Source organism: Salmo trutta, chromosome 14 (assembly GCF_901001165.1).
Source record: "Salmo trutta chromosome 14, fSalTru1.1, whole genome shotgun sequence".
Classification (NCBI taxonomy): domain Eukaryota; kingdom Metazoa; phylum Chordata; class Actinopteri; order Salmoniformes; family Salmonidae; genus Salmo; species Salmo trutta.
Genome location: NC_042970.1, coordinates 25,984,897 through 26,129,075, shown reverse-complemented (window position 1 = coordinate 26,129,075; position 144,179 = coordinate 25,984,897). Strand labels below are relative to the sequence as shown.

At 42.9% G+C, this 144,179-nt stretch overlaps 3 protein-coding genes across 18 annotated transcripts; 2 read left to right on the top strand and 1 right to left on the bottom strand.

Moving 5' to 3' along the window:
• Window positions 1-42,892: 42,892 nt before the first annotated feature.
• LOC115207682 (polyhomeotic-like protein 2) lies at window positions 42,893-84,166 on the top strand. 9 transcript variants are annotated; one of them, XM_029775038.1, is made up of 16 exons: window positions 42,893-43,059; window positions 44,297-44,407; window positions 65,389-65,629; window positions 66,655-66,813; window positions 67,022-67,108; window positions 67,210-67,377; window positions 69,219-69,371; window positions 69,649-69,931; window positions 75,009-75,361; window positions 75,542-75,734; window positions 79,042-79,247; window positions 79,727-79,859; window positions 79,992-80,112; window positions 80,257-80,377; window positions 80,480-80,786; window positions 82,704-84,166. In XM_029775038.1, the coding sequence occupies exons 3-16, from the start codon at window positions 65,447-65,449 to the stop codon at window positions 82,856-82,858; spliced, it is 2,622 nt and encodes an 873-aa protein (XP_029630898.1). In that variant the 5' UTR covers window positions 42,893-43,059; window positions 44,297-44,407; window positions 65,389-65,446; the 3' UTR covers window positions 82,859-84,166. The 9 variants fall into 9 exon arrangements, with proteins under 9 accessions (XP_029630898.1, XP_029630897.1, XP_029630896.1 ...); XM_029775037.1 differs by lacking the exon at window positions 44,297-44,407; XM_029775036.1 differs by lacking the exons at window positions 42,893-43,059; window positions 44,297-44,407 and adding an exon at window positions 61,821-61,922.
• A 5,741-nt stretch (window positions 84,167-89,907) lies between these two features.
• LOC115207681 (T-complex protein 11-like protein 2) lies at window positions 89,908-96,391 on the top strand. The gene is made up of 11 exons (XM_029775030.1): window positions 89,908-89,969; window positions 90,116-90,254; window positions 90,414-90,500; window positions 90,658-90,790; window positions 90,908-91,028; window positions 91,144-91,364; window positions 91,628-91,764; window positions 92,102-92,286; window positions 94,516-94,697; window positions 95,007-95,179; window positions 95,433-96,391. Exons 3-11 carry the CDS (start codon window positions 90,416-90,418, stop codon window positions 95,663-95,665), a joined length of 1,470 nt encoding a protein of 489 aa, XP_029630890.1. The 5' UTR covers window positions 89,908-89,969; window positions 90,116-90,254; window positions 90,414-90,415; the 3' UTR covers window positions 95,666-96,391.
• A 6,656-nt stretch (window positions 96,392-103,047) lies between these two features.
• On the bottom strand, window positions 103,048-140,832 carry anks1ab (ankyrin repeat and sterile alpha motif domain containing 1Ab). Of its 8 annotated transcripts, none has more exons than XM_029775022.1 (15): window positions 140,720-140,832; window positions 139,531-139,982; window positions 133,815-133,881; window positions 123,883-123,998; window positions 115,394-115,492; window positions 114,948-115,094; window positions 114,406-114,522; window positions 114,089-114,256; window positions 113,634-113,771; window positions 113,437-113,508; window positions 113,252-113,338; window positions 112,922-113,059; window positions 111,936-112,118; window positions 107,399-107,496; window positions 103,048-103,648 (listed from the first exon to the last, which is right to left on the bottom strand). In XM_029775022.1, the coding sequence occupies exons 2-15, from the start codon at window positions 139,819-139,821 to the stop codon at window positions 103,522-103,524; spliced, it is 1,848 nt and encodes a 615-aa protein (XP_029630882.1). In that variant the 5' UTR covers window positions 139,822-139,982; window positions 140,720-140,832; the 3' UTR covers window positions 103,048-103,521. The 8 variants fall into 8 exon arrangements, with proteins under 8 accessions (XP_029630882.1, XP_029630879.1, XP_029630880.1 ...); XM_029775019.1 differs by having other exon boundaries at window positions 114,089-114,262; window positions 140,720-140,831; XM_029775023.1 differs by lacking the exon at window positions 107,399-107,496 and adding an exon at window positions 109,790-109,888 and having other exon boundaries at window positions 103,482-103,648; window positions 114,089-114,262.
• Between the last annotated feature and the right edge of the window lie 3,347 nt (window positions 140,833-144,179).

Sequence of the window (144,179 nt, the reverse complement as noted above, 5' to 3'; positions counted from 1 at the left end):
ACATGTTTGTGCTCGTTTTAAAGGCCAAAGTATTGGCTGCATCCAAGGGTTTGAATCATGCTAGACAACTACACAATGGATTTTAGTCAATGGAGTAAGATAAAGGTTTCTCTCTGATAGATGTGTCTATTAATGTCATGTGTGTGTAGTGAATGAATAAAGCAGTTGTATCTGGGTCGATGTAGTTGTGCTACAGTAATCTGAGCTCATGCCAGCTCCATCACAGCAGTTATAGAATGGGAAACCATTGCCAACTGTAGCCGTCAGTGACCCTTACAAATGGCCATTCTTTCTGAGGGTTTGATAAGCAGCTTAGCAACCTTAGGACTTGTCTAAAAATGTGTAGAGGGACAAATGCTATTATCCTGTGACTGATATGTAGGTTATAAAGAATGGTGCACAGTTTCACTTTACATAATCTTATATTGTTTTTCTGTGTTCTCTTATAGACCTTAAGGGCTTAATAAACTTGGTGCCAGTCAGGATATATGAATAAGGACAAAGGATTTATTGGTCCACTCTTGTTCCTGGCACTTCGAGTTTGAACTGGTGTGGACCAGAGAGGACCAGAGAGGACCAGTAACTGACTGGTGTGAGCATGGTATAAGGACCAATCCTCTCAGGACTTACACACGGTCACCCTCTCACTCCACTATCTTCCTTCCTTCCTACCCTCCCTTCTACCTCCTACCTCCCCTATCCCTATCTCAGTTCCTTTCTGCCCATTTAGCTGGCACTGCCACTATGACCATTTATGTGGGCGGCAGACTGGAGGCGATGAGAGAGCCATAGCTCTCCCTCCCAAAGTGCTGACATTCTACTTTCCTTTCTCCGCAGGGCCTCTGGTCTCTGTGCCCTTAGTGCCACAGTGCCCCTAAACCCACTGGTGGATTAAGGTGCCCGATCCGTGTGGAGGGGGAAGGGATTTGGGGAGCACTAAATGTGTTTAATCCCACAGTAATTAAACAGTAAGAAACAGAGGAGGGTCAGTCGAAAAATATGGGGGTTTATTGTAAATGTTCACCAGTATAACTTTCCCAGGCCCACCTCCTGCCATTGTTAGAAATAGCCTCCTACTTATCTTGCTATAGTAGTCTGTGGTCGATGACATTCTTTCCCTCCATTCTGTACGTGTTGGTCACTGTTTCTAGGCTTGGTTTCGGTGCAGTTAGTATAGAATACTTTGTCAGTGCCTGGAAACAAAGGCACTTTGCGGAGCCTCTTTAATGACATTGTTTTTATATCAAAAGGGATGGTGTCAGTTTAATGTATGGGTCAGCACTATAGTGTGCACTTATGCATGCTGGATTCCATGGAGTTTTGTGGGGCTCGCTGTATACAAACCCATTTAAAAAAGAAATACCCCGAATACTGAAAGCAGCAAAAATATTTTTTTGCTGCTTTCAGAAGCTTGTTTGCTTGTCTTCAGAAAGTATTCATGCCCCTTGACTTATTCCACATTTTGTTGTGTTAAATCCTTAATTCACTGAACTCTGAACTGGTTTTGACCTTTTCCCTGTCCATGACCATTCTCTTGCCTTGATTATAATAAATATCAAAGACTCAAACCATCTGCCTCCCGTGTCTGCATCTGGGTCTCGCCTTGTGCCCTTATAGGTTTCTGGATTTTCATATCGTCATACTGTCCTTCTCTCATCCCGGGATTTCCGATATTATAGTTTTAGTACACAAGGGGGTGCTAAAAATGCAAACAAAAAGCCAGCTGGACACAAGCTCCCGCTTTCTCATATCGTGCTATTTACAAAACAAATACATGACTGGCTCAACTGTTCTGGGGAACTACATTAAGCTTCATAATGTAAAATAGTGTGACAGGTGAAATGAAGAACGCAATCTGCTTGTATTGCACAAGTTGACTGCAGGAATTAACTTAAAAAGTAACTAAAATATTCCAATTTATTGAACATTTAAATACAAAAATTGTTTGGGCGGTATTGACGTTATTGAAAAACCATCCTATGGCTATTTCCAAATAACCCATGCGGTATATATGGTATAACCTGGCCAAACCTACTTTTGGTCCGCTTGGTTGGGGTTCCCCAGGTCCGAAGCACCGCAACAACGCGTAATATTTTACTGTGCATCCGCGCGAGGCTACAATGAGTCAAATTTCCCGGGAGGCTGTGAAGCGCTGGGGAAACTGAGGCCAACTGTAGACTATTGCATGATTGTGTTTGTCGGTTATTAAAGAATGTGAAACAATGTTATGTATGTTAACTATTGCCTGATTGTGTTCATGAGTATATTAAATATGTATTTCATTAAATGATGTATTTAAAAAAAAATAATAATAATTTCACCGTTATTTAACCAGGTAGGCCAGTTGAAAACAAGTTCTCATTTACAACTGCGACCTGGCCAAGGTAAAGCAAAGCAGTGCGACAAAAATAACAACACAGTTACACATGGGATGAACAAACGTACAGTCAATAACACAATAGAAAAAGTCTATGTACAGTGTGTGCAAATGTAGTAAGATTAGGGAGGTAAGGCAATAAATAGGCCATAGAGGCAAAATAATTACAATTTAGCATTAACACTGGAGTGATAGATGTGCAGATGATGATGTGCAAGTAGAGATACTGGGGTGCAAAAGAGCAAGAGGTTAAGTAACAATATAGGGATGAGGTAGTTGGGTGTGCTATTTACCGGTGGGCTGTGTACAGGTACAGTGATCGGTAAGCTGCTCTGACAGCTGATGCTTAAAGTTAGAGGGACATATAGTCTCCAGCTTCAGAGATTTTTGCAATTCGTTCCAGTCATTGGCAGCAGAGAACTGGAAGGAAAGGCGGCCAAATGAGGTGTTGGCTTTGGGGATCACCAGTGAAATATACCTGCTGGAGCGCGTGCTACGGGTGTGTGTTGCTGTGGTGACCAGTGAGCTGAGATAAGGCTGGGTTTTACCTATCAAAGACTAAATGATGACCTGGAGCCAGTGGGTTTGGCGACGAATATGTAGCGAGGGCCAGCCAACGAGAGCATACAAGTCGCAGTGGTGGGTAGTATATGGGGCTTTGGTGACAAAACGGATGGGACTGTGATAGACTGCATCCAATTTGCTGAGTAGAGTGTTGGAGGCTTTTTTGTAAATTACATCGCCGAAGTCAAGCATCGGTAGGATAGTCAGTTTTACGAGGGTATGTTTGGCAACATGAGTGAAGGATGCTTTTTGCGAAATAGGAAACCGATTCTAGATTTAATTTTGGATTTAGATGCTTAATAATGTGAGTCTGGATGGAGAGTTTACAGTCTAACCAGATGAGCATGCATTTATTTTTACTAGCATGGAGGCCACGGAAGGAGTGTTGTATGGCATTGAAGCCCTTTTGGAGGTTTGTTAACACAGTGTCCAAAGAAGGGCCAGATGTATACAGAATGGTGTCGTTTGCATAGAGGTGGATCATAGAATCACCAGCAGCAAGAGCGACGCCATTGATGTATACATAGAAGAGTGTCGGCCCGAGAATTGAATCCTGTGGCACCCCCATAGAGACTGCCAGAGTTCTGAACAACAGGCCCTCCGATTTGACACACTGAACACTATCTGAGAAGTAGTTGGTGAACCAGGCGAGGCAGTCATTTGAGAAACCAAGGCTATTGAGTCTGCCGATAAGAATGCAGTGATTGACAGAGTCAAAAGCCTTGGCCAGGTCGATGAAGACGGCTGCACAGTACTGTCTTTTATCGATGGCGCTTATGATATTGTTTAGGACCTTGAGCATGGCTGAGGTGCACCCATGACCAGCTCGGAAGCCAGATTGCATAGTGGTTGAAGGTACGGTAGGATTCGAAATGGTCGATGATCTGTTTGTTAACTTGGCTTTCGAAGATTTTAGAAAGGCAGGGTAGGATAGACATAGGTTTGTAACAGTTTGGGTCTAGAGTGTCTCCCCCTTTGAAGAGGTCGATGACCGCGGCAGCTTTCCAATCTTTGGGGATCTCAGACGTTACGAAGGAGAGGTTGAACAGGCTAGTAATAGGGGTTGCAACAATTTCGGCGAATAATTTTAAAAAGAGAGGGTCCAGATTGTCTAGCCCAGCTGATCTGTAGGGATCCAGATTTTGCAGCTCTTTCACAACATCAGCTGTCTGGATTTGGGTAAAGGAGAAGGGGGGTGCTTGGGCAAGTTTCTGCGGGGGGTGCAGAGCTGTTGGCCAGGGTAGGGGTTAACCAGATGGAAAGCATGGCCAGCCGTAGAAAAATGCTTATTGAAATGATCATTTATCGTAGATTTATCGGTGGTGACAGTGTTTCCTAGCCTCAGTGCAGTGGCCAGCTGGGAGGAGGTGCTCTTATTCTCCATGGACTTTACAGTGTCCCAAAACCTTTTGGAATTTGTGCTACAGGATGCAAATTTCTGTTTGAAAAAGCTAGCCTTAGCTTTCCTAACTGACTGTTTATATTGGTTCTTAAAACCTGTTGGGGATACGGGGTAGCAATGAACCCTGAGACGGGATTGCTAGCAAGGCTGGAAATTCAAAACATAAAAAATCGAATAATTTCAATTTCTCAAACAATCAACTATTTTACACCATTTAAAAGATAAACATCTCCTTAATCTAACCACATTGTTCGATTTTCAAAGAGGCTTTACGGCAAAAGCATAAAGTTAGATTATGTTAGGACAGTACATAGCCACAAAAGTACAAACATCCATTTTCAATTCAAGGTCAGGCGTCACCAAAAGCAGAAACCAGCTAAAATTATGCACCAACCTTTGACAATCTCCATCAGATGACACTCCTAGGACATTATGTTATACAATACATGCATTTTTTGTTCCATCAAGTTCATATTTATATCCAAAAACAGCATTTTACAGTAGCGGTGAAATTCAGATTTTTTTCTTCTCTGAAATGCTTCCGGTGAACAACGTTACAATTTACAAAATTACTATTCGAAAACATTTGTAAATTATAATATTGTCATTCAAATAATTATAGTTTAACATTTCGTAAATGCTACTGTATTGCCAGATTTCAAAATAACTTTACTGGGAAATCACAAGTTGCAATAAACCGGGTGCTGTGCTAAGAACAATAGGCTAGGCTATATAGGTTAGCATCATCTTGTAACCATGTAATATCAATAATACTATTGTCAATAATCCCTTACCTTTGATTATCTTCATCCATTGGGACTTCCAGGAATCCCAGGACCACAACAAATGTGGTTTCTTTTGACAAAGTTCATAATTGATGTCCAAATAACTCCAAGTTGTTCCATGTTGTTAGCTCTTCGGTGGCTACTAAAAAGTAGCGCGGGGGTTGTGAAGTCACGGCGAAAAGTTAAAAAAGTTAAAAAATAATCTATTTACGTTCGTTCAAACATGTCAAACGTTGTTTAGCATCAATCTTTAGAGCCATTTTTAACGTGAAACATCAGTAATGTTTCAACCCGACCTCTCTTGTGTCTAGAAAAACGTTTTTGAAAAATGTCTCGCGTCTCATGATTGCGCAGGTGCAGGCAATAATGGAAGTGACGACATCCCAGGGACGTCAACTTCCCTGCATTCTTATTTGGTCTCTGTTCATCATAGACGCTTCAAACAACTTTATAAAGATCGCTGACATCTAGTGGAAGCCGTAGGAGTTGCGAAATGAATCCTTTCTCACTGTGGTATCTATTAAACAATGACACAAAAAAATAGTACAGCCACAAAATTATTTTTTTCTCTCAGGTTTTCTCAGGTTTTTGCCTGCCATATGAGTTTTGTTATACTTACAGACACCATTCAAACAGTTTTAGAAAATTCAGAGTGTTTCCTATCCAAATATGGTAATAATATGCATATCCTAGCTTCTGAGTTGGCGTAGTTGGCAGTTAAAAATGGGCACACATTTTTTTCAAATTTCTCAATACTGCCCCCTAGCCCCAACAGGTTTTAACTTCCATGAAAAGTTGCATATCGCAGGGGCCATTCGATGCTATTGCAGTCTGCCACAGGATGTTTTTGAGCTGGTCAAGGGCAGTCAAGTCTGGGGTGAACCAAGGGCTATATCTGTTCTTAGTTCTACATTTTTTTAATGGGGCATACTTATTTAAGATGGTGAGGAAAGCACTTTTAAAGTGCAACCAGGCGTCCTCTACTGACGGGATGAGGTCAATATCTTTCCAGGATATCCGGGCCAGGTCGATTAGAAAGGCCTGCTCGCTGAAGTGTTTAAGGCGGCGTTTGACATTGATGAGGTGTGGTCGTTCTGGAAAGTTGCTATCGCTGTAGTAGATTGCAACTCCGCCCCCTTTGGCAGTTCTATCTTGTCGGTAAATGTTGTAGTTGTGGATGGGAATTTCTGAATTTTTGGTGGTCTTCCTAAGCCAGGATTCAGACAGGGCTTGGACATCAGGGTTGGCGGAGTGTGTTAAAGCAGTGAATTAAACAAAGTTAGGGAGGAGGCTTCTGATGTTAACATGCATGAAGCCAAGGCTTTTACGGTTACAGAAGTGAACAAATGAGAGTGCCTTAGAAATAGGTTTGGTGCTGGGGGCAACAGGGCCTGGGTTAACCTCTACATCACCAGAGGAACAGGGGAGGAGTGGGATAAGGGTACGGCTAAAGGCTAGAAGAACTGGTCGTCTAGTGTGTTGGGGACAGAGAATAAACTGAGCAGATTTCTGGGTGTGGTAGAATAGATTCAGGGCATAATGTACAGACAAGGGTATGGTAGGATGTGTATACAGTGGAGGTAAACCTAGGCATTGAGTGACTATGAGAGCTGTTGCGTCTCTGGAGGCACCAGTTCATTCAGATGAGGTCTCCGCATGTGTGGAGGGTGCGACAAAAGAGCTATCTAAGGCATTTAGGGTGGGGCTGGGGGCTCTATAGTGAAATAAACAATAATAACTAACCTAAACAGCAGTAGACAAGGCATATTGACATTAGGGAGAGGCATGAGTAGCGGAGTGATCATAGGGTCCAATGAGCAGCAATAGGTGAGTCGGGGCCATTCAGAAGTCGCTACTATGCTAGGTGAGCTGGAGACATGGCGACTCAGAAATCTAGTGGGCCGTGGCCAGCATATGGATCTTCGGTGACGTCGCAACGGAAAAGCCTGTTGAAACCACCTCGGACGATTACGTCGGCAGACCAGTCGTGATGGATCGGCGGGGCTCCGTGTCAGCAATAAAGGATCCAGGACAATTGGCAAAAGAGGTATTGTAGCCCAAGAATTAGCTGTTGGACCTCTTCGGCTAGCCAGGAGATGGGCCTAGCTCGAGGCTAACTCAAGGCTAACTGGTGCTTGGTTCGGGACAGAGTTGTTAGCCATGAGTAGCCTCTCAGATTGCAGCTAGCTAGCTGCGATGATCCACTGTAAAGGTACAGAGCTTGCGGTAGGAATCCGGAGATGTGGTAGAGTAAAAGCTGTCCGATATGCTCTGGGTTGATAACGCGCTGTGCAGACTGGCAGGTATTGACCGAGCTGAGGCTGACTGGTGTCCAAGTTAATGGTGAAGACCGCTAGCAGTGGCTAACTGACTACTAGCTAGTAGCTAGTTAGCTGGCTAGCTCTGATGGGGGTTCCGGTTCTAAAGTATAAAATAGCAGATCCGAACCACATTGGGTGAGGCAGGTTGCAGGAGAGTATATTCAGTCCGTAGATGGAAAGTGAGATTAAAATATATACTAAATATATACGAGGAAGACGATTATTTACACAAGACAAGACAGGACAAGACAAAACACATGTTCGACTGCTACACCATCTTGGATGTATGGCTACAAATATTGTATATAAACTCAGCAAAAAAAGAAACGTCCTCTCACTGTCAACTGCGTTTATTTTTAGTAAACTTAACATGTGTAAATATTTGTTTAAACATAACAAGATTCAACAACTGAGACATTAACTGAACAAGTTCCACAGACATGTGACCAACAGAAATGGAATAATGTGTCCCTGAACAAAGGGGGGTCAAAATCAAAAGTAACAGTTAGTATCTGGTGTGGCCACCAGCTGCATTAAGTACTGCAGTGCATCTCCTCCTGATGGACTGCACCAGACTTGCCAGTTCTTTCTGTGAGATGTTACCCCACTCTTCCACCAAGGCACCTGCAAGTTCCCGGACATTTCTGGGGGGGAATGGCCCTTGGCCTCAACCCCCGATCCAACAGGTCGCAGACATGCTAATGGGATTGAGATCCGGGCTCTTCGCTGGCCATGGCAGAACACTGACATTCCTGTCTTGCAGGAAATCACGCACCGAACGAGCAGCATGGCTGGTGGCATTGTCATGTCAGGATGAGACTGCAGGAAAGGTACCACATGAGGGAGGAGGATGTCTTCCCTGTAACGCATAGCGTTGAGATTGCCTGCAATGATAACAAGCTCAGTCCAATGATGCTGTGACACACCGCCCCAGACCATGACGGACCCTCCACCTCCAAATCGATCCCGCTCCAGAGTACAGGCCTCGGTGTAATGCTCATTCCTTCAACGATAAACGCAAATCTGACCATCACCCCTGGTGAGATAAAACCGCGACTCGTCAGCAAAGACGATCTGGCTTCAGACCTAAACACAGTAGTATTACGGCTACTGTACATGTTGTAAATTATATTATTAATGCCCTAGATAATAGAAAGTACTGTGCTACCTTGTTCATAGATTTATCGAAAGCTTTTGACACTGTAGACCATGCAAAACTTTTGGGTAAGCTGTCGTCAATAGGACTGGGATTGGATGCCTGTCGTTGGTTTCATGACTATTTAAAGGATAGAAGTCGACGGCATCCAGTCGGAGCCATTGGTGTTGGTTAAAAGGGGTTCCACAAGGTTCTATACTTGGTCCATTACTGTTCACTCTCTACATAAACAATATCGGTGATGAGATAAGAAAGTGTCAAATTTATTTATATGCTGATGACACTGTCATGTACTCTATCGCTTCAACGGCTGACCAAGCATTATCATTATTGGAGACGGATTTTAAGATATTACAAGGGTCTTTTATACAGCTGAAACTTGTTTTAAATGTAAGGAAAACACATTTTAGGATTTTTAATAGGTTCAAAAAGCTGGTTGAAAATACACTTGCACTTACGAGCTTAGATGGTTCTCAAATTAATCAGGTCTCTGCATATAAATACTTAGGGATATGGTTGGATGATAAACTGTCTTTTAAAAGGCATATTGACGAACTTTGTAAACGGCAACAAATCAAGCTAGGCTTCCTCTATAGAAACAGGACATGTTTGTCCTCTACAAATAGAAGACAAATTGTGCAAGCTACTTTTATGTCTGTTATAGATTATGGGGATATTATTTACATGCATACTACGGCATCAACACTTAAATCGCTGGATGCTACTTATCATTGCGCACTTAGGTTTATTACGGGTGCTAGCTACAGAACTCACCACTGTGTTTTATATCAAAATGTGGGTTGGACTTCGCTGTCCGTGAGATGAGAACAACATGCTCTCATGTTTGTCTATAAAGCACTTCTGAATAAACTACCTTCTTATTTATCATCACGCATCAATATTAGAATTAGAATTCCTAAAACCAGGTCTCAAGCATGGATTACACTTGAGGCCCATGCGATTTCCACAGAGTTGGGTATGGCTGCCTTTTCCTGTTACGCTCCTTGCCTATGGAATAGCCTGCAGACTAAACTTAAACTTGAGTCTCTTGTAAATATTTATTGTTTGTAACTGTATTGTATATGTATGTATTGCTTGTAACTGTTTCGGGTAATGCAAGTTCTTGTGCTGTTAGGGGAATAACCTATGTGTAAATGTAATCTGTTGCTGTATTTTTTTGTGTTATCTGTGATCGTTTTGTTTGTCTTGTGTAGTTTCTTAATCATTGTACCTAAACTGTATGTGTAAACATGTATACGCAGGGCCCAGCTGTAAAAGAGACCTTGGTCTCAGTTTGTGTTCCTTGTTGAAATAAAGGTATAATAATAAAAAAGAGCACGCTGTCTGGTCCAGCGACGGTGGGTTTGTGCTCATAGACGACGTTGTTTCTGGTGATGTCTGGTGAGGACCTGCCTTACAACAGGCCTACAAGCCCTCAGTCCAGCCTCTCTCAGCCTATTGCGGACAGTCTGAGCACTGATGGAGGGATTGTGTGTTCCTGGTGTAACTCGGGCAGTTGTTGTTGCCATCCTGTACCTGCCCCGCAGGTGTGATGTTCGGATGTACCGATCCTTTGCAGGTGTTGTTACATGTGGTCTGCCACTGCGAGGACGATCAGCTGTCCGTCCTGTCTCCCTGTAGCACTGTCTTAGGCATCTCACAGTACGGACATCGCAATTTATTGCCCTGGCCACATCTGCAGTCCCCATTCCTCCTTGCAGCATGTCTAAGGCACGTTCACGCAGGTGAGCATGGACCTTGGGCATCTTTATTTTGGTGTTTTTCAGAGTCAGTAGAAAGGCCTCTTCAGTGTCCTAAGTTTTCATAACTGTGACCTTAATTGCGTACCGTCTGTAAGCTGTTAGTGTCTTAACGACCGTTCCACAGGTGCATGTTCATTAATTGTTTATGGTTCATTGAACAAGCATGGGAAACATGAAGATCTGTAAAGTTTTGGGGATTTTTACGAATTATCTTTGAAAGACAGGGTCCTGAAAAAGGGACGTTTCTTTTTTTGCTGAGTTTACATTCCTTCATATGGCAGAATATTGTAGCCTAGGCCTATATACATTTGTTCATACGGGCAGAATGTTGTATATAAATTCATTCAAATGGTTATATAAAGGCTGAAGGCTAAAATCAGCCAATATCTAGTTTTCTACAATATATTTAATTTTTAAATGTATTTTCGTTTTATCTAGTTTTTACACCATCCATTAACACCAACCATTCACTATCAACAAAAAAGCATTGCAAAATGCAAAAGATTATGGGGCAAAACATTTATTTAAACCAAAAACTACAAAAAATAAGAGTAGGCTGGCTGCATGACGAGGTCAGGAACAAATCTTCCAAGAATGTGCTTAATGTGTCTCAGAAGGATTGGAGATTACCCGTTTGTGAGAGTTATGCGACCTAGGAATTGGAAAGCATCATATTCGGTGCACTTCCAGGACTTATTTGCGGTCTGTCGTTCCCGTCTATAGGCGTAGCCTTCATGCAACAATATATTATTTTTAAGCACAGAGGATAAATTCGGTTTCTATTGCTTGTCAGGGATGTCACCAGGACCTTAGATAAGTGAGTGCCACTGGGAGTTGGTGGACAATTTTCTCCTCATATTGTAGGCCTACAATATGTCTATCCACTCTTCATTGGCCTATGCTTTTGGTTGCATTTAAGACATGGGCCGTTCGTTTTATTGATCTCAGTATGTCAATGTCAGAGTATCTTGTCATTGTGGTTATTTGTGTTGTATTAAAAAATATTATTGTAATGTCTCCTGTCATGTAAAACTATGTAGAATTGCAGGAAAGTATTTTATTTAGTTATTGTTCATTATCAGCATACATTTGCATGCATTCTCTTAAATCTCTTAAAATAGCCTATACTCTTATTGTGCAATTTATAGCCTACTGCTACTGTTTGTCTATCTGGACTGTCTGCCTGTCTTGGTGAGAATCTTAAGTTAATAAAATACAAAAATTGTCTTTATTATTATTCACCTGAAGGTCCTGGACAGCCAGGGTAGGGCTGCTCTCAGGCATATTTTTTATTTTAAAATGGGAACAATGGGAGAGATGGACAAATACTGATTTCAAAACAAAATGGACCAGTGGTGGTAAAAGTATCCAATTGTCATACTTGAGTAGAAGTTAAAAAAAAGCGCAATAGAAAGGAGGAGGAACCTCCTGTACCTCAGACTCCTGGAGCGGACCAACCACCACTGGCCTGAGGAGAGACACATGAAACGAGGGGTTAATACGGTAATCGGGGGGGAGCTGTAACCTGTAACACACCTCGTTCACTCTCCTCAGGACTTTAAACGGCCCCACAAACCGTGGACCCAGCTTCCGGCAGGGCAGGCGGAGGGGCAGGTTTCAGGTCGAGAGACAGACCCGGTCCCCCGGTGCGAACACCGGGGCCTCACTGCGGTGACAGTCCACACTGGTCTTTTGGCGCAGCGCGGCCCGCTGGAGGTGACCATGGGCGGCTTCCCATGTCTCCTCCGCGCGGCTGAACCATTCGTCCACCGCAGGAGCCTAGGTCTGACTCTGATGCCACGGCGCCAGAACCGGCTGGTTCCCCAATACGCACTGAAAGGGGGAGAGGTCAGTGGAGGAGTGGCGTAGCAGTGTTATTGCCGGTCCTGGCAATAAGACTGCAGAAACCTGCCCACATCCTGGTTCACTCTCTCCACCTGCCCATTACTCTCGGGGTGAAAACCCGAGGTGAGGCTGATTGAGATCCCCAGACGTTCCATGAACGGCCTCCAGACTCTCGAAGTGAACTGGGGACCCCGATCAGACACACCCTGTAGTGCCGGAAGACGTGTGTAAACAGGGCCTCCGCAGTTTGTAGGGCCGTAGGGAGACCGGGCAGAGGGAGGAGACGACAGGACTTAGAGAAACGATCCACAACGACCAGGATCGTGGTGTTTCCCTGTGAGGGAGGAAGATCCGTCAGAAAATCCACCGACAGGTTTGACCAAGGCCGTTGTGGAACGGGTAAGGGATGTAGCTTACCTCTGGGCAGGTGTCTAGGAGCCTTACACTGGGCGCACACCGAGTAGGAGGAAACATAAACCCTCACGTCCTTTGCCAAGTTAGGCCACCAGTACCTCCCACTCAGACAGCGCACCGTCCGACCGATCCCCGGATGACCAGAGGAAGGTGACGTGTGGGCCCAATAGATCAACTGGTCACAGACAGCAAACGTACAGGACCCCCCTTCAGCAGTGAGGTTATGGGAGCAGCCACCTGGCCAAACCCCCGGATAAATACTCCGGTAGTAATTGGCAAACCCTAAAAATCGCTGCACCTCCTTTACCGTGGTGGGAGTCGGCCAATTACGCACGGCTGAAATGCTGTCACTCTCCATCTCCACCCCTGATGTGGAAATGCGATACCCTAGGAAGGAGATGACCTGCTAAAAGAACAGGCATTTCTCAGCCTTGACGTACAGGTCATGCTCCAACAGTCGTCCAAGTACCCTGCACACCAGGGACACATGCTCGGCGCATGTAGCGGAGTATATCAGAATGTCATCGATATACACCACTACACCCTGCCCGTGCAGGTCCCTGAAAATCTTGTCTAAAATCTTGTTCTCCATATCTCTTTTGGGCAACCTGGCTTTCTCTTGCTGTCTAGTGTCCAGCGTAGAGCAATCGTAGGGTATGCATCTGATGGTAATTTGCATACATGTCCCAGCCATCCTTAGGAGTGCTTTACTTTGAAATGTTTTCAGTTTGTGTGCTATTGCTGCAAGGACTTTCCAACATTCTGACCCATATAGGAGAACACTGAGAACATTGCTTTTGAAGATGTGGATTTTGAGGGATTGGCTGATGTTCTTGGCTGTCCATACTGGTCTTAACATGGCAAAGGCCTGGTTCCTTTTAGTGAACCTGGTGTTCACATCGCTCATGGAATCGCCAACCTTGGTCATCTTGCTCCCAAGATAAATATACTTATTCACCTCTTCCAAAGCAGTTTTGTTGATGTTGATTCTTGTGTTGATTCTTGTGTTCATCCTGATGGATTTTGTCTTTTGAATGTTGATGTCGAGGCCTGCCATTTGTGAGATATTTACTAACTTTGGAGTTTTTCCCTGCAAGTCCTGATGTCGACTTGTAAGAAGAGTTAGATTGTCTGCGTAGTCCAGGGCACGGTTGCATAAAACACTGTAAGTTCATTTTCCCTTCAAGTTTCCAGAACTTTAAGTCAGTTGCACAAAACATTTTAAGGGGAATTTCCCCCTTAAATTAAGTGAAAAAGTTAAGGGTGCCTATGAGGTCCCTTAACTGCTTCATTCAGTATGGATATCAATGTACTGTAAACAGCATTTGTGGAGGTTAATGTTGCTTTCATCTGCTCTGGTTACAAAAGGAAAAACATCAACCAGCTAGCTACTTAGCTAAACAATGGAAGGTGCACAATCCATGGCTACAAGCTAGTTGGCTCATTAGCTATGGCTACTCTGTAAGCTAGCTTGACGTACTAGAAGGTAACATAAACAAGTTGAGAAAAAAGTTACAAGAAACGTGGTTTATTCTCTTCTGAAGCAATTTGGTTATCCTGTCATGATTGTAGAAGTTCTATTTTGCTATCTCACAAAAATGAAAGCGATCTCTTTGACGAGACGTTTAGTCAGTGAATCAGGCCTTTTCCATGGTAACCAGATACTCTTTCTGCCATACATGCCTTCAAACTACCGTAAATACCCCTTAAGTATGCACTTACTTAAATATTTGAGAGGCTCTATGCAATACCCATAAACAATCCCATTAAGAATAGGGAAAATGATTCCTTGAAGGAAACACTTAAGATGTTTTATGCAACCGAGCCAAGATCCTCAAGCACTGAGTCAAATGATCTCATGTTTTCCATCTTTTGTAGTTTCCTCCATCAGCCAGTTAACTGCCAGGACAATATGGTGACAATATGCATTCTGGTCTGACTCCTGTGTTAACTGTAAAGCTGTTTGTGAGGTGGTTGTTACAGATGACCTTGCATTCAACATCAAAATAGAGAGCCTTAATGATGTTGACAATCTTGTTTGGGATGCCATAATGTCACAGGATTTTCCAGAGTGATTCTTTATGAAGACTGTCAAAGGTATTCAAAGTCAACATATACAGTGGCAAGAAAAAGTATGTGAACCCTTTGGAATTACCTGGATTTCTGCATAAATTGGTCATCAAATTTGATCTGATCTTCATCTAAATCACAACAATAGACAAACATAGTGTGCTTAAACTTATAACACCCAAATTATTGTATTTTTCTTGTCAATATTTGAATACATAATTTAAACATTCACAGTGCAGGTTGGAAAAAGTATGTGGACCCCTAGGCTAATGACTTCTCCAAAAGCTAATTGGAGTCAGGAGTAAGCTAACCTGGAGTCCAATCAATGAGACAAGATTGGAGATGTTGGTTTGAGCTGCCTTCCCTATAAAAACACTCACAAAATTTGAGTTTGCTATTCACAAGAAGCATTGCCTGATGTGAACCATGCCTCGAAAAAAAGAGATCTCAGAAGACCTAAGGTTAAGAAATGTTGACTTGCATAAATCTGGAAAGGGTTACAGAAGTATCTCTAAAAGGCCTGAAAGGCCTTGGAGAAAGTTCCGCACTGTGGCTACTCTCCCTACGAGTGGCCATCCTGCAATGATGACTGCAAGAGCACAGCGCAGAATGCTCAATGAGGTTAAGAAGAATCCTAGAGTGTCAGCTAAAGACTTACAGAAACCTCGGGAACATGCTAAAATCTCTGTTGACGAGTCTACGATAGGTAAAACACTAAACAAGAATGGTGTTCATGGGAGGACATCACGGAAGAAGCCACTGCTGTCCCCCAAAAATATTTCTGCACGTCTGAAGTTTGCAAAAGTGCACCAGGATATTCCGTAGCACTACTGGCAACATATTCTGTGAACAGATGAAACTACAGTTGAGTTGTTTGGAAGGAATACACAACACTATGTGTGGAGAAAAAAGGCACAGCACACCAACATCAAAACCTCATCCCAACTGTAAAGTATGGTGGAGGGAGCATCATGGTTTGGGGCTGCTTTGCTGCCTCAGGGTCTGGACAGCTTGCTATCATCGATGGAAAAATGAAGTCCCAAGTTTATCAAGACATTTTGCAGGTGAATGTTAGGCTATCTGTCCACCAATTGAAGCTTAACAGAAGTTGGGTGATGCAACAGGACAACGACCCAAAACACAGAAGTAAATCAACAACAGAATGACTTCTACAGAAGAAAATACGCCTTCTGACCTCAACCCGATTGAGATGCTGTGGCATGACCTTAAGAGAGAAGTTCACAGCAGACATCCCAAGAATATTGCTGAACTGAAACAGTTTTGTAAAGAGGAATGGTCCAAAGTCTGATCTACAACTACAGAAAACATTTGGTTTAAGTTATTGCTGCCAAAGGAGGGTCAACCACTTATTAAATCCAAGGGTTCACATACTTTTTCCACGCTGCACTGTGAATGTTTACACAGTGTGTTCAATAAAGACATGAAAATGTATACAGTTGAAGTCGGAAGTTGACATACACCTTAGCCAAACACATTTAAACTCAGTTTTTCACAATTCCTGACATTTTATCCCAGTAAAAATTCCCTGTCTTAGCTCAGTTAGGATCACCACTTTATTCTAAGAATGTGAAATGTCAGAATAATAGCAGAGAGAATTATTTATTTCAACGTTTATTTCTTTCATCACATTGCGAGTGGGTCAGAAGTTTACATACACTCAATTAGTATTTGGTAGCATTGCCTTTAAATTGATTAACTTGGGTGAAACTTTCGGGTAGCCTTCCACAAGCTTCCCACAATAAGTTGGGTTGAATTTTGGCTCATTCCTCCTGACAGAGCTGGTGTAACCGAGTCAGGTTTGTAGGCCTCCTTGCTAGCACACACTTTTTTTCAGTTCTGCCCACCAATTTTCTATGGGATTGAGGTCAGGACTTTGGGATTGCCACTCCAATACCTTGACTTTGTTGTCCTTAAGCCATTTTGCCGCAACTTTGGAAGTATGCTTGGGGTCATTGTCCATTTGGAAGACCCATTTGTGACCAAGCTTTAACTTCCTGAATGATGTCATGAGATGTTGCTTCAATATACAGTGAGGGAAAAAGTATTTGATCCCCTGCTGATTTTGTACGTTTGCCCACTGACAAAGAAATTATCAGTTTATAATTTTTATTGTAGGTTTATTTGAACAGTGAGAAACAGAATAACAAAAAAATCCAGAAAAACGCATGTCAAAAATGTTATAAAATTATTTGCATTTTAATGAGGGAAATAAGTATTTGACCCCTCTGCAAAACATGACTTAGTAATTGGTGGCAAAACCCTTGTTGGCAATCACAGAGGTCAGACGTTTCTTGTAGTTGGCCACCAGGTTTGCACACATCTCAGGAGGGATTTTGTCCCACTCCTCTTTGCAGATCTTCTCCAAGTCGCTAAGGTTTCGAGGCTGACGTTTGGCAACTCGAACCTTCAGCTCCCTCCACTGATTTTCTATGGGATTAAGGTCTGGAGACTGGCTAGGCCACTCCAGGACCTTATTGTGCTTCTTCTTGAGCCACTCCTTTGTTGCCTTGGCCATGTGTCATTGTCATGCTGGAATACCTATCCACGACCCCTTTTCAATGCCCTGGCTGAGGGAAGGAGGTTCTCACCCAAGATTTGACGGTACATGGCCCCGTCCATCGTCCCTTTGATGCGGTGAAGTTGTCCTGTCCCCTTAGCAGAAAAACACCCCCAAATCATAATGTTTCCACTTCCATGCTTGACGGTGGGGATGGTGTTCTTGGGGTCATAGGCAGCATTCCTCCTCCTCCAAACACGGCGAGTTGAGTTGATGCCAAAGAGCTCCATTTTGGTCTCATCTGACCACAACACTTTCACCCAGTTGTCCTCTGAATCATTCAGATGTTCATTGGCAAACTTCAGACGGGCATGTATATGTGCTTTCTTGAGCAGGGGACCTTGCGGGCGCTGCAGGATTTCAGTCCTTCACGGCATAGTGTGTTACCAATTGTTTTCTTGGTGACTATGGTCCCAGCTGCCTTGAGATCATTGACAAGATCCTCCCGTGTAGTTCTGGGCTGATTCCTCACCGTTCTCATGACCATTGCAACTCCACGAGGTGAGATTTTGCATGGAGCCCCAGGCCGAGGGAGGTTGACAGTTCTTTTGTGTTTCTTCCATTTGCGAATAATCGCACCAACTGTTGTCACCTTCTCACCAAGCTGCTTGACGATGGTCTTGTAGCCCATTCCAGCCTTGTGTAGGTCTACAATCTTGTCCCTGACATCCTTGGAGAGCTCTTTGGTCTTGACCATGGTGGAGAGTTTGGAATCTGATTGATTGATTGCTTCTGTGGACTGGTGTCTTTTATACAGGTAACAAACTGAGATTAGGAGTACTCCCGTTAAGAGTGTGCTCCTAATCTCAGCTCGTTACCTGTATAAAAGACACCTGGGAGCCAGAAATATTTCTGATTGAGAGGGGGTCAAATACTTATTTCCCTCATTAAAATGCATATCAATATATAACATTTTTGACATGCGTTTTTCAGGATTTTTTTGTTGTTATTCTGTCTCTCACTGTTCAAATAAACCTACCATTAAAATTATAGACTGATCATTTCTTTATCCGTGGGCAAACGTACAAAATCAGCAGGGGATCAAATACTTTTTTCCCTCACTGTATCCACATAATTTTCCTGCCTCATGATGCCATCTATTTTGTGAAGTGCACCAGTCCCTCCTGCAGCAAAGCATCCCCACAACATGATGCTGCCACCCCCGTGCTTCACGTTAGGGATGGTGTTCTTCGGCTTGAAAGCCTCCCCATTTTTCCTGCAAACATAACGATGGTCATTATGGCCAAACAGTTATTTTTGTTTCAACAGACCAGAGAATATTTGTCCTAAAAGTACGATCTTTGTCCCCATGTGCAGTTGCAAACCGTAGTCTGTCTTTTTTATGGCGGTTTTGGAGCAGTGGCTTCTTCCTTGCTGAGCGGCCTTTCAGGTTATGTCGATATAGGATTCGTTTTACTTTGGATATTGTCACGTCCTGACCATAGTAAGATTTGATTTTCTATGGTAGAGTAGGTCAGGGCGTGACAAGGGGTGTTTTGTGTTTTTCTATGTTTTCTATATCTATGTTGTTTTTTGGGGGGTTGATCTCCAATTGGAGGCAGCTGGTCCTCGTTACCTCTGATTGGAGATCATATTTAAGTAGGGGTTTTTCTTCCTGGGTTTTGTGGGTGATTATCTTTTGAGTAGTGTTTGTTTCTCTCTGCGTCACGGTTTGTTGTTTTTCTAAATTCAGTTATTTATGTTTTGCAAAGTTTCACGGATTTAATAAAATGTGGAACTACAACCACGCTGCACTTTGGTCCGATCCTTTCGACAGCCGTGACAGATATAGATACTTTTGTACCTGTTTCTGTCACGTCCTGACCCTAGTAAGATGTCATTTTCTATAGTAGAGTAGGTCAGGGCGGGACAGGGGGTGTTTTTGGGTTCTATGTTTTCTATTTCTATGTTGGGATTGTTTGGGTTGACCTCTAATTGGAGCCAGCTGATCCTCGTTGCCTTTAATTAGAGATCATATTTAAGTAGGGGTTTTTCTTCCTGGGTTTTGTGGGTAGTTGTTTTCTGTTTAGTGTATGTCACCTGACGGAACTGTTGTCGGTCGTTTTGTTGTTTTGTTAAAAAGTATAGTCATTAAAAGTAAATATGAGCACTCTACACGCTGCGCCTTGGTCCCCTTTATACGACCCGCGTTACAGAACTACCCACCATGATTGGATCAAGCGGCGTGCCCGGGCAGAAATGGACACCTGGTCACATCAGGAGTGGATTGAGAGGAGAGACTGGACTTGGGGCCAGGTAATCAAGCGATATCGGAGCCTACCTGGGAAGAACGAGAGGCAGCCCCAAAAAGATTTTGGCGGGGGGGGGGCACACGGGTAATTTGGCTGGGCCAGTTCTGGGACCTGAGCCAATTCCCCGTGCTTTTTGTGGTGAGCATGTGCCTGCCTCTCGCACTCTCTCTCCAGTGCGCCTCCATAGCACAGTACGTCCTGTGCCTGCTCCTCGCGCTCTCCCTCCAGTGCGCATCCAGAATCCAGTACGTCCTGTGCCTGTTCTTCGCACTCTCCCTCCAGTGCGCATCCATAACCCAGTACGGCCGGTGCCTGCTTTGAGCACTCGTTCCTCAGTGCGTCTCCCCAGTCCGGTGAGACCGGTTCCTGCTCCACGTACTAAGCCTCCAGTGATAATCGATGGTCTGACGCCTGTAGAGATGATCCATGGCACTAAGCCTCTAGTGATGATCTATGGCCCGGAGCCTGTAAGGATATTCCATGGCACGAAGCCTGAAGAGGTAATCCATGGCCCGGAACCTGAGGAAATAATCCTTGGCAAGAAGCCTGGAGGAATTATAAATGGTCCGGAGCCTGTAGGGATAAACCATGACACGAAGCCTGTAGGAATCATTCATGGCCCGGCACCTGTAGAGATAATCCATGGTAAGAAGTCTCCAGTGATGATCCTTGGGGCGGAACCTGTAGAGATGATCCATGGCATGGAGCCAGCAACAACGTTCACTAGTCCGGAACCTATTATGACGCCTCCCAGTCTGGAGCCTCTGGCGACGCTTTTCCGTCCGGAGCCTCCAGTGACACTCCTCAGTTCGGAGCCTCCAGCGACGCTCTTCAGTCCGGAGCCTCCAACGATGCTCCCCAGTCCGGAGTCTCCAGCTACGCACCCCAGTCCGGAGCCTCCGGCTACGCTCCCCAGTCCGGAGCCTCCGGCTACGCTCCCCAGTCCGGAGCCTCCGGCTACGCTCCCCAGTCCGGAGCCTCCGGCTACGCTCCCCAGTCCGGAGCCTCGGGCGACGCTCCCCAGTCCGGAGCCTCCGGCGACGCTCCCCAGTCCGGAGCCTCCGGCGACGGTCCGCAGCCCGGAGCCTCCAGCAGTGGCCCGCAGCCCGGAACCTCCAGCAATGATCTGCAGTCCGGTTCCTTCGACGACGATCCATGGTCAGGTGGTAATAAAGCAGAAGGATCAGCGGGTGGAGCAGGGAGTACGCCCAGAACCGGAGCCGCCTCCTATGCTGGAGGTTAAGGTTATGTGGACTGCATTTGAGCCGCCATAGACTTTTGTTACCCTCCCTATCCTCCCTTTGTGTTTTGTGGTTGTTTTGTTGGGTTTTGTTTATGCTGCATTTGGGGTCTGCAACTTTGGGGGGGAGTACTATCACGTCCTGACCCTAGTAAGATGTCATTTCCTATAGTAGAGTAGGTCAGGGCGTAACAGGGGGTGTTTTGTGTTCTATGTTTTCTATTTCTATGTTTAAGTTCTAGTTTTTCTATTTCTATGTTGCGATTGTTTGGGTTGATCTCTAATTGGAGCCAGCTGATCCTCGTTGCCTCTGATTAGAGATCATATTTAAGTAGGGGCTTTTCTTCCTGGGTTTTGTTCGTTGTTTTCTGTTTAGTGTACGTCACCTGACTGAACTGTTGTCGGTCGTTTTGTTGTTTTGTTAAAAAGTATAATCATTAAAAGTAAATATGAGCACTCTACACGCTGCGCCTTGGTCCCCTTTATACGACCCGCGTTAGTTTCCTCCAGCATCTTCACAAGGTCCTTTGCTGTTGTTCTGGGATTGATTTGCACTTTTCGCACCAAAGTACGTTCATCTCTGGGCTGATTTCTTTTGATTTTCCCATGATGTCAATCAAAGAGGCACTGAGTTTGAAGGTAGGCCTTGAAATACATCCACAGGTACACCTCCAATTGACTCAAATGATGTCAATTAGCCTATCAGAAGCTTCTAAAGCCATGACATAATTTTCTGGAATTTTCAAGTTGTTTAAAGTCACAGTTAACTTAGTGTATGTAAACTTCTGACCCACTGGAATTGTGATACAGTGAATTATTAGTGAAATAATTTGTCTGTAAACAATTGTTGGAAAAATTACTTGTGTCATGCACAAAGTAGATGTCCTAACCGACTTTCCAAAACTATAGTTTGTTAACAAGAAATTTGTGGAGTGGTTGAAAAACAAGTTTCATCCTAATTGTATGTAAACTTCCGACTTCAACTGTAATTGTTTGTGTGTTAGTTTTAGCATACTGTGTTTGTTTATTGTGTTGAACTAGATGAAGATCAGATCAAATTTCATGACCGATTTCTGCAGAAATCCAGGTATTTCCAAAGGGTTCACATACTTTTTTATTGCCACTGTAGGTGGTGATATTCCATTCGGCACTCTGCTGTAGGACTTGCCTGAGGATGAAGATCTCGTCTGTGCAAGATTACCCTCTTCTGAAGCCTGTTTGCTCTTGACTTATGATAATTTCCACAGCCTCCATGATTCTTTTAAAAATGATTATGCTGAACAGTTTGCTTGTTATCAGTAATACCGTGATGCCTCCAGTTGTTGCAATTCCCAAATTTTATTTTCTTGGGCAACTTTGCTATTAGGCCTGTTCTCCATTCTGTCTGTGCTTGTTCGAGTCCCAAACCTTCTGAAAATCTTACACAGCTGTCTTGGTGTTTGGATGTTCTCTACTTTAAGAATTTCTGGGCATATGCCGTCTTCTTGTCGTTGAATGTTTCTGATTCAAAGGAAAGATATTTCTCCAAACAATGATCTTTATTTAATATTGATTGATTATTGCAATAATGAAGCTGGTCGATCCCACACTCTGAAATGTGATGCCGAGAGCTCCACGAGCAGAACCGAGCCACATTATTTTATAGTTAAGACACATCCTCCTGAATACGTGACAAACAACAGATGGAATAGGTCAAAAAATTTGGATTTGTATGTGAGAAAGGAGTATCCCCAGCCAGATAGCATTTACTGTGAAGACTGTTCCAATTGTATAGAAACCAGGGTTTGGCCCCTAAGACAACGTTCCCCCATCAGCCGTCCACACCAGAGACATCTCCTCCCTGGTACCTCACAGTATACAAACACCAACTCATTCTATGGAATGCAGGCTGTAGGTTTTTATCACCAAGCCATCATAAATCAATTGCTATCGCCAAGGCCCAGATGTCCAACTCAGTCCCACAGACACAGATGAGAGTACTCATCAGACCTTATTTGATACATAAACAGTGTTATAACATAATCTTGTAATTTTTCTACCATATTCTCCTGGTGCTTATCACTTTTCTGAGCTCCAATTGCATCCTTCACTTCTGAGATCGTTATAGGCCCAAGGTAGATGTCAAGGTCTTCTTCAGCTTCAGGGATATCAGCTGTGGTTGTTTGGTCAGAATGCTTTGAAAGTGTTCCTTCCACCAAATATTTTTTTTTTTTTCGTCTGTCTTTCAGTGGGACATCCTGGCTGGCCTTTTTGTCTCCTGTGCGTTTCACCAGATTGTGGTTGCTGCCACTGTCTGCCTGTCTTTTGACTCATCTGTCATGCAGAGATCTTCTCCACTTGCTGATAAATCAGAATGTGGTCAATCTGAGTGTCTGTCTTGCCATCTGGTGATTTCCATGCAAGGTTGTGGATCCTTTCATGCTTAAACAGCATGCCACCTATGAGCAAGTTGTTTTCCTTCTCACAAACTGCACAGACATTCACCATTTTCATTTCTCCTTCCTCGTGCACGATTGTCTTCTCCAACTCTTGCATTGAGCTCTCCTATTATGAGTAGGACATCATGCTTGGGTACTGGTTCTATTTAAAATGAAACAGGCATGGTGCAAGCTCTTATTCACTGAAAATTATTTTATAGGTCATTAAGCAATCACAGCCCTCCTTTAGGATTATTCAGCAAATCACCAGCAGAGGGAGTTCCCTTTGAAACCCTTTTCCCATTCTCTGTGTTGTTGGTGCTCTTAACATGTATCATACCGTCAAAATTAGCAGAGAGCCCACTCTGGATTTCTGTATTTTAGAGCACACTATTTAAAATATATATATATATATATTTCGCCTTTATTTAACCAGGTAGGCTAGTTGAGAAATAGTCCTCATTAGCAACTGCGACCTGGCCAAGATAAAGCATAGAAATTCGACACATACAACAACACAGAGTTACACATGGAATAAACAAAACATACAGTCAATAATACAGTAGAAAAAAGAAAACAAAAAGTCTATATACAGTGAGTGCAAATGAGGTAAGGTAAGGGAGATAAGGCAATAAATAGGCCATGGTAGAAAAGTTATTACAATATAGCAATTAAACACTGGAATGGTAGATGTGCAGAAGATGAATGTGCAAGTAGAGATACTGGGGTGCAAAGGAGCAAGATAAATAAATAAATACAGTATGGGGATGAGGTAGATAGATGGGCTGTTTACAGATGGGCTATGTACAGGTGCAGTTATCTGTGAGCTGCTCTGACAGCTGGTGCTTAAAGCTAGCGAGGGAGATATGAGTCTCCAGCTTCAGTGATTTTTGCAGTTCGTTCCAGTCATTGGCAGCAGAGAACTGGAAGGAAAGGCGACCAAAGTAGGAATTGGCTTTGGGGGTGACCAGTGAGATATACCTGCTGGAGCGCGTGCTACGAGTGGGTGCTCTATGGTGACCAGTGAGCTGAGATAAGGCGGGGCTTTACCTAGCAGAGACTTGAAGATAACCTGTAGCCAGTGGGTTTGGCGACGAGTATGAAGCGAGGGCCAACCAACGAGAGCGTACAGGTCGCAATGGTGGGTAGTGTATGGGGCTTTGGTGACAAAACGGATGACACTGTGATAGACTGCATCCAATTTGTTGAGTAGAGTGTTGGAGGCTATTTTATAGATGACATCACCGAAGTCGAGGATCAGTAGGATGGTTAGTTTTACTAGGGTATGTTTGGCAGCATGAGTGAATGATGCTTTGTTGCGATATAGGAAGCCGATTCTAGATTTAATTTTGGATTGAAGATGCTTAATGTGAGTCTGGAAGGAGAGTTTACAGTCTAACCAGACACCTAGGTATTTGTAGTTGTCCACGTATTCTAAGTCAGAGCCATCCAGAGTAGTGATGCTGGACAGGTGGGCAGGTGCGGGCAGTGATCGATTGAATAGCATGCATTTAGTTCAGTTGGAGGCCACGGCATTGAAGCTCGTCTGGAGGTTAGTTAACACAGTGTCCAAAGAGGTGCCAGAAGTATACAGAATGGTGTCGTCTGCGTAGAGGTGGATCAGAGAATCACCAGCAGCAGGAGCGACATCCTTGATGTATATAGATTAGAGAGTCGGCCCGAGAATTGAACCCTGTGGCACCCCCATAGAGACTGCCAGAGGTCCGGACAACAGGCACTCCGATTTGACACACAGAACTCTATCAGAGAAGTAGTTGGTAAACCAGGCGAGGCAATCATTTACATTTTAGTAATTTTAGCAGACGCTCTTATCCAGAGCGACTTACAGTAGTGAATGCATACATTTCATTTCATGCATTTAAAAAAAAAAACATTTGTACATACATTGTACATTTTTTTGTTGGTACATTTGAGAAACCAAGGCTGTTGAGTCTGCCGATAAGAATGTGGTGATTGACAGAGTCGAAAGCCTTGGCCAGGTCGATGAATACTGCTGCACAGTAATGTCTCTTATCGATGGCGGTTATGATATCATTTAGGACCTTGAGCGTGGCTGAGGTGCACCCATGACCAGCTCTGAAACCAGATTGCATAGCGGAGATGGTTCGGTGAGATTCGAAATAGTCGGTAATCTGTTTGTTAACTTGGCTTTCGAAGACCTTAGAAAGACAGGGTAGGATAGATATAGGTCTGTAGCAGCTTGGGTCTAGAGAGTCACCCCCTTTGAAGAGGGGGATGACCGCGGCAGCTTTCAAATCTTTGGGAATCTCAGACGATACGAAAGAGAGGTTGAACAGGCTAGTAATAGGGGTTGCAACTATTTTGGCAGATAATTTTAGAAAGAGAGGGTCCAGATTGTCTAGCCCGGCTGATTTGTAAGGGTCCAGATTTTGCAGCTCTTTCAGAACATCAGCTATCTGGATTTGGGTGAAGGAGAAATGGTGGGGGCTTGGGCGGTTTGCTGTGGAGGGTGCCGGGCAGTTGACCGGGGTAGGGGTAGCCAGGTGGAAAGCATGGCCAGCCGTAGAGAAATGCTTATTGAAATTCTGAATTATCGTGGATTTATCGGTGGTAACAGTGTTTCCTAGCCTCAGAGCAGTGGGCAGCTGGGAGGAGGTGCTCTTATTTTCCATGGACTTTACAGTGTCCCAGAACCTTTTTGAGTTTGTGCTACAGGATGCAAATTTCTGTTTGAAAAAGCTAGCCTTAACTTTTTTAACTGCCTGTGTATATTTGTTCCTAACTTCCCTGAAAAGTTCCATATCACGGATTATTATGACACCAAGATGTTGTCTGTATCACGTATGGTTCACAGATCATAGGGTCTTACAGGATTCATGTATAGGTCTAATAAGGGCCTAAAGTAGCCACTTTCATCATGATTTTCTTAAAAAGGGTTTGTAATACAAATGTCAAAAGAATGTAAAAAGTAATTCCTCCCAATAAAGATTCTATGTGTCACGTTCTGACCAGTAAAAGGTTTATTTGTTATTGTAGTTTGGTCAGGACGTGGCAGGGGGTGTTTGTTTTATGTGGTTCGGGGATTGTTGGGTTATGTTATTATGTAAGAGGGGTGTTTGTTTAGAGTGTTCCGGGGTTTTTGGGCTATGTTCTTGTTAGTTTATTTCTCTGTTAGTTCTAGTCGTTCTATGTCTATGTTTAGTTAATGGGGTTGACCTTCAATTGGAAGCAGCTGCTCCTCGTTGCTTCTAATTGAAGGTCTTATTTAAGAGGGGTGTTTGTTCTATGGTATTTGTGGGTAATTGTCTCCTGTTTAGTGTCTGAGCACCTGATAGGACTGTTAGTGTCATTCGTTTGTATACGTGATTTGTTTGTTTTTCCTTCTTCACATTAAAAAGAAGATGAGTATACACGTTCCCGCTGCGTTTTGGTCTGATCCTTACGACACCTGTTACACTATGTGAGAATTGCCAGAACAATATGGGATACCGAACAAAGTATACAAACACTTATCTATAGTAGAGTATTCCGACAATGATCAATAACTTTTAACACATATATTGAATGTAATTTCTGATTAGGCATGAAGAGGAATGGGCAAACATTTACACACACTGGCCCACAATGATGCATGGCAACAGTTTAGAATAAAGACTATAGGAGCTGAACTTTCCAGGCCAGTCAGAATATCCTGGGACACGTTTTACATTCACTGAAATGTCCACACTCTCATATACATATAGATTTGGTTGGACACATTCTTTCCTTACCCAAATGAATGCCTGTAATCCTGACTTGAAGTGGAGTCTGATTAGACATAAAGAGGAATGGGCAAACATTTACACACACCGGCCCACAGTCATGCATGGCAACAGTTTAGAATAAAGACCGTAGGAGCTGAACTTGCCAGGCCAGTCAGAACGTCCTGGGACTGGTCTATGAACACGTTTTACATTCACACAAGTGTCCACACTCGAATGTAGACTATCTGAATATGGTTGGACACATTCTTTCCTTATTCAAACTAATGCCTGTAATCCTAACTTTAAGTAGAGTCTGAGAGACCTAGAATTTAGATGTTTTAAAAACTGATTGTGAACTCTTTATGAACACAGTAAGTGTGTTATGATGGGGTTAACATGTAAAAAAAAAGAAGAGAAAAAAAAGAGAAAGGTCAGCACATTATAAGCTCAGACACACATCAGCCATTTGGACACAAGCCTCCCTCTCCCGCATTCATTATGTCCATTTAGAAAAACTTCACTCGGCAGTTCCACTTGGAACAGTGCAAAATTGAAAAACAGACTGTCACCCAGGATTAGAGGCGAGCCCTCTGTTTTTAAAAGGCACTGGAGCATCGCTGAGCCTTAGTGACCCAGCCAACACAGGCTATGGTCTGGCTGCTGTGACCAGAGTTAGGCCAGGCTCCTCTTCACAAGGCTCAGTCAGCTACTGTACTGTACTGTACTTTACTATACTGCCTGTTGGCTGACGTTCCACATACCTATTGAAGTCTCTACCACTAATCAGAACACTATAGTTAGTTAATCTAGTTTATTAGCTTTCCATTTGACTAATTCTTCATTAAAGCTAAATGTTGCAATAATTTTACAGTAGTCTATTTCATATCAAGACATCTTTCCCCCCACCATGTGCTAAATGTTTCATATGATATCTATGGCTCTGTGTGGTTATCCGATGAGGAAGTTGGTGACAACCCTGTAGCCACCAGTTTACATTTACACAGTGGCAGTAAAGCGAAAGCGAGCCAAGCTGTCACACACTGTGTTCCTTTGCCTACATGGAGGATGATGATTCATTATTAAAGCATTACTATTGTGAGGCAGTGTATGCCGGCCAGTACAATCAGGATCTGGCTGGTTTGGGCTCACAGACAGGTGAGGCTGAGCTGTCAGAGGCTGGGTCACCGTGCTGTTTCACACATCTCTCTCTACCTCTCACTCTTACTCTCTCTAGGCTCTCTCTCTCCCTCTCAGTCATGGCAGACGTGCGCATTGCCTCATACATTCTCTCTCTTCCTCTCTCGCTCTCTCTCACTCGTATCTCTCTCTCTCTCTCTCTCTCTCTCTCTCTCTCAATTTTGCTTTATTGGCATGACGTAACAATGTACATATTACCAAAGCTTACTTTTGATATTTACAATATGAAAATAATAAGAATCAAAATTGTCAACGGGACAACAGTAACAACAATAACCAAGGGTCAAAATAACCATACATTGAACAATAACAATAAGCATACTGTAGAGGACATGTGCTGGTTGATTGGTCTGTCAGACACAGCAATGTAGTGCGCTGCCAACCCACAGCTCTCTGCGTCCTCCCCCAACAGGATGGGTAGCCTACTCTCATCAGAGGTCTTTGAAACTTTGAATAAGGGTTTCAAATTTCGGGAAATTACATTTTTTACATTTTGTCAGGAAATGCAGCTCTGTCTCAGGTTCTGCTGTTGTGCAGTGATTGCACAGCCTTTCCTCTACAGGGAGACAGATTTTCCTGTGTCTACCCTTTCTCAATGGCAAGGCTGTGCTGACTGAGCCTGTACTTTGTCAAGGTTTTTCTAAGGTTTTGATCAGTAACCACGGTCAAATAGTTTGCCACAGTGTACTGTCGATTTAGGGCCAGATAGCACTGCATTTTGCTTTGTGCTTGTGTTTCCCAATAAGCAATATAGTTTTGTTTTGATTGTGTTGTAATTTGTTTTATTCTGATTGATTGAATGTTCTGGTCCTGGGGCTTCAGTGTGTTAGTAGAACAGGTTTGTGAACTCAGCCCCAGGACCAGCTGGACTCTCTCTCTCTCTCTCTCTCTCTCTCTCTCTCTCTCTCTCTCTTCCCCTCTCTTCCTCTCAGTCATGGCAGACGTGCGCATTGCCTCATATGTCCTTTCTCATTCTCTCTTCCTCTGAGTCAAAATGAGAACCCACACACCATGAGCTCTGTAATGGTCATAAGGATAGACCTAAAACAGACCATTATAGTCATTTCTCTTGCTCTCTCTCTCTTTGACTCTCTTTAGGCTCTCTCTCTCTTTCTCTCTCTTTCTCTTTCTCTTTGACTCTCTCTAAGCTCTCGCTCTCTCTCTTTGACTCTCTAGGCTCTCTCTCTCCCCCTCTCTTTCTCTCAGTCATGGCAGACGTGCGCATTGCCTCATACGTCCTCTCTCATTCTCTCTTCCTCTGAGTCATGCAGTAGTGGGGACCTGGGCAGCCTCTGTCTCACTCTCTCTAAACCTGTCTAGCTATAGTGGTGTAACACTCTCAATGACATACTGTAGTGGGAACAGATGATGTGTGTGTGACTGCAAGCATGTTACATGCAGTCAGTAGAAAGATAACTCACCACAATACTAAACTGGACCATAAAAAGCTTGTGGATGTAGGTTAAGTAAATGTTTCAGAGCAGCTGGTAAACCTTCCCTTACACCAAAATGGATGATGTAAAAATCACAAAAATGACATTATACGCCTAGATCGGTGGGGTGAAAAATCTTCAGACTGGCGTCATGTAACAAATGCCATGTTAACTCATTCTTTTGAGGTGCCTCAGGTCTCTCTACAGTCTGCGTGTGAATGGGCCAAACCACTACATCATACCAGACATAGCAGCACTGCCACTAGCCTAGCGCTCAGCTTGGCCTTTCATGTTCACTCACCTCAGGTGAACCCATCGCTTGCATTCACAACGTTACATCAAAACACTCCTTACAATCAACTGAACCAGATGGAGCAGTGCTGCACATTTCCATTTGTATTTCAATATGAACATTGATGCATAGGCTGTTTGTTCTTAATGGTAAGATACAGTGTATATGGTTTCTCACCATAATATTTGATGACACGCTAAATCTCTGGCTCGATTGCCATCCAGGACCTCTATATCAGAAAGGAAGGCCCAGAAATTCCTTAAAGACTCCAACCATCCAAGCCATAGACCATTCTCTCTGCTTCCGCATGGCAAGTGGTACGGTGGCGGCAGCGTAGCCTGGCGGGTAGGAGCGTTTGGCCAGTAACCGAAAAGTTGCTGGATCGAATCCCCGAGCTGACATGGTAAAAATCTGACAAGGCACTGTTCCCTGGGCGCCGTGGATGTTGATTAAGGCAGCCCTCCACACTTCTCTGATTCAGAGGGGTTGGGTTAAATGCAGAAGACACATTTCAGTTGAATGTATTCAGTTGTACAACTGACTAGGTATCCCCCTTTCCTTACGGTGCATCAAGTCTGACACCAACAGGCTCCTGAACAGCTTCTATTCCCATGCCATTTTTATTTAATTTTTTATTTTATCTTTATTTAACTAGGCAAGTCAGTTAAGAACAAATTCTTATTTTCAATGACAGCCTAGGAAGAGTGGGTTAACTGCCTTGTTCAGGGGCAGAACAACATATTTTTACCTTGTCAGCTCGGGGATTCAATCTTGCAGCCTTTCGGTTACAAGTCTAACACTAACCACTAGGCTACCTGCCACCGTAAGACTGCTAAATAGTGAACAAAATGGCTACACAGACTATCTGAGTTGACCTTTGTATTTTATTCTTATTTTTGCACTCTTGTGTCTCTTTGTTCTACCTTGTTTTTAGGATTACATTGTTATTGATTACTGCATTATTGGGGTTATAGCTAGCAAGAAAGGCATTTCACTGTACTTGTGCATGTGACATTAAAACGTAAAACTTGAAACTGAAACAGACTCTCCTTTGTTAGACTCTTTACAATGATACTGAGAAACAGCTAAAGGAATTTGTCACGGACGTACAGTATCTCCATTTCACCTGAAGGACAGGCAAATTAGTCTAAAAATGTTAGGTCGAGCACATGGTAGTCTCGGAAGCTCAGGCTTTTCACGTTCTGTTACAATATTCGAGTCAATGAGAGGGGTTGCTAAACCAGCCCACCCCCCAAAATGAGAACCCACACACCATGAGCTCTGTAATGGCTATAAGGACAGACCTAAAACAGACCATTATAGTACTTTTTCTTGCTTTTTCTCTGTCTATCTCGCTCTCTCTCTTTGACTCTCTAGGCTCTCTCTCCCCCCCTCTCTTTCTCTCAGTCATGGCAGACGTGCTCATTGCCTCATACGTCCTCTCTCATTCTCTCTTCCTCTGAGTCATGCAGTAGTGGGGACCTGGGCAGCCTCTGTCTCACTCTCTCTAAACCTGTCTAGCTATAGTGGTGTAACACTCTCAATGACATACTGTAGTGGGAACAGATGATGTGTGTGTGACTGCAAGCATGTTACATGCAGTCAGTAGAAAGATAACTGACCACAATACTAAACTGGACCATAAAAAGCTTGTGGATGTAGGTTAAGTAAATGTTTCAGAGGAGCTAGTAAACCTTCCCTGACACCACATTCCATTCAAGAGATTTCCATCTGCTCAAACAAGGACCTAAGGCTGCCAAGGAGTTAACTACTTGTCGATTATATAGGAATAGTTAATTATCCATTTACAGGAAGGAGAAACATTGACAGGGTCAATCACACTGAGATTGAGTTCTATGTTATGAACAAAAATGATTTTGATGAGTTTATTAGTCACATGCACAGGGTCTCACATGTAACTGCAGTGACATTCTTAAGCTCCGAGCTCCAACATTGCAGGTCAAAAAGAGAAGTTGGAAGTCCGGGGGGCAGGAGGGAGAGTGGGGGTAGAAGCTATTGGCCATTCTGACAGTTTTTGCCAGCGTCTGAGTGATGGATGCGGGGAGAACAGGCCGTGGCTCAGGAGACTGAGGTCCTAGATGACTGCCATTTAATGAGTCAGACCAACATATGAGGGGCACTCAAACTGTTAAGTATTTTATGCAACACAAATATTATTTTCAATATGCTTTTCTCAGAAAAACAAGAAAAAGAAAAGCATGTCGTAATGCACATAATTAGATAATAATTGTATTTTGATTGTATTAAAATGAATTGCGATAATTAATGAGTGCACTGTGTAAGGTCACTCAAGCGTACGTCGGAGACGACAGAGACACCTTCACCTCCTAAGCTGTTATTTGCAAACCTGGCCAATGGGAAAAATAATACTTAAAGTATACTTAAATATACTACAAATTCAAAAAGTGTATTTTAATTCGCTGTTTTTCAGTCTTTAAGTCCAAAATTATTGGCATCCTTGATAAAGATGAGCAAAAAAGACAATAAAATAAATATTACAAATACTGAGCTATATTGTATGCTTCAAAAGATAGGGGTCAAAATTATTGGCACCCCTGTTTTCAATACTCAAGCACCCTCCCCTTGTGATGATAACAACACTGAGACTTTTCTAAAATGTTTTTTGAGATATGGACTGCCCTCTTCATTTCAAACCACAGGTTTTCAATGGGGTTCAAGTCCGGAGACTGAGATGGCAGTGTTTTTTTGCAGTAGCTTGGTGGTAGTTAAACTGAATTCAAATCTTGGTAGTGTTTTCAGTAGTTAATTACTTTTTGGCCATGTAGCGGTGTAGCTAAGTACTGGAACTACACACTACGTTTTTGCAAAAAGAAAAGAAAATATGTGTAACTAGGCAAGAATTTCCGTATTTTTTCAGCATCAGACCTGCTTAATTCTCACTTCAAACATCGTTTTTGTGTTTAATGGGCTAAATTACCCATTCTGTTAACATCTGACTCCTCAGTGAACAGTTCTTGCCATTTATACTGAACAAAAATATAAACGCAACATGCAACAACTTTGAAGATTAACTGAGTTACAGTTCATATAAGGAAATCAGTCAATTGAAATAAATTCCAAAAACCTTAATCTATGGATTTCACATGACTGGGCATGTGCAGCCATGGGTGGGCCTGGGAGGGCATACACCCACCCGCTGGGGAGCCAGGCCCAGCGAATCAGAATGGATTTTCCCCCTCAGATGATCCCGCAGGTGAAGAAGCCGGATGTGGAGGTCCTGGGCAGGCGTGGTTACACGTGGTGTCCGGTTGTGAGGCCAGTTGGACACTGCCAAATTCTCTAAAACGACGTTGGAGGCAGTTTATGGTAGAGAAATTGACATTAAATTATCTGGCAACAGCTCTGGTGGACAGTCCTGGCAGGAGGCATGCCAATTGCATGCTCTCTCAAAACTTGAGACATTTGTAGCATTGTGTTGTGTGACAAAACTGCACATTTTAAAGTGGCCTTTTATTGTCACAAGGTGCAACTGTAATGATCATGCTGTTTAATCAGCTTCTTGATATGCCACACCTGTCAGGTGTATGGATTATCTTGGCAAAGGAAAAATGCTCACTAATAGGGATGTAACCAAAATTTGAGAGAAAAAGCTTTTTCTGGAATTTTTTATTTCAGCTCATGAAACATGGGACCAACACTTTACATGTTGCGTTTATATTTTTGTTCAGTGTAGAAATGATAATTTATCACAAAGAAGTTTGGATGTAGTGAACTACTTTTTCAAAGTAACTTTAATTAAGTAAACTATGTTTTTCTTAAGGCTAGATTTAGTGTAGCTTAACTTCTTCCAGTGTGAAGTAATTGGTACGTAGCTTGGTAAACTATATTTGCAGAGCAGAGCAAAATGTTCATTTTGTGGAAATTAACAATTTCTTTTGGGATTTTGATTAGTGCTTGAGGTTATTAACTTGCATTAAGATCCACTTGCAGCCATTCAATTTATTTACAATTGTTCCAATTTAGATCATTTAAATATACAAAAGTTGATTTATCATGGACATACAGTACATCTATATACTTAAATATATTAATGAATACTTTTTTTCAGATTGGGAGAGGATGGACAGGATAAACAATTTGGGAACCATTACTTATCTGGGGCCTACATCTGACAACAAAGTGCTCTTTTACACATCAACTAGAATATACTTTTTTTTTCAAACCATAAGATTATGGTGAACACATTTTTCAAGCTTTGCAATGCCCTGACTCGTTGGGGAAGGGATGGCAGGGCCGAATTAGACTAAATATCCTACCTCACAACACAGCTGATCTCCCTAAAAATACAACTATTCAGGAGAACACATTGACGAAGTATGCTACAATGAAGAACAAACTGAGGATATCCAGCACAAACACGGAAACTTGGATCCGAGTGGCAGCTCCAAAGCCATTCCCAAGCCCTTTCATTCAGGAACATTCAGAAAGGCATCAAGAGAGTCACTTTGAAGCATGAACAAAACATTTGACAATCAACCAGAAAGACTGTCTTTTCAGGAAACAACCCCATAGAGCTTGTTACTTCAGGAATAACAATTAGCTATGTCCTCCCTACCCTCTATTGATGAACACCTTTGAGGAAATCCAGACTGAATAACAGAGATGACTGCCTCACCCAGGAGAGAGGAACATCTTTAGTGCAGATGTTGGTCACAAGGGTATGGAGTCACAGTTGAATGTATAGCATTTATGTTTTTCAGCTGGCCAGACAAGCATGCAAAGCTGTTTGATTCTTATTAATGTGATCCAAAAGATTAATGAAGTTTGAGGATTTGCTCACACAAAAGCCACACATGATCTAAGAGGACTGCGGGGGACTGAAGCACAGTGGTGTTATCAACATGCTCTTTGTACTAAGTTGCTTTCCTTCGTACATTTTTTGCTTTCTAAAAGGTAATTCTTATTTTGATCTTTTGAGTGTCTTTTGAGTTACATGAAGTAGGATTATAGTAAAAAAAAAAGTAAAAATCCAGTGTTCACTGCTTTAAGTCGACTCAGGAGTTTCATGATAACACTATTCGGATGTTGACTTTTTTTGTGATTAATCCTTTTGGTGAATCCATCAGTCGCTGAAAGATGAATTCTGAGAATGATAACTCAGTAGGCCCAACAAGCCATGCCCTCTTTGGCAGTATGACCAAAGTTAGGAAAAAACTGATGAAATCTGTGGTGAAGCTGTTTGTAACATATTGGCTCCCCCTTGTGGATCAAAACACAAGTCCAAGGTACATTACCACAGTATACTGTAGACACAGCAAGACAGACATTATCTGGACAAACCAAAGATGTTTTGCTCAAAATCATTAATGTTTTTTTCTTCCTATAATAATAGTAATATAGGAATAGCAATAATAGTCACGTCTGGACATGGTAACCTCTGAGTTCTCCTGGATTGGGAAGGAAAGTATAGTACAGTAAGTATAGTAAAGGGAAAGGGGGATACCTAGTCAGTTGTACAACTGAATGCATTCAGCTGAAATGTGTCTTCCGAATTTAACTGCTGATTTTGAATGGAATATCTACACAGGTGTACAGGGGCCTATTATCAGCAACCATCACTCCTGTGTTCCAATGGCACGATGTGTTAGCTAATCCAAGTTTATCATTTTAGAAGGCTAATTGGTCATTAGAAAACCCTTTTGCAATTATGTTAGCACAGCTGAAAACTGTTGTTCTGATTAAAGAAGCAATAAAACGGTCCTTCTTTAGACTAGTTGAGTATCTGGAGCATCAGCACTTGTGGGTTCGATTACAGGCTCAAAATGACCAGAAACAAAGAACTTTCTCCTGAAACTCGTCAGTCTATTATTGTTCTGAGAAATGAAGGCTATTCCATGCGAGAAATTGCAAAAGGGTTTTCTAATGATCAATTAGCCTTTTAAAATTATAAACTTGGATTAGCTAACACAACGTGCCATTGGAACACAGGAGTGATGGTTGCTGATAATGGGCCTCTGTACGCCTATGTAGATATTCCATTAAAAATCTGCCGTTTCCAGCTACAATAGTCATTTACAATATTATCAATGTCTACACTGTATTTCTGATCAATTTGATGTTGTTTTAATGGACAAAAAATTGCTTTTCTTTCAAAACAAAGACATTTCTAAGTGCCCCCAAACTTTTGAACTGTGGTGTATATATTTAAAATTTTTCTTCACATTTTCAAACAGTTCATTTATATTTTCTAACGGGGCTATACATTTGGGTGAGGTTTTTTTCTCGCCTGAGTAGCCTCATTTCACTGCCAAAAATAAAATTCAACCAGTTCAATTCAGCGAATGTCACGTCCTTACCATAGTAAGATGTTATTTTCTATGGTAGAGTAGGTCAGGGCGTGACGGGGAGTTTTGTGTTTTTCTATGTTTTCTATGTTTAGTTCTAGTTTTCTATTTCTATGTTGTTTTTTTGGGGGATAATCTCCAATTAGAGGCAGCTGGTCCTCGTTGTCTCTAATTGGAGATCATACTTAAGTAGGGTTTTTTCCCACATGTGTTTGTGGGTAGTTGTATTCTGTTTAGTCTATGTACCTGACAGAACTGTGCGCTTTCGTTTTCTGTTTGTTATTTTGTCTTTAGTGTTTTTGAGTTAAAATAATTTATCATCATGAGCACTCAACACGCTGCGCTTTGGTCCCATCTCTACGACAGCCGTTACAGCGAAATAACATCACAGTGGCAAATACAGGTAGCATAGTCAAAGAATTAACATCCAATCACATTAACCTTACTCTCTCACTGGAATTCCACTAACGGTCCGTATGTAGCCAAACGTAGCTGCTGCTCATTCCGTTTGCTAAAAAATTGATAAATGGTTAAAAAAAAGTAAGGCCCGTGTAGAGACATATAACAGGACAACGAGAGGATATTTGTAAAGTACTGGACAGCTTTGTGACATCAAATGGACTTCGGTGGTCAAGATGTGTTGGTATCTGTACTGATAGCGCAAAAGCCATGAAAGGTAGACATAGTGGAGTGGTAACGCGCGTGCAAGCAGTTGCTCCCGACGCCACTTGGGTACACTGCAGCATCCACCAAGAGGCTCTTGCTAGCAAGGGAATGCCTGACAGCTTGAAGGACATTTTGGTCACTACAGTGAAAATGGTTAACTTTGTTAAAGCAAGGCCCCTGAACTCGTGTATTTTCTGCATTATGCAGTGATATGGGCAGAGAACCATGTAACGCTTTTACAACATACAGAAGTTTGCTGGTTATCAAGGGGCAAAGTATTGACACGTTTTTTTTAAATTGAGAGATGAGCTTGTCTGACCGCTTGCATGATGCCGAGTTTCTCACAAGACTTACCTATCTAGGTGATGTTTTTTTCTCGCCTGAATGATCTGAATCTAGAATTACAGGGATTCACCGCAACTATATTCAATGTGCAGGACTAAATTGAGGCTATGATTAAGAAGTTGGAGCTCTTCTCTGTCTGCATTAACAAGGACAACACACAGGTCCTTCTATCATTATATGATTTTTTGTGTGCAAATGAACTCAAGCTTATGGACAATGTCAAATGTGATACAGCGAAGCACCTGAGTGAGTAGGGTGCGCAATTACACAAGTACTTTCCCGAAACGGATGACACAAACAACTGGATTCGTAATCCCTTTCATGCCCTGCCTCCAGTCCACTTACCGATATCTGAACAAGAGCCTCATCGAAATTGCAACAAGCGGTTCTGTGAAAATTGAATTTGATCAGAAGCCACTGACAGATTTCTGGATTGGGCTGCGCTCAGAGTATCCTGTCTTGGTAAATTGCGCTGTTAAAGGACACTGTTGCCCTTTGCAACCACCGTACCTATGTGAGAGTGGATTCTCGGCCCTCACTAGCATAAAAACTAAATACAAGCACAGACTGTGTGTGGAAAATGATTTAAGATTGAGACTCTCCAATACAACCCAATATTGCAGAGTTATGTGCATCCTTTCAAGCACGCCCTTCTCATTCATCTGTGGTGAATTATTCACAATTTTCAATGAACAAATAAGGTTTTATATTTAAGATGGTTAAATAAAGAGAAAAATGATTTATTATTATATTATTATTTGTGCCCTGGTCCTATAAGAGCTCTTTGTCACTTCCCACGAGCCGGGTTGTGACGACAACTCACACTCATTCTTATGTTTAATAAATGTATCGTATAGTGTGTGTGGCAGGCTTACAATGATGGCAAAAAACAACATTTGAGAGTGCGCTGATCCTGGTGCTAGAGGGGGTATGCAGCTGGAGGTTGAATGTTTGAAGGGGTACGGCACTATAAAAAGTTTGGGAACCACTGGTGTAGTGTAATAGTCTAGTGTAGTAGTATTTTTTTCCTCTCAGACTGTTACCCAAGCACTGCTGCTGGCATTTCACACACTTTGCCAAGCATCTCACAGACAGTACTGCCAGACGACCTCACACCCAGCTTTCACCAGCTTCCAGTCATTGTGCAGATGCTCGCAGATACAGTCATTGTGCAGATGTAGCAGATACCCATAGACTTCCAGTCATTGTGCAGATACCCATAGACTTCCAGTCATTGTGCAGATACCCATAGACTTCCAGTCATTGTGCTAACGCTAGTAAGCACTGGCTCGCAAATCTACCTCTACCTTTCATACTGGACACAGAGGCATACAAATGTATTCCTTTAAGATTAATAAACTTACTGTAAGTCACTCTGGATAAGCACATCTGCTAAATTACAAAAATATCAAATGTAGATGTTTTACATCTAGATCTGATATTAAATATTTTTTTAACAAATATTGAATTCACATTTTTTACATTTGACTGTTTAAAATGTAGTTATTTGTTACATTTGACTGTGTAAAACCTAGCAGTACTACTTATTTCTCTGAGAGACATTTTGCAAGAAAACATGATTATTTGTCACTCTGAAATTAAACCAAGTAAGAGAGAGATTTTAAACAAATATATTCGGGGTGGCAGCGTAGCCTAGTGGTTAGAGTGTTGAACTAGTAACTGAAAAATTGCAAGATCAAATCCCCGAGCTGACAAGGTAAAAATCTGTCGTTCTTCCCCTGAACAACCCACTGTTCCTAGGCCATCATTGAAAATAAGAATTTGTTCTTAACTGACTTGCCTAGTTAAATAAAAATATATTTTTAAAACAATATGATTAGATAGTGAAAAAACACACTTTCTTCAAACAATAAAAGCTCATTTACCAACATTTCTGAAAATGGATATAGTGTTTTGGAATATATGTAATTGTAATTTAGTGATTGTGTTTTATAGCATAGTCATGGAGTTCAGCAGTTTTGATATATGAATGAAATAAGATATTAAGTTGATAGGTCTATTTCTATGAAGGTCAACTTACAAACTCTGTATATTTACAGGCTCTGTGACCTGACAATGCAGCTGGTCATTCAGTAGCAGCCTTCAATCTCCATGCCAGACAAGATTACTGTCTGCAACATATTGGCAGGAGAGAGCAGGAGTTTACTCTGGGGCAACCAGCAGAGACAAAATAAATCTGCTCTGAGGAAGATTCTGCCCTCTGTGATATGAGACCCCCTTTAGTTTTATGGGTGATGCACAGTGACCAGCAGATACAGTTCAAACTGACTGGTACGTCAGAGTGGATTTGTGTCTGGCAGAGCTCTTACGCATGAGTCACAGTAAGTTTAGGCCAAATGTTTCCACGCCAATATCAGCTTTTGTTACAGTTGTATCCTATACTAACCAGTCAAATATGTCTGGTATGTACACTACATACATTATTTCAGCTTTAATACCAAACAATTATCTTATTACACAGGAATGCAAGCCTTGTCCCTCATCATTGACTCTCTTCTATCAACACAGTGTAGGTGTTGTTTTCCGGATCCTGACAGTACCACAGAAATATTGTGTAATGAATTTCTTCAGCTTACCCTTTGTCACATTGATTTATTTGACACTCATTCAATAAAGCATATATTACTTATGCACCCTTTAGCTACTGCACTATAATGGAAGGGATTGCAAGATCTAAGTTGAAAGATATTCACTGTAAAGTAACCAGGTCCAATAATCGAACACGTTCATCAAAGTATATCTACCCCACATTGTAATATGAGTACCCTACATTGACAAAAGTATAAATATAAATGGTAATGGCCTACCATTGCACAATGAAATCAACAGGTGCTTACCTCTGTATCGTAAGGTACCTTCACCAAGGCTGTTTTCTCTGTGGAGATGATCTGCACCTTTTTAACCCCATTGATAACAGTCATCCTCAAGTCTCTGTTATCACAACAATGGAGTTAATAGAAAGACCATCTGTTATAGGAGTGTACAGCATCAGTCTTCTGAATCTATGATCCTGGAGAGAAAAAAGAGGTGAAGAGAGTAAAAATAAAGTTAGCGGATGTCAGTCAGTCCCAGCCTCCCACTGATGATTCACTTGTCCCTTTCTCCTCTCCTTTCATCACCTGATGCACTAATGCTATGAAACCATTAGCTTCTCAGGGAGACCATCAGCCCATCATGGGGTTTCAGACTGGTTTTTTTTCTCACTTTATACAAGGCCATTCAGTGAACTTGTGGCAGTATCTCAGATTTCTTAATTGAATTCACAACTAGGCCACCTCTCAAAATAGTGTGCCTCAGAGAGATGGTATCTTACAACTTCATAGCTCTGAGCAAATTGTAGGCCTTTTTTTTGTATTATGTAGATTGATATGTTCTCCTTTTGTTTGGTTATGGGTTTCATGTGGATTTAATTTAATCATTGTAAAGATAGGGTAGCACATCCTGAGTAATGCAGCTTATTTTTCCACCAGCAGGTGGCTGTGTTATTTTGTGATCCTTGCTGCAGCTCATTTCAGGAGGTTGATAAGCTACACACGTTTCAATATTGTCCACTTGGTGACTGTGAATGTGCTCCGTGCTGAACTAACTGGGTGATTCATATGCAATGAGCCCATTCTCTAATAACTCCTCACATCTGGTCTACAACAGCACCACAACAGAGAATCTGGTGTTATTACTTTACATTTTTTACAAGAAAGCCAAACTGCACTGGATTGTAAAACAATTATTCTAACTCTTCTACTCACAACAGTTTAATGTAGACACATCCATGTCGGTTTCTGTTTAGTTTCAGATCTAGGACTATATGAAACTAGGACTATATATTCTGTTTATATATTGATTTGTGAGTTTGCATGCTCAACTAATGATGATGCTGTTGAAAGCATTAGTGCATATGAGAAAAAGGGATTGGCTCATAGACGACAGGCTAATGTTTTTAGTCAACCAGGGGATCAACTAAGCTGAGGTAGCCATCAATATTTCATTATGATTGTCATGAATAATACACACATTTGCTTCATGATATGGCAGAATGGTGTATGGAACACACCTCGTCATAGTTGATTTGAGGTATTGCATACCATTGCATTATCCTGCTGTCTGCCTTTTCAGCTCATAATAACGGGTCTTTTGGGAATAACCAAGTTACTGAAACCTCCCCTCTATGAAGGTTCTGGGAGGTAGGTATCAAGGGGGCTGTGAAAGAGCAGATAATTAACTCATGGTCCAACCAAATATGTAGTTTTCTGATAAATTATTCAGCATTTGCACTCCATTTTCATTTCCTGCTCATGTTACAGGAAACACACCCTGAAACAGTAGCAATTCATCTATTCTATCTTCATATTATTACCATTGGTCAAAATTCGAGCCTCAGCCTCATGATTCAAAGTTGATGTGTAAGGCTTTGAAGCATTACAAAAAAATGTAGAAAAGTACATCATCTTTCAGAACATTTTAGATTTTTGAGAAAGAGCCTGTCCATCCCTTGTCATCATTTCAAACTACAGCACTTGCTTTTCTGAATCTGCCTCTGTTCAGTCATACATGTTACTTTTAACAGTAGCTTACATGCGGTGTGAACAGAAAATGACATTTTTCTCTCATTGGTTTAATGAGAGAAAAATTATGGAAAACTCACTGAGGCTTCAAAGGGGTGACTGGCTGATGGTGCACAACCCCCTGAGGTCAAGGATAAGGTTCCGTGCCCCACACATGCCTCATAATGAGGTTTCCCAAATGACATGGAATTGTATGGCCACCAGAGGAGGCTGGTGTGATGAGCTATAGGAGGATGGGCTCATTGTAATGGCTGGAATGGAATAAATGGAATGGAGTCAAATGTGGTTTCCAAATATTTGCTGTGTTTGATACCGTTCCATAAATTCCATTCCAGCCATTACAATGAGCCCATCCTCCTATAGCTCCTCCCACCAGCCTCCTCTGATGGCATCATATGCCCTATTACATCTTTGACCAATCAGCATTGCCACAGAGCCTATTGTGTTTTCATGCACTGCATTTGTGAAAGCACTTACACTCTGACATTTGAATACATTTGCCTGCATTGTAACCCCTACCCTCTGACATAATAAAACGGGTGTATCCCTTCCCCCAGCCCTGAATTGTACTCTGGACAATATTACCATAATTTAGTGGAAGATGATAGCAGCTGACATAGAATTGTAGTTCTATATGATCATTTTGAAAATGCCAATTTTTACAATTTTCTTATCCAGAATTGATGCGGACCTCATTATCGAATAAGATATTTCACAATGCAACATTCACTCTTTTCTATTTCGCTCGCTCTCTCTTTTTGCTCATACATTATTTTCAAACACTGCGCTGTCTACGTAACAATTTAAGGGCATGAGTCAATAAAATCCCGGCAAGGGTTAAATCCCTCTGTGTTGCTATGGAGACCATGACAGTTCCTGTAGTACGGTAACCACTAGATAGCACAGCCACAAAGTAAAAATTCGTACAAATTTGCTTTTCTGTATTCATTTAAGGTTAGGGAGAAGGTTATGCGTGTCGTTAAGGTTAGGGTTAATGATAGGGTTAAGTTTACAATCAGATTTTAAGAAGATAAATTGTAGAAATAGGCGGGGTTTATTACTTTGTGACTGTGGTAACTAGTGACGACCATGTAGTCTGAACGTTCTGCCCATTGGGTGAATACATGTCACATGTTATATTCTGGAACGCTAATTCATAGATTTTTTTCCTCCCACCCCTGCTCCTACACTTGTGCTGATTTATTCCGACTGTATCAGAAAAAAAACAAGATTCAGAAATGGTGTAGAATAACAGGAAAGGAACACGAGAGTATTTCCAAGCGGGGAAATACAAGGCATTTGGGGAAGGTATGGCAACAACATTTTATTTTGTTATGAAAGTTCGTTATCGGCCTCGGTCCTCTAGTTGTACTTCTGCGGTTAATGACCGTGTTTGTCTGAGCATGTACATGCTAGCCGGGAGGGACCTTTATTGAGCAGACAACCTTCCGTGTCTGACTGGCAGAGCCCTGACAGAGCTGGCTGGCTGACGTTAGCAGTTAGCTAGCTAAACTATATGAACTTCATTGCATTTGTGCATTACACAGGAACACATTAATAAGCAGGCATAAACGGAACTATTTTGTGTTTTTAAAAACAGAAGTGCTCGTATCAGCTAGTTGGTGTTCGCTGTCTGCATGTGCCTTTGCATGGGTTGTACATTCTCAAACACCCAGCACTACCTTCCCTGGACATTTTTGGAGGGGGTAGGTTGGTGCCTTTTGAGACTGTGTCCCTTGGGTAACGACCCCTAGGGCGTGGGGGAGGAGGGGGTTACTTATTTTGACAAGTGCAGTAACGTTAACGTTATGGCTGAACGCTCATTGTAGTAACGGGCTAGTTGTGGTGCCCTTGGCTCTCTGTGACCCAAATTACACAAATATATATAAATATAGGCTACATGAGTACCCCACACCTCTGTTCAATTTGTGTCTGGGTATATTACATGCATATTACATACCTACCAATCGTCACTATGTAAGCTGTCAAACTGGATAATTAAAAAATATATATATTTGGTTATGATTATTACAGTGAAGCTCCTGTAATTTCCTCAAGGCTTTTGAGGTTAATTGTACTGGGACTCCCATTTAGTGCTCAGTATGACAGAAAAGTATTATGGGATAGACATCTTCCCTTGGACACCAGGTCACAGTGCTCTGGGAGTAGTGTGTAGGTTACTATTTGAACATGCAGAATTTACAGTCATCCCGTGTGTGTGTGTGTGTGTGTGTGTGTGAAGTTCTTAACTCACTCATTTGACCCAACCTAATCGGATATTTAGATTTCCGAATATATGACAACAACTTGCTGCTGGCCAAGGCACTCATTCCATTGTATTCAATACTTCTGAAGACTCAAGAAATATGCAAATCTCTGCTGTTGGGATAAAGTGGCATTCTTTTTATGGTTGATAGCCTACTCTGTAAATAAGCAAGATGGGGGAACTGCCCTTACTGCTAGTCTTGCCCCTGCCCCACCCATGATGCATCAAAGTTTGTATTAATTTACTTCCTCATGGAGAGCTAATCCTTTACCTCTGCAGAGATCATCCCTCACAGGGAGACCTCCTGGTCACAGGGGGATTGGTGTCTGCAGACTTCAGCTGCATGAGCCCACCAGCCCAGGCCTCTTCTCTTCTACCAGGGGGATAACAGTTAAGTCTTGGCCTCCACTGCATCCCAGGGAAAGAGGGCTAATTGAAGACCGTGTCACCCTTGTGGTAGTCTGGGCTTGTCTGAGGATGATTGTAGTGGATTGACGCTTGGCTTTAGTTTGCTCTAGGAGTGTCTGCTGGCTTGTAACTGCAAAGTCATATTTTCTCATCCACGACTAAACAGCATGAGTTGCTGTTTTCATTTTATTGACTGAAACTAGACATAGTTCAGAGTAAGCAGTGAGACAGCTCATGTCTAAGGGTAGGCTAGCTTTATTCAAGCAATAATGCCAGAGTGGTGTGGTGTATTTAAGCAATAAGGCCTGACCCACTTGGCACACATTGGTTGAATCAACATTGTTTCCACGTAATTTCAATGAAATTATGTTGAACCAATGTTGAATAGATGTTGAATTGACATCTGTGCCCCCCCCAAAAATAATAATAAAAAACAAATCGGCCAAATCGGGGTCCAAAAATACCGATTTCCGATTGTTATGAAAACTTGAAATCGGCCCTAATTAATCGGCCATTCCGATTAATCGGTCGACCTCTAGCCCATTCACTAAGGATGTGTGGCAGTAAGGCTGCACAATTAATCGAATTTAGGTAGAAAATTCAATATCCATATTGCAAGAGTTTGAATCTGCAATATTTTGAAACGCCACTCTGCCGCATGTAATGTCCATTTTAATAGTTTACTCCATTTGCTACTTGAGTCATCTCTCTCCCGCTTCCAACACACACCAGGCCCCGCCCCTGTCAATCAAGGAGTGCAGTTGCTCGAACACCACCACTTGCCGTTCCAAGTTCACTGTGCATGGTCAATGCAACAGATGCAACAATCCATATGAGTTCTATATTTACACTATTTGTTTGTGTATCTTACTCTCTGCAAATAGCTAGTTAGTTTGTATTTTCTTACAAAGTTGTGGCATAAAACAATTTTGTGCTACCCGCTAATGTTAATAGCTAGTTCGCTACAGCCTGATACTAGTGCTGATGTAGGCTTAGATCAATAGGCCTTGATCTATAGGCCTATACCAGCATGTTGTTTGTGCTACGGTATGTTCTAAATAAAAGAAGAATAGGCAAAGCATGAATATGTTACATGAATCAAGAGAAAAATGTAACATCTTAGGGTCCCCTGGAAAACACTGGCCAACAGGTTACTACAATGTCACAATAATTCCTCCCTGGCTTTTTCATTCGTTAACGTTTCAAACATATTCAAAGTGCCCATTGTAATTCCAATTATAGAACTAGAATAATCATTTAATTTCCAATTCCAACAGTTCACCCAAGTGGTTTGATCTAAATCACAAGTCAAATCGCAATCTTTTAAAATGTATTTTTTAGTGATGCACCGATATGACATTTTTGGCCAATACCCAATATTTTGCTTGCAAAAAACCCCGATACCGATATCCGATATTTACAATTTTAGTGCCCTTTTAAGCATTCTAGTACAGTTAAATAGTTAACACACACACATGGACGCAGCGGTCTAAGGCACTGCATCTTCCTGGTTCGAATCCAGGCCGTCATTGTAAATAAGAATTTGTTCTTAACTGACTTGCCTAGTTAAATAAAAGGTTACACACACACACACAAAAAAGTTATTTTGTTAGCATTTACGTATGTCCCCATTACCAGTAAAACATAATCAAAACCTATTTCTTTCACTTACTTGCTGTGCTGTTTCTTGTTCATTTGTTCAGTCGTTTCATTCTCAACCTGGATTTCTATGGAACGCCGTTTGGGTCTACGCGTGTCAAAAAAGATACACGTCAAATACTGTAAACACATAGTTCGTGGCAAGTGTTTACTTGTTTGCAGACTTTTTTGTACAGCTTTGACAGTGCTACTGTATCTTTTTTTGACATGCAACGACCCAAACGGCGTTCCATAGTATGTATGTTGTGAAGCTAATAGCAGTAACGCTATTACTGTGCAACTCCGGTAGAGCAACATCTGGAAAATAGCGCACTTTATAGTTTGTACCGGTGCTCGACCAGTCGGCGAAAGCCAACATCACCCATGACAGAGAACGGCTAATTGTTAATTAAGGGCAATGAATACCATTATCTTGGCGTTAATATATTTCGCGTTTGAGTTGTCTTGCTGAAATTTTCTTATTCTTTCAAATGACTGCTCGACTTGTTGACTGCTCGATCCACACAGCAGACATTGTGGGCTAGGTTAGGAATGCTGTGTTGCACGTGTAGCGCAAAATGTTACGTAGCATGATTACGCCCTGTAGATATGCACGGTAGCGTTGACATCGGCATTAAACTAGACATCGGGCCGATACCGATGTTGGCATTTTTAGCTAATATTGTCCGATTCTGATATGTTCACCTATATATATCGTGCATCCCTAGAATTTTTATCGCTATTCGATTTTTGGGCCCATACTGTTCAGCCTTATGTGGCAGCATGCTACAAAAAAAATCACCCACACCAGATGTAGCCCAGAGGACCTGCCTGCTCTTTCTCTACATCTTCAATTAGAACGATACTACACCCAGCTGTTAGGTGCTAAAACCCTACTGACTCCCCCAGTAAACCTCAATAACAAAACCACATAACTAATCTCATACTGAACATTCCTCGCTTACTACAGTCTATAAATACCTCTATCAAACAGCACCCCCGAAGCTACAGATTATCAGTATGGTTCAAACCAGACACTATTCTATGACTCAATCTCAAAGGAATCGTTCCCCTACGTGGGACTAAACAACAAAGGGAAAAATAGGTCAGGCATGAGCAATGGTAGTGACTAGTGAGCACAGAGGATTGAAAGCACTGGGCTCATCAGAAGACATTTAGCAAGTCTCTGCCAGCTGTGGGCCAGCCTGTCCCTGGTTGGACATAACTGAGAGCATGACAAGGCTGACAAGACCACCCTGGGGATGGTGCTTGACTTGCTTTCTTAGCAGTCAACTACTGTACCTTCGATGCAGCTGGGTGACTGGCCTGCTATGCCCTTGTTTTTTGTCATGATAGTCAGGGTCTCCCAAGATCTCCCAAAACCCTTGGCTGGATGTTCTGCTCCCTCTGATATCATTATCAATGTTTTCTTGAGAAATGCTTGCTTTGGAACACAATGTGCTGTGTGATACCTCAGTGTCATAATGGGTAGTTTGGGTCCTGGATGCCAATTGGCAATCGCTGCGCCATTCCCTGGTTGCTAAAAATCTAAATAGTTAGCCTAATTTAAGTTTGTGACAAAACAAGCAATGCATAGTGTATATAATCATTGTACCATCTAAACTGCTGTGAAATATACTGCTAAAAAAAATAAAGGGAACACTAAAATAACACATCCTAGATTGGAATGAATGAAATAATCTTATTAAATACTTTTTTCTTTACATAGTTGAATGTGCTGACAACAAAATCACACAAAAATAATCAATGGAAATCCAATTTATCAACCCATGGAGGTCTGGATTTGGAGTCACACTCAAAATTAAAGTGGAAAACCACACTACAGGCTGATCCAACTTTGATGTAATGTCCTTAAAACAAGTCAAAATGAGGCTCAGTAGTGTGTGTGGCCTCCACGTGCCTGTATGACCTCCCACCAACGCCTGGGCATGCTAGTAGTCAGGCTACCTCTGGCGAGCACATGGAGGGCTGTGCGGCCCCCCAAAGAAATGCCACCCCACACCATGACTGACCCACCGCCAAACCGGTCATGCTGGGGGATGTTGCAGGCAGCAGAACGTTCTCCACGGCGTTTCCAGACTCTGTCACGTGCTCAATGTGAACCTGCTTTCATCTGTGAAGAGCACAGGGCGCCAGTGGCGAATTTGCCAATCTTGGTGTTCTCTGGCAAATGCCAAACGTCCTGCACGGTGTTGGGCTGTAAGCACAACTCCCACCTGTGGATGTCGGGCCCTCATACCACCCTCATGGAGTCTGTTTCTGACCGTTTGAGCAGACACATGCACATTTGTGGCCTGCTGGAGGTCATTCTTCTTGCCACAGCTCGCATTGATGTGCCATCCTGGATGAGCTGCACTACCTGAGCCACTTGTGTGGGTTGTAGACTCCGTCTCATGCTACCACTAGAGTGAAAGCACCGCCAGCATTCAAAAGTGACCAAAACATCAGCCAGGAAGCATAGGAACTGAGAAGTGGTCTGTGGTCCCCACCTGCAGAACCACTCCTTTATTGGGGGTGTCTTGCTAATTGCCTATAACTTCCACCTGTTGTCTATTCCATTTGCACAACAGCATGTGAAATGTATTGTCAATCAGTGTTGCTTCCTAAGTGGACAGTTTGATTTCACAGAAGTGTGATTGACTTGGAGTTACATTGTGTTGTTTAAGTGTTCCCTTTATTTTTTTGAGCAGTGTATATTTTCAATAAACCCAAATATTGTGTTTCCAGGTGGTGTACAAAACTGAAAGTTAAAAGACAAAAATAACGTCAGAACGGGAAGCATAGAAAGTATATACAGAATATATCTACCGTTTCTTAGACTAGCTGTCAATGAGAATTACAGATCTATAACTAACATTTCTATGTGAATTTGGTTGGGTTGCCCCAAAAAGTTACATATTGCAGCTTTAAAGCATTTTTAGATTGTAATGAAAAGCGCCATAGAAAAGTATAAATTATTATTAAATATACCACACCCATGAGGTTAGATTTTAGGTTTTTGTTTTAATGTTACTTCCCAACTTTTGAAGGCAATTCAGAGGGCATTTAAAATTAAGTCACAGTACACACTAGTGTCATTTTAAAGGTAGAGGGATAGTCTGTACTTGTACTGGGCATTTTTTGTGTCACTTCTCTTGCAAACAGAGTCAGGGTATATGTAGCAGTTTGGGCCGCCTGGCTCGTTGCGAACTGTGAAGACTATTTCTTCCTAACAAAGACAGCCGACTTCGCCAAACGGGGGATGATTTAACAAAAGCGCATTTGCGAAAAAAGCACAATCGTTGCATGACTGTACCTAACCATGAACATCAATGCCTTTCTTAAAGTCAATACATAGAAGTATATATTTTTAAACCTGCATATTTAACTAAAAGAAATCCAGGTTAGCAGGCAATATTAACCAGGTGAAATTGTGTCACTTCTCTTGCGTTCATTGCACGCAGAGTCAGGGTATATGCAACAGTTTGGGCCGCCTGGCTCGTTGCGAACTAATTTGCCAGAATTTTACGTAATTATGACATAACATTGAAGGTTGTGCAATGTAACAGGAATATTTAGACTTAGGGATGCCACCCGTTAGATAAAATACGGAACGGTTCCGTATTTCACTGACAGGAAAAACGTTTTGTTTTCGAGATGATAGTTTCCGGATTCGACCATATTAATGACCTAAGGCTCGTATTTCTGTGTGTTATAATTAAGTCCATGATTTGATAGAGCAGTCTGACTGAGCGATGGTAGGCAGCAGCAGGCTCGTAAGCGTTCATTCAAACAGCAGCCCTTCGCAATGCATTGCGCTGTTTATGACTTCAAGCCTGTCAACTCCCAAGATTAGGCTGGTGTAACCGATGTGAAATGGCTAGCTAGTTAGCCAGGTGCACGCTAATAGCGTTTCAAACGTCACTCGCTCTGAGACTTGGAGTAGTTGTTCCCCTTGCTCTACATGGGGAACGCTGCTTCGAGGGTGGCTGTTGTCGATGTGTTCCTATAGGACTATTTCTCTCTATACGATTTGTATTTCATATACCTTTGACTATTGGATGTTCTTATAGGCACTTTAGTATTGCCAGTGTAACAGTATAGCTTCCGTCCCTCTCCTCGCTCCTACCTGGGCTCGAACCAGGAACACATCGACAACTGCCACCCTCGAAGCAGAGTTACCCATGTAGAGCAAGGGGAACAACTACTCCAAGTCTCAGAGCGAGTGACGTTTGAAACGCTATTAGCGCGCACCTGGCTAACTAGCTAGCCATTTCACATCGGCTACACCAGCCTAATCTTGGGAGTTGATAGGCTTGAAGTCATAACCAGCGCAATGCTTGAAGCACAGCGAAGAGCTGCTGGCAAAACGCACGGAAGTGCTGTTTGAATGAATGCTTACGAGCCTGCTGCTGCCTACCACCGCTCAGTCAGACTGCTCTATCAAATCATAGACTTAATTATAATATAATAAACACACAGAAATACGAGCCTTAGGTCATTAATATGGTCGAATCCGGAAACTATCATCTCGAAAACAAAACGTTTTTCTTGTCAGTGAAATACGGAACCGTTCCGTATTTTATCTAACGGGTGGCATCCCTAAGTCTAAATATTCCTGTTACATTGCACAACCTTCAATGTTATGTCATAATTACGTAAAATTCAGGCAAATTAGTTCGCAACGAGCCAGGCGGCCCAAACTGTTGCATATACCCTGACTCTGCGTGCAATGAACGCAAGAGAAGTGACACAATTTCACCTGGTTAATATTGCCTGCTAACCTGGATTTCTTTTAGCTAAATATGCAGGTTTAAAAATATATACTTATGTGTATTGATTTTAAGAAAGGCGTTGATGTTTATGGTTAGGTACAGTCGTGCAACGGTTGTGCTTTTTTCGCAAATGCGCTTTTTTTTAAATCATCCCCCCGTTTGGCAAGTCAGCTGTCTTTGTTAGGAAGAAATAGTCTTCACAGTTCGCAACGAGCCAGGCGGCCCAAACTGCTTCATATACCCTGACTCTGTTGCAAGAGAAGTGACACATTTTCCCTAGTTAAAAGAAATTCATGTTAGCAGGCAATATTAACTAAATATGCAGGTTTAAAGATATATACTTGTGTATTGATTTTAAGAAAGGCATTGATGTTTATGGTTAGGTACACGTTGGAGCAACGTGTACCTAAGCGATTATATGCAACGCAGGACAGGCTAGATAAACTAGTAATATCATCAACCATGTGTAGTTAACTAGTGATTATGATTGATTGATTGTTTTTTATAAGAAGTTTAATGCTAGCTAGGAACTTACCTTGGCTTCTTACTGCATTCGCGTAACAGGCAGGCTCGTCGTGGAGTGCAATGTAAAGCAGGTGGTTAGAGCGTTGGACTAGTTAACCGTAAGGTTGCAAGATTGAATCCCCGAGCTGACAAGGTAAAAATCTGTCGATCTGCCCCTGAACAAGGCAGTTAACCCACCGTTCCTAGGCCGTTATTGAAAATAAGAATGTGTTCTTAAATAACTAGCCAAGTTAAATTAAGGTGTAAAAAAATTAATGTAAAAAAAAAAATCGGCCAAATCGGCGTCCAAAATACCGATTTCTGATTGTTATGAAAACTTGAAATCGGCCCTAATTAATCGGCCATTCCGATTAATTGGTCGACCTCTAATCTCAAAGTGCTGTACAGAAAACCAGCGTAAAACCCCAAACAACAAGCAATGCAGGTGTAGAAGCATGGTGGCTAGGAAAAATTCCCTAGAAAGGCAAAAACCTAGAGGAACCAGGCTATGAGGGGTGGCCAGTCCTCTTCTGAGTAAATGTCAGTTGGCTTTTCATAGCCGATCATTGAGAGTATCTCTACCGCTCCTGCTGTCTCTAGAGAGTTGAAAACCGCAGGTCTGGGACAGGTAGCACGTCCGGTGAACAGGCAGACTATTCCATAAAAATGGAGCTCTATAGGAGAAAGCCCTGCCTCCAGCTGTTTGCTTAGAAATTCTAGGGACAATTAGGAGGCCTGCGTCTTGTGACCGTAGCGTACGTGTAGGTATGTACGGCAGGACCAAATCGGAAAGATGGGTAGGAGCAAGCCCATGTAATGCTTTGTAGGTTAGCAGTAAAACCTTGAAATCAGCCCTTGCCTTAACGGGAGGCTAGCACTGGAGTAATATGATCAAATTCTTTGGTTCTAGTCAGGATTCTAGCAGCCGTATTTAGCACTAACTGAAGTTTATTTAGTGCTTTATCCGGGTAGCCGGAAAGTAGAGCATTGCAGTAGTCTAACCTAGAAGTAACAAAAGCATGGATACATTTTTCTGCATCAATTTTGGACAGAAAATTTCTGATCTTTGCAATGTTATGCAGATGGAAAAAAGCTGTCCTTGAAACAATCTTGATATGTTTGTCAAAAGAGAGATCAGGGTCCAGAGGAATGCCGAGGTCCTTCACAGTTTTATTTGAGATAACTGTACAACCATCCAGATTAATTGTCAGATTCAACAGAAGATCTCTTTGTTTCTTGGGACCTAGAACAAGCATCTCTGTTTTGTCCGAGTTTAAAAATAGAACGTTTGCAGCCATCCACTTCCTTATGTCTGAAACACAGGCTTCCAGCGAGGGCAATTTTGGGGCTTCACCATGTTTCATTGAAATGTACAGCAGTGTGTCATCCACATAACAGTGAAAGTTAACAATGTTTTCGAATGACATCCCCAAGAGGTAAAATATATAGTGAAAACAATAGTGGTCCTAAAACGGAACCTTGAGGAACACCGAAATTTACAGTTGATTTGTCAGAGGACAAACCATTCAGAGACAAACTGATATCTTTCCGACAGATAAGATCTAAACCAGGCCAGAACTTGTCCGTGTAGACCAATTTGGGTTTCCAATCTCTCCAAAAGAATATCGTGATCGATGGTATCAAAAGCAGCACTAAGGTCTAGGAGCACGAGCCTCGGTCTGACGCCATTAAAAGGTCATTTACCACCTTCACAAGTGCAGTCTCAGTGCTATGATGGGGTCTAAAACCAGACTGAAGCATTTCGTATACATTGTTTGTCTTCAGGAAGGCAGTGAGTTGCTGTGCAACAGCTTTTTAAAAAATGTTTGAGAGCAATGGGAGATTCGATATAGGCCGATTTTAGTTTTTTATATTTTCTGGGTCAAGGTTTGGCTTTTTCAAGAGAGGCTTTATTACTGCCACTTTTAGTGAGTTTGGTACACATCCGGTGGGTAGAGAGCCGTTTATTGTGTTCAACATAGGAGGGCCAAGCACAGGAAGCAGCTCTTTCAGTAGTTTAGTTGGAATAGGATCCAGTATGCAGCTTGAGGGGTTAGAGGCCATGATTATTTTCATCATCGTGTCAATAGATATAGTACTAAAACACTTTAGTGTCTCCCTTGATCCTAGGTCCTGGCAGAGTTGTGCAGACTGAGGACAATTGAGCTTTGGAGGAATACGCAGATTTAAATAGGAGTCCATCATTTGCTTTCTAATGATCATGATCTTTTCCTCAAAGTTAAAGAATTTATTACTGCTGAAGTGAAAGCCATCCTCTCTTGGTGAATGCTGCTTTTTAGTTAGCTTTGCGACAGTATCAAAAATAAATTTTCTGGAAGCTTGTTTCAGAGCTTGGGTATTTTCTGTATACCAGGGAGCTAGTTAATTATGACAAATGTTTTTAATTTTTTAGGGGTGCAACTGCATCTAGGATATTGCGCAAGGTTAAATTGAGTTCCTCAGTTAGGTGGTTAACTGATTTTTGTCCTCTGACATCCTTGGGTAGGCAGAGGGAGTCTGGAAGGGCATCAAGGAATCTTTGGGTTGTCTGAGAATTTATAGCATGACTTTTGATGCTCCTTGGTTGGGATCTGAGCAGATTATTTGTTGCGATTGCAAACGTAATAAAATGGTGGTCCAATAGTCTAGGATTATGAGGAAAAATATTAAGATCCACAACATTTATTCCATGGGACAAAACTAGGTCCAGAGTATGACTGTGGCAGTGAGTAGGTCCGGAGACATGTTGGACAAAACCCAATGAGTCGATGATGGCCTTTTGGAGTGGGTCTGTGGACTTTTCCATGTGAATATTAAAGTCACCAAAAATTAGAATATTATCTGCTATGACTACAAGGTCCGATAGGAACTCGGTGAGGAACGCTGCATATGGCCCAGGAGGCCTGTAAACAGTAGCTATAAAAAGTGATTGAGTAGGCTGCATAGATTTCATGACTAGAAGCTCAAAAGACAAAAACGTCAGGGTTTTTTGTAAATTTAAATTTGCTATCGTAAATGTTTGCAACGCCTTTGCGGGATGCGCGATATGTCAAGCTCAAGCTTCAGTACATCGTTTGACATGTTTCTACAAACTGTAATATAATTTTTTTGACTTTTCGTCTGAACTCACTGCGCGAGCACAGTGGATTAGGATTACTCGACTGAACGCGCAAACAAAAGGGAGGTATTTGGACAAAAAGGATGGACTTTATCGAAACAAATTTACATTTATTGTGGAACTGGGATTCTGCTATTTCACTGGCTGTTGAATAGTGTGTCCCGCGGGTGGGACGCTAGCGTAGTGATGCACCGATATGACATTTTTGGCAAGTACCGATATCTGATATTTTCCTTGCCGAAAAAACCCAATACCGATGATTTAAAATAAAATGTGCGGCCTTTGAACCTCTCTTGGAAATGTGGGATGCTAACGCCACCCCGTCAACAGCCAGTGAAATAGCGGAGCGCCAAATTCAAAACAACAAAAATCTCACAATTCAAATTTCTCACACATACAAGTATTATACACCATTTTAAAGATGGACTTCTCGTTAATCCAACCACAGTGTCCGATTTCAAAAAGACTTTACGGCGAAAGCATAGCATTAGACTATGTTAATTAGAGACAAAGTCAAAAAGTTCCATTACCGTTCATAGAAACATGTCAAACGATGTTTACAATCAGTCCTTAGGGTCTTTTTATCCTAAATATTCTATAATATTCCAACCCAGACAATTGCGTATTCATTCCAGAGGAAAAAAAAGGAACGGCGTGCCTGTGTGACCGCGCAGTAAACAACTCATTGGCCTCAGGCAGCCAACTTGTTGAGTCAGCTCTTATTCTCTCCCCAGTCACAGTGGAAGCATGAAACAACTTTCTAAAGACTGTTGACATCTAGTGGAAGCCTTAGGAAGTGCAAAATGAACCCTAAGTCACTGTATACTGTATAGGCAATCACTTGAAAAACTACAAACCTCAGATTTCCACACTTCCTGGTTGGATTTTTCTCAGGTTTTTGCCTGCCATATGAGATCTGTTATACTCACAGACATCATTCAAACAGTTTTAGAAACTTCAGAGTGTTTTCTATCCAAATCTACTAATAATATGCATATCCTACCTTCTGAGCCTGAGTAGCAGGCAGTTTACTACGGGCACGCCTTTCATCCGTACGTCAAAATACTGCCCCCTACCCTAGAGAAGTTAAGCATTCTAGTACAGTTAAATAGTTAACACACACACGGACGCAGCGGTCTAAGGCACTGCATCTCAGTGCAAGAGGCGTCATTACGGTCCCTGGTAAGAATCCAGGCTGTATCACATCTGGCCGTGATTGTGAGTTCCATAGGGCGGGGCACAATTGGCCCAGCGTCGTCCGTGTGGGGCCGTGGTAGGCCATCATTGTAAATAAGAATTTGTTCTTAACTGACTTCCCTAGTTAAATCAAGGTTACACACACCCCACCACCCCACACACACACACACACACAAACTGACCAAAAAGTAATTTTGTTGGCATTTACGTATCTCCCAATTACCAGTAAAACATAATCAAAACCTATTTATTTCACTTACTTGCTGTGCTGTTTTGTTGTTCATTTGTTCAGTTGTTTCATTCTCAACCAGGATTTCATCATACATGTCAAGCAGTGAAGTTTCAGCTCTGTCTGTCCGTGGCCTCTCTTCCTCGGTGCGCACTGTCACTGTGTCCGTTTCCATCTTGTCCAGCTGTGTATGTAACATTTCACGTAAACCCAGTTTTTTGACTGCATCGAAGTAGCGGTCCTTGTACATAGCATTGAGCATGGTGACGACACAGTAAAGAGAGAATGCCACCGAATCGCATGTTCACAGCCTGTGTCCGCAGTTTTGTTGAGCAGGCGTTTCAATGCCATGACAGAGGGTATCACGTCTGCTGCAGGCGCAGTTGATGAGCTTATTTCTCGAGTCAGTTGTTCGAATGGAGCTAGCTAGTGTGTTCATGTTTCCAAGTTTCAAACATGTTCTCAAATGCGATTAAAATGGCAGCAGCGGTATGACAACCAGCATATTTTTGAGCATGCAATACAACTTTCTTCAGTACAAAATCTTCAACGACCCAATATTCAGAGGTGGAAACTTTCTGTGGGAATTAATGAGAATATATGCAAATTAATATTAATACCATTTAAATGTAAGGTTTTTTGCATTGGATATATTTTTACATATTATATGGAGACAGAAACATAAACATTTTACCTTATCATAAGTAGACATAATTGCAAATGATAAATCCTTCCAATAGAGAAAAAAAAGAATTTGGTTACGAATTTTACTTTAATTAAATGAGTTGATTCGTCACATGGGATGATTTCACTGAACATCAAAAGAAAGGGAATATTGAATGATATCTCAATGATCCATCGCATCTCCCAAAAACGTTTTCAACATACAGTTGAAATCGGAAGTTTACATACACTTACATTGGAGTCATTAACTTGTTTTTCAACCACACCACAAATGTCTTGTTTACAAACTATAGTTTTGTCAAGTCGGTTAGGACATCTACTTTGTGCATGACACAAGTAATTTTTCCAACAATTGTTTACAGACAGACAGATTATTTCACTCATAATTCACTGTATCACAATTCCAGTGGTTCAGACGTTTACATACACTAAGCTGACTGTGCTTTTAAACAGCTTGGAAAATTCCAGAAAATGATGTCATGGCTTTAGAAGCTTCTGATAGGCTAATTTACATCATTTGAGTCAATTGGAGGTGTACCTGTGGATGTATTTCAAGGCCTACCTTCAAACTCAGTGCCTCTTTGCTTGACATCAGGTGAAAATCAAAAGAAATCAGCCAAGACCTCAAACAAACAAAATTGTAGACCTCCACAAGTCTGGTTTATCCTTGGAAGCAATTTCCAAACTCCTGAAGGTACCACGTTCATCTGTACAAACACTAGTACACAAGTATTAACACCATGGGACCACGCAGCCGTCATACCACTCAGGAAGGAGACGTGTTCTGTCTCCTAGAAATGAACGTACTTTGGTGCGAAAAGTGCAAGTCAATCCCAGAACAACAGCAAAGGACCTTGTGAAGATGCTGGAGGAAACAGGTACAAAAGTATCTATATCCACAGTAAAATGATTCCTATATCGACATAACCTGAAAGACCGCTCAGCAAGGAGGAAACCACTGTTCCAAGACCGCCATAAAAAAGCCAGACTACGGTTTGCAACTGCACATGGGGACGAAGTTCGTGCTTTTTGGAGAAATGTCCTCTGGACAAAAATATAGAACTGTTTGGCCAAAATGACCATTGTTATGTTTGGAGGAAAAAGGGGGAGGCTTGCAAGCCGAAGAACACCATCCCAACCGTAAAGCACGGGGGTGGCGGCATGTTTTGGGGGTGCTTTGCTGCAGGAGGGACTGGTGCACTTCACAAAATAGATGACATCATGAGGGAGGAAAATGATATGGATACATTGAAGCAACATCTCAAGACATCAGTCAGGAAGTTAAAGCTTGGTCGCAAATGGGTCTTCCAAATGGACAATGACCCCAAGAATACTTCCAAAGTTGTGGCAAAATGGCTTAAAACCTCTTACATCTAGACGTTCCGCTAGCGGAACACCTGCTCCGATATCCAATGATAGGCGTGGCGCGAATTACAAATTCCTCAAAAATCCCAAAACTTCCATTTTTCAAATATATGACTATTTTACACCATTTTAAAGACAAGACTCTCCTTTATCAAACCACACTGTCCAATTTCAAAAAGGCTTTACAGCGAAAGCAAAACATTAGATTATGTCAGCAGAGTACCCAGCCAGAAATAGACACCCATTTTTCAAGCTAGCATATAATGTCACAAAAAACAAAACCACAGCTAAATGCAGCACTAACCTTTGATGATCTTCATCAGATGACACTCCTAGGACATTATGTTATACAATACATGCATGTTTTGTTAAATCAAGTTCATATTTATATAAAAAACCAGCTTTTTACATTAGCATGTGACGTTCAGAACTAGCATTCCCACCGAACACTTCCGGTGAATTTACTAAATTACTCACGATAAACGTTCACAAAAAACATAACAATTATTTTAAGAATTATAGATACAGAACTCCTTTATGCAATCGCGGTGTCCGATTTTAAAATAGCTTTTCGGTGAAAGCACATTTTGCAATATTCTGAGTACATAGCCCAGCCATCATGGCTAGCTATTTTGACACCCACCAAGTTTGGCCCTCACCAAACTCAGATTTACTATAAGAAAAATTGGATTACCTTTGCTGTTCTTCGTCAGAATGCGTTTTGTTTGTGCGTTCAAGAAACTATCCGAAGGGTAAAGGGTGACGCGTTTCGTGACAAAAAAATTCAAAATATTCCATTACCGTACTTCGAAGCATGTCAAACGCTGTTTAAAATCAATTTTTATGTGATTTTTCTCGTAAAAAAGCGATAATATTCCGACCGGGAAACCCTGTTTTCGTTCAAAGACGAAAAAATAAAAACATGGAGTCGTCTTGTGCACGCGCCCCCAGTCTCATTGTTCTCAGATCGACCACTATCCAAATGCGCTACTGTTTTTCAGCCATGGCCTGCAAAGTCATCATTCACCGTTCTGGCGCCTTCTGAGAGCCTATGGGAGCGTTAGAAAATGTCACGTTACAACAGAGATCCCCTGTTTTGGATAGAGATGATCAAGAAGGCCAAGAAATGGTCAGAGAGGGTGCTCCCTGTTTGGAATCTTCTCAGGTTTTGGCCTGCCAAATGAGTTCTGTTATACTCACAGACACCATTCAAACAGTTTTAGAAACTTTGGAGTGTTTTCTATCCAAAGCTAATAATTATATGCATATTCTAGTTTCTGGGCAGGAGTAATAATCAGATTAAATCGGGTTTGTTTTTTATCCGGCCGTGAAAATACTGCCCCCTATCCATAACAAGTTAAGGACAACTAAGTCAAGGTATTGGAGTGGCCATCACAAAGCCCTGACCTCAATCCTACAGAAAATTTGTGGGCAGAACTGAAAAAGCATTTGCGAGCAAGGAGGCCTTACAAACCTGAGGAATGGGCCAAAATTCACCCAACTTATTGTGGGAAGCTTGTGGAAGACTACCCAACACGTTTGACCCAAGTTAATCAATTTAAAGGCAATGCTACCAAATGCTAATTGAGTGTATGTAAACTTCTGAACTTCAGGAATTGTGAAAAACAGTTTAAATGTATTTGGCTAAGGTGTATGTAAACTTCCGACATCAACTGTACCCTTTACTCAGCAATTTGTTGAAGCTTCTTTGGCAGCGATTACAGCCTCGAGGCTTCTTGGGTATGACGCTACAAGCTTGGCACACCTGTATTTGGGGAGTTTCTCCCAATTCCTCTCAGCAGATCCTCGCAAGTTCTGTCAGGTTGGATTGGGAGCGTTGCTGCACAGCTAGTTTCAGGTCTCTCCAGAGATGTTCGATCCAGATCTCTGGCTAGGCCACTCAAGGACATTCAGAGACTTGTCCTGAAGCCACTCCTGCGTTGTCTTAGCTGTGTGCTTGCCGGACTAGTCTCTCAGTCCCTGTCTCTGGAAAAACATCCACACATCATGATGCTGCCACCACGCTTCACCATAGGGATGGTGCCAGGTTTCCTCCAGACGTGACACTTGGCATCCAGGCCAAAGAGTTCAATCTTGGTTTCATTAGACCAGAGAATCTTGTTTCTCATGGTCTGAGTCTTTAGGTGCCTTTTGGCAAACTCCAAGCAGGCTTTTTTTGAGGAGTGGCTTCCATCTGGGCACTCTACCATAAAGGCCTGATTGGTGGAGTGCTGCAGAGATGGTTGTCCTTCTGAAATATTCTCCTCCACAGAGGAACTCTAGAGCTCTGTCAGTGACCATCAGGTTCTTGGTCACCTCCCTGACCAAGGCCCTTCTCCCCGATTGCTCAGTTTGACCGGGCAGCCAGTTCTAGGAAGAGTCTTGGTGGTTCCAAACTTCTTCAATTTAAGAATTTATTTTTCTGTTATTTTACCAGGTAAGTTGACTGAGAACACGTTCTCATTTACAGCAACGACCTGGGGAATAGTTACAGGGGAGAGGAGGGGGATGAATGAGCCAATTGTAAACTGGGGATTATTAGGTAACCATGATGGTTTGAGGGCCAGATTGGGAATTTAGCCAGGACACCGGGGTTAACACCCCTAGTCTTACGATAAGTGCCATGGGATCTTTAATGACCTCAGAGAGTCAGGACACCCGTTTAATGTCCCATCCGAGAGACAGCACCCTACACAGGGCAGTGTAGGGCAATCACTGCTCTGGGGCATTGGGATATTTTATAGACCAGAGAAAAGAGTGCCTCCTACTGGCCTTCCAACACCACTTCCAGCAGCATCTGGTCTCCCATCCAGGGACTGACCACGACCAACCCTGCTTAGTTTCAGAAGCAAGCCAGTAGTGGTATGCAGGGTGGTAATGCTGCTAGCTTAAATGCTGCTGGCTTAAGAATGATGGAGGCCACTGTGTTCTTGGGACCTGCAGAAATGTTTTTGGTACCCTTCCCCAGATCTGTGCCTCGACACAATCCTGTCTCAGCGCTCTACGGACAATTCCTTAGACCTCATGGCTTGGTTTTTGCTCTGACATGCACTGTCAACTGTGTGACCTTATATAGACAGGTGTGTACCTTTCCAAATCCAGTCCAATCAATTGAATTTACCACAGGTGGCATCCAATCAAGTTGTAGAAACATCTCAAGGATGATCAATGGAAACAGGATGCACCTGAGCTCAATTTCGAGTCTCATAGCAAAGGGTCTGAATACTTATGTAAAGGTATTTCTGTTTTAAAACCTGTTTTCGCTTTGTCATTATGGGGTGTTATGTGTAAATTATGAAGAAAAAATATATTTAATCAATTTTATAATAAGGCTGAAACGTAACAAAATATGGAAAAAGTCAAGGGGTCTGAATACTTTCCAAAGGCATTATATATGACCCTATCCTGAATGTTCATGTGTAGACTACAATGTATGCTTATAGACTGATAGGCTATAACATATCAGGCTATAACATAACTAATGTCCTAATGCAATAATAACAGATTGAATAACATTTTCTGTAAAATAAATAGATAGCTCTATACATTTACAGATTGAGTTTTGTGCTTATCCAATATGATTTTGGTGATGGGTTGGCTATTATATGGCCGAGGCTTCATGCTACCATATTCAGTATTCTGGCAGGGGGAGGGTAGAGGGTGAAATCATTATCATCGTCTTCATTAGAGAGGGTCCTTCTGACCAATCAGCATGCTGCACTGCACTGGGATTCCATAGGCACCCAGTTGGCTGTCGCTAGGATACCTCATAATCAGGAGGAAGGCAGAGGCCTGGTTGGCAGGCTGTCTGTGTTGATGTTGGGATGGGGAGCAGAGTATTAGTAGGGGATAGAGAGAGAGAGAGAGGCTAATGTTTGAATCCACCACACAGACATAGTCAGACAAAGAGGAGCAGCATCCTACAGGACCAGGGTCCCGGGGGATGGGGCATCACACTCCCGCAGCACGCTGGGGGGCCCAGAGGAGGTAGGAGCATTGGGGGCGTTGTCTCTGCAGCACCCCTTGTTCTATTATACCCATAAAGCCTTTCTAAAAGCCATTGATGTACATTAGCTGTGCTCTTTTACTATATTGATCCCGATAATTTGACTAATGCATTTTGTGGTGTATGTATATATATATGTGTGTGTGTGTGTGTGTGTGTGTCAACACAAACCGTCTGGTCCTCGTTAAGTGACGGGGGCTACTGCCCTTACTGCACACTTAGCTCTGTAGAGACAAATGCAAATTGACACCAGACTGTCTCTTATTTTGGTCTGGAATGACAAGCGCAAGCTCATGAATCCAATAGCATATTTGTTACATCTCTGTGTCTAGAGACTTGGTTTACAGCCTACTCCTAGTGTAGCCCTGTGCTCTCACCAACAGCGACCCAGTACTGGATTCCTGCTGCCTGCCAGTTGTGGGGGAGTAGGGTTCCATGACTGATGGATGAGTGATTCCTCTTGGAGAGACAGGGGCAACAGGATTGCCAGAAAAGGCAATAAGACAGAGGCTGTTCCCTACACCATGATGAAGAGAACAATGCTTTGTTCGATCCAAAATCCCTGTGTAACCAGACTAGATGTCAGGCATAACTCTTTCTCTGGAGCAGGCTTAATTATAGGGGGTACATCCAGATGTGAAATAATGCTCTCAATGATTGGAATTTTTGGCAGCATAATGCTTTTGTATTGTATAGCCATGGATAACCAGTAACTAACTGTATGATGCTGTGTGTTGGAGTTAGTCTGGTTGTTCATGAGGTTGTAATACACAGTACCAGACTATGGTGGAACAAGGTGAGGTTTGTCATCACTCAATGTTTCTTAACCTACAGTGCACTGTATGCTATGGCTATGCCTGAATCCACTGAAAGTAGAATTAAAAGGAGGGGAGAGAAAATTGCTTAGGAATTGCAGCATAGCTGTTAAAGATCTAATTTAATTATTTCCATCACAACCCTCCCCCAACCACTCACGCAGTCAAAATCCACAATACATTCCAAAAACTCAATCTCAGCCCTCGGTTCTCTCTTTCCCAGTCCACCTTCCTCCCAGCTTTCTTAACCCCGTCAGCTGTTCTGCTCTCTCAGCCCATCCATCTCATCTGCCCAGTCTACTGAACCTCACTTCCTCTGCTAATGGGGCAGCAGACCACTAGGGTGACAGTCAGTCACTGGGATGCTCTAGAGTCAACTACTAATCTGTTCATTCTCACATGTTGAAGACAGAAAGGGTTCAGCAGCCAAAAGACTGATTGGAGTAGATACAGTATCAGTATAGGTGTACTTTAACTGTCATTTAAGTCCTTATGTTGTCAGTCCAGCTGTGATTAGATACACCCTTCTTTCACTTAAATATGTCACTGGAATTCATTATCTTTCAGAACTTGCATTTTTCTGCCCCTACCAAATTGGATTTAATGCTCACCATTAGACGTGTTGAATTAAGTGGGTTATTGTTGTGGTAATCTGAGAATGGCGTGGGGTTAGTTTTAAAATAAAGGCCCCTGAAACTCAGTTCCTCTTCTCTGTTATGAATTTCAATACGAAAACAAAACGGCCTTCATTCACCAGAGCTCACGCATGGTGTGATAGTTACGGACATTTGTATTGATGAAAACCTTCACGTCCCCTGTCTGTCACGAATGTTGGAATAAAATTAAGTTACCTATTGTCCATGGGGTTGGTTCTTATATAGGTCGGAATTTGAGATAAAATATCCAAAGGAACATAATAATAAACAAACTTTCCAAACGTGGGTCTGCTGCACTCTCTTCCTCTGTCAAAATAAAAGTCCCCCACAAGTTATCGCTTGCTTGCGCACATAAGGAGCACGTGCATTACTTTTATTTTGACATGTGCTGAAGCAGAGAGGAGGTGGTATGCCATGCACCTGCTGCAAACCCACGTTTATTTATATGTTCCTTTGGATATTATATCAAATTCCACCCTATATAAGAACCAACCGCATGGACAATCGGTGGAGTAAGTTGAAATGGAATTGTATTCAACATTCGTGACACAGTGGACGTGAAGCTAGCTTTCCTGTTTTGACAATGGCTTTTTGCGTGCTGATGATGGCCAAGAGACAGCATCGGTGCGTCACGCCTGGGTGTGATGGGGCCTGTGACGATGTGGACTGCAGCCAGCTAGTTATCTAGTTTCCTAACTCACCCATTCTCCTCTATTCCCCATTCATGGACCAAAACATAAGTGCCTGAATATGACCTGCTTATTTTTTATTTAGCTAGCTAGTGTTCTTGATACTGTGTAACATTGTTATGTTAATATGTAAAATCGCAATGAAGGCCAAGTATGCATATCATTACACTTGCTAGATGCTTTTAGCAACGCTGGTATATTGACACTAGCGTTGTTGGGAATTGGGTTGCAAAAAAAACCTTAACAGACGGCAGGAAGCCAGAAGTTATATCAAATTCAATTTCAACTTACTCTGCCGGTGGTCTGGATGGTTGGTCCTTATAACCGGGGAATTGGAGACAAAATATCTAAAGGAACGTATTAATAAAAAAATACTTTCCAAACGTGGGTCTGTTGGATTAATGTGGGTCTGTTTTATTTTGACATGAGGTAACCAGAGAAGAAGTGGGTCACAACAGATCCACTTTTGGAAAGTCTTCAGTAATACGTTCCCTTTAGACATTTTGTATCACATTCTGCTTGGCCTTCATAGCGATGTTCGACAGTGACAACGATGTTACACAGTATAAAGAACATAAGCTAGCTAAATAAAAATATGGGCAGGTCATATTCAGGCACTTATGTTTATTGAATGTGTATTGGTAAATATGAATACTGAAGGCCTAAATATTAGCTGTACATTGAGATTTCCTGTTTACAATTTAATGTTTATAATTAAAATTGAGGTACTTGAAGCTTACCTGTTTTGAAGTCTGAGTTTAATTTACCCCATTTTTTGGACCAAGAGGCATTGTTCAGGGAAGGGATAGGCAATTGAATTGTTTTCAGTCTGCTGAGGTTGTGAAACAACGAGGGGCTATATTCCTAATGAACAATGTCATTGTAAGCTGTGCCATGTCGCTTATGCATTTGTATTTAGCTGTCTAGGGATCTTAAAGTTTATTCAGCGAAAAACTTATTTGTAACTCAATTTCCTTTTTGTTTTGTGTACATAGTTTGGTATTTTTGTCATTCATTAATGTTATATGGACATCCTGCATTCCTGCACCTGTAAATAACTCATTCTGTCTCATTTTAGCACATACTGAAATAAGACAAGTATGTATACATAATGATACATTATATATCGCCTTAGGAGCGTCATGTCATGCTTATACAGGCTTATAGGCTTTAGGGATGCATTATTAAGTTATACTGAGTGGGCTTACACAGTGACTGTCATGAACATGGCCCAATATATCTGAGCCCTATGGCTTCATTGTAACGTCCCTGTTTCCTGTCTTGTAGGTTCAGGAGAGCTTGTCCTAAGGGCAGCAGGGGAAGGGCCAAACGAGGACAGGGCACCATGGACAGTGAGCAGGGGTCTCCAGCCTCTAGTGCCAGCTACACTGGAGCCACTGCTGCCAGCACCAGTACGACCAGTAGCAGCACTACCACCAGCAGCAACAGCACAGGAAGGCAGGCTGTGCCTCAGATCTCTGTGTACAGCGGGATTCCTGACAGGCAGACGGTTCAGGTAAACTTCAGGGTAAAAAAAACATGCCAGTCCAGTGTGACACACACACCCACATACACGTGTTTTGCATAAACCGTTTTCTCCATTTGCGTTCCCTGCAATAATGAAATTGGCATTGCCCTACTGCCATCTGCTGGTTAAAACCATGCATGCACCGTAAATCAGCCAGTATTGCACTTAGCTCACTATGGAATTTACTACAATACTTATAATAAACAAGACTATTATTACATTTAGACAAAGGTGCAATTTGATCATTTTTTCGCATTGTTATTTGATGTAGTACACTGGCATCATGTAATCAATCAATACTGACGACAGCAGATCAGGGTTGCTATGGTTCCAAGTTCCAGGCTCTGCCCTCTGCTATTTGACCATTGACCAATGTGAAACCCAGCTAGGATTAGGCTCTCAGTTTACCCTCCTCTTAAAGGGTGACAGACAGATATTAGGTCTCTTCTATCCTTTCTTTGAAATGCATGCGCTCATCTTCCCGTAGGGAACTAGCAGCATTGTCACCAGCCTACTTGACAAGCCTTGCACTATGTTATTTGGGCTCAATAAGAGAGAAGAGAATGGATGTTCCATCACAATCTCCGCCCTCTTTTCCCCCTTGGAAGCTTAGGTCAGAGAAGCTCTATTAGGCTATGTGCTCTGGGTCAATCCATCTCTCATGTTGCTTTGGCAACTATGCTGAGGTTGTCAGTTGTCAAACAAATGTATCTTGAAGATTGAAGAAAAGATGTGCTCAAGGCCATAGGGGTGAGCATAGGATGCGATTAAGTCCATTACAATGTGCAGGGGGTGCAGGAGTGATCCTGTTCTCACTACATGAGAAGCACATTTTGCAACGGGGACCAATCTACCTTAGGAATCTCCCATACCTGCTTTTCAATGGCTCAGTAAAAACAGTGCAATTGGGACTTATTTTTTTCAGAGCATTACTCCAACCCAGTAAAAGTCATTTTTAGAGCCTGTTGTTGAGAATGTTACCCCAACTGCTAAACTGTCTGTCTCTTTCTCCCTGTGTACTTAAGGTTATCCAGCAGGCATTGCACCGGCAGCCCAACACGGCTGCGCAGTACCTGCAGCAGATGTACGCAGCGCAGCAGCAGCACCTCATGCTGCAGACAGCAGCCCTCCAGCAGCAGCACCTGAGCAATGCACAGCTCCAGAGCCTAGCCGCCGTACAGCAGGTGAGCACTGGAGACACGACTGTTAAACTGGCAAATTAAACAGGCCGCCAACAAGCTGTGTTAGGATTTTAACAAAGTCGTGAGATAAGTTCAGTGCTGGGGTTAGGGTTCTGAAAGTTTAGTTAGTAAATCTAACAGTTATCTTCAGATGAAGAGAAATATTCTATAAGTGTTGATCCCCTAACTGTTCTCACCTGTCATGCCATAGGCCAGTATTGCGGCAGGAAGGCAGAGCTCCACCCAAAATGGCACTTCATCCCAGCAAACAGGATCATCCCAGGCCACAGTGAGTGCAGTGAGTCATGTCTAGTAACTTAGGGGTTGGATTCATAGATGTATAATGTTTTTGTTGTTGATGTTCTGTAATCCTTTCTGTCTTCTCTGTCCTGTCCCCAGATTAACCTGACTACGTCCCCGGCTGCAGCCCAGCTGATCAGCCGAACCCAGAGTGTCAGCTCCGCCCCAGCCGGCAACATCTCCCAGCAGGCCGTGCTCCTGGGCAGCACGTCCAGCCCCACCACCCTCACTGCCAGTCAGGCTCATATGTACCTGCGTGCCCAGATGGTAAATCCCCAGGAGCATGTCCACTGGCACACACTAGCTGGCTTAGCCACATCTCTGGAGGCTTAGTGTGATGGAAGTGTTTGTGTGTGCTGTTTGTGTCACCACTGTTGGAAGGAGTGTAGTAGGAAGGTTGTCTTGCATCTCAAACTGAATCAATTCAGCCTGATTACATCAGATTTTTTAAAGATTTTTGGACACATGATGCACGGGGAGAGTGAGTGTGAAAGAAAGCGACAGAGAAAAATCAGCTGCTTACAGAATTCTTTTTCTGTGCCCAAACCCATGGAGGAATTGTCTACATATACAGTACCAGTCAAAAGTTTGGACACCTCCTCATTCAAAGGTTTTTCTTTATTTTTACTTTTTTCTACATTGTAGAAACTAGGAAATGACAGATATGGAATCGTGTAATAACCCCAAAAATATTAAACAAATCGAAATAGATTTGAGATTCTTCAAAGTAGCCACCCTTTGCCTTGATGACAGCTTTGCGCACTCTTGGCATTCTCTCAACCAGCTTCATGAGGAATGCTTTTCCAACAGTCTTGTAGGAGTTCCCACATATGCTGTGCAGTTGTTGGCTGCTTTTCCTTCACTCTGCTCTCCAACTCATCCCAAACCATCTCAATTGGGTTGAGGTCGGGTGATTGTGGAGGCCAGGTCATCTGTTGCAGCACTCCATCGCTCTCCTTCTTGGTCAAATAGCCATTACACAGACTGGAAGTGTTTTATGGGTCATTGTCCTGTGAAAAACAAATGATAGTCCCACTAAGCTCAAATCAGATGGGATGGTGTATTGCTGCATAATGCTGTGGTAGCCATGCTGGTTAAGTGTGTCTTAAATTCTAAATAAATCACAGACAGTGTCACCAGCAAAGCACCCCCACCATACCACCTCCTCCATGCTTCATGGTGGGAACCATCATCCGTTCACCTCGTCTGCTTCTCACAAAGACACGGTGGTTGGGACCAAAAATCTCAAATTTGGACTCATCATACTAAAGGCCAGATTTCACCTGGTCTAATGTCCATTGCTTGTGTTTCTTGGCCCAAGCAAGTCTCTTCTTATTATTGGTGTCCTTTAGTAGTGGTTTCTTTGCAGCAATTCGACCATGAATGCCTGATTCACGCAGTCTCCTCTGAACAGTTGATGTTGAATGTGTCTGTTACTTGAACTCTGTGATGCATTTATTTGGGCTGCAATCTGAGGTGCAGTTAACTCGAATGAACTTATCCTCTGCAGCAGAGGTAACTCTGTGTCTTCCTGTCATGAGAGCCAATTTCATCATAGCGCTTGATGGTTTTTGCGACTGCACTTGAAGAAACTTTCAAAGTTCTTGAAATGTTCCGCATTGACTGACATTCATGTCTTAAAGTAATGATAGACTGTCGTTTCCCTTCGCTTATTTGAGCTGTTCTTGCCATTATATAGACTTGGTCTTTTACCAAATAGGGCTATCGTCTGTATATCACCCCTACCTTGTCACAACACAACTGATTGTCTCAAATGCATTAAGAAGGATAGAAATTCAACAATTAACTTTTAACAAGGCACACATGTTAATTGAAAGGCATTCCAGGTGACTACCTCATGAAGCTGGTTGAGAGAATGCCAAGAGTGTGCAAAGCTGTCATCGAGGCAAAGGATGGTTACTTTGAAGAATCTCAAATTTGTTTAACACTTTTTTGGTTACTACATGATTCCATATGTGTTATTTCATAGTTTATGTCTTCACTATTATTCTACAGTGTAGAAAATAGTAAAAGTAAAGAAAATCCCTTGAATGAGTAGGTGTGTCCATACTTTTGACTGGTACTGTATGTTGGTGTGTGATTTTCAGGCACAGCAAAGCAACCTTGTGCAAGTAGCTAGGAGCCTAGGCCGTGCTGTTCCTTTGTCCCCCCAGCTCATCTTCACACCTACGGCGACAGTGGCTGCAGTCCAGTCTGAGAGCTCCACGCAGTCCTCTGGACAACAGTCTGCCCCCTCACAGGTACGCTATTATTATCTCAACTCTATAGGCTAATACCATACACACAGAGTTGCTGTAGTAAATGCACTAGATGGCATATAATATCAGCACAATGAACCATAATTCATACAGGTGGATAGCAGATGCATTATGTTTACAGTTATGTTGTGGTAACTAATTTAGTCAAAAAAGTGCATTTCTCACTAATTCTGGAGACCCTTGACTGTGGGGCACCCCACCTCTCTTGCCCCAGGCCATGTGTCATTGCCTCCAGCACCTGACCTCTGTGTCTTTTCAGGTCCAGAACCTGGCTATCCGTAACCAGCAGGGGGCGACCATGTCCTCCTTTCAAACACCCAACCTCCAGGCCCTCAGCCTAAAGCAGACCCCTGTCGCCATCCAGCCCTCTCCCCTGATCAAAAATCCCAGCCAGGGGAGCCGGGGCTCTGGGGGGAAGGGCAGCTCATCCGACGTCCTCTTAGATGGGAGCAAGAAGGGGGAGAGCATTGTGACAGAGGTGTGCGCTATAAACATGAGTCGCAGCGTCATGGCTTTGAGTGGCCAGCCTCTCAGCACTCCAGGTATGTATCAACCACAACGTTCGCTAGCTTCTACAGACACTGGCTTTCATATTATTTCATGAAGTTGACCCATTCCCCGCTTGGAGATTTAGGCAGGTTTGCTGAAATTATGTATTGTTTTTTGTCCAGCATCAGTAAATCCACTGGCTGTTGTGAGAAGGCATAATTTTGCTGCCCCTGTGACTGTTTGTAGTAAGCTAGCTAAGTGGCTAGATGTCAAGATTAAGCTTATTGGTTACAGCAGAGACATTCAATCCCCTCCTGGATCAAGCTCCCTGTTGCCTAAATTGTTTTGTGCGTAAAAAAAAGAAATAACGCCCCTTGTGTGCACTCCCAGTAATACCGTATGGTACAGAAATGGTATGAAAATCTGGATACCGCCCAACACCTACTCTGTGCCACAGATGCATCTTTTTAGACCACTTATTGTGTGGCTGAAAGTCAGCAGCTGGGTTGTTTTGTCACGGAGAATGGCTGTGTATATGCCAGCAGTTGAACAGATTAACTCTGACTGTGTGTATGTGTGTGAGAGAGTGCGTGTGCTAAGCACTGCATGGGTTAACTTTGTGTGTTGTGCCATACGCCAGACTGGATGGATTAGCTGAGCGTGCGACTGCACAACTGTGTCTTTGTCTCGCTTTGTTTAAGTAATGGATTCTGATGAAACTAAAGGAAGGATGAATCTAAAAACCTGGCTACATACATACACTCATAAAATTAACATGGGTTGCCATGGCAGTGGCCATGGGGAACAGACAGGTGTACCCTGGAGATGTGATAAGTATTCTGTCAGTTCACAGTGGATGAGACAACAGGGAGATGGGGTAGCAGCCGTGGTGCCTGCCCGGCGGACTGGGGTTTAGGGTTGGATAAGAGGCTTCAATTTATAGAGCTGGGTGACATGGACAAAAATCCATAGCCTGAATTGATGTGATAAATAGAACGTTAAGTTTATAACATTAATGTGCACCACATTTGTTTTAAATTATCCTTTAAACTGCTACTACAAGTTTGATGGTTGTAGCCATCAATTGTTCCATTTAACTATCACCCATATTAGCAAACTTCACATTTTTCTAGTATGGGCTACTTATTGGAATGAAGGATATCCCTGCGATAAGTCCCTGCTCTACCATGTTATTTTATATGCACTGGCATTAATGGGTCATTCATTATATATGTTGGTTCTTCAATGGACTCTAAGGTATCAGCATGCCTCAGTTCGGCTAGCCGAAGTTGGCTAGGCGAACCGAAAGTGTGATCACATACCCCCTTAAAAAAAACCTTCGCTTGAAAAATGAGGAAAAAAGTGGTAATAGTACTTTTTGTCCCTTTTGAGACGCCATAGCCAGTATACACTTCCTAAAAAATAGTCTGAATTAATCTACGATAACGCAAGAAATCTGTCATAAATTTACGTTTTTGCCGAGGAGATCTTAGTCCCACAATTTTACATCTAACTAAGATGTTTGGTGCAGTATTTCTCAATGAAAAAATGTGCATGAAAACAAGTCATCTCTTTGTTGAATGACAACAAAGACTATTGAAGAATCCCTACTGTTGACCAATCACCGACGACGGGGCTTAGACTTCGGCTCCGAATTTCGGCTTGCCTCCAGAAAGATGTGTGTGCCTGAACAGCCGAAGGAAAAGTCCAAAACGAACAAAAACGTCACAAAATGTTGTCGTAACATGCACAAACTTTTCCAAACTATTTCGGTTCTGAAGCATGCGGACGCCTTTATTCTGTTAGGCAACAGAATGTTGTAATTTTGAAGAAGGAAATACTTCAATGAAACAAGTCCAATCTACCCCTCAATAATAATAATAATAATAATAATAATAATAATAATAGACTACATAATGTCTAAAGCAGTTTCACTTTCAACATGCTGTGAGAGAACACAGCACAGGAATTGGCCTAGTTTGTGTTGTCGTCTATTTTAGGACCGAGTAGTAATTGAGCCATCGGAGAGAAGAAGAGAGCAGATCTTGTGGGAGCAGCAGTGTGTCTGCTATTCCTACCACAGACAGGAGCTCGTTTTCCCTTGAATAGGGATTGGCTGGAAGCAGCTGTTCTGTTCATTGTGTACTTTAGTCTTTTCATCACCTCCTCCTTGGCAGACAAGTCTTCCCAGCACCCTACTACACCCACAGAACAGCACCGCATCAAACCCCACAAAGACTACCTTCCAGACTAACAGTCTGGTTCTATGCCCCTGCTAACTGCACTGTGGTTTTCATTTTTTTCAACAAACAAATCCGGCCCTGGTGTCAAGTCTTCTGTTCAGTTGTCTTTGTGATTTGAAGCATAGCTTTAAGTTGTTTTTTAGCAAAGCATCCGTTTATGTGTTTGGACTGAGTGTAGTACACCTGAAATTATCTTCCCATTCTCTGTTAATTCACCAAGCCCTTGAGTGCTTCCATGTTCCCATACATAGTATCTCCATTACTTACTCCTTTTAACAAGCATTTAAAACACAATTAGTATAGATATGTTTGACATGTACACAGTTTATTAGGTACCTCACCCTGTTCATAAAAATGGTTCGGTCCTACAGACAGTGAGTCATGTGGCCGTGGCTTGCTATATAAAGCAGGCAGACAAGCATCGAGGCATTCAGTTACTGTTCGATTGAACGTTAGAATGGGGAAAACTGACCTAAGCGACTGAGCGTGGTATGATCTTCGGTGCCGGTTGTGTCGGTTACAGTATCTCAGAAAGATCCGGCCTCCTGGGCTTTTTGAGCATGATAGTGTCTAGGGTTTACCGAGAATGGATGTTTTTTTATTTGTCGCACCAATCAGCTGCAGTCCTGTGGGCGAAACAGCTCGTTGATGCGAGAGGTCAAAGGAGAATGGCAAGAATCGTGCAAGCAAACAGGCAGGCCACAAACAGGCAAAGTACAACAGTGGTGTGCAGAACGGCATCTCGGAGCGCACAACTCGTCGGTCCTTGTCACGGATGGGCTATTGCAGCAGACGACCACACCGGTTTCCACTTCTATCAGCTAAAAACAAGAAGAAGCAAGAGATCACTAACACTGGACAATTGAGGAGTGGAAAAACATTGCCTGGGCCGACGAATCCCGGTTCCTGTTGCGTCATACTGATGGCAGTCAGGATTTGGCGTAAACAGCATGAGTCCATGGCCCATTCCAGCCTGGTGTCAACGGTGGTGGTGTTTTCCTGGCACACGTTAGGTCTCTTGATACCAATTGAGCAACGTTTGAACGCCACAGCATATCTGAACATTGTTGCTAACCAGGTGCATCCCTTCATGGCAACAGGTTGGTCCGACACGGTACTAGACAGTTGTACCTAATAAGCTGGCCAATGAGTAGTTTTTCTCAAGCTGTGTTAAGACGTTTGTAAAGTGATTTACACTGTGTGGGTGAGGTTTCTCAACTTAAGCAGCAGCAGTCGATTGCAGAAACTCAGGGATTTTCCGAGATCTGCTGTTGAAACATTTCCTCTAGACATCCTGAAACAACACACAGGCATGGGGGAGTGGTAGCGTAGTGGGGCCATAGAGGGGGGTCCGGCCTGAGTCATTCCACTCCTTAATCCCAAGGCCTTGAGGGAGAAAGGCATTTCAATGAATCCCCCTTTCTCTCCTTCCAAGACATTTCTCTGTTACTCATTAAAATGCTTGAAAAAGCTGTCAAGCGGGACTCTGAGTGCTGTTTCTTGTATCCGGTGAGCACCGGTTGGGAAATCCACTCATCTGTTCACACAGGGGCTAGGTCTATTTGCTGAATTGAAAGTCATTATTATACAACCTCTGTTTTCTATTTATCCTTAATGAGGGCTGGGTGGTAGGTGTTATCATGTAATGTAACACTTTACTGTGTTATCATGTAATTGAGAGTATCCGTCCAGGGCTTTTATCATAATACTTTCTGAAAGATGTGTCGGTCTTCACCCTGTACTTAGTGAAACCATAGCTAACCACATGCTGTGGTTTACATAGTTTTGCTGTGTGAAAATCAAACACTTTCCAGCAGATCCTGTGGTATAAATAACTAATGACATGCAATTCTGCCGGATGGAAACGTCTCTATTTTCACAGCAGGGTAGAGACTGTGGTTACAGAGAAACATTCAGACCAGATGGAGCCTATCCCACACAAAATATACAGATAAGGGGTGGGACCCTTATATATTTGGCATCAATCCATAATCAAAAGAGATCCACAAAGGTTAATGTTAGACACCTTTAGTTTACTAAAATCATGAAGCTACTGTAAGACCATAGGGCTTACTCCTGAGACTAACAGCTCCTAGGAGAGATGATGCATTACAATCCTTTCTCTATATTTCAGCAATGATGAGGGCCAGATCCAACCTCATTGTTTCCTAGGGAAAATTGCTTGGGCAACTGAAGGTTTGGGGGATTGATTCACAGATGACTACATACAGCATGTCATAGAACATTGGCTTCTTATTGCCCTCTTGCTTTCTTCCTGCATCTGTCTGGCCCAGGGTGGCAGGTAGCCTTGCGGTTAAGAGCGTTGAGCCTGTAACCGAAAGGTCGCTGGTTTGAATCCCCGAGCCAACTAGGTGAAAAATATGTCTATGTGCCCTTGGCAAGGCACTTAACCCTAATTGCTCCTTTAAATCGCTCTGGATAAGAGCGTCTGCTAAACATTTTTTATTTTATTATATTGCCCTCTTGCTTTCCTCTTGCACATGTCTGGCCCGGGGCTACTCTGACTGTTGGTGTGTAGAGCACTTTTCACTAAATGACAGTACAATACATGATTGGTTCTGGGAAGATATGGGTCCTGGTTGTAATTTTGTCAGCAAAAACCCTGTCAGGTGATGATAGACCCTTTGGAAACATTAGTGAGCAATGTCTGGCCAAAACCTTGACAACGGTTTAGGGCTAGTCTGTCTTGTGCTTTTTGATGTTACATTTTGTCAACAATAGGTGTACTACTGGCAAAGGAGAGTAAAGAAACAAAACATTATTCCACTCTTCCATTGTTTTTTGAGTTAGGGTAGAGTCCATTTTCCTTTTGTGTACAGACTTAACTGTCAGATTTATGTATCCTATTTCTTGATTTCTGTTCCAGCATACACCCAGATCCCTTCCCACTCCCTGGTCCAGCAGCATAAGCAACAGCAGTTTGTGATCCAGCAGACCCATGCTTCCCAGAGGACCCAGGGACAGCTACTGCAGACTGCCTCCATCCAACCCCACCTGCAGACTCCCTCCCTGGTCCCCCAGTCCCCCAGCCAGGCAGGCCCTATCACTGTGCTGCCCAAGCCTGCCTCTCACCACCAGCCCTCTACACCCAGCCAGCAGGCAACCATCTTCCACTCCACCATCAGCCCACATGCTCTCCACTCCAGCCTGAGCCAGACCAAAGCCCAGCCAGTGCAACTCACAGCCATCAACCTCCAGATACAACCAGCGCTCTCACAGGTGAGTACACAGCAGTAACAACAAGAAGTATGGAAATGGAAGAGGATCACTCTCTCACAATATACAATGTATCAGTAAACAAAATACTATATATCAGTAACTTCTAATCATTAGTCAAATATTATGTTTCACTAAACTCTCTCTCCCTTCTTCTCTCTCTATTCTATTACGGACTCCCAGGCTTCTCGATTGATCCAGGACAGTAAAGGACAGGAGAAGCCAAAGTCATTGGTGGTCAGGGAGCTCTGCCTGACTCCCAGTGTAGAGCAGCAGCCCACCCCGTTTACCCCCTCTGCCCCGTCTCCACCACAAGCCACCAAGCCAGCAGAGCAGCCCAAGACTGACCCAGTTATGCCCATCAGCCAACCACAAGGTAACAGGACTTTTGGTTTTAATAAGTTAACAAGTTTTTATAACCCACTTTCTTAGTTATGTTGCCTAGAGGCAGGACTGTAACTAGGGGTCTATTGTTGTCATATCATATTTGCAACCAATTACAACCTTGGAGAACCAGACCAAAGATCAGTCGCTCTGCTCTCCAGGTGTGGAGGCAGATCTTACTATTTGTCGTCAGCTGTGTGCTCGTCGTTTTGAGTCAGAGTGAAGAATTTTGTCTGATTATCCCCAATGGGACCATTGAGGAGCAGTGAACACAGTGTTCCAGTCAAGGAAAGTTAAATGATAGATGTGTCAAATTATCATGGACAGGAAAATGTGTGTATCTATCCATCTCTTTCATTCAAATGGAAAATAATCTGTGTTTTATGATGGTAGTCTTACACTCGCACACCAAGGCCCATTCAAAATGCTGAACATGCAGATTATATTAAGAGCTTTCATTTTTATTGCAACTTTTCTTGTAAAAATGTAAAGCCACAAGGCTCCTTTTTTATGCTTGGGTGTGAATGCATAGTTGAGGTGCTCCACTTGTTCAGAATATACATACAGTTGTCTTTGATGTCTAGAAATAGAGCAGTAGGCCTGCAAGACCACTGGCTGTCTGCTTGGACCAGATTGCAACACATTCAAAGCCTGCTGAGTGGTTGAACATAACCCAAAGTTACAGAATAGCCAACCTCTCCTGGTTTTAATGGAGTCCATGGTATTTATTGTGCATCTTTCGACAGACATACCAAGAAATGTGCAGTATAGTATGTTGCCATATAAAGAGAATTAGTTTGCAAGAATTGTCTGCTACATTGGGCCACAGGACCTACATTTGTATAAAGTGGTTCCTGTATGCCAATAGTTACTCAGATTTGAGACCTGTGAATTTTCAGGGCTAAGATTATAGATGTGAGAAGAACCAGAAATGTATATGTCAACATGAGTGAAGTGTTTCTATTTTAATGTGTGGAAATTGAATAGTAAACTCAGCAAAAAAAGAAACGTCCTCTCACTATCAACTGCGTTTTTTTTCAGCAAACTTAACGTGTAAATATTTGTATGAACATAACAAGAACAACTGAGACATAAACTGAACAAGTTCCACAGACATGTGACTAACAGAAATGGAATAATGTGTCCCTGAACAAAGAGGGGGTCAAAATCAAAAGTAACAGTCAGTATCTGGTGTGGCCACCAGCGGCATTAAGTACTGCAGTGCATCTCCTCCTCATGGACTCCACCAGATTTGCCAGTTCTTGCTGTGAGATGTTACCCCACTCTTCCACCAAGGCACCTGCAAGTTCCCGGACATTTCTGGGGGGAATGACCCTAGCCCTCACCCTCCAATCCAACAGGTCCCAGACGTGCTCAATGGGATTGAGATCCGGGCTCGTCGCTGGCCATGGCAGAACACTGACATTCCTGTCTTGCAGGAAATTACACACAGAACGAGCAGTATGGCTGGTGGCATTGTCATGCTGGAGGGTCATGTCAGGATGAGCCTGCAGGAAGGGTACCACATGAGGGAGGATGAAGTCTTCCCTGTAACGTACTGCGTTGAGATTGCCTGCAATGACAACAAGCTCAGTCAGATGATGCTGTGGCACACCGCCCCAGACCATGACGGACCCTCCACCTCCAAATCGATCCCGCTCCAGAGTACAGGCCTCGGTGTAACGCTCATTCCTTCCACGATAAACGCGAATCTGACCATCACGCCTGGTGAGACAAAACCGTGACTCGTCAGTGAAGAGCACTTTTTGCCAGTCCTGTCTGGTCCAGCGACGCTGGGTTTGTGCCCATAGGCGTTGTTGCCGGTGATGTCTAGTGAGGACCTGCCTTACAACAGGCCTACAAGCCCTCAGTCCAGCCTCTCTCAACCTATTGCAGACAGTCTGAGCAGTGATGGAGGGATTGTGCGGTCCTGGTGTAACTCGGGCAGTTGTTGTTACCATCCTGTACCTGTCCCGCAGGTGTGATGTTCGGATGTACCAATCCTGTGTAGGTGTTGTTACACGTGGTCTGCCACTGCGAGGACGATCAGCTGTCCGTCCTGTCTCCCTGTAGCGCTGTCTTAGGTGTCTCACAGTACAGACATTGAAATGTATTGCCCTGGCCACATCTGCAGTCCTCATGCCTCCTTGCAGCACGCCTAAGGCACGTTCACACAGATGAGCAGGGGCCCTGGGCATCTTTCTTTTGGTGTTTTTTTTTAGAGTCAGTAGAAAGACCTCTTTAGTGTACAACGTTTTCAGAACTGAACCTTAATTGCCTACCATCTGTAAGCTGTTAGTGTCTTAACGACCATTCCACAGGTGCATGTTCATTAATTGTTTATGGTTCATTGAACAAGCATGGGAAACCGTGTTTAAACCCTTTACAATTAAGATCTGTGGAGTTATTTGGATTTTTACAAATTATCTCTGAAAGACAGGGTCCTGAAAAAGGGACGTTTTTTCTTTTTTTTGTGTGTATATATGAGCAGAGTACCTGTCTATGGAGAGAGAGAAAAGGGCGGTACCTTATTCAATTATTTCATTCTTCAGCTCTGCCTGCCTCTCGCAATTGGAGCAGGGCTGGGTCGAGCGAGCGTCTCCGAGCTCTGTCTTGCGTGCTTTGTACAGTTGACTGAATTCTCGCTTTCAAGGAGAGAGGCAGGCGACAGCGTATTGTTGTATTGAATCGGATAAAAGCGCAAGTGAAGCGGGCAGGAATAAGTTTGGTGAGCGTTTTTTTTTGTTATTTAACTTTTGAAATGGGACAGTTGTCTAACTTTTGCAGTACTTTGAAAATGGTTATCATTGTTGCAAGTAGCCACCGAATCGTCTGCTGTGTTCATGCATAGCTAGCTACTAACGTTACTCGTTTACGGTAGCCATACGTGTTTTTGCTTTGGAAATTACAAACTAGTGGTCGACCCGTCAAAGATGAGCGATGTTTTGGACTCGAATTACTTTTGACAGCCGTTTTGTTTTCTCTTCATATTTTGAAATCGTGATCAATTTACATTAGTAACTATAATACGTGTCTAGTGAGTGACATTACAAACGCTTGATAATCGAAGTAGACCCCTTTGCACATGATTTGGCAGGTGGATGATTTAGTATATGATGAAAATTTGCTTGAGTACTTAAACGACTGTACAGCAGAGAACGTTAACTACATACTCTGAAAAAATATTTTGGCATAATTAAAGTGATATTAATCTATTCTAAAACATTGTGTACACATTTTAGCCACATAATTGAAAGGGATGCAATGTGTTAACTACTGCTTTGTTTTGTCATTGGCAGGAGTCCCTTCTACCAAGAGGTTGAATGCTGCACCTGAGACACCACCCCCAGCCATGACATCAGGAAATGAGAACGAGGCACCCACTGTGACCGGCAGCACCCCCCAGAATGGAGAGAACAAGCCACCCCAGGCCATCGTCAAGCCCCAGGTCCTCACCCACGTCATTGAGGGCTTTGTCATCCAGGAGGGTGCTGAACCCTTCCCTGTAAGTGCCCTCTCCCATGGTACTCCTTAGCAGCTACCAGTAAGCAACATGTCACCATTTCGAGTGCATTCCCACAGCAATAAACACAAACAATCATACAACTGCACTTACTGTGCTAAGCAATGATAAAGGGCAATGCCTTTCTATTGTTTAACTTAGTCATGAATTCTAGTAGCTTACTGTAGTTCCAAAGCAGTGTATACAGAGATGTCTGTGAAAGAAGGTGCACAAATGTTAAGACCACCTTCCCAGTGTTATAATTCTGAGCAAAATGTTGATACACACACTTAAGTGACTCTGCTGGTGCCTGTTTTACTTATCGATTAAAGACAGCATCCTAGTGGATGTTTGCTGCACATTTCTAAGTCTTTTCTCAGGCTTTATTATAGCTTATGGACACTGCATGGGAAGTTTGCCATTGTATTTCTGTCATAGCTTGGAAAGAGTAGCATTCATGTCTCACCCTCTGTCTTAACCAGATTGAGCGGTTGCCTGTAATGATGGACAGCCCAAAGAAGCTGCATGAGCAGCTCTCCTCTGACCCAGACAAGACCCCTGTTAGTAACCCCACCAACACCACAGACTCTGAGACAGAGGAGCTGACCCCTCAAGGTAAGGGAGGTCATGGCTGGAGTGATTTTTAAAGCCATGCTATTTGACTATAAACCCCATAATGGACTTTCTAAATACTAACAATTCAGATGTAAGAGATGTTGTTGATTGACTATTTTGATTTGCACACAGAATTAAAAGACCAAGAGGATTCAGAAGCCCCCAAACTAAGATGTGAATTCTGTGGCTGGGTGGACTTTGCCTACAAATTCAAGGGGTCAAAACGGTTCTGTTCCATGGTGTGTGCGAAAAGGTAAGTCACATTTGATGGGCCATTTCTAATGAATATGTACAAAGATGCTTTGACTGGGTTATATCCCTCAGGGTCTAAGCTTCTCAGTAGTGTTTTGTTGGGATGGTAGTGGCCATAACAGCTATTATCGTTGTTGTGGAATAGGTATAATGTTGGGTGCACTAAGCGCATAGGCCTCTTCCGTCCAGAGAGGAGCAAAGCATCCAACCGCTGGCGCAGAAGGTCACACAACAGCTGCCGCCAGAGTGTCGAACCTAAGAAGCAGGTAGGATCCTCTCCTACTTCTCCGCTGACAGGACAGCTCTCCTGTGAATTAACATGCTCCCCTCAGTGACACCAGGGCTGACTCATGGGTTTTATGTTTCAGAAGCTTTCCCCTACACCTCAGCAGACTCAGGGAGGTTCAGTGTCCTCCCCGCTCCCCTCCCAACCCAGCCAGGAGGAGTCCAGCCCCTGCTCAGACATGTCCAGCTATGAGGAGCCTCCGTCACCCCTGTCAGGAGCCAGCTCAGGTCCCCCAGCACCCCAGGCGTTGTCACACCAGGCAGGGAGAGGCTCAGACCAAGAGGCCCCCCGAGGCAGAGAGCTGCCACTCCTCACTCAGCACTTCCTGCCCAACGACCCCACCAAGTGGAATGTAGAAGAAGTCTACGAGTTTATCCACTCCCTTCCAGGTCAGTCTCATAACAAACACTACATGACCAAAAGTATTTGAACACCTGCTCATTAAACATCTCATTCTAAAATCATGGGCATTAATATGGACCCCCCCCCCCCCCCCCCCCCGCTATAATAGCCTCCACTCTTCTGGGAAGGCTTTCCACTAGATATTGGAACATTGCTGCGAGGACTAGTGAGCCACGAGCATTAATGAGGTTGGGCACTGATGTTGGGCAATTAGGCTTGGCTTGCAGTCGGCTTTCCAATTCATCCCAAAGGTGTGCAATGGGGTTGAGGTCAGGGCTCTGTGCAGGCCAGTCAAGTTCTTCCACACCTGTCTCGACCAACCATTTCTGTATGGTCCTTTCTTTGTGCACGGAGGCATGCTGAAACAGGAAAGGGCATTCCCCGAACTGTTGCCATAAAGTTGAAGCACAGAATCCTCTAGAATGTCATTGTATGCTGTAGCGTTATTTCACTTGACTGGAACTATGGGGCCTAGCCCGAACCATGAAAAACAGCCCTAAACCATTACTCCTCCTCCACCAAACTTTACAGTTGGCACTATGCATTGGGGCAGGTAGCGTTCTCCTGGCATCTGCCTAACCTAGCTTCGTCCGTCGGACTGCCAGATGGTGAAGCATGATTCATCACTCCATGGAACGGGTTTCCACTGTTCCAGTCCAGTGGTGGCAAGCGTTACACTACTCCAGCTGACGCTTGGCATTGCGCATGGTGATCTTAGGCTTGTGTGCTGGTAATTTTTCGGCTTGTGTGCGGCTGCTCGGCCATGGAAACCCATTTCATGAAGCTCCTGATGATCAGTTCTTGTGCTGACGTTGCTTTGAGGCAGTTTGAAACTCTAGAGAGTGTTGCTACGTGCTTCATCACTCGGCGGTCCCGTTCTGTGAGCTTATGTGGCCTACCACTTTGTGGCTGAGCCGTTGTTGCTTCAAGACGTTTCTACTTTACAATATCAACACTTACAGTTCACCGGCGCGGCTCTAGCAGGGCAGAAATTTGATAAACTGACTTGTTGGAAAGGTGGCATCCTATAACTGTGCCACGTTGCAAGTCATTGATCTCTTCAGTAAGGCCAATTGTCTATGGCAGTGGTTCTCAATCCTGGTCCTGGGGATCCAAAGGGGTGCACATTTTTGTTTTTGCCCTAGCACAACACACCTGACTCAAGTCAATAAAGCCTTTTGATGAGTCAATCATTTGAATCAGCTGTGTAGTGCTAAAAAACAAAAATGCCTGAAGCAAAAACAAAAATGTGCAGCACTTTGGGTCCCCAGGCCCAGGATTGAGAACCAGTGGTCTATGGAGATTGTATGGCTGTGTACTCGATTTTATACACCTGTCAGCAATGGGTGTGGCTGAAATAGCACTAAAATAGCACTAATTTGAAGGGGTGTCTACACACACACACAAAAGTGTGTGGTATGTATGTATGTGTGCATTTAGTTAGGCCTACACCATAACTACATTCTTCTGAAGGTATCTTGTAGTAGTCATAGTATGCTTATTTCCCCTCTGGGGATGAATAAAGTTTATTAATTCATCAGTGGATTGTCTAATGTAGACAGTGTTCATGAATTGTCTTTGAAATTAGATCATTATCAAATTGTATTAGTCACATGCGCCGAATACAACAGGTGTAGACCTCACAGTGAAAAGCTTATTTACAAGTCCCTAACCAACAATGCAGTTAAAAAATATATATAAATAAAAGTAACAAGTAATTAAAGAGCAGCAGTAAAATAACGAGACTATATACCGGGGGTACCGGTACAGAGTCAATGTGCGGGGGCACCGGTTCGTTGAGGTAATATGTGCATGTAGGTAGAGTTATTAAAGTGACTATGCATAGATAACAACACAGAGTAGCAGCATTATTTACCTGGTTCACTGTGGCTTGTTGTTCCTAGGCTGCCAGGAGATAGCAGATGAGTTCCTCTCGCAGGAGATAGATGGGCAGGCCATGCTCCTACTGAAAGAGGACCACCTTATGAGTGCCATGAATATTAAACTGGGACCTGCACTTAAAATCTACGCACACATCAACATGCTCAAAGACTCTTAGCCATGATGGGTCGATATAGTGCTGGTTTGTTGTCTGTCTGTGTATGGTGTGCGAATGAGTGCATATGTCTGTGTTTGGTGGGAAGGAGTCACACTCTGGGACAAGACAAAACATGTCGCCATCGCACTGATGACTACCTGACCTCTGCACTACCATCTTTCATTCCACCTTTGGATTGGCCTTTGGATTACTTCACGGTACGTTTTGCCATGGCCTGCAAACAGACAACTGATCATCCCTTTGGCTGTCAAAAAGAACAGTTTACAGTAAATTTAATGGACTGACTGCCTTAGGATAATGGCACTAATAGTGCTAAAAGCACTGCAAGGATACATTTGAGTCTGTTTGAAAAGAGAGATGTGGGTATATCTGAAATACTTTCTCCTGAGATATAATTGAGAATTGAATTATCATTGACTGCATATGTAGTATGTTTCTTTTGGTGCTGATCTGATGTTATTGACAGCCATACATGTACTTTGTGTGTCCTGGGACAAATGAAAGCCGTCGCCAGTCTGAGTCTTATCCAACAGATGCTAAGCTCTTTCGTAATGATCACCAACTATACACATACATACACTGCATGGCCTTTGACTTTTCTCAGAGCCGTTTATGCTATGCTTTGAGACATTGATTTTGGTTTGTGATATTGATTTTGGTTTCATGTACAAAATCGTTATTTCCCTGTACATTGTACTGGTTTAGAAGACACACAACCTTTTTTCAAAATGTGATTTACCAAGACGACATGCCATACCTTATTTATTTCTGGGTCAGATTTCACATCCTGTGAGATCTTCTATGACAGTGTGTCAACCCTACAATCTATGGGTGAAAAGACCCAACTCAAGAAACTCTGACATTCACCATCATACCTCTTACTCCACTAGCACTTACAATTATTGATTCTATTCTTTAGTTTTAACCAAAATGATTTGATTGGGTCTGAAATTCATAAGTTAGGTTTGTTTTGAGTTGTTGAGCTATTTGGGTCCTGAGAAAGACTTAGCTCTGTGTGAGTCTAAAGCTACCTGTAAGGAATTACATGCCTGTATTTTGCTTTTAAGTTATCCATAATTGTTATGAAAATAAAGTATTTAGAAATATGCAAACATGTAAATATCATGGCTCGAGGGAAGTGTATTTTTAGTGTTTTTATAAAGATCTTGTTTACTTGTGCTTGTCATGTAATGAATGGTCAATTGTGTTTTTAATGTTTTGTTTGAGAATACTTTGTCAAATGCCTGTATTTATCAAATAACTGATTTTGTTACGCAACATTTTTCAATGATAAATAATCTGAAACAAGTTGTCTTTTTGTGTGAAAATCTATGTTCTTGAGTTTGATATTATGGCAAGTACAGAAGCAAGATCCTTTTTTTGAATTGCAGTTCTTTACGGAACTCTGAAAGATACTTCTTCCTTCCTGTATCATAACATGAGTATGTATTACATTAGTTAAGTGTACATTGTAACACATACTGAAGAAAAATATAAACGCAACAATTTTAAAAGATTTTACTGAGTTACAGTTCATATAAGGAAATCAGTTAATTGAAAAATTCATTAGGCCCTAATCTATGGATTTCACATGACTGGTAATACAAATATGCATCTGTTGGTCACATAACTTTAAAAAAAAGAGAGGGGAGTGGATCAGAAAACCAGTCAGTATCTGTTGTGACCGCCATTTGCCTCATACAGCGCGACATCTCCTTTTGCATAGAGTTGATTAAGCTGTTTATTGTGGCCTGTGGAATTTTGTCCCCACTTCTCTTCAATGGCTGTACGAAGTTCCTGAATATTGACGGGAACTGGAACATGCTGTTGTACACGTTGATCCAGAGCATCCCAAACATGCTCAATGGGTGACATGTCTGGTGAGTATGGAAGAACTGTGGCATTTTCAATTTCCAGGAATTGGGTACAGAACCTTGCGACATGGCGCAGTGCATTGTCATGCTCAAACATGTGATGGAGGCGGATGAATGGCACAAAAATGGGCCTCAGGATCTCATCACACTATTGCTGTGCATTCAAATTGCCGTTGATAAAATGCAGTTGTGAGGCCGGTTGGGCGTACTGACAAATTCTCTAAAACGAGTTTGCTTATGTTAAAGAAATGAACGTTCAATTCTCTGGCAACAGCTCTGGTGGACATTCCTGCAGTCATCATGGCAATTGCACGCTCCCTCAACTTGAGGCATTGTGTTGTGTGACAAAATTGAACATTTTAGTGGCCTTTTATTGTCCCTAGCACAAGGTGCACCTGTTTAATGATCATGCTGTTTAATCAGCTTCTTGATATGCCATACCTGTTTTGGTTAGTGATTGTCTTATTTCACTGTAGAGCCTCCAGCCCTGCTCAATATGCCTCAGCTAACCCTCTTGTCCCACCTCCCACACATGCGGTGACCTCACCTGGTTTAATTGATGTCTCTAGAGACAATACCTCTCTCATCGTCACTCAATGCCTAGGTTTACCTCAACTGTATTCACATCCTACCATACCTTTGTCTGTACATTATGCATTGAATCTATTCTACTGCTCCCAGAAACCTGCTCCCTTTACTCTCTGTTCCGAACGTACTAGACGACCAGTTCTTATAGCCCTTAGCAGTAACCTTATCCAACTTCTCTGCTCCTCTGGTGATGTAGAGGTCAATCCAGGCCCTGCAGTGCCTTGCTCCACTCCCATTCCCCCAGGCCATCTCATTTGTTGACTTCTGTAACCGTAAAAGCCTTGGTTTCATGCATGTTAACATTAGAAGCCTCCTCCCTATGTTTGTTTTATTCACTGCTTTAGCACACTCTTCCAACCCGGATGTCCTAACTGTGTCTGAATCCTGGCTTAGGAAAGCCACCAAAAACCCTGAAATGTCCATCCCTAACTATAACATTTTCTGACAAGAAAGAACTGCCAAAGGGGGGCGGAGTTGCAATCTACTGCAGAGATACTGCAGAGTTGCAATCTACTGCTTGCTGTTTGGGGTTTTAGGCTGGGTTTCTGTACAGCACTTTGAGATATCAGCTGATGTAAGAAGGGCTATGTAAATACATTTGATTTTGATTTGAGATTGACAGAACTCTGCAGGCTTACTATCCAGGTCTGTGCCCAAACAATTTGAGCTTCTACTTTTAAAAATCCACCTTTCCAGAAACAAGTCTCTCACCGTTGCCGCTTGCAACAGACCACCTTCTGCCCCCAGCTGTGGCCTGGACACCATATGTGAATTGATCACCCCCTATCTATCTTCAGAGCTCGTGCTGTTAGGTGACCTAAACTGGGACATGCTTAACACCCCGGCTACAATCTAAGCTTGATGCCCTAATCTCACACAAATTATCAATGAACCTACCAGGTACAACCCCAAATCCGTAAACACAGGCACCCTCTTAGATATCAACCTAACCAACCTGCCCTCCAAATACACCTCTGCTGTCATCAACCAGAATCTCAGGGATCACTGCCGCATTGCTTGCGTCCATAATGGGACTGCGGTCAAACGACCACCCCTCATCACTGTCAAACGCTCCCTAAAACACTTCAGCGAGCAGGCCTTTCTAATCGACCTGGCCCAGGTATCCTGGAAGGACATTGACCTCATTCCGTCAGTAGAAGATGCCTGGTTATTCTTTAAAAGTGCTTTTCTCGTAATCTTAAATAAGCATGCCCCATTCAGAAAATTTAGAACCAGGAACAGATATAGCCCGTGGTTCACTCCAGACCTGACTGCCCTTGACCAGCACAAAAACATCCTGTGATGTACGGCATTACTGCGATATGTACTGCGATATGCAACTTTTCAGGGAAGTTAGGAACCAATATACACAGACAGTTAGGAAAGCAACGGCTAGCATTTTCAAACAGAAATTTGCATCCTGCAGCACAAACTCCAAAAAGTTCTGGGACACTGTAAAGTCCATGGAGAATAAGAGCACCTCCTCCCAGCTGCCCACTGCACTGAGGCTAGGAAACACTGTCACCACCGATAAATCCACAATAATTGAGAATTTCAATAAGCATTTTTCTACGGCTTTCCACCTGGCCACCCCTACCCTGGTCAACAGCCCTGCACCCCCCACAGCAACTTGCCCAAGCCTCCCCCATTTCTCCTTCACCCAAATCCAGATAGCTGATGTTCTGAAAGAGCTGCGAAATCTAGACCCCTACAAATCAGCTGGGCTAGACAATCTGGACCCTCTCTTTCTAAAATGATCAGCCGAAATTGTTGCAACCCCTATTACTAGCCTGTTCAACTTCTCTTTCGCATCGTCTAAGATCCCCAAAGATTGGAAAGCTGCCGCGGTCATCCCCTTCTTCAAAGGGAGAGACACTCTAAAGCCAAACTGCTACAGACCTATATCTATCCTACCCTGCCTTTCTAAGGTCTTCGAATGCCAAGTTAACAAACAGATCACCGACCATTTCGAATCCCACCATACCTTCTCCGCTATGCAATCTGGTTTCCGCGCTGGTCATGGTTGCCCGTCAGCCACGCTCAAGGTCCTAAACGATATCATAACCGCCATCGATAAGAGACAATACTGTGCAGCTGTATTCATCGACCTGGCCAAGGCTTTCGACTCTGTCAATCATCACATTCTTATCGGCAGACTCAACAGCCTTGGTTTCTCAAATGACTGCCTTGCCTGGCTCACCAACTACTTCTCAGAGTTCAGTGTGTCAAATCGGAGAGCCTGTTGTCCGGACATCTGGCAGTCTCTATGGGGGTGCCACAGGGTTAAATTCTCAGGCCGACTCTCTTCTCTGTATACATCAATGATGTCGCTCTTGCTGCTGGTGATTCTCTGATCCACCTCTACGCAGAAGACACCATTCTGTATACCTCTGGCCCTTCTTTGGACACTGTGTTAACTAACCTCCAGACGAGCTTCAATGCCATACAACTCTCCTTCCGTGGCCTCTAACTGCTCTTAAATGCAAGTAAAGCTAAATGCATGCTCTTCAACCGATCGGTGCCCGCACCTGCCCGCCCGTCCAGCATCACTACTCTGGACGGTTCTGAATATGTGGACAACTACAAATACCTAGGTGTCTGGTTAGACTGTAAACTCTCCTTCCAGACTCACATTAAGCATCTCCAATTCAAAATTAAATCTAGAATTTCGCAACAAAGCATCCTTCATTCATGCTGCCAAACATACCCTCGGAAAACTGACTATCCTGCCGATCCTTGACTTCGGCGATGTCATTTACAAAATAGCCTTCAACACTCTACTTAGCAAATTGGATGCAGTCTATCACAGTGCCAGCTCTCGTTGGCTGACCTCGCTTCATATTCGTCGTCAAAACCCACTGGCTCCAGGTCATATATCAGTCTTTGCTAGGTAAAGCCCCGCCTTATCTCAACTCACTGGTCACCATAGCAGCACCCACCCGTAGCACGCTCTCCAGCAGGTATATTTCAATGGTCACCCCCAAAGCCAATTCCTCTTTTGGCCGCCTTCCAGTTCTCTGCTGCCGATGACTGGAACAAAAATCACTGAAGCTGGAGACCCATATCTCCCTCACTAACTTTAAGCACCAGCTGTCAGAGCAGCTCACAGCCCATCTGTAAATAGCCCATCCAACTCCCTCATCCCCATACTGTTATTTATTTTTTTGCGCCTTTGCAAACTAGTATCTCTACTTGCACATTCATCTTCTGCACATCTATCACTCCAGTGTTTAATTGCAAAGTTGTAATTATTTTGCCACTATGGCCTATTCATTGCCTTACCTCCCTTATCTTACCTCATTTGCACACACTGTATAAATACTTTTTTCTCTATTGTGTTATTGACTGTATATTTGTTATTTGTTTATTCCATGTGTAACTCTGTGTTGTTGTTTGTGTTGCACTGCGTTGCTTTATCTTGGCCAGATCGCAGTTGTAAATGAGAACTTGTTCTCAACTAGCCTACCTGGTTAAATAAAGGTGAAATAAAAAATACCTGTCAAGTGGATGGATTATCTTGGCAAAGGTGAAATGCTCACTAACAGGGATGGCCTTCCCTGTGGCTCAGTTGGTAGGGCATGGTGTTTGCAACGCCAGCATGGTGTGTGCAACGCCAGGGTTGTGGGTTCAACTACCACGGGGGGCCAGTACAAAAGAAATAAAGCATGAAATGAAATGTATGCATTCACTACTGTAAGTTGCTCTGGATAAGAGCGTCTGCTAAATGACTAAAATGTAATGTAAAATATACATTTGTACAAAGATTTTGAGAAATAAGCTTTTTATGCATATGGAACTTTTCTGAGATATTTTATTTCAGCTCATGAAACATTGGACCAACACTGCGTGTTGCGTTTATATTTTTGTTAAGTGTTATAACTGGATTATTTTGTCACACGTATCCTGTCCTCTAGTGGTGCTTAGAGGGTGGTGATTATACAACAGTTGAAGAGTAGTTCAGTCAATGTAAAGTGGGTTTGAATCGAATAGGTTGGGGAATTGAATAGTTGGTCGAGTGGGTGCTCAGTCACGTCAAGTGCGTGTTTAAGTGCAAAGTCTCTCTTTCAATAATGTATCAAATTGAATAGGATGTGTGACAGACAAATTATTTGGCACGATTTTTTTGTTGTTGTTTAGAAATGCAATATATGAACCTCAACTTTATAAAAATTAATTGGGGGGGGGTAATAGTTCTAGAAATGACTTGATTCCTTTCTAACCACTAAAGAATGTATGACCTCTGTGGCTTTGTTTTAGAGTAGGACTACCCATATGCCAATCACATCAAGTTGCCATGGTACGTTCACACCTTTGGTATGCTTTCGTAACAAAATTTTAAAAACTGGCTAATATGGACATTTCCGGTTGTTTTACAGTTTCCATCTATTTCACTTTAGAGATAACTTTACAACTGCACGTGCTTACTTTATTGTTTATTAACTCGTGGCATTATACATAAAAGCGAACTTTGTACCACTCCTACTTGTCAAAACATTGCAGTTGCATTGCAAGGACAATCTCCGGGCTGAACTAGAAAAATACGGCAGGGCACGCCCCTCTGTTTTGATTCAACCATGGAGTAAACCATCTGTCTGTGTATTATATTGACTTTGAAACCAGAACATAAACCGAAAGGGCAATTTTTATGGGTATGTTAAATTCATAAACATATTTACATCTCAAATATCTAGAGCATATAATGTTGTAGTAGGCCTATGCCTACTACATATGGAAACTTCATGCATAAATAATATCCCACCCTTACGTAATGGTTTGGTCTACTTTTAAATTTCAGAGCGCCGATCTTTAACTGTAGCAGACAGTTGCCTCTCTGCTATATTCTTGTGCTACACAGTTGCATTTTGTTGTGTGAATATAATTTATAACTTCACACTGATTTACAAACGTTGTCTGAAGACTCAACACAATTGCTGGTGAGTTTGGTTCTCTCTTTGAAAGTTTAATAAGCTAACCAAAATGCAGTCTTGACTCTTTTTTTCATACTCTGTTTTGTTGATGGTGAATATGTATTACCTGTATCGACAGACCAAATAATATTATGAGACCATGATTACTTTATTTTCATGGTCCAGGCATGCAGAATGCAAACCCAATAGAGGAGGTGGGAGGCGACACACCCTGTGATGTGCCCTGTTTCCAGAAACTTGACTCCCCAACAGGTAACAGGCACTCCTCATGATCGGCTATTGGTATGAATTCATATTTTGAATTATGTGATTTTGTGGTTTTGTTGCTATTCGGTGTGTAATAAAGGTATTTTACTTATCTCTCTCCTCTTTCTGCGTGTGTGTCTGTATGTGTGTATTCATCTTCCAGGGAGCCCTCCCAAACATGCCTCTCTCGCAGATATGATGGAGTTTGAGAATTGTGTTTCTAATCTCAGCCTTGCACATGAGATAGTGATGAACAGAGACTTCAGCTTCAGACAAAACAGCCCACCCAAAGACAGGCAAGACTAGCTATGAAACACACACCATTTCTGTGTAATGATAGTCAATAATCACTGTATGATCATAATTTCAGTCACTTTAAAGTCACAGATTTTTAATAATGATTTATTTTTTAGCTTGGAAGGGAGAATATCTGATATAGTTCACAGTGCGTTCTGGGACTGTCTTCGTGAGCAGCTTTCATGCAGCCCTCCAGACTATGTCCATGCTGTCATTCTGCTACAAGAGGTGAAAACTGTGAGTATGGTCATGTACCTTTACTAGCTCACTCCTTCCCCCAGTTTCTCAGCATAGTATAGCAAACAAAGAAAGGCTAAGTGACCCACTGTGTGGTTGTCCCCTGTGTGGTCAGACCGTGCTGTCCCTGCTCCTGCCTGGCCACGTGCGTCTGAAGGCCCAGGTGGAGGAGGTTCTGGACCTGGAGCTGATCCAGCAGCAGGCAGATCACGGGGCCCTGGATCTGCAAAGATTGTCACGCTACATCATCAATACCATGGCCTCCCTGTGTGCCCCTGTACGGGACCCAGAGATCAAGACACTACGGGATCTTTCGGACCCAGTGGATCTCCTCAGGTGAGGGACATGCTCAATTAACTCATTTTATAGTAAAACAAAAGTCATTGTGTAGCATAATATCAGATATGAAAATGTAATGAAATTACCTTTGGAATGACAAAATCTCAAAAACTAAAAAAACTAAACTCTGGGAAGCTCCTTCGTAGACTATTCCACTACTCATTCATAGTTACTTTGGGTATGGTCCACACATGGCCAGTAATGAACCAAGGCCTACGTTTGGTTAATGCTAAGAAATATGTTCCTTTCCTGACTAACAGGGAGATCTTCAGAGTCCTTGGCCTGATGAAGACAGACATGGTCAACTTCACCGTACAGAGCCTCAGACCTAATCTTCTTCAGCAGGCGGTCCAATACGAGCGAGCCAAGTTCCAGGAGATCCTGGAGAAGCAGCCTGGTAAGTGAGACAATGTTCTAAGAGAAAATCTACACAAATCTACAGTTCTACCAAATCTGACATGCTCCTAACATCCAGAAGGAAAAACTTGTGCTTCTACATCTGCATTGTCTGCTCTTTGGGGGTTTAGGCTGGGTTTCTGTATAAGCACATTGTGACATCTGCTGATATAAAAAAGCTTTATAAATATATTTGATTGATTGAACTCGGTTGGATAATCCCTTTGTTCACATTCACACTTTCCATCAAATAAATGTCAGGAACTTCAAAACGGATATTGTTTGTCTAATGATGGCTTCCATATGTTTTTATTGCTTTTCTAACCATCCTTCTCAAGAGTTCTTGGAAAAGACCACTGTTTGGCTTCAGGTGGCAGCACAAGAGGAGGTATTGGTCAGTGCCCAGTCTGACCTTGACACTGGGACTCCCAAGCCACGTGGTCCATTAAGTCCTACTGCCGTCCTGAACAGGGCTTACCTGCAACTGCTGAGCTGGGACCCCCATGACCAGAACTACCCTGAGGTAATCAAATGAGGACCCTGATTGGTTCTGTCTTCCCAGTGGCATAACAAGCATGTAGACAGTTCAAATCAAATTTTATTAGTCATATGCGCCGAATACAACAGGTGTAGACCTTACAGTGAAATGCTTACTTACAAGCCCCTAACCAACAATGCGGTTTCAAAAAAATACGGATAAGAATAAGAGATAAAAGTAACAAGTAATTAAAGAGCAGCAGTAAAAAATAACAATATATGCAGGTGGGTGCCGGTACAGAGTCAATGTGCGGGGGCACCGGTTAGTTGAGGCAGTATGTACATGTAGGTAGAGTTAATTAAAGTGACTGCATAGATGACAATGGAGAGAGGCAGTGGTGGGGAGGGGGAGGGTAATGCGAATAGTCTGGGTAGCAATTTGACTAGATGTTCAAGAGTCTTATGGCTTGGGGGTAGAAGCTGTTTAGAAGCCTCTTGGACCTCGACTTGGCACTCCAGTACCGCTTGCCACGTGGGAGCAGGGAGAACAACCTATGACTAAGGTGGCTGGAGTCTTTGACAATATTTTAGGGCCTTCCTCTGACACCGCCTGGTATAAAGGTCCTGGATGGCAGGATGTACTGGGCCGTTCGCACTACCCTCTGTAGTGCCTTGCGGTCGGAGGCCGAGCAGTTGCCATACCAGGCAGTGATGCAACCAGTCAGGATGCTCTCGATGGTGCAGCTGTAGAACCTTTTGAGGATCCATGCCAAATCTTTTCAGTCTTCTGAGGGGAATAGGTTTTGTCGTGCCCGCTTCACGACTGTCATGGTGTGCTTGGACCATGTTAGTTTGTTGGTGATGTGGACACCAAGGAACTTGAAGCTCTCAACCTGCTCCACTGCAGCCCCGTCGATGAGAATGGGGGCATGCTCGATCCTCTTTTTCCTGTAGTCCACAATCATCTCCTTTCTCTTGATCACGTTGAGGGAGAGGTTGTTGTCCTGGCACCACACAGCCAGGTCTCTGAACTCCTCCCAATAGCCTGTCTCATTGTTGTCGGTGATCAGGCCTACCACTGTTGTGTCATCAGCAAATGTAATGATGGTGTTGGGGTCATGCCTGGCTGTGCAGTCATGAGTGAACAGGGAGTACAGGAGGGGGCTGAGCACGCACCCCTGAGGGGCCCCTGTGTTGAGGATCAGCGTGGCGGATGTGTTGTTACCTACCCTTACCTCCTGGGGGCGGCTCGTCAGGAAGTCCAGGATCCAGTTGCAGAGGGAGGTGTTTAGTCCCAGGGTCCTAAGCTTATTGATGAGCTTTGAGGGCACTATGGTGTTGAATGCTGAGCTGTAGTCAATGAATAGCATTCTCACATAGGTGTTCCCTTTGTCCAGGTGGGAAATGGCAGTGTGGAGGGCAATAGAGATTGCATCATCTGTGGATCTGTTGGGGCGGTATGCAAATTGAAGTGGGTCTAGGGTTTCTGGGATGATGGTGTTGATGTGAGCCATGACCAGCCTTTCAAAGCACTTCATGGCTACAGACGTGAGTGCTACGGGTCAGTAGTCATTTAGGCAGGTTACCTTAGTGTTCTTGGGCACAGGCTCTGTGGTGGTATGCTTAAAACATGTTGGTATTACAGACTCGGACAGGGAGAGATTGAAAATGTCAGTGAAGACACTTGCCAGTTGGTCAGCGCTCGCAGTACACGTCCTGGTAATCTGTCTGGCCCTGCTGCCTTGTGAATGTTGACCTTTCTGAAGGTCTTACTCACATCGGCTGCAGAGAGCGTGATCACACAGTCTTCCGGTACACCTGGTGCACTCATGCATGTTTCAGTGTTATTTGCCTCGAAGCGAGCATAGAAGAAGTTTAGCTCGTCTGGTAGGCTCGTGTCACTAGGCAACACTCATCTGTGCTTCCCTTTGTAGTCTGAAATGGTTTGCAAGCCCAGCCACGTCCGACGAACGTCAGAGCCGGTGTAGTACGACTCGATCTTAGTCCTGGATTGACGCTTTGCCTGTTTGATAGTCGTTTAGTGGAGAATATAATTCAGGAAGTAGGTGGTTGAAGCCATTTTCAACAAGGAAATTACATCAGGGAATTATCAATGAATGGATGAATCACCTATTGCTCCAATAAATTAATAGATTGAGATTACATAATAATAATTCCCTGTGCTTTCACCCCCACATAATCTACTCACCCCCACTTATCTACTGGAAAACATTTTATAGTAGCTCATGTCCAAATTTCTCCTCTCCCTCCACAGACAGTTCTGATGGACAGAGCCCGCATAGATACACTGGGGCAGAGGCTGAGTCTGCTGGTTCTTGAGGCATCAGTTCTGTTGTTGACCAGCACACAGTGTGGGGCCGCTGTTTTCTCTCTGCAGGGGTTTGTAGGTAAACTCAAGCAGACCATCACTGCCCTGCTGGAGGGCAGTCACAACAGGTAAGGGGGGGGGGGGGGTTACTGTCTGTCTCGGGGCACAGGTAATGTATAACAGAAAAAAAGTAAGTTGACAAAAGAGCCCAGCTGCCACACTTCAAATGTCTGCAACAAACCCTTCTTCAGGCTCAAAATATAGCTCAAATTAACAAGTTAATAAACATTTAAAAAAAAATGTTTATACATGATTTCATGAAGCTATTCATGCTCTACTCTAAAGTACAATCAAATGTATTATTGAGAGTTCAATAAATTCTTATCCTGCAGTTGTTCTGAATGGATGTTTGACACCAGTCTCTCTGGTGCGTTCAGGGACTTTGACCTGCAGGGGGCGTTGCTGGGGCTGAGGGAGCAGGTGCTGGTGCAGGTGAAGGAGGCTCTAATCACCCAGGAAGGACCAGCGCTGCCTCAGGACAGTGAAGACGTGCTTAAGGGACAGATCTCAGACCTGGCCAAGAACAACAACCCCATCCACACTCTCATAGGTCAGTCACCACCAGTGAGGGGCAACCCAAACCTGACCTCCCAAGTTCAGCATTCCAGAGTAACTAGTTGCATGAGTTCCATGTTAATCCTGAGATATGTGCAGGTCAATTTAACCATTACTGATACAATTATGAGTCCGATACAATTGTACAGTTTAGCAAGATATGTTCTTTGTTTGCAAAGTTTCTTGTAAGTCAGATGGGCAGTGCAGCAGGCTGATTTCTCTCTTTTTGCATACCACACATGTTGTAGAAGAAAGAGTGCAGGGCTACCTCCAGGCCATGCTAGAAGGAGGCCCCACTAAAAAGAGTCCGTCCATGCCCCCTGCCCTGAGGCTGCTGAGTGCTGAGGTGGCAGAGCTGGGAATGGCCTTTGGGCGAATGGTCCATTTCAACCGATCAGTTTTCGGCCCCTTCTACGCCCCCATCCTAAGGAAGATGCTGTTTCCATCGGGAGAGGCTGAGATGGGGGAGGACTCCCGCTAGTCCCCCCAACACCTCAGGTCGCCTGCATAAGCTGCCATTCAACATTTACACAATGTAGAGCAGGGTTCCCAAACTGGCGACCCGCGGGCCAAATCTGGCACGTCAACAATATTATTTGACTCCCCCAAAGACCCCCAACTTAAATTTAAATATTTTTTAATTACAAAAATGTATAAAAATCTCGCACCTGAGATGCAAAAACTCCCAAATGCAATGTCCCAAGAAGGAAGTTACCCTATCTAAATAATGCAAAAGTTAAGTTTTAACTTCATTCACGAGGAGAGAGAATGCAGGAGACAGTCAACTAATAAATCAGGCAACGGACCATTTTGTGGTGCTGAATCTTAAAGCTGCAACCACAGCACAATCAATAGGAGGTGAACAGTGCTGGTGCTGGAAATATAGCTAACTTGCTATGCAAGTGTTGCACAGCGACAGATGGAGAAAACCTACACCAGTCGAGTAATTCATTTCAACAATAATCTTCATTTTAATTTGACTTTACAAACAAGAAGAGGGCTTAATTGTCTTCTGAGCCTAGGCCTACATAAAGCCTAGGCCTACATAAAATAACAACTGTCTGAGGTATGCTATAAGGCTTAACAGCATCTTTCACAAGAAAAAAATTATATGGCCTAATAGAAGTGGGATTTGTTTTTTTACAAGGTCTCCTTACAATTGCAACTGGCCAAAAATGGAGCATCCTAGATAAAACAATAATTTCAAGAAAAAAAGGTGAATGTCTATCAGGATAGCCTGCTCCTGTAACGACAGAACAAACAGATAATACTGTCAGCTTGAGACCTAAATATCCCTGGATAAGCACTCACAATAATGTTAGTATTTACTAAATACAGTCATATAGGCCACAAAGTTACTCACTCAATGGGAAAAGTTGCATTTCCCCTCGATCTTGTGGATGTCACGTGAGATGGATGTGATTTTGATGCGCAGGCAGTCAACGATTGACTTATGTGAAAGCCAGTTCCTGTCCTGAGTCTATATTGCATTCATAGAGTAAAATTAGAACTCGCAGGATTAAGTCGATCCAAACATTGTTAGCACATGAAATGCACGTTTCTTTATTGGCTGTATTCCTCTGAGCATGCCACCCAAAACGCACACAAGGACTCGGTACTCCTGAGCGCATCCCTGATTTGGCTCGATGTCTGTAATTCTATCAGCTCAGTTTGAATTGTTTTATTTTAATAGCATTTAATTTAAACTTTAACTAGGCCAGTCAGTTAAGAACGAATTCTTATTTACAATGACGGCCTACCCAGGCCAAACCCGGGCGACGCTGGGCCAATTGTGCACCACCCTATGGGACTCCCAATCACGGCCGGATGTGATTCAACCTGGATTCGAACCAGGGACTGTAGTGACGCCTCTTGCACTGAGATGCAGTGCCTTAGACCGCTGCTCCACTTGGGAGCCCAATCCAGCGAGGGTATTGTTTTCTTAGCAAGGGAGGAGCGTTCTCCATCTGGGCGAATTGTGAGAGGAGCACGTACAAACGCAATGATATCCATGGGCATTCTGTAGTCTTCAAATCTGGTGGAAAGTTGTCCCTCAGCTGCTTGATGAAATCTTCCATGCTGCGGCCTGGTCCCTCTGCCTGTCGTTTCTTCAGTGTGCTGAAGTCCAAATCGAACAACTCAAGCTTCCACAAGTTTTTCCACCATGTCCACGACTGTTTTCCATCTTTCTTGTTACTGGAGATTTAACCAATTTATGTGACAGAATATGTCAGCCAAAAAAGCAGTTTATGTAGCTTGCAGTTAACGCTTAAATGTTTCTGCGTCGGGCCTCTGTCTCAGGCGGAAGACCACTGAAAATTCCATGCCTAGATTCATAATAACGTATGAGATTAAATGATTTGCAAATAGCGACGTTTTCATTTCAAATAAGACACACTGGCTTGGTATTGGGAAAGTATGGTAAAATGAACACATATCTCTTTGTACATTTTCCCTGATACAAGAGAATGTCGCTCTCAAAAAGTATCAAGCCAATTGTTCGGAACGAATGTTGACGTTAACAAAAATTAGTGTAGGCTACAGTAAACCTGTTTTTCCCCACCAATCAACACACAGAGAAATAGACAAAAATAATAACTGGATAGAGACATGGTGATTTTATGAGCATAATCAGATCAAAATGATTGTTATTGTCACAGAATGTATTATGTACTAATCAGATGTGTTAAAAATATTGTTCAATTTGTAGTGTAGGCCAATTAATTGTGCTAATATTATATACTAATTATGTTCTGGCCCGCTGACTATTAGCTCAGAGAAAAATTGGGCCAAAGGCCAAACCTAGTTGACGAACCCTGATGTAGAGTGTTTATACTGTATATTTAGATTTTAGAATATAAATACATTAGTAACGTTTGTTAAACCAAAAACAGGCCATCAGATAAGTAGAATATTCATATAATCATACTAGAATACATTTTCCCCAGGACACATAATATTTGTTGTGGCAACCCTTGTGGTAATCATTTTACTAATATCTAGAGTTTGCATGCATGTCAGCTGGAATGTATTATATGTGCATTAGCTAGAGATTGTTGTGTACAGTAGGTTTATTGAATGGTATGTACTGTATAATTTAAAGCACTTACCAAAGATATGTCTGCACTTTAACTATTTAAAATACATCTATATTTTAATATTTTGGAACTGTACATTACATAATGTGTGAAATTTGTTGGGGGATTATTGCGTGACATTTTTTATGCATTCTGACCAACTGAACAAAAATATAAACGCAACATGTAAAGTGTTGTTCCCATGTTTCATAGAATGAAATAAAAGATCCCAGATGTTTTCCATAAGCACAAGAAGCTTATTTCTCTCAAATTGTGGCCACAAATTTGTCTACATCCCTGTTAGTGAGCATTTCTCCTTTGCCAAGATAATCTATGCACCTGATAGGTGTGGCATATCAAGAAGTTGATTAAACAGCACGATCATTACACAGGTTTATCTTATGCTGGGGACAACTCAATGCCACAGATGTCTCAAATTTTGAGGGAGTGTGTAATTGGCATGCTGGTTGCAGGAATGTCCACCAGAGCTGTTGCCAGAGAGTTTCACGTTCATTTCTCTACCATAAGCCGCTTCTAACGTTGTTTTAGAGAATTTGGCAGTACGTCCTTCTGGCCTCACAACTGCAGACCACGTATGTGTATGGCGTTATGTGGGCGAGCAGTTTGCTGATGTCAACGCTGTGAACAGAGTGCCCCATGGTGGCAGTAGTATGGACAGGCATAAGCTACGGACATCGAACACGATTGCATTTTATCAATGGCAATTTGAATGCACAGAGATACCGTGACGAGATCCATAGGCCCATTGTCGTGCCATTCATCCACCGCCATCACCTCATGTTTCAGCATGATAATGCACTGCCCCATGTCGCAAGGATCTGACCACAATTCCTGGAAGCTGAAAATGTCACAGTTCTTCTATGGCCTGCATACTCAGACATGACACCCATTGAGCATGTTTGGGATGCTCTGGATCAACGTGTATGGCAGCGTGTTACAGTTTCCGCCAATATCCAGCAACTTCGCACAGCCATTGAAGAGGAGTGGGACAACATTCCATAGGCCACAATCAACAGCCTAATCAACTCTATGTGAAGGAGATGTGCTGTGCTGCATGAGACAAATGGTGGTTACACTAGATACTGACTTTTTTGTTGTTATTATCCATGCCCTTTCATTTTTGTAAAGGTATCTGTAACCAACGGATGCAGATCTGTATTCCCAGTCATGTGAAATCCATAGATTAGGGCCTAATGAGTTTATTTTAATTGACTGATATCTTTATATGATCTGTAAAATCATATAAATTGTTGCATGTTGCATTAATATATTTGTTCAGTATATGAAGAAAAAAAATTATGAAAAAAAATTATTTTCCCTCCATTGTTTCGATATGATTTTTATTTCAAACAAGTTCATGAAGAGGAGACAATTCAGTTATCATTTAATTGTTTGGTTTTAAGTAATGAGAAAAACATGTTCAAAAGGAAAGACTAAGGATTGTGGAGTTTGTTTTTCTTAGTAAGTGAAAGGGAAAGGGTTACCTAAAGTGGTAAGTAACCCTAAGCACAATATACTACTCACAACATAAATGACAAATCAATATACCTACAGTACCAGTCAAAAGTTTGGACACGCCTACTCATTCCAGAGTTATTTGTACTATTTTCTACATTGTAGAATAATAGTGAAGATATCAAAGCTATGAAATAACACACATGGAATCATGTAGTAACCAAAAAATTGTTAAACAAATCAAAATATATTTTATATTTGAGATTCTTCATAGTAGCCACCCTTTCCCTTTGTGGTATACAGAAGATAGCCCAATTTGGTAAAAGGCGAAGTCCATATTATGGCAAGAACAGCTAAAATAAGCAAAAAAACGATAGTCCATTATTACTTTAATAAGACATGAAGGTCAGTCAATGCGGGAAATTTCAAAATCTTTGAAATTTCAAGTGCAGTCACAAAAACCATCAAGCAATATGATGAAACTGGCTGTCATGAAAGGAAGACTCAGCGTTTCCTCTGCTGCAGAGGATAAGTGCATTAGAGTTACCAACCTCAGAAATTGCAGCCCAAATAAATGCTTTACAGAGTTCAATAAACAGACACATCTCAACATCAACTGTTCAGACGAGACTGGGTGAATCAGGCCTTCATGGTCGAATTGCTGCAAAGAAACCACTACTAAAGGACACCAATAAGAATAAGTGACTTGCTTGGGCCAAGAAACACAAGCAATGGACATTAGACCAGTGGAAATCTGTCCTTTGATCTGATGAGTCCAAATTTGAGATTTTTGGTTCCAACCGCCATGTCTTTGTGAGACACAGAGTAGGTGAACGGATGATCTCCACTTGTGTGGTTCCCACGTGAAGCATGGAGGAGGAGGTGTGTGGGTGGTTTGCTGGTGACACTGCCAGTGATTTATTTAGAATTCAAGGCACACTTAACCAGCATGGCTACCACAGCATTCTGCAGTGATATGCCATCCCATCTGGTTTGCGCTTAGTGGGACTATCATTTGTTTTTCAACAGGACAATGACCCAACACACCTCCAGGCTGTGTAAAGGCAATTTGACCAAGAGGGAGAGTGATGGAGTGCTGCATCAGATGACCCTGGCCTCCACAATCAACCGACCTCAACCCAATTGAGATGGTTTGGGATGAGTTGGACCGCAAAGTGAAGGAAAAGCAGCCAACAAGTGCTCAGCATATTTGGGAACTCCTTCAAGACTGTTAGAAAAGCATTCCAGGTGAAGCTGGTTGGGAGAATGCCAAGAGTGTGAAACGCTGTCATCAAGGAAACTTTGTTTGGTTTCTACATGACTCCTTTTCTGTTATTTCATAGTTTTGATGTCTTCACTATTATTCTACAATGTGGAAAATAGTAAAAATAAAGAAAAACCTTTGAATGAGTAGGTGTGTCCAAACTTTTGACGGGTACTGTGTACATAAACCATTATACACTGTACATACACTTACATGTCTTATAAAGAACTTCTGAAGTATAAAAGTGTGAGTATAAGGCCATATGATCTTGGTCAATAATATTCTATAGTAAATTATTAGGCTATCACTGCCCTTAACAAATAATTTAGGTGCCACCCAGCCTGATGGAATTCAGCATGCCATCTCATTACAGAGTTAAACATTATAATATTATAATCACACTTTATCAATGGAGGTCTTAGCCTAATGCAGAGATGGGCAACCTGTAGTCCAGGGGAGTCATGCACTCCCAAAATCTGAGGGGGCACAAAGTATGTGGGGGTCGCTGGGAGGTGGAGAATAAGTTGAAGAATTTTGCATTTTTCAAACACCTGAAACAGCTTCTTCCTGCAATCTAGAACCATAAACATGATGCTTAATTCTATGTAAAAAAAGATATGTATATATTTTTTCTGCATAGCTAAGCATACCTCTTGAGCTGTCTGTATCCTCCGGTTCTTACATAAAAAAAAAGACAAATATTCTTCTCTGCATCTCTGCTCAAATCTGGGTAAAGGATTGAAAATAAGTCTTATTCAGTACATTTAGGCCTAGATTCAATCAGATCAAGCATTAACCGGCAATAGCAGACGCCCTCATAGCGGACGCTTTGGAGTTGTAATTGCGTTGGAGACATTAAAATCGGTGACAGCTGTGCTTGTGATCATTGTCACAAAGGCACACCCGCCCCCACTCGCATTAGAAGTAACTCAAATTGAAAATTAGGATTTATATCATCCTAATCAAGGTGTAGATTACATCTCACATTCCAGTTTTCGAACTTGGAAACATGGCTGCATGGGATTGCTGGCTGCTGGATTTCTCCTAATGCGACTCTGTGTAGCCAATGGCAATGTCCGCTTTAGGTATAATGACAGCTCCACCGCAGTTCCACCTCCGGCACCGCCAAAACAACCGCTATGCGGATGTTGGCTAAAGCGGATCTGATTGAATAGAGCTCATAGTTATTGCTTGCTTTTCTAAAATCTCCCAACTTTTCCAGCAGACATTCCAGCTAAGATAGACAAGCCAGCTGCTCTACCTTGATTAATAGCCTCAAATGGCTTCTTGGTAAATAGTTATGAGGTTGGGAGATTAGGCTAGCCAAAGCCAACTTCATGAAGTTGCTAAGTGGCTAGTAGTATTACAGAAAAAAATGACTTATTTAAAAAAATATATGTTTTTAACAGGACACATCTGAAAGGGCACATTCTCCTGTGCTCCCTATGGGCATGATACCTCTGTTGTGACCCCACCCCTATCAAAGTTGCCCATCCCTGGCCTAGTGCATCAACTGTTCTGAAATTCACTACATACTGTGGTATGTCAGTCTTTGAGGATCATAGCATCTACTGGTGTTCATCCCTTTTTATACTATTTACTTACTGGTAAGTGATTTAAACCAACAATACCATGCTAAGATCTCCCACTAAATACAGATACTGCAGCCTGTAGAAGCTACATGTGTAGAAGCTTCCAGTTTTTACAAGTGTAAAGAGTTTGTAAGTTACATTTTCTTCCTAATTTAAAATAGTTGTCCTTCCATTGAATAATATATTTCATCCTCTTACTACATCAGTTAGCCATATCAAAATAGTGTTTTTAAAAAATGCATAAGTTTATTTCCATCACATGTTTTGTTCCAAATGTCTTTGCTAGTGAGGGAGTATGACTTTTGCATGCATACATCTATCTCCTCTGCCAGTCCCTGGGCTTGTCTTAGTGACAAAGAGATGCAATTAGCTCTCATAGAATATATTGTCTGGCAGCTACTTCAAACTCCCATGCAAGTAAGATGCCCTAAGACACAATCAAATACCTTAAGAATGAGATGTTCCATTGTACTATTTAATTTCAGGTATATATTGCTTTACATTTTTAAACATTATCACATTATCATTGACAAACTATACTTTGCCCACAAATACATGGGCATAGCATTATTATGCTGGTACAGTAGTTCTAAATTTGATTCACGTACTCTTGTTCTCTCTTCTTGATCCTGGTAGTAACAAAATGATAATCTCAAATATACCTGAATCAATAAAAATTGTCATTAATGGCCCATCATTAATTGTCTATATTCTGTATATTACTGTACCTACATGAAGTCAGATGTGGAGGTAAAGACAGTCAGTGTGAGGCCAGGGAGGATATTTGACCTTTCAGACTGACCTTCTCAAGATAGGAGACAGGCCCTGCTTACCCAGTGGACAGACAGCTAGTGTAAGGTTATCATTTCTCTGTTACTTGGTATTCAGGAGAGGTGGTAGAAGGCAGCAGACCTTATCAAACAGTCCCTCATAGACCCGCTGAATGTATCCCTGTTGGTCTCTCTGGCTCTAGTCTACACACACGCAGACGCTCACATTGGCTGCTCCACTTCAACTCATAGCTTGGTGTCCGGAAACTTGAACGCTGGAGTGAGCTACACAAGGAAAACACTGACGTTAAAAAACAGAAGCATGCACAGCCAAATCATGCCACCACAATTGTGTCTGCTTGATATAGCCTCTGCTCTTTAAAAAAGTAAGGCTTTTATATGTATCAAACCAAAACAGGTTAAATGTATTTTCATGATTTCAACACATAACAGCGAGGAACATACTTAGTGCAAGAGAAATGACAATGCTGGACAATGTAAATGAGATGAGGTGCTATATTTGTGAAACGAAGAAAAAAGTAAAACAAAACAGCAAATTATAAGATAAAACAAAACAGACACTGCTACGTACGTACACCTCAATGGGCCATCAGAGGACCAAACGCAAATACTGCCACATGCATCAGTACAGTAACAGTCGGAACAGGACAGAGTGACGATGAGACACAGCTACAGTACTGCACAGAGACTAGCATGTCTTAACAGTCATTCTCCAGTCAGCCATCCTGTATTAACCAGGTGTCGTTTGGAGAGAGGCTAAACATAACATCTCCTGCAGCAGGGGACACAGAATGAGGACAGCAGCTAGAGACAGAACAAGCCATCTTCCCATGAGGACACAAACACAAGGATTACACAGCACACAGAATAGGTTGAGCAAAACACAAACAGATAGAGTCAACAGACACACTACATGACCAAAAGTATATGGACACCTTGTTAAACATCTCTTTCCAAAATCGTGGGCATTAATATGGATTTGGTCCCCTCTTTGCTGCTATAACAGCCTCCACTCTTCTGGGAAAGATTTCCACTAGATGTTAGAACATTGCTGTGGGGACCATTCAGCCACAAGAGCATTGGTGAGGTTGGGCACTGATTTTGTCTGATTAGGCCTGGCTCGCAGTCGCTGTTCCAATTCATCCCAAAGGTGTTCGATGGGGTTGAGGTCAGGACTCTGTGCAGTCCAGTCAAGTTCTTCCACACCGACAAACCATTTCTGTATGGACCTCGCTTTGTGAACAGGGGCATTGTCATGCTGAAACAGGAAGGGACCGTCTATAAAAAACAGCCCCAGACCATTATTCCTCCTCCACCAAACTTGACAATTGGCACTATGCATTCGGGCAGGTATTGTTCTCCTGGCATCCGCCAAACCCAGATTAGTTTGTCGGACTGCCAGATGGTGAAGCGTGATTCATCACTCCAGAGAATGTGTTTCCACTGCTCCAGAGTCCAATGGCGACAAACTTTACACCACTCCAGCCAACGCTTGGCATTGTGCATGGTGATCTTAGGCTTGTGCGTGGCTGCTCGGCCATGGAAACCCATTTCGTGAAGCTCCTGACGAACAGTTATTGTGCTGACGTTGCTTCCATAGGCAGTTTGGAAGTCAGTAGTGAGTGTTGCAACCGAGGACAGACGATTTTTACGTGCTACGCGTTTCAGCACTCGGTGGTCCCGTTCTGTGAGCTTGTGTGGCCTACCACCTCACGGCTGAGCCGTTGTTGCTCCTAGACGTGTCCACTTCACAATAACAACACTTACAGTTGACCGGGGAAGCTCTAGCAGGGCAGAAATTTGACGAACTGACTTGTTGTTGATGGTGCCACATTGAAAGTCACTGACCTCTTTAGTAAGGCCATTCTACTGCCAATGTTTGTCTATGGAGAGTGTATGGCTGTATGCTCAATTTTATACACCTGTTAGCAACGGGTGTGGCTGAAATAGCTGAATCCACTAATTATAAGGGGTGTCCACATATTTTGTATATATAGATAACTAGACCTGCGGTATAAATCCCTGTGAAAGGAAAAACAAGAATGCAGTTTCACAGATATTTTCAACCAAAAACTATTTGCACAATGAAAGCATATCTAATTACATTTTGATCCCTCAAATGTAAAGTTCCATGAGTAAGCCTGAATCTTTGGCACTGTCGCTAATTTTTTTGTGACTAATTTGTTTAAACATACTGTACCTCATGCTGAACCTATGTGCCATGGCATGGATTACAACCCACGTAATCTTGATATGATGCAACATAAGGAGTCCAGCAACACCAATGTGCCTTGCCTCATAAATTGTCTAAAATTAAAACAATGGGAATATTTTGTATCCTTCACCATGAATTGGCAAATTCCTTGGACATACCCAAAACGTGGCCTTCATGACCATGGTGTTTTGGTAATTTCTCATACATTTGCACTTAAATTATTTACTACGCCGATAGATTGTGGTCTTGCTTCCCTTGGTTTCTTTCACTAAATATATTTCAGGATGCCCTGGTCTTTTTAAAAGCATATCTTATTAAAGAAACCAACCATATCCATTTTAAAACAATATTTGTTTTTAAGGGATAGTGCCATGTTTTAACACAGTGTTCTCTGATGAGCCAGACAGTCTCTGATGATTGTCTCTCTTGGTAATAAAATGACTGGTGAGGCACCATGCACACTGTGAAGCTACATAGCATTATAGACATTATTATCTGGACAAACCTGTACCATTACAACAACTTCATTGCAGCTCAGCCAAAGCGTTCATGTGTTGTCAACTCAAAAGTGCTGTTAGTCTTTTTAACCATGGAAGACGCATGGAGCAGTCAGCAGGTGTGGAGAGTGTGTGATGGTGGCAAGGGATGCTCAGTTGATTACATTTAGATAAACTGATACATGGCCAGATTGAAGTAATTAAGGCTACTGATCTTGGCAGATTGATGACGAAGTTGTCCTCCCATTTGTGTACAAGAAGAGCACACAGGAAATTGAGGTTCAGTTCTTGATCCATTTTAAATGGAAAGGAAATTCCTTGATGATCCATCAATGTATGATAAAAAAAAATGCGTAGAAAAAAGTTTTTTTTTTTTTTCTTATAGATTTTTTGTCCTTCATGCATCCCAGGTGATGTGTCTCCTCACAGCGCCTCACAGTGGTAGATGCCTGGCAAGACAGGACAAGCTACAGATAGGGAAAGAAAAATATTTAACTTGCCTTTAGCGAAAAACAAGTGAAATACAAAAATAAACATGGCATTAAAAAGACAAAATTGTTAATCCTTTTGGGAAGGGGATAAACTATTGTTTATGACTGAGGAGGTTGTTTGGGACATGATAATGTTCTTTGTTCCACTCTATATGGGACCAAAACGGTAAGTTGATAATATCACAAGAGTAGTACTCCTTTGGCGTTAGATAAAAAGAGGTACTTATGAAGGTTTGTTCTTTTGTTGTTCACATTGGCAGTACAGCCAATGCTTATCATGTTACTATCAGGTAAAAATGCAACAGGTAGCTCAACAGAAAAAAAAGTCATGCTTGTTTTGACTGAAGGGAGTCACTTGGAAAATAATGGCATGACAGGAAGAGAACAAAAATCCACAATGTCTTCAATGATGATAAACCTAATAGGGGGTGGATGCAAATGCAAGTAGTTGGGAGGAGGAGGAGGCAGATCGGTTGAGAGAGCAGGGCCGTTGTAGGTTCAGTTCAGGTCCATCCACAAGTCAAGGGGTTCCATCAGTGGCTGCAGCAGTGTCAGGAGGAGCAGGGGCTGCCAAGGGGTGAGGAACAGGAGAGAGCTGCAGGGATGTGTGATGTCAGAGCAGGGTGAGGTTTGTGTAGGGCAGGGCAAAGGAGAGGGGGCAGCCCTGAGGAATGCTACCATCACAGTGAGAAGGCACAGGGCTCGTGAGAGAGAGAGAGAGAGGGCGGTAGAGGTTAGGGGTCAAACTGGGTGCTAGTGCGAGGTGGGGATGGGGTAGGGGATCCAGTCTCAGAATATGGTGGTCTCGTACTTGGTGCTGACAGGGCGCTTGTTGGAGTCTCTCTGGTTGAAGAGCCAGGTGGTGCTGCCCAGGGACTGCATGTCTGCATCCATCTCCAGAGGGTCAATCTGCCGGGGGAGGGGAGGGGGGATGAGAGTTGCACACTCAAGTCCTCAGCACATGTGCAAGTGGATTAAAGGCACAGTCCAGTGATGCTAGAATCACAGACACCAGGGCTCAATCCACAACATATAGATGTCTGATAACAAAACAGGCTGCTGGAGACCTAACAGACCACACACATTCCCATCTGTCTCTTAGTCTGGGCTTCAAATTAAGTGAAAATGTGAAAACACCGTAAGGATTCAAACATGCGCTCTTAAACAATAGGTTCACCAAGAAAATAAAGTGTCTCTGTTAACACATGAACAGCCAGAAATCAACACTGATCACTACCAGGATAAACATCATATGTTATAGCTTTTCCTTATAAAAAATGTACTTCAATTAGTAGTCCTGTATGTCTGATTACACTAAATACCACTGATAAACCCCAAATAAAGTACATTGTGGCAATGCAAAACTGAAATATACTACTGTCTTCATATTCAGTACCAGTCAAAAGTTTGGACAAACCTACTCATTCAAGGGTTTTTCTTTATTTGTACTATTTTCTACATTGTAGAACAATAGTGAATACATCAAAACTATGAAATAGCACATATGGAATCATGTAGTAACCAAAAAAGTGTTAAATCAAAATATATTTTATATTTGAGATTCTTCAAAGTAGCCACCCTTTGCCTTTGCGCACTCTTGGGATTTTCTCAACCAGCTTCATGAGGTAGTCACCTGGAATGCATTTCAATTAACAGGTGTCCCTTGTTAAAAATTAATTTGTGGAATATATTTCCTTCTTAATGTGTTTGAGACAATTAGTTGTGTTGTGACAAGGTAGGGGTGGTATACAGAAGAGAGCCCTATTTGGTATAAGACGAAGTCCATATTATGGCAAGAACAGCTCAAGTAAGCGAAGAGAAACGACAGTCCATCATGAATTTAAGACATGAAGGTCAGTCAATCCGGGAAATTTCAAGAACTTTGAAATATTCTTCAAGTGCAGTCGCAAAAACCATCAAGCGCTATGATGAAACTGTTGGAGAAACAGGCTGCTGGAGACCTAACAGACCACACACATTCCCATCTGTCTCTTAGTCTGGGCTTCAAATTAAGTGAAAATGAGGACCTCCACAGGAAAGGAAGACTCAGAGTTACCTCTGCTGCAGATGATAAGTTCATTAGAGTTAACTGCACCTCAGATTGCAGCCCAAATAAATGCTTCACAGAGTTCAAGTAACAGACACATCTCAACATCAACTGTTTAGAGGAGACTGTGTGAATCAGGCATTCATGGTTGAATTGCTGCAAAGAAACCATTACTAAAGGACACCAATAAGAAGAAGAGACTTTCTTCAGCCAAGAAACACTAGCAATGGACATTAGACCGGTGGAAATCTGTCCTCTGGTCTGATAAGTCCAAATTTGAGATTTTTGGATCCAACCGTCGTGCCTTTGTGGAGGAGGTGTGATGGTATGGGGGTGCTTTGCTGATGACACACTTAACCAGCATGGCTACCACAGCATTCTGCAGCGATACGCCATCCCATCTGGTTTGCGCTGTTGGAAAAGCATTCCAGGTGAATCTGGTTGAGAGAATGCCAAGAGTGTGCAAAGCTGTCATCAAGGCAAAGGGTGGCTACCTTGAAGAATTAAAAATATATATATATATTTTGATTTGTTTAACACTTTTTGGGTTACTACATGATTCCATATGTGTTATTTGATTGTTCTGATGTCTTCACTATTATTTTCCAATGTAGAAAACAGTAAAAAAAACTATGAAAAATCCTTTAATGAGTGGGCTTGTCAAAACTTTTGACTGGTACTGTATATAAATTATAGCTGTCCAATATAAGATTAATCTGAATCCAAAAGCTGAGTAATATTGCAGGATTAAGACTAAATAGGCCACCTCAAGCATCTTGCTATTTGTACTTATCATACAGCTATGCAATTAAAACACTAGATCATTAGCAGCACAACTGTTAAGCCATAAATCATTTGTAGCTGGTTAAGTCAAAGCTAAGCTATAGCCTAATTATCCTCAGGAAACAATTCATGAGAAAGGACTGCTTATCTTAAAAAAGCTCAAATGGAATGACTATGAAAAAATAGAGAATGTGACAGAAATTCAGTGTAGGCTAAGTCAAATCAAAAGGGCAAATATTCTGTAGCTACATGAAGTGCCTGGAAAAAAACAAAAGATGGACATGGAATGACAAGAGAGAGAGAGTTAGAGGTATGTCAGGTAGGTTAGCAGATGGATGATGAAGGACAGTGGAAAGGAGGAGAGAGCAGGACCTGGACTCCAGGGCTAACAGAGTGCAGCGGGAGGAAGGAGGGGCGGTGGGTAGTACACGTGTGACAGTAACAGCAGCGGCATTCTAGCGGAGGGGCACCCTGGGAAACAAGAGGATCAGGAAGAGAAGAGCAAAGAAATGTTAAACAGGGAAATAGAAGGACAGAGCATGTATAGTGGCACTGAACTGACCATAGCGGTGCAAGATATCCTGTAAAGAGTGAATCATCTAGGTTGTTTATCACATCCTATTTGGTGTAGACAAATAATGTTAAGATTGAACTCTGAAACATTGTTTTATACTGGACAGCAGCTGGCATAGCAGGGCTTTATCTCATCTGCCAACTAGACTGGACTGTACTAGCCAGGTTCCCTTCAGTATCTAGGCATAGCCAGTACAGTACAGGGTACACAGTGCAGTGTTTAGGAGTAGTGAACTACATATAGTTCAACTAGTAATTTAACCCCATTTTGCAGTAGATTGGTGGTAGTTAAACTAAATTGAAATATTGGTAGTGTTTCAGTAGTTAATTATATTTTTGTCATGTAGCGGTGTAGCTAACTACTGGAACTACTCACTACTTTTCTTGCTAAAATAAAATGTTCTCACTTAAAATAAAATATTCTTACTTGAAACATAGTTTGAGTTTAATAGACTAAATTACACATTCTGTTAACATCTGAGCTGTTCTTTTAATTTGTAGTCTATGACATTTCAGATGTAGATATGATAATGTATCACAAAGCAGTTTGGATGTAGTCAACTACTGTTTCAAAGTTACTTTAGTTAAGTAAACTAATTAGCTTTAGTGCAGCTCAACTTTTTCCAATGTGAAGTAATTGGTACCAAGGTCAATTATATTTTCAGAGTAGCTTCCCCAACACTGACAGTATTCAGCTGCACAGTGATTTATGCCATAATGTACATGGGACAAAAACAGTGCACACCTGGCAAGAATTAAATCACGTCGTAAAAAAAGGAAAGGTCATCTCACAATTGTGAAATCATTGTCTACGTTAACAGCTGCAAATTTTGTTCTCGTGTTTTAGATGTTCCTAAAATTCCACTGCTTGAAACTCGATCATAAATACCACTAACTTGTGCATTATGCTGCTTACTGATTACCTCATATATTATACCTAATGTATTATACCTCAAATGTTATACCTCATATATTATACCCAGGGGTGCAACTTTGGTTTTAGAAGTGGGGGGGACATAATGTTGTTGTTTTTTTGTTTGTTTTTTATCCAGTCGGATAAACACTCTAAACACCCTACCCGACCACTCGGAAGCATCCGTATTGTTCTAAAACACACCATTGCCTTGTTTTGTATCACATTCCAATGATAAAACTGGGTGGGACAAAAATGCAATTTCAGAATGTGGGGGGGACATTTCTCCCCCGTCCCCAGTGAAAGTTGCGCCCCTGATTATACCTTATATATACCTATATCTTATACCTCATATATTATACCTCATATATTGTACCTCATAATATATTCTGTTTGTAGTAGATAATAAAGCACAGTGATTTGTGTGGATGCATAAACATGTTGAGCAGTGTGCATACATGGTCCAGACAGTGCAGCTTTATCATGTGACAGTGATCACTGAGTGTTCATTATTCTGGGGCCTGAAAGGTTAATACATCCATACATGGCCTGAGGCATACGTAAACATTTACGTAACACTCTCAATCAATATACATGGAAACAGAGGAGGGGCCTGGCGACCAGCAGAGAGACACAGCCCCCCCCCTCTCTCTTTACTCCCATAGGAAATTATATCCTGCCTGTAAGCAAAAAAAAATAAGACTATTCATTCATCATGGTTCTTATATTGTATGGCTGCAGGAAATTCTACTCCGATCTGAGTGACTCAGAGTTGGGGAGATGAGATTGGTAGCAAAATAATGACTCATCCCTTTCATCGCTCTACAGGTCTTCCTTTGTGTGTAACAGGGTGATCAGTGGTTTAAACTCCGAAGGAACACTGTGAGTCATCTGATCGTGCATATTTCTGCATACACATCTACACATACATACTGAATATACAGATGTATGTATATACACATAATGCACGTACAGAAACACAAGTTGTGCTACGAGTGAGATTTGTGTTTGTGCTCAGTGTGTGGTACTCACTGTTGATCTCCTCATGCTGCTCCATTGCTGTGATGTGGGCCGGCTGGATTTGGTCTCAATGACCTCTGACCCCAGAGATGGTGGGGGGACTGGGACATACTGCCTGGCTTTGGTCTGGAGAGCCAGCTGATAGGCCACCTCAAAGGCCTGACCCAGCGTCAGGATGATCTCATAGGTCTGGGTCTGTACCGAGGGAGGGAGTAAAGAATGAACAGACGGTTGCAGTAGTGACTGACAGCTACTTTGAATGAGGCACTCTGAATGAGGTAGTAATTACAATAAATCTGCATTTTTGTCATTGAGATGCCATTCATAGCAGGAGCACTATGTTAATCAAGGATGCAATTAGACAATCGAGATGTAGCTTTGTATCGTGTGCCAGGCCTTTTTGAAACATGGTTTTAAAAGAGACTAATCAAGATATGAAGTTATTTGCATGACAGCAGGTGCATTACTTTAATCAAGACATTAAGGCAATTTAATTAATCAAGATATGAAGTTGCATGCAGTTTTGTCAGCAGGTTGCCAAATTCCAATAAACCTTTTCCTATCAAACTTTTTATGATATTATATGGCATTTATAGTTAAATTAATAATAGTCAGAGTACTTTAGAAAGATTTTAAGGTGGGAAATGGGTGATTGTATTTTGGCATACATATGTAGAATCTTAATTTGAGCCAGTTTGTTACAGCAGGAAAATAATCCTGCAGCAACAGAAAATGTGAATTATTATGTGGATTATTATAATTAATGGATTTTTTTTTGTAGGGGTTGATACATTTTACATTAGGGCAACTCAAGTCTGACATTTTAAAGTGGAAATTACAAAAGTTATAAGCATTTTAAAACCTTCCTGCTGTGCAGGACAATTCTCAACAACCAAAAAGTTATCAAATTAAGATCCTACATCTGTAGTCTTATGGAGTGATAATAATGTATGGAGTGATTGAAGGGTTTGGGGTGGTGTCATCATCCTGTTCCTCACCACTTCCACAGTGCTGAAGACATGGCAGAAGTGGTGGCCACTTGTATTGTCCTTGGTGATGTAGGCAAAGGTGCAGAGTTCCTCAGGGTCCTGGGCCGCACAGGAGATGTTCCTGATCTCATGCTCGGCTACTATGTTCTGGTGAGAGGACAGAAGAACAGGATGGAACTGAGCAGCAACAGGAACAACAACATCAACTAGAAACAACAGACTTCATCGGCACCAACAGTGCTATCTTTATTTTAGGGGAATCAGTATGAGAGAGCGAAGTAGGGAAATGATGCTGCTGACATCATCATGCATCTCTCATTGCCTGCAGGCTCCCAGTACCTTAGTGGCTGCGTCGATAAACTTGACCCCTTTATAGGTGATGGAAAGGATGACAACAGGACCCTTTCTTGAATGGTCCTTCGACTTCTAGAAGTAGAAAGAAAATGGCAAGGGGTTCCATATCAATATGGAGTGCTAGAAAAGAGTGATTGAATATTGATCTGCAGTACGATGACATCACATACCCTAATTTTGGCACAAGCTTCTTGAGTTGACTCAATACCCCGTAGATCCCTGATAATCATTGATCCTAAATACTGGAAAAGAAGTAACAAAAAAGGTTATCATCTCTGAACTATCAATTTCTGATACATCAAGCAATAATCAATATTGGATAGCTGAAAGTGTCAGTGATTTCTCTTCAGCGGGCATAATGACTTACACTGGCCTCATACCCACAGGACTCTAAGATGAGTTTCTCAGGCTGGTGATGCCAAGCGGACACTGTAGCGTATGTGGCAGACTGGCTAGGCGGCCGAAGGGTCAAACGGGGTTCCCTATGTCTGTCACTCTGTCTGTCCTAGAAAGACACATACAGTAGAGATAGATTGATTCTGTAGTGTACAGGGATGCTTATGGCATAACATTTTGTCACAAAATTTTACTGGATAATAAAACTACAAAGATGCTGTAACACTTTGACTGATAAATATATATTTAATAGAAGCATAGAATGACCCAATAATCTGTTAAACACATAACAGCTTCTGTTTCAGATCACCCCAGCAGCAGCTTCCTCTCTTTATGACATGATTATCCCAAGCATACCACAGAGACACATATTTCAGTCACTTTATGAGCTACAGGTAAAGACATCATTTTGGCAGGAGAACTAACGTGAGAGCGTGGTCTCTCGCTGTAGGAGCGCAGGGACACACTGCAGTCCTGGTCCATGGCTCTCCTCCTCCTGCCTGCCTCTCCCAGGGGCAGGAGCATGTCCATGGAGCGACTGGTGGACGGGTCCATCTGACTCAGAGCAGAGGTCCCTGTCTGGGACAACAAGTCCTGAAACTGACACATACAGATTGATGACGTGGGCGTGAAAGATTTAAAACAAAATAGTGACTCAATACATATTTCAATTAGGTATTAGAATGTTATGTAGTGTCATACAGGTGGAATTATTGTTAAAATGTGACAAGGCTCTAACTAACCCTGATCTGTGAGAGACGGTGAGAGATCTGTGATTTGGTCGGGGCCTCCTCATAGGGCCGCTCTGCCAGAGACGCTATGATCCTCTTCCTGTGGCCCAGAACGCCAATTTTCAACACCTACAGAGACCGGCACAGATGGGACACAATGGTGACTAGACTGTACTAAGGGCTGTGTGCATATGAACACTAATACTGACCAAAACAAATATGAATGGAAATACACCACAGAAGGTTGGTGGTGCCATAATTGGGGAGGACAGGGCTCGTGGTAATGGCTGGAGTGGAATTAGTGGAATGGTATCAAATACATGGTGTCCATGTGTTTAATGCCATTCCATTTACGTTCCAGCCATTATTATGAGCCGTCCTCCCCTCAGCAGCCTCCAATGAAATACATAGTTGGACACCCATGCCGGCACACAACAGGCAGACAGAATGGACTCCTCAATTATTCAGCTCAAATCTGTTTTGCCTTAAGCTCAGTACAGCACTGTCTCCTCCCTGAGGCACTCTATAATTCACTAACAAAACAGTGGCCTCACGTTGACAATCTCCAACTCCCAAAGGTTCTTCACACAATCCAAGGTACGGTAGCCGCTAGACAGGAAGTTAGGCAGGTACTCCTGCAGACCTAGCACATCCAACCAGGTGGAGAGAGAGGTGCTGCCATCACACCCCAGGGCCTTCACCTACAGACAGGGGCAGAAAATAGATCAAAATACATACAAATAAAAGCAGGATTTCACAATTCCCTTCAGGATATTCCAACCATAACCAATGTCAAAGGGCTTTTTCATAGGATCTCTTTTGCCATAGCTACAAGCAAGATCCAAGCTACTTTACAATACCGGTCATCCTATCATGATTGATAATACTATGCACAAACGTAGATAAATCCAATGCACACACCTTGACACCTTGATGTTCTTAGATTAATGCTCAACCAGGTAAAAGGTTGCAGGTGGTTCCCTTGACTGATGATAACTACCTTGGGCAAGCTGCGTGCTGCGTGGAGGATCTTCTTTCTGTGTCCAGGGTCAGTGATTCCCATATCTCTAAGGTCCAAGTCCTCCATCACGTTACTGCCCTACACATGCACCAACGCACGCAGTACACACACGCACAAGTTAATCACACAAACTGCAGAGACTTATGTATAAACACATATAATCACTTAAGCTAACTATTAACATAGACATTACAACATCTCCTACACTCTAGGTCTATATGCGTGGCCAAGCACGACTCCAACACCATCATTAAGTTTGCTGATGACACAACAGTGGTAGGCCTGATCACCGACAACGATGAGACAGCCTATAGGGAGGAGGTCAGAGACTTAGCAGGGTGGTGCCAGGACAACAACCTCTCCCTTAACGTGAGCAAGACAAAGGTGCTGATCATGGACTACAGGAAAAGGGGGGCCGAACGTGCCCTCATTCACACCGATGGGCTGTAGTGGAGCGGGTTGAGAGTTTAAATTCCTTGGTGTCCACATCACCAACAAACTATCATGGTCCAAACACCCCAAGCCAGACGTGAAGAGGGCACGACAACGGCTATTCCCACTCAGGAGACTGAAAAGATTTAGCATGGGTCTCCAGATCCTCAAAAAGTTCTACACCATCGGGAGTATCCTGACCGGTTGCATCAACGCCTGCTATGGCAACTGCTCGGCATCTGATCATAAGGTGCTACAGAGGGTAGTGCGTATGGCCCAGTTCATCACTATATAATAGGCGGTGTCAGAAGAAGGCCCAAAAAATCTTCAAAGACTCCAGTCACCCAAGTCATAGACTGTTCTCTCTGCTACCGCAAGGCAAGCGGTACCGGAGCGCCAAGTCTATGTCCAAAAGGCTCCTTAACAGCTTCTAACCCCAAGCCATAAGACTGCTGAACAATTAATCAAATGGCCACCCGCACTATTTACATTGACCCCCCCCCCCCCCTTTGTTATTACACTGCGGCTGCGATCTGTATTTTAGTAACTTTTTTATTTAATGAAATGTGTTATTTAACCTTTATTTAACTAGGCAAGTCAGTTATTGTCACCGGTGTCATAGGGATTAGACCAAAATGCAGCGGGAATGTGTATTCTCATCTTCTTTAATTCGGCAGAAAGAAGGAAAACAAAAACAAAAACACACGTATACAAAAATAACGACAACAACAGTCTTGTCAGGCACACAGCTAAACAAGAAACAACTACCCACAAAATCCCACAGAAAAACACCCCTCTTAAATAGGACCTTCAATTAGAAGCAACTAGGAGCAGCTGCTTCCAATTGAAGGTCAACCCCATTAACTAAACATAGAACTAGACATAGTATATTTCTATGTTTATCTAGTAACATAGAACATAGCCCAACAAACCCTGAAACACTCTAAACAAACACACCCCTGCCATGTACTGACCAAACTACAATAACAAATAACCCCTTATACTGGTCAGGACGTGACAGTAACCCCCCCCCCCCCCCAAAGGTGCAGACCCCGGATGCACCTTAAACAAAAACACAAAAATAAACCTAAAACAAAAATAATCCCAAACTAAAGGGAGGGAAGGGAGGGTGGCCCCCGTCACCGACGGTTCTTGTGCTACACCCCCCCTCCCCAACCTCCTCCTACGGAGGTGGCTCAGGCTCCGGCCTTACTCCCCAACCTAACCTGTCCACCCCCGCTAAATAGTTATTACATTTTACCCCTCCCGAAGTCTCTGGGCTATGGCGCATCGCTGAAGACCTCGGGCTGATGTGCGTCGTTGGAGACCTCGGGCTGATGCGCGTCGCTGGAGACCTCGGGCTGAAGGGCGACTCTGGGAGCTCCGGACTGGAGGGCGATTCTGGCTGTGCCGATTCATGACTGTGGGCCGTCTCTCTCGGCTCCGGACTGTGGGCCGTCTCTCTCGGCTCCGGACTGTGGGCCGTCTCTCTCGGCTCCGGACTGTGGGCCCTCTCTCTCGGCTCCGGACTGTGGGCCGTCTCTCTTGGCTCCGGACTGTGGGTCGTCTCTGCTGGCTCCGGACTGTGGGCCGTCTCTCTACGGGGCACTGTCGCCGGACACTCTGGACGGGGCACTGTCGCCGGACACTCTGGACGGGGACTGCGCACTGAAGGCCTGATGCGTGGGGCTGGCTTAGGAAGCACCAGACTAGGGACACGCACCACAGGGCTAGTGCGAGGAGCAGGAGCAGGACGAGCTGGACTGGGCTGACGCACTGGAGGCCTGGTGCGTGGGGCTGGTAGTGGAGGTACCAGACTGGAGACACGCACCCCAAGGCTAGTGCGAGGAGCGGGAACAGGACGTACTAGACTGGGCTGACGCACTGGAGGCCTGGTGCATGGTGCTGGCTTTGGAGGCGCCAGACTAGAGACACGCACCTCAGGGCTAGTGCGAGGAGCAGGAACTGGATACGCTGGGCCATGAGTGGCACTGGAGGTCTGGAGCACACCTCCTGCACAACCTGTCCTGGCTGGATGGTAATAGTAGCCCTGTACGAGTGGAGTGCTGGCACAGGGCGAACTGGGCTGTGCAGAGGCCTGGTGGCTGCCGTGTGTAGAGCAGGCGTAGGGTAGCCTGGGCCTAGGAGGCGCACTGGTGGCCAGATGTGCTGCGCAGGCATCCTCCTCCCAGGCTGGATGCCCACTCTAGCACGGCACTTGCGAGGGGCTGGGATTGCTCGCACCGGACTGAGCGTGTGAATGGGCGAGATCGTGCGCACTTCCGCATAGACTGGCATTCTCCACTCCAAACGCTCCCCATAATAAGCACGGGGAGTTGGCTTAGGGCTCACTTTTGGTCCAGCCAAACTACCCGTGTGCCCCCCCCACAAAAGAATTGGGGGCTGCCTCTCGCACTTGCCTCTCGGTGCGTATAATGTCTCATAATAGCGCCGCTCCACCTTGGCTGCCTCCAGCTCCTCCTTAGGGCGCCGATACTCCCCAGCCGGGTGCCAAGGTCCTACCCCATCCAGAATCTCTTCCCATGTCCATGACTCCACAGAGCTCTGCTGCTGCTCCTTCCTCTGCTGCTTGGTCCGTTTGTGGTGGGTAGTTCCGTCACGGGTGTCATAGGGATTAGACCAAAATGCAGCGGGAATGTGTATACCCATCTTCTTTTATTCGGCAGAAAGAAGGAAAACCCAAACAAAACACACGTATACAAAAATAACGACGATAACAGTCTTGTCAGGCACACAGCTAAACAAGAAACAACTACCCACAAAATCCCACAGAAAAACACCCCTCTTAAAACCTGTTGGGGATAGGGGGCAGTATTTGCACGGCCGGATAAAAAACGTACCCGATTTAATCTGGTTACTACTCCTGCCCAGCAACTAGAATACGCATATAATTAGTAGATTTGGATAGAAAACACTCCAAAGTTTCTAAAACTATTTGAATGGTGTCTGTGAGTATAACAGAACTCATATGGCAGGCCAAAACCTGAGAAGATTCCATGCAGGAAGTGGAAATCTGATTTGTGGAATCACCTTCAACACTTTGCCTATGAAACACACCGTGAGTTAGGATTCATTTAGCACTTCCTAAGGCTTCCACTAGATGTCAACAGTTTTTACAAAGTGGTTTGAGTCTTCTATGGTAGAAACTGACCGAAAGAGAGGCTTGGAAAGTTGGTCATAGAGGGAGGGCCATTACTACAATGACGCGGACGCCCATGGGTACCCTCTCATTCCGAAACGTTTAGTAAGACAATGCAATCGAACGCCTTGAATATTATTGAAGCTCTGGTTGAAAAAGGCCCTAAAGATTTATGTTATACAACGTTTGACATGTTTGAACGAACGTAAATATATATTTTTTGCACATTCGTGATGACAAGTCCAGCGCACCTCGTACATTATGAGTAGCCTTCGGAACGCGCTAACAAGAAGGAGCTATTGGGACATAAATTATTAACTTTTTCGAACAAAACTACATTTGTTGTGGACCTGGGATTCCTGGAAGTGCCTTCTGATGAAGATAATCAAAGGTAAGGGAATGTTTACAATAGTATATTTGATTTTAGATGGTTCCAAGATGGCGCTAACCTGTATCGCCTAGCCTATTTTTATTCATTTATTGCAAAGTGTGATTTCCCAGTAAAGTAATTTTTAAATCTGGCAATGCGGTTGCATTCACGAGATGTTAATCTATAATTCTTTGAATGACAATATTACATTTTAACAATGTTTTCGAATAGTAATTTTGTAAATTGTAGCGCTGATCACCGGAAGCATTTGAGGGAAAATATTTTCTGAACGTCACGCGCAGATGTAAAATGCTGTTTTTATATATAAATATGAACTTTATCGAACAAAAAATGCATGTATTGTGTAACATGATGTCCTAGGTGTGTCATCTGATGAAGATTGTCAAAGGTTAGTGCTGCATTTAGCTGTGTTTTGGGTATTTGTGATGCATGCTAGTTGCTTTGAAAATGGCAGTGTGATTTTGTTTGGCAGGGTACTCTCCTAACATAATCTAATGTTTTGCTTTTGCTGTAAAGCCTTTTTGAAATCGGACAATGTGGTTCGATTCAGGAGAGGTGTATCTATAAAATGGTGTAAAATAGTCATATGGTTGAGAAATTGAAGTTATAGCATTTATGAGGTATTTGTATTTCGCGCGACGCGATTCCACTGGCTGTTGACTAGGGTGGGACGCAAGTGTCCCAGGTTCCCAGACAGTTTAAATAGGACCTTCAATTAGAAGCAACTGCTTCCAGTTGAAGGTCAACCCCATTAACTTAACATAGAACTAGACATACTAGATAAACATAGAAATATACTAACATAGAACATAGCCCAAAAAACCCCAAAACACTCTAAACAAACACCCCTCTTTAAAAAGAACATAGCCCAACAAACCCCGAAACACTAAACAAACACACCCCTGCCACGTCCTGACCAAACTACAATAACAAATAACCCCTTATACTGGTCAGGACATGACAGTTATTTACAATGACGGACTACCAAAAGGCAAAAGGCCTCCTGTGGGGACGTGGGCTGGGTTTAAAAATAAAAATTTATTAAATATAAATATAGGACAAAACGCACATCACGACAAGAGAGACAAAACAACACTACATAAAGAGAAACCTAAGACAACAACATAGCATGGCAGCAACACATAACAACACATCATGGTAGCAGCACAACATGGCAGCAGCACAACATGGTAGCAGAACAAAACAGGGTACAAACATTATTGGGCACAGACAACAGCGCAAAGGGCAAGAAGGTAGAGACAACAATACATTGCGCACTTTACCCCCGCCTACATGTACAAATTACCTCGACTAACCCACACATTGACTCGGTACCAGTAACCGGTACCTCCTGTATATAGCCTCGTTATAGTTATTTTATATTTTTATTTAATAAATATTTTCATAATTCTATTTCTTTAACTTATTATTCTTTTTTTTCTATTGTGTTATTGACTGTACGTTTGTTTATTCCATGTGTAACTCTGTGTTGTTGTTTGTGTCGCACTGCTTTGCTTTATCTTGGCCAGGTCGCAGTTATAAATGAGAACTTGTTCTCAACTGGCCCACCTGGTTAAATAAAGGTGAAATAAAAAATTTAAATAAAATAAAAGCTACATTGTTGGTTAAGGGCTTGTAAGTAAGCATTTCACGGTAAGGTCTACACCTGTTGTAGTCGGCGCATGTGTCAAAAACAATTTGATTTGATTTGATTTAGATTTATATGCACTCAATAATACACACAGACACACACACACACACGCAGACACAGACCGGCACACACACACAGAGACACAGTCATAAACACACACACGCGCATGCGCTTATTTATGTCCTCAGACAAACAGGAATGGCGTGGGTGAGAGGACATTGGAGTCAAATAAATTGTGCATGCCAAAGGTAATCAATCTATTCTAATGCAACACCACCAAGGGAAAAGCAATCAAAACTGCAGGAGCTTTTACTTCTGAGCTACAGTGTTGCATTGAGACAAATTACATTGGGCATGAGAAAAACATTTAGGATTATGTATCTGTGTGTATGCAATGATTAAAGTCATCTAAAAATGTCCTATTTTCCTTTACACTAATGATTGACAACAATAGATGTTCACCATTTGTTTTACATAACTTTCCATAAGTGGCACATGCTTCGTCATCTAAATCAGCTGTATAGGGAGAAATAAAGATACAAGGAGATCCTTAAAAATGTGGAGCTCAGCATTTTCCCAGTGGACTGCTGCGGATAGATTTTTCCTGGCCAAGAATGTTAAAATGTAGCTAGTCTTTTCTAAATCTAGCCTCACTGCTTGTTTCTGGAGCACAATGCAGCAGTTACAGTAACACACTGATGATCACAAGTACAAGGATCCAAATAACGCAGTGTCTGACGTCAGGAATCACCCAAAATAGATATTTCCAATAAAATGATTGTTGGACGTTCCAGAAGGTCCCACTGGAGCTTGTCATTTATACTTAATCAGTAATATATGATTAAGTAATGAATAGCTATTTTTGTTGTTATTTATACGTACCTATTACATAACTCTGACACATACAATCCCTCATCACAAAGGGGGAAGGTTCCATGAAATGAGGAGGCACCAGAAAACCCATAAGGGCAGACCGAAGGTCTGAAGGGTAGACTAACTCTAACTCTCTCTGTTTTGAAGAATTTGATCTATGACGCTCTTGCCTTTGGGATCAGCAGGGAAATCGGGCACTCAGATTTCTCAACTGGGCTATACTCTAAAAGAGACAGTGTATTTTATTTAATGAAGATGACAGCTTTGTCATCGCAGCTTTCAGGCCAGATGTTCACCGACTAATGTGCATCTCCGGCACAGTCGCCATTACCTTTGCTCCTCTGGGCTTCATGACAATGTATTTATATGTGATTTGATTTAATCTACATTAATTTGATGATGGGGTTGAACAGTGTCTCACAGAGCCATCTCAACCACCTGGCAAAACCCAGTATACCACTTTCCCTGATCTAGAGTCAGCCCACGAAGCAAATCAACAAATAAACAGAGCAGCACTGCAGTGATAGCTTATGAATTTGGCAGAAAGTTCAATGGGACACCATTCAACCTTTACAACATCTCTCTGACTGCTCTGACCTACCCAGACAGCAACCTCCAAGTCCTTGTAAGTATCTGAGGGGAATTTGTCCAGCAGAGAGCTAATCAATTAACTGGTTGGTACTTGTACTCCTCAGACATTAATGAAGAGATGAACATTAGCATCACAATGCTAATGACCCATGATCCTCATCCTATTATAACCTTATTAACACGAACACCATTGGTACAATACTGGTTGGTACAATACCCTCTACATCACTAAGCTGACTGACTAGCTATTTCCAGTCTATACACAGTATATCAGACTTCTTCCATTGGTTATGTAACCTCTCCAACAGGTGTAGTCCGTTGCCCCTGGCCAAGCTCTCATCTGTGGCAAACTCATGTAAACAACAGTACTGAAGCAGCTGTGTCATCAGATCAGTTCGTGTTTGCTTTAAAGACCATGTTATTCACCATTTACAACATATTTTTAGAAGTTACCTAATCAGTGGAAATATCAGTGTTGGTTTGAACATTCATTGGCAAATGTTGTAACACACATCCGTGTGTTGTAACTTAAAAGGAACATGATTGTCTCTCTTAGTTTGACACAAAACATAGTCATTTTAGCTGCAGCTAAACCATTTTATTAATACATCATTCCAGAGGCACAGCCAATTGAATCTACCTATGCGTTCCAGAAACAAGAGATATACAAGACTCAAGGGATGTCATAATGATGTTATTTTCTGGCTGAAGTGGCATAAGATAACCAGAAAAAAACAGTATACAACTTGACCATGACATCACAAAATATGTATGAAGTCTCTACAGCAAAAAAAAACATTCATGCCCTTAAAACAAAAACTTTACTTTGCCACAAAATATCTTATAGAATTGCCAGGAAGTAAAATCCATACTGTGACCTCAACAGAGTGGTTTGTTGTATCTGCTGATGATTGGGTGAGCTATACTGTGTATGCTTTCTGGCCGAGCCAGCATGGAGGTTAAGGCTGTAGAATATAAATCAGCCTGACAAGATAGGGGGGATGGTGGTGACTGTGGGAATTTATTGTAAATGAGATGGAATGATTGGGGATGAAAGAAAAAAGTTAATAGGTTTTGTTGTGATTCGTCTTATCATTGGTGACCTCTTCTACACTTCAAAGGGATTTACAGTAAGCACATACAGTAAATCTGTATAGGGTCATCTACTGTATAGCAAGGAGAGGTGAAGAGCAGCTATGGAAGAAAGAGAGAAACTGGGGGAGACATAATAAGGAACAGAAACTGAAAGAGATGGTAAAGGAGGGAGAAAGGGAGATGGAAAAGGAGAGAGAAAAGGAGATGGACAAGGAGGGAGAAAAGGAGATGGAAAGAGATGAATAGTGTAAAAGATCTTAGAAACGTTGACTCACCATGTAGCGTAGGTCGTCAAAGCCATTAAGCAGCAGCTTGCTCTCGTACTGCGGCAGCCCCACATGCTCCAGCCACTCTCCCACAGGCTGGTCCAGGGCTTTGCTGCAGGCCCCATCTGCCGAGAGAGGGAAGCGCTTCAGCAGGGAGAAGCCGTTCAGCCGGTAGCAGCGGCACTCCGAGGACGAGACATGACATTGCCACATCATCCTCGGCCAGCACAGCCGAGTGCAGGAGCACCAGCAGGGCAGAGGAGACAGGGTCCAGGTTGGGGGAGGGCGGCTCCCACAGGGCAGGAGGGGGCCCGGCTATTCTTACACTAGAGATATAGTGGTGGAGCCTGCCCACCGTGGTATACTGTACACCCACTGTTGTTACTGTGAGTGTCAATGTCAGGCAAGGGTGGAGGTAGAGGTGGATGTGTAGATCCTTTGAATACTGATCACCACTTTCAATTGATTGAGCCAATCTGGCATCTTCTATCAAAATGTTTTGTTAATTACTGACATGGAAATTGCCAATGCCTCAAAATGTTTCATTTCCAGCACACTGTAATACGGAGCACTAAACAAAATAATTTTCCAGACCACACAAAGATGATACAGTATTACTGGATATCATATTCCACATTCTGTCTTTAAACCTGGTTAAACCATCACCAGCATCATCCTTTTTGAGATAGTATTCCACAAGGGTATGGTAAACCACAGTAAGTTACAGCTCCACAGAGTACACTTTGTAGCATTTGGTCACCTCTGTCTCTGTCCCATGGCTTTATTGGACAACCTGTCTGAGAGCTCTGACGGTAGAACTGTGATAAGGTAAGGCTATTCGTGTAATCTGGATCATGGGATTCTCTCTAGGATTTTGGTCTTACTCCACAAACAGAATGAGAGTCCAATCTCATACACCAAAATTCAGGTTTCTCCTTTGGCTTCCAACTGTTGATGAAAAACTCCTGAAATATAATCAGAATCCAATCACTAGCCGCTTGATAAAGCTCCTGCCGCTGGCATGCCTGCTAGCCTGAGGCTCTATGTCCTTGGTGTCCCCAGTGATCCTGGTGGTAAACCTGATGCTTCCCAACATATAGACTCCCCTCTGGAGGCTGGCTCATTCAGAGAAAGTTCTTATCATATCTCACACCAGTAAATCCAAGCTCAGCTCTAACAGAGCACAGGTGAGCCTCTTGACTCTTGGCTGAGATCTCCACAGGACCACCTTGGTTCAGCCTGCCTCCTCCCTGTGCGATAAGCCCCCTCCACCCCACCTGGCTCTCCCCCACTGTGGGTACAGCTAGCTCCTGTGCTCAGGGCAGAGGTTTGCTGCATCCCCTGTCTGATGCATGCACTGTCACAAAGCAGCTGCTCTCGGCTCACACGCTCCCCTCACCGCTTCCCTCACAGGACATAACGTCCTGATGCTGGATACTCACGAGTCCAGAAAGCAGCCTCAACCGCGTCCTTCCCGCATCCACAACAGGCAGTCTTGATGCTCATCCCCCTTCCCATTCAGACAAATCCCTCAAGCTTGCTCTCTCTTCTGCTCTCTTTCTGGCTCTTTACCTCGTTCCCTCATTCACATAGTCTCTCAGTCCACTGCAGGGCTGCCGTATGCTGCCTGATGGAGAAGGGTACTGCTCCACGTATCAGCTCTTCGTTCCTCCCCCTATCTCTCTCTGCCACACTCTTACTATATAAATCCCCCTCCCTCTCCCTCATAGCCTCACTCTCACTCCCTCTACCTCACAGTTTCTCTCTCTCCCTCTACCCCAGTCTCTCTCTCCCTTTACCTCACAGTCTCTCTCTCTCACCCTCTACCCCGGTCTCTCTCTCTCTTCCCACCATCTGCACTGATTAGAATTGCACAGAGGCACTCTGATCTTGCTAGTGCTGAAAAGACACCACCGTCACCTCTTCCCTCACAGGACATAACATCCTAATGCTGGATACTCACGAGTCCAGAAAGCAGCCTCAACCGCGTCCTTCCCGCATCCACAACAGGCAGTCTTGATGCTTACAAGCACTAGGAGCCTCAAAATCAGACCTCTCTGTATGGAATGACTAGAATATAAAAAGGATGTATGTTTCTCCCCTTCTACATGGGCAATGATTTCAAAGCTCGGCTTCCCATTGCTTTACAAGGGACATTAAAATAAAGAAAATGTTCAAGCTTATTCACAGCTGTCCTTAATTCATTTACATCTCGCTGTGATGATTGGGCGAGTGGTGCAGCACTGATTCAAGTCAGTGCAAAGCTCTCTCACTCACACGCCCCCACGCACGCACACACGCACGCACGCACACACACACGCACGCACGCACGCAGTGTTTAATGGACTGTCTCTCATAACGACTCTCAAGTCCCTTTCCTTGGATACCCCCCATGCTACAAGATGACAGGAGAGACATTACACTTAGTACCTTTTTTTCTATCTAGAACCATAAAGGGTTCATCTGCTGGTTCCAGGTAGAACCCTTTTGGTTCCAGGTAGAACCCTTTTCGGTTCCACGTAGAACACTTTCCTATGGGGACAGCTGAAGAACCCTTTGGGAACCCTTTTTTCTAAGAATGTAACTCCTTTTGTTTCGTCAGCACATATCACAAACTATTTTAGAATACAACAGTTGATGCGTGAAGCTTACAGATAACTGCAGGAATCATACGTGTGAAATGCAACAGGATAATACAAATGGGCACACAGACTTCTATTGAAATAAAACCAAATAGGCATTTGCACCCACCTATGCAGGGCTGCTTACTGCGTCCATCACTGGTGTTATCTGGATACAGCTACAGGCACAGAGTAATTATGCAGGCTTTCAGTCTGCCTGTGAACGCCTCAGACATCCCATCCCCAGCCAGCTGGCCAGAGGAGGAGAAGTAATGGTTACAGAGGCAAAGTGAGGAGCGATCGATTTGAGCTCCTGCCGTAATTGGCTGGCTGTAACCAAGTTGCTCTACCTTAATGAAGGTAAAGGTCAGGTCTTTGTGACCATGCATCCAAGATAAGCTCAAGAGCTAACACTCATAATTCATAATCAAGAACAGACAGCCCTTCTATTAGACATGCTTTGGGATAGAGAGAGAAAGGATGAATGTACTCACTACTGTAAGTCGCTCTGGATTAGAACGTCTGCTAAATGACAAAAAATAATAATAATGTGAAGGAAAAGGAAGACAAATGAAGCAGACAGATAAGAGATGGACATAAAAGATGAATAGTGAAGATGATGAAATGTGCATGTGGGGGAGATAAGATGGTAATAAAGAAATAGGAAAGATTGGAGCAGACTCATTACGTTTCAGTCAGACCCCTCCCTCTTCCCCCAGAGCTTTACCGATGGCAGCTTCTTTATTATATCACTCAAACAAAGCCTGTTAAAAATACCAGCCCACCCCACCCAATTACAGCCATTCATTTGGGACGACAACAGCTCCCAGGGACCAGCAGGGCCTAATTACTGAGTGATTGTTACTGTTAGGGGGAACTGGGTTACTACCTCAGCCCACTAAACGAGTCTTCACGTCCAGTTTGGGCTAGTGGGCTTCCGAAGGGACCGAGAGAGCTACCTAGGTCTAAACTTGGCTCAGAGGGAAACCAGAAAGACTATATTTACGGAGAGTTAATGGCTCTGCTATCTAGATAAAGCACTGCCTCTTTATCAATGTGAGAGTAGCGCTAGCTCTGTCAACACATCCACAACACTACCGAAAGGAGCCGCAAAGCTAAATTAATTCACAGGAACGGAAGACGGACACTATTTCTTTGAACGTCAGAGGAGTGGCAAACAAACTGAGCTGCAGGATGCCTCCTGTGTGTTGTTAGGAGAGCTCCCTGCTCCCTCCCTGCTCCCTCCCTGTTTAAGTTAATTTACTCAATGCACCTGTAACAGTCAATTGAAGCACTTACAAACCACAAATGCAAACAGCACATCGTTTAAGCATTCAATTGGCAGGGATGTTTCAAGAGGCAAAATGGCACAGCAGTCACAAATAAATATATTATAGTTTAGGACTAATTAGCACAGGTCATCCATAGGAAATAGTATCTATGGAGAAAGAGGGATGAGAGGAATAGGAGGGAGAGAGAGGGATGGAAGGCGTGGGGGACAATATAGCTCCTTTACAATGGTGGAATAATGGAGGGGAGAAGAGTGACAATTTGGCTTCCCTCTCCCTCACTCACTCTCTTCCCCTCTTTTGATATCTTAATCCGGAAGGGCACTTTCATTTTGTATCATTTCATTTTGTAGGAGAATACAATACCCTCATTATGCCTTTACCAAGAGGGCAAGTCAGTCAACACATTTTGGCTAAACGTAGGGTGGCAGGTAGCCTAGCGGTTAGAGCATTGGGTAAATAACCGAAAGGTCGCTGGTTCAAATACCTGAGCTGACAAGGTAAAAGATGTGTCGATGTGCCCTTGAGCAGGGCACTTAACCCTACTTTGCTCCAGCGGTGCCGTACTACTACAGCTGACCCTGTAAAACTACAAAGGTCACTGCAGTTATTTGGTTTATGTGACAATAAAACATATTTTGTTGAAAAACATTTTTACATCTCCATGGCAAATGACAGAGTAACAAGCAATCAGGTACAAGCAATCAGGTACAATCAGGTGAAAAAAATCAGCACAGCTATGAATCAGCTGAATCTGGGACATGCTCCTGCTGAGTCCTCTTTCTGAAAAACTCAAAATACTGAAATAGTATAGAAGCACCGTCTACATCAACAAACATATCAATTACCATACTTTCCAGCCACATTACGTAGAGTACAATAACATCAGGTATAAAAAGAATAGTAAATGAGTGGTATATGAAATTGGAATAAGTAAAATATATACTTTCAGCTGAAGGAGAGGAAACCACAGTGAGTTTCATTAGTGAGTTTCATGACAGTGGTTATGACTAATGATAATATTCAATTATGCATCAAGGACCATATATATACATTTTTATTTCACCTTTATTTAACCAGGTAGGCTAGTTGAGAACAAGTTCTCATTTGCAACTGCGACCATGCCAAGATAAAGCATAGAAATTCGACACATACAACAACACAGAGTTACACATGGAATAAACAAAACATACAGTCAATAATATAGTAGAACAAAAGAAAACAAAAAGTCAATATACAGTGAGTGCAAATGAGGTAAGTTAAGGCAATAAATAGGCCATGGTGGCGAAGTAATTACAATATAGCAATTAAACACTGGAATGGTAGATGTGCAGAAGATGAATGTGCAAGTAGAGATACTGGGGTGCAAAGGAGCAAGATAAATAAATAAATAAATAAATACAGTATGGGGATGAGGTAGGTAGATAGATGGGCTGTTTACAGATGGGCTATGTACATGTGCAGTGATCTGTGAGCTGCTCTGACAGCTGGTGCTTAAAGCTAGTGAGGGAGATATGAGTCTCCAGCTTCAGAGATTTTTGCAGTTCATTCCAGTCATTGGCGGCAGCAGAGAATTGGAAGGAAAGACGACCAAAGGAGGAATTGGCTTTTTGGGGGTGACCAGTGAGATTTACCTGCTGGAGCGCGTGCTACGAGTGGGTGCTGCTATGGTGACCAGTGAGCTGTGATAAGGCGGGGCTTTACCTAGCAGAGACTTGTAGATAACCTGTAGCCAGTGGGTTTGGCAACGAGTATGAAGCGAGGGCCAACCAACGAGAGCATACAGGTCGCAATGGTGGGTAGTTTATGGGGCTTTGGTGACAAAACAGATGGAACTGTGATAGACTGCATCCAGTTTGTTGAGTAGAGTGTTGGAGGCAATTTTATAGATGACATCACCGAAGTCGAGGATCGGTAGGATGGTCAGTTTTACGAGGGTATGTTTGGCAGCATGAGTGAAGGATGCTTTGTTGCGATATAGGAAGCCGATTCTAGATTTAATTTTGGATTGGAGATGCTTAATGTGAGTCTGGAAGGAGAGATTACAGTCTAACCAGACACCCAGGTATTTGTTGTTGTCCACGTATTCTAAGTCAGAGCCGTCCAGAGTAGTGATGCTGGATGGGCGAGCAGGTGCGGGCAGTGATCGATTGAATAGCATGCATTTAGTTTTACTTGCATTTAAGAGCAGTTGGAGGCCACGGAAGGAGAGTTGTATGGCATTGAAGCTCGTCTGGAGGTTAATTAACACAGTGTCCAAAGAGGGGCCAGAAGTATATAGAATGGTGTCGTCTGCATAGAGGTGGATCAGAGAATCCCCAGCAGCAAGAGCAACATCATTAATGTATACAGAGAAGAGAGTCGGCCCGAGAATTGAACCCTGTGGCACACCCATAGAGACTGCCAGAGGTCCGGACAACAGGCCCTCCGATTTGACACACTGAACTCTATCAGAGAAGTAGTTGGTGAACCAGGCGAGGCAATCATTTGAGAAACCAAGGCTGTCGAGTCTGCCAATAAGAATGTGGTGATTGACAGAGTCGAAAGCCTTGGCCAGGTCAATGAATACGGCTGCACAGTAATGTCTCTTATCGATGGCGGTTACGATGTTGTTTAGGACCTTGAGCGTGGCTGAGGTGCACCCATGACCAGCTCTGAAACCAGATTGCATAGCAGAGAAGGTACGGTGGGATTCGAAAAGGTCGGTAATCTGTTTGTTAACTTGGCTTTCGAAGACCTTAGAAAGACAGGGTAGGATAGATATAGGTCTGTAGCAGTTTGGGTCTAGACTGTCTCCCCCTTTGAAGAGGGGGATGACTGCGACAGCTTTCCAATCTTTGGGAATCTCAGACGATACGAAAGAGAGGTTGAACAGGCTAGTAATAGGGGTTGCAACAATTTCGGCAGATCATTTTAGAAAGAGAGGGTCCAGATTGTCTAGCCCGGCTGATTTGTAAGGGTCCAGATTTTGCAGCTCTTTCAGAACATCAGCTATCTGGATTTGGGTGAAGGAGAAATGGTGGGGGCTTTGGCGTGTTGCTGTGGAAGGTGCCGGGCAGTTGACCGGGGTAGGGGTAGCCAGGTGGAAAGCATGGCCAGCCGTAGAGAAATGCTTATTGAAATTCTGAATTATAGTGGATTTATCGGTGTTAACAGTGTTTCCTAGCCAAAGAGCAGCGGGCAGCTGGGAGGAGGTGCTCTTATTCTCCATGGACTTTACAGTGTCCCAGAACTTTTTTGAGTTAGTAGGATGCAAATATCTGTTTGAAAAAGCTAGCCTTAGCTTTTCTAACTGACTGTGTATATTTGTTCCTAACTTCCCTGAAAGTTGCATATCACGGGGGCTATTTGATGCTAATGCAGAATGTTTTTGTGCTGGTCAAGGGCAGACAGGTCTGGAGTGAACCAAGGACTATATCTATTCCTAGTTCTTCATGTTTTGAGTGGGGCATGCTTATTTAAGATGGTGAGGAAGGCACTTTTAAAAGAATAGCCAGGCATCATCTACTGACGGGATGAGTTCAATGTCATTCCAGGATACCCCAGCCAGGTCGATTAGAAAGGCCTGCTCGCAGAAGTGTTTTAGGGAGCGTTTGACAGTGATGAGGGGTGGTCGTTTGGTCGCAGACCCATTACGCAGGCAGGCAATGAGGCAGTGATCGCTGAGATCTTGATTGAAGACAGCAGAGGTGTATTTAGAGGGTAAGTTGGTCAGGATGTTGAGGTGTATTTGGAGGGCGAGTTAGTTAGGATGACATCAATGAGGGTGCCCGTGGCAAGCTAGCAGTTAGCAGACCGGGTTAGCAAACAAGCAGTTGGCAGACCGGGGCTAGCAGTTAGCAGACCGGGGCAGGTAAGCTAGCAGTTAGCAGACCGGGGCAAGCAAGCAAGCAGTTAGCAGACCGGGGCTAGCTAGCTAGCCTTTGGGGGACGTCGCGATGGGGGTAAGTCTGTTTTTGCCTCTTCGTGCGGTGACGTCGATAGACCAGTCGTGGAATTAGTAGGGTTCCAAGTAGCTCTAGGTAGCTAGTAGGCCGCGGTTAGCAGAATGGGCCTTCAGCGGACATCGCGCCTGAGGGGCCTGTTGGAATCCTCGGGCAGATTATGTCAGTATTCCAGTATAGAAGGGGTCCGCATATTGTAGCCCAGGAGTGGGCTTCGGTGGTAGCACAGGAGCCCTGGCCAGGCTAGCTTCAGGCTAATTGGTGCATGCTCCGGGATGGAAACGCTAGCCAGGAGTAGTCACCCGGGATTGCGGTTAGCTAGTTGCGAAGATCCAGATTAAAATGTTCAGAGTTTGCGGTAGGAATCCGGAGATATGGGGAAAAAATTAAAAATAATAATAATAGGTCCGTTATACTCTGGTTTGAGTCACGTTGTTTGAACTGGCGAGAGCTTTCCGAGCTAAAGGTTAGCTGATAACCGCTAGCAATGGTTTGCTGACTGATAGCTGGTAGGTAGTTAGCTGGCTAGCTTCAATTGAGGGATTCCAGATCCGAAGTAAATAGAAATACTTTAGAAAAGAAAAACAGATCCACGCCACATTGGGTGAGGCGGGTTGCAGGAGAGTATTTAGAAGTTGAGGTTTAGGAAAATATTTTTAAAAGATATGCGAAGAAAAAGATGTAAAAAGATATATACAAAGACAAAGACGTCTGACTGCTACGCCATCTTGGATTCATTGGACGTTATGGACGTTATGACGGTGGCCTGTTCAGTGTAATGGACACAAATCGTCAGAGGAAGGCAGATGTGCTGTATGATGTCATGATGAAAAAGACCCTAGCACAGTCAGCCTGCAGTGTGGAGCTATTACTGTAAATTAATAATACATATTAATAATACACATTACAACATTTAGCCAAAAGAGTGTCATTATCAATATGAGTTTGACGTAAAATCCTCATAGCACAATGACCATAATCCACTGAGGTAAATAGCTTTGTGGAATCACATTATAGAAAAGTGTCTAAGGGAGATTTAGAGATCCAGTATACCAAGTTGAGAATGTAATCTAAATAAACTGAGCATTTGTTATTCGGCTTCTCACTGAGAGCCGCCTGAAGGATAGACTCGATGAAGCAGAGAATAGATTCAGCCTCTATTGAAACACAGCGCAGGAAAAATGATAGTCAAGTGAAGTTTGAATTTGATTTCTCTTAAAGTGGAAATATACTTCACACCACAAAACCCCATACAGATGACACAAGTTTCACACAAAACAAATTACACCTTGAATTGTTATGATTTATGGGAAAAACAAATCTTCATATCTTTTTTGTCTTATATAATATGGTTGTTGGCTTCTAATGAGCCTGTACAGCATAGAAACAGTCTGCCTCTAACAAATCTGGTTAACCCTTTACCAGTGGTGTAAAGTACTTAAGTAAAAATACTTTAAAGTACTACTTAAGTAGTTTTTTGGGATATCTGTACTTTACTTTGCTATATATATTTTTGACAACTTTTACTTTACTACATTCCTAAAGAAAATAATGTACTTTTTACTCCATACATTTTCCCTGAACACCAAAACTATAGGTTACATTTTGAATGCTTGGGAGGTCAGGAAAATGGTCCAATTCACACACTTATCAAGAGAACATCACTGGTCATCCCTGCTGCCTCTGATCTGGTGGAATCACTAAACACATGCCTAATTTATAAATGATGTATGCGTGTTGCAGTGTGCCCCTGGTTATAAATAAAAATTAAAGAAAATTGTGCCATCTGGTTTGATTAATATAAGCAATTTTTTTATATTTTTTTGATACTTAAGTATATTTTTGCGACTACATTTAATTTTGATACACGTGGTATATTTAAAATCAAATAGTATTTTACTGGGTGACTTTCACTTTTACTTGGGTCATTTTCTATTAAGGTATCTTTACTTTTACTCAAGTATGACAATTGGGTACTTTTTCTACCACTGCCCTTTACTTTAACGCTCTGTCATAAGGACTACATAGAGCTGTCATAAGATGGCTTACTGTTTGTATGCAACCTTTACCTACATGTCGGTATTTACCTGTGGTGCACTGCTGGTCATTGGATGACTCGATGCCTGCTCCAATCAGGTTCATGAGCTTCTCAATCTGTGGAAGAGGAGTGAAACATTAGGACAAACCAGATATGGTTACCCCCAGGTAATGATCATCAACATGTGCTCCTAAAGCTTGTTTCTGTGTGTTTACAAACAGTGTACATAGATGCTGACTAAGGAGGAGGGCAGCAATGATGGATGAAGAGTAAAACAACAACGTGGTGGGTAGTGTTTTATTGGTCCTTCACACAGGGTGTCAGGGTGAATTGCAATTTAAAGCGATTGAACCTTCGGTGCACGAAGCGCAGGGAAAACCTGTAGGCTAAATTGCTTTAGATCTCTGCAAAATGACCTTTATAAGATTCAATAAGGCTCTCTGCCCCATCTCTGAATAGAAAGTGAAAACCTGCAGTATACAGAGTAAAACAACAAGCCTGCGTGGAGGTTAACACAAAACAATCCAAGCACATCATGGGCCTAAAACATATTGCCTTAGAAAATAACTAATAATCATTTATCTTATGCAAGCAAAGTCAAGAAAATATTGCAGTAATATTGCACAGTTCTGCTCTGTCTGTTTGTGTGAGAACTGGTGTTGTGACATTCTCCAGCACCCTCTCCTCTTGGCAGACTGAGATTCTGGGACGAGAACTTCTCAGAGCAATGGAGGGAGGTTACTGTACTCTAACTGTTCAAGAGGTAGCTAATGCCATAATACAGTGCTATCCAGTGATTTAGCCAGCATATTCTACTACTATAAAAGCCTGCAAAGCTGAATCCGCTTTCACAAGTGACACTGGAGACATAGAAAGGGTTATTTGACATACTATTTAGTATTTGAGAAGCCCTATGCACTTTGCTAGTGGCATCAACACTCAGAAAAAGCCTTGATTCATTTAGAAGTCAGACACGTGGGAAGCATGGCAGCTCCCTCCAGCAATACAGACCTCACATATTCCACATCGAATTAACCCAGTTACATTCTATATCACACACGTACCATCAACACATTGCCCATACGCTATAGTGCACCTTATCTCGGCCCAAAAGCAGTTGTTTGAGGAATTCCATCTCATTACAATTAAAGAGCTAGAACATGCTGGGACTCTTTCAGCCTGAGAGTAATACAATTAAGGCTACACAACTGTTCCACCTCATCACACTTGCCAGATGTACAGGACATCAGGCGAGAACAAATCTGTGGAAAATCCGTACAAAAATCTAGTCAGTGTAGCTATCATAACGCATCACATAATATATGATTTTTCAAAGTGAATTTGTGACCCCTTAAGGGGTCTGACATAGACTTTCCAGTAAGCTCTTGAGTGGCAAGCCTTTGATTAGTGCAAAAGTGGATTGGAATAATCAGATATAGAGACCACAAAGAAATAAATGATAACACAGTTATGAAGTGAAGGACCTGTTGGTGGACTCTGTTAAATCAATTGTGTTCCTCTTAAAGTGATCACACTGCAATCAGTTGGGATCTATATGCTAATCCTCTTAGTGGGCCATTCAATATCTCCTGCTGATGCCATGCTGCTGTCACACTGCTCTGTTACCCACACCAAGGAGCCAGGGAGAAGACCTGTTGAAAGCTGCTTACCCCAACTGGCTCATCAACCCATAAAACCTCCTCTCCAAACCAGGCCCTCTCATGGGTCTGTGCCTCTTAAGGGTCTGTGGTTACATTTGTATAGTAATGTATGACCACATTTTTTTTATGGCAATTCAACTCATTTGGGACAGTCAAGCTATCACTTAGCCAAGTCCCCATATAAACAAATGTAAATTTGTTAGTTATACACCCATCTATGTAGATCATGATGAATCACTGATAGCTATAAGCTTTGTGTAGGATCAACGTGGTCTCAGGGAAATTCGTATTATCCTGTTACGTTTATAGATTGCATTATGAATGGAATAGCATATGTGCATTATCATACGGATTATAGGACGTATTGTATCATACTTATTACACTGTATGTCCACCAGATGTGCATACAGTTTGCCGTATGTTGTTTTTGCTGGATGTCTAGTCCGCATTTACTTGACACACATGTACTTCACAAAGCTGCAGAAAGGCTTGCAGCATGGAGAAGGTTGTTTTCGCTGTCTCTGGGTTCCCTACCTTGTTTGACCAAAGCGCCAGTTGCTACCGGGACCTCCATGTTAAACATGTTGCATGGAGACACATTGCCAATGCGATTGGATTACCTGGTCAGTTGAATGTGAAATAGTTTGCTGGAAAGTGGAAGCTAGGTGCTGGCAATTTCTTAGCTAAGCTATCTAGAAAAGTAGTTAGCTTTGTAGTGTGGAAGGACCACCAGAGGGCAGGCTGGACTCACGGATAGTAGCCCAACTAGGCATGTGAGTCAAGGGGACCTGAGGCAATTAAGCACAGCTGATGGTACTAATGACCTATTATCTTTTCCCTACAAGAGAGAGGAGAGAACTAGCAAGAGGGAGGAAAAACCTATCTCTCTTGGAAGATGGCTACCAAGAGAGTAGAAGCTAACCACAAAGAACCATTATGACGTGACAAACCCGTGACTTTTGTTGTAGTTTAAAGATAATCGTGTTGTGATCCTGTTTCATCTGGAGAAGATGTATGTTTTTTCTTGGGAGATTTTCATTGATTATGTTGGCGTTTTTGTATTGACCAAAATCCCTCAATAGAGAACTGTGTTCAATCAAGAAACCAACTCCTGACTCGTTTATTCCACCTTTCTGCTTTAGAGTGACACCAAATGACTTGGTAGTTAGTTAACTTCTGTTCACACCACCGCAAGGTAAAGCCACGCTTAAGTTGAAAATATTGAACGCATGCGGTACACAGAACGCACCGCAGTCTAGTGTGGAATTCCCAATGCAGCGTTGCAGACTGCTCCAATGACAATGAATCACTTCCGCTGGAACACAATGAGTTTGACGCATCTGGTGGACATGAGGCTTTACCCGGTCGTACAATAGCATATTAATTGGATGCCATACCTTATCATACTTCTTAGAGGACATATAATATTATGTCTTTCTCTTTAGAACAGGTTGCTTGTTGTGTCCTAACAACAAAGGAGAATAACCTGGAGAATTCACGTTGGCGGTTAGGGGAACTAACGACAGATGTTAAGAGAATTTCCGTAGCAGGTTATGTTGAATGGGTTAAATTTAGAATAAGTGTTAGGGAAATGTAACAGGATCACTATTTTTTAGGACAGGCCACAGTACAGACTAATGGACAAGTGTACAAAGACCCATGACTGAAGACATGTCAGAGGTGGGCTGATTTTTATGGAGGTTTGTTTCACCTGATTCAATGCTGAACTACCAGTTGGCTCTATCGGCTAGATGAGAACAGAATTTAAATCAATCGATTGAGAAAAAAAAAGTTTAACCAAGCAGGTTTGCTCACATCCCGCGCATTAATGACAGCCTGCTCTGTATCAATCTGATACAGTGGGCGGGATGGGGACATCAGGCGGGAAAGCGACATGGCCTGGTGTTTCGCTGGGTGAGATATATTTTGTCAAAATAGATCTTATAAATAGATGTTCTCTCTGCCCTAGCTAGCCACATAAATTATGAACTGATTTAAACCAGCATATGAGCTGAACATGTTAGTCCTCTTTCCCTGCTAAAATTATTTTCAGCCAGGGCCCCAATAGACTGCAGCAATGTTAACACGATGAGAGAAATGGACGAGAGCATGCCACAACAGACTCAGACATACACACACACCACCCACTACAACCACAATCATCTCTCTGATACAAAAGGGTCATTTGAAGTGCACTCACTAAAGAAAGGAGATATTCAAAGCGTCTCTAATGGCTAGAGGTATCGAGGTATGCATCTGTAACATGTCTGGTTTAGACGTGTCGTTAGAGAATTTAACAGATGTACTCAAGATGTAAAGCTGTTGATCACAGTTGTCATCATACATGTCATTAGCATACTGTGTGATGATCCCTTGTTTGCTAGAGTGCTCCCCTGCATGGAGGACTGCTCTTATGCCAAAATGTCCTCACTATAACCCTTATATCAAATAAATGGGACAAGCATAATCAGGGTGAGATAATAACAAGGAATTACAACTCTAAATTACTTCAGACAATTGTGGACAGAAATAAATGCCCAGCTGAGAATTCCAGGCTCTAACTGCTGGACATGCTGTAGTCTAAATCTGAGTGTGTCTGAGAGCAAACCAATCTCATCAGGAATATGGCCTCCTCTGCAGTTACTCCAACATATTGCAGTATGCAGTGTGTGTGTGTGTGTCACACCTGGCTTCCTCTCTTCCTAAGTGTGTGTAATGTAGACACTAGCTCTGGACTGTCCGAGGGGGACGGGACGTTGTTGATCTCCTTATGAGTAAGTCTGAGTAAGTCTTTGCCCTTGCATCCTCTCCCCCCAACCTGCCCCAAATGACACTAGAAAAGAAACAGACACACGGGGGTAGCTGCAAAACAGGATGCCCTTAAGAACAGAACAGGACACCCCTCCCAGTGTGGCCTGAGTAAACAGTCCTGCCAGAGAGCAGAGAGAAGAGGGAAGAGCAGAGAGGGGGCCAGGGAACCAGACAGTTCTGTCAAAGACGGGAGAGCAGAGAGGGGGCCAGGGCACCAGACAGTTCTGTCAAAGAGGGGAGAGCAGAGAGGGGGCCAGGGCACCAGACAGTTCTGTCAAAGAGGGGAGAGCAGAGAGGGGGCCAGGGCACCAGACAGTTCTGTCAAAGAGGGGAGAGCAGAGAGGGGGCCAGGGCACCAGACAGTCCTGTCAAATAGGGGAGAGCAGAGAGGGGGCCAGGGCACCAGACAGTCCTGTCAAAGAGGGGAGAGCAGAGAGGGGGCCAGGGCACCAGACAGTCCTGTCAAAGAGGGGAGAGCAGAGAGGGGGCCAGGGCACCAGACAGTCCTGTCAAAGAGGGGAGAGCAGAGAGGGGGCCAGGGTCCCAGACAGTCCTGTCAAAGAGGGGAGAGCAGAGAGGGGGCCAGGGCACCAGACAGTCCTGTCAGAGAGCAGAGGGGAGAGCAGAGAGGGGGCCAGGGAATCAAATAGTCCTGTCAGAGAGCAGAGAGGGGGCCAGGGAACCACACAGTCCTGTCAGAGAGCAGAGGGGAGAGCAGAGAGGGGGCCAGGGAATCAAATAGTCCCGTCAGAGAGCAGGATGGGATGAACCAGAAAATACAATAATTTCTATCTAGACTAGAGTTCAAAACAATACAGCATCAGACCAGGATTGAAGTAAGTGTTGAGGCTGGGGTTGTGGCCTGCATTAGCCTACTGGAAAGCAGGGGAAACAGGGGGGAACAGAAGAGACGTCAAGCCATGCGTGGGTTGACCCACAGTAAGCAGTCTGACTGTATCAGGAGTGACAGCCCAAGCCCAATTAGCCTTGTGTGCCAGGGCTGCTATGGGGTATCGGTGGGAGTGATCAGGCCACTCATGCATTCAGCACTTGCCTGCAGGCATTCTGCAGCGACTGTATGGGTAAAGTCAGCGCCACTGCTGCCCCTTCCCTCCTGTCTATCACTGTTCTTCCTTCCTCTCTTTATCACTCTTGATCACTCATTACAACTCCCCTTCCTCTCCCCTCTGCCCCTAAAGGAATTAAAAGCTATATTTGAAGCCTGACTATGTTATTAACTCTCCCAGTGCCAATCCCTGCCTATCACCCCACCCAGAGAAGCCAGAGAATTACCTCATCCCACTCGGAGGTGAAGGAGGGCGATCTCTCCATCTGTTTGTTCCCAGAACTGCAGTTAGCCACAGACTCACAGCAGCTGTTCAGACCCCCATCCTCCTCACCCAGGGGAGACACCAACAGGTCTGAGTCCGACTTGGAGAGGCTCCGGGTCAACTTCAGGTCCCCCGGAGGCTTCAGCCTGACCGGAGGAACAGCCACAGCCCCTGTTGACTCCCTGGCCTCAGCCTTGGCAGTGTGGACCACCGTGGCATAGATGGGATCAGCATCCAGGAGGGAGGCTGACATTACTGTGGAGCTGCTTGTGTGGCAGTGTTAGGATCCTAGCCTCCCTGTACCCAGGCCTCAGGCAGCAGTCTCTCTTCTTATACCAATGGTCAGTGCAGAGAGGGCTGTAAAACACTGCAGGATCCAGCAGTCTCAGTCTGTACAAAGCTTCCTGTTGAATTCTGAGGAAAAGCCAGACAGAACGGGTGATGTAAGAAACAGTGAGGCAGGAAATACCTCTGTCGTGACACTAATAAGAATCCGCCTACTAAATCATTTATGTTTAAAACATATTAAATCTATTCCATTTGGTGAAACGGAGCATGTAAGAGAGAGGATTGCTGCGTGTGTCCATAGCTCAGATACAATCATCAGGGTCCACCCACTAGTTGTATCCGGCAGCTCTCCCCTTAGTGACTGCTGCCTCAGAGTTTTTTATGCTTTCCTTCCCCTCTCTTCACGTCTCTCTCTTGCTTTTTCTCACTCTCGCTCTCTTCCTCCTCTTTCTCTTTCAGCCTTCGCTCTTATTCTTGAGCAACATACTATCTTTCAAATGGTTGAGTTTTAAACAAGACTGCCTAGATAGAAAGACTATTCCCAACTACATGAATGAATGAAACAGACACCAGTGTAGTCTAAAGGAAAATTAAGAAATGAATGTAATACACAACACACACAAACATACACACGCAAACATAACACACACAGAAAATTATCTCAGTAAGACACAACAATAGAATCAGATTCTGAATATTTCAAAGGAGTCTAGCTGCTTTATACAGTTTTAAAAATAATGCCCTGTGCTTGCTTTTCAAAAATGAATCTAACACAGCAACAGATAGTTGCAATTGCTGCTTTCAGGAACTGTAATAGCCTTAACAACATCATGTGAACTCCCCATTGATCAGTTTTACCATACCTGCACACCTTGTCTCTGTCTGTGTTCTCAGAAGAGCTGCCGTCCTGTTCCTCATCTGTCCTCTGACTCCCTATCGGAGGACCAAGTTTGTCCCGTCCCGTGGTGGGGATCTGAGGCCTGGCCTTATTAAGACTGACAGCTGGGGTAATCAGGTTACTGACGCAGTGGGTGCCTGCCTATTCAGAGGGAGGGCTGCCTGCGAGGATTCCTCCACCACGCTCTGTGTGCTGTACCACTGGGTCTTGGATAAGCCCCTGAATGAATTCAAGTATATTTTCTGTTCAAGATATTTGCTCCATTAGGCATTTGAAGTTGACTGCCAGGCATTTCAATGGTTAAAATGGGTGAAGAGACTTGATGGCTTGACGAGAATGCAGAACGGATCCCACACACTCTCATATACTGAGCAGTCTATTCATCAGGGGTTGATTCTGACAAAAGGCTCTCTTGTAAGGCATCCTTAGCCTTCAGCAGCACCCGCTGTCATGCACTGTGTACCTTCCCTGTAGTGCCCTCAGTCAGCCAAGTCCCTGGCCCGCCCACCTCTTCCCTTTGGGTAGTACTGGTATGTACAAGACACAAGGGATAACATCATAGATAGATAGATAGATAGATAGATAGAGAGAGAGAGAGAGAGAGAGAGAGAGAGAGAGAGAGAGAGAGAGAGAGAGAGAGAGAGAGAGCACTGCTCAGCAACAACGACAAAAAACTGAGGTGAAATAACCAAATTATTCATAACCATTTAGTCCATTTTGAAAGGTTCTGGGCGTTGAATAAATGTTTACAGAGATGTAATGATGCCTTAATGGTATATTAGAGAAACTAAAAGAAGAAGGATATACGTATGCTCCTTCATCTGGCTGCAGAGCTCCAGGGCAGAGAGAATGACTCATGAACATGGTCCTCCAACCAAGCGAAGCACAGCCAGCAAACACAGCAGCACAGTGTTGTAAACACACGCAACACAAGCACCTCTCTGTGTTTCAGTGTGTTGTTTGCTCTCTGACTCACAACTACATTATTAGGCATTTGGTCTCTGAGGTACTTTGCACCTATGTATCCCAAGGCCCTCAATTTACATTTTCATAACACTGCAGGATTCCAGAAACACTCTGTTGTCCATTACTTCTCTCCTGCTTGAAATCATTACTTCTCTTTGCAAACCTGGTGCTTTACATCATCTCGTCAAGCCCCAGATGACCTGCATTCATTCTATGAAGTGAAAGGGGGCCCATTGTGTTATAAAGAAAATCAGTCATAAATGTTATTGCCTTCTGTGAAGCAAGCTGTTTGGCTCGAATACAAATCTTAGAACCAAGCTAACTCATACTAGTGAAAACGGGGAAAACAGGAAAAACGCTGCCTAGTGCCTACCTCTCAGAGACACCTTGTATAAAATGAAACCACACTTTCTCTGTGTCTTATGAATGTTTTAACCCCATTTCATTGCAGTATATTAGAGGGTTATTATGCCTGTATACTAAGGATGAGAAGTCCATCCTTTAGAATCACGAGAGAACTCCATTAGCTTACACCAAGTCTTACTAGGGATTTGGAGAATTTGCCTGGGCCATGACACTGACTCTCAGCCTCTTAGAACTTAGAAGCTCTTACAAAGTCAACCTGTCACATGTACTGTATCTCAGCACTCTCGTTTATAGCCTGGAATGTGGTGCAATTGAAAAGACATGTTGGACTGTGAACAGTAATTAAATTACGATCTGTGAGAGTTATGTAGGCTTACAGTTACTGTTTGAACTGAAACACACATTTTCAATAATGTTAAATTATGTATACCAGTTAAATGTAAGTAAATGTAATCAAAAATGTAGTCTACGTAATCCCCAAAAGTATGTATTTATCATGAGAGGGCCATGAACAATAACTAGTAATTCTGTATACTCCAAGAAAAGATAAAATCTCAACTTTATGGTAAAAATAGTTATAAATTGCTGAGGTGTAGTCACTTTTGAGGACACAAGCTCAAGTACACTGTACAAATATGATACAAATATGAAAATATGAAACATTTTATATGATGTATTTCCTATTCAACAAAACTGTATGAATGAGGCTTTAAATGATGTACATGCATTCTAAATATAGTATAATCAAATGATAAAATGACTAACTATAAGATTTCACCTTCCTTATAACTGTAAAATGCATATGGTGTCCACAGATGGATTTCTAAGTGAAAATGTCAGTTGGAACCGGTACCAAAACCATGCAGGGACTTTACATCTAAGAGGGTTAACAGTGTAAGGAAAGAAGTAAGCCTATTGTCCATCTGTAAAAAAGATCAAATTACCCTAATCTACAACAACTCAGACATCCACAAAACATAAAAGATCATGGTAGTCTGCGGTCAGCACAGACACAAAACAAAGGACATCAGCCAGCTCAGAGAGCTCATTCAAGATGGACAGGCAGTCCTGTAAGAGGCTTATAACTGTCACAGTGGAGCTGACCTCCCAGCAGAGGAATATGAAGGAGAGCACGCATGGCTGAGTGAAAACCCAGCACTGAATATCTATTAGTGTACTTTCATCCCAGAGGAGAGACGAGAGACGACAGCCTAACAGACCGAGACTGTAGTGAACACCATGCCACCAACGTCTTTCCTCAACCAACAGGGGCTTGGTCACCTCTGGAAAACATGTGAATATGTTCAAAAACAAACAAGATGAACTGTGGAAGAGACATACAGTACTAGAGGAAATTACATCCAATGCAAAGGTAGATACACATCTTGACTATTCATAAGGGTTATAAACCTTTGGTTTATTTCCCCTTCCAGTCTTAAGAACTTGATAGAGATCATTTTTAAGTGGCTTAGCTGGACAGGTATTGGAAGCAATCTCTTTAATTCAAATGGTACAGTAAAGCAAGATGGCCCATCACACTGGCATGTCTGGAAACTACACTAAATACTGTATTATCCCAGTAGACAATAATAGTCATAGCAATTACAGTATTTAGTCACACTAGCTACTTAGATTTTATACAACTTGGGATCATATACTGCAGTTATTGCTTCTGGCCAAATGCCGATGTAGAGTTAGCATGCAGCTCCTAAAGTAACTATCAAAGCACACCATGTCACCATACCATAATTTGTTTGCAAAAAGGGAATGAGAACAGGAAATATGCTATGTGAACACATGACTGTGACTGTGTGCATGTATGTATACATGACTGTGACTGCATGCATGTACGTGTGTGTGTGTGTGTGTGTGTGTGTGTGTGTGTGTGTGTGTGTGTGTGTGTGTGTGTGTGTGTGTGTGTGTGTGTGTGTGAAAGAGCCAGCAAAGAAGACTGTGTGTGTATGCATATATGTATGTATGTATGTATGTGTGTGTGTGTGTGTGTGTGTGTGTGTGTGTGTGTGTGTGTGTGTGTGTGTGTGTGTGTGTGTGTGTGTGTGTGTGTGTGTGTGTGTGTGTGTGTGTGTGTGTGT

Coding starts and splice junctions, on each gene's coding strand:
- LOC115207682 (XM_029775031.1), top strand. CDS start 63,827: ATGCACCTGCTGCAAACCCACGTTTATTTATATGTTCCTTTGGATATT. Junction 75,735..79,041: donor GCCCATCAGCCAACCACAAG/GTAACAGGACTT, acceptor TGTCATTGGCAG/GAGTCCCTTCTACCAAGAGG. Junction 80,378..80,479: donor GTGTCGAACCTAAGAAGCAG/GTAGGATCCTCT, acceptor TTTATGTTTCAG/AAGCTTTCCCCTACACCTCA.
- LOC115207681 (XM_029775030.1), top strand. CDS start 90,416: ATGCAGAATGCAAACCCAATAGAGGAGGTGGGAGGCGACACACCCTGT. Junction 90,791..90,907: donor AACAGCCCACCCAAAGACAG/GCAAGACTAGCT, acceptor TTTATTTTTTAG/CTTGGAAGGGAGAATATCTG. Junction 91,029..91,143: donor TGCTACAAGAGGTGAAAACT/GTGAGTATGGTC, acceptor CTGTGTGGTCAG/ACCGTGCTGTCCCTGCTCCT.
- anks1ab (XM_029775019.1), bottom strand. CDS start 139,821: ATGTCAGCCTCCCTCCTGGATGCTGATCCCATCTATGCCACGGTGGTC. Junction 113,509..113,633: donor CCTGTGGGTATGAGGCCAGT/GTAAGTCATTAT, acceptor CTTCTTTTCCAG/TATTTAGGATCAATGATTAT. Junction 113,339..113,436: donor AAGCTTGTGCCAAAATTAGG/GTATGTGATGTC, acceptor TTCTACTTCTAG/AAGTCGAAGGACCATTCAAG.